General features: G+C 47.4%; 5 protein-coding genes across 19 annotated transcripts in view; 2 read left to right on the top strand and 3 right to left on the bottom strand.

The window, feature by feature from the left end:
• The first annotated feature begins 2,857 nt into the window (after positions 1 to 2,857).
• On the top strand, positions 2,858 to 23,007 carry MAP1A (microtubule associated protein 1A). Of its 2 annotated transcripts, XM_003418689.4 has the most exons (7): positions 2,858 to 3,111; positions 4,097 to 4,198; positions 11,963 to 12,045; positions 12,326 to 12,466; positions 12,689 to 20,882; positions 21,006 to 21,226; positions 21,424 to 23,007. In XM_003418689.4, the coding sequence occupies exons 1-7, from the start codon at positions 2,874 to 2,876 to the stop codon at positions 21,577 to 21,579; spliced, it is 9,135 nt and encodes a 3,044-aa protein (XP_003418737.4). In that variant the 5' UTR covers positions 2,858 to 2,873; the 3' UTR covers positions 21,580 to 23,007. The 2 variants fall into 2 exon arrangements, with proteins under 2 accessions (XP_003418737.4, XP_010596700.1); XM_010598398.3 differs by lacking the exons at positions 2,858 to 3,111; positions 4,097 to 4,198 and adding an exon at positions 9,018 to 9,037.
• A 909-nt stretch (positions 23,008 to 23,916) lies between these two features.
• PPIP5K1 (diphosphoinositol pentakisphosphate kinase 1) lies at positions 23,917 to 62,622 on the bottom strand. Of its 14 annotated transcripts, none has more exons than XM_064292045.1 (33): positions 62,591 to 62,622; positions 58,315 to 58,410; positions 57,868 to 58,042; positions 57,209 to 57,404; positions 57,084 to 57,122; positions 56,210 to 56,300; positions 55,881 to 55,966; positions 55,249 to 55,403; positions 55,007 to 55,108; positions 54,401 to 54,562; positions 54,174 to 54,295; positions 53,442 to 53,543; positions 53,116 to 53,202; positions 52,926 to 53,001; positions 52,678 to 52,787; positions 52,513 to 52,595; positions 52,211 to 52,339; positions 51,734 to 51,855; positions 51,262 to 51,444; positions 47,934 to 48,075; positions 47,536 to 47,759; positions 47,082 to 47,209; positions 46,755 to 46,869; positions 46,471 to 46,578; positions 45,730 to 45,846; positions 45,414 to 45,578; positions 43,446 to 43,595; positions 42,708 to 42,798; positions 39,788 to 39,913; positions 38,998 to 39,060; positions 33,637 to 33,774; positions 29,322 to 29,435; positions 23,922 to 26,224 (listed from the first exon to the last, which is right to left on the bottom strand). In XM_064292045.1, the coding sequence occupies exons 3-33, from the start codon at positions 58,012 to 58,014 to the stop codon at positions 25,329 to 25,331; spliced, it is 4,569 nt and encodes a 1,522-aa protein (XP_064148115.1). In that variant the 5' UTR covers positions 58,015 to 58,042; positions 58,315 to 58,410; positions 62,591 to 62,622; the 3' UTR covers positions 23,922 to 25,328. The 14 variants fall into 14 exon arrangements, with proteins under 14 accessions (XP_064148127.1, XP_064148120.1, XP_064148115.1 ...); XM_064292046.1 differs by lacking the exon at positions 62,591 to 62,622 and adding an exon at positions 60,070 to 62,489; XM_064292050.1 differs by lacking the exon at positions 29,322 to 29,435 and having other exon boundaries at positions 23,921 to 26,224.
• A 3,249-nt stretch (positions 62,623 to 65,871) lies between these two features.
• Positions 65,872 to 72,168, top strand: CKMT1B (creatine kinase, mitochondrial 1B). Its single transcript, XM_064292044.1, has 9 exons — positions 65,872 to 66,169; positions 66,802 to 67,000; positions 67,207 to 67,302; positions 67,699 to 67,920; positions 68,061 to 68,146; positions 68,264 to 68,387; positions 71,317 to 71,451; positions 71,654 to 71,779; positions 71,963 to 72,168. Exons 1-9 carry the CDS (start codon positions 66,021 to 66,023, stop codon positions 72,077 to 72,079), a joined length of 1,254 nt encoding a protein of 417 aa, XP_064148114.1. The 5' UTR covers positions 65,872 to 66,020; the 3' UTR covers positions 72,080 to 72,168.
• Positions 72,169 to 72,219: 51 nt separating this feature from the next.
• On the bottom strand, positions 72,220 to 88,546 carry STRC (stereocilin). Its single transcript, XM_010598399.3, has 29 exons — positions 88,379 to 88,546; positions 87,285 to 88,070; positions 87,171 to 87,195; positions 85,142 to 86,393; positions 84,133 to 84,195; positions 83,924 to 84,034; positions 83,587 to 83,753; positions 83,204 to 83,390; positions 82,938 to 83,053; positions 82,541 to 82,673; positions 82,003 to 82,185; positions 81,552 to 81,590; positions 81,188 to 81,355; positions 80,984 to 81,049; positions 80,401 to 80,526; positions 80,058 to 80,116; positions 79,170 to 79,293; positions 78,942 to 79,054; positions 77,227 to 77,362; positions 76,613 to 76,809; positions 76,316 to 76,406; positions 75,949 to 76,105; positions 74,936 to 75,105; positions 74,173 to 74,328; positions 73,640 to 73,782; positions 73,322 to 73,470; positions 72,987 to 73,084; positions 72,752 to 72,899; positions 72,220 to 72,551 (listed from the first exon to the last, which is right to left on the bottom strand). Exons 1-29 carry the CDS (start codon positions 88,425 to 88,427, stop codon positions 72,463 to 72,465), a joined length of 5,301 nt encoding a protein of 1,766 aa, XP_010596701.2. The 5' UTR covers positions 88,428 to 88,546; the 3' UTR covers positions 72,220 to 72,462.
• A 5,154-nt stretch (positions 88,547 to 93,700) lies between these two features.
• Positions 93,701 to 121,896, bottom strand: part of CATSPER2 (cation channel sperm associated 2) — a 41,131-nt gene continuing 12,935 nt past the window's right edge. Inside the window, exons 4-12 of the mRNA XM_064292043.1 lie at positions 121,265 to 121,437; positions 120,424 to 120,579; positions 120,029 to 120,153; positions 118,241 to 118,419; positions 117,929 to 118,028; positions 117,539 to 117,595; positions 101,919 to 102,115; positions 101,397 to 101,564; positions 93,701 to 99,103 (exon numbers count right to left, since the gene is read on the bottom strand). Of these exons, the coding sequence (XP_064148113.1) occupies positions 99,072 to 99,103; positions 101,397 to 101,564; positions 101,919 to 102,115; positions 117,539 to 117,595; positions 117,929 to 118,028; positions 118,241 to 118,419; positions 120,029 to 120,153; positions 120,424 to 120,579; positions 121,265 to 121,437 (1,187 nt within the window). The 3' untranslated portion in view covers positions 93,701 to 99,071. The remainder of the gene's footprint in view (positions 99,104 to 101,396; positions 101,565 to 101,918; positions 102,116 to 117,538; positions 117,596 to 117,928; positions 118,029 to 118,240; positions 118,420 to 120,028; positions 120,154 to 120,423; positions 120,580 to 121,264; positions 121,438 to 121,896) is intronic.

Here is a 121,896-nt window from a genome sequence, read left to right as displayed (position 1 = left end):
CAATTTGACACTTAAAATACTTTCTAATAATATGATGATGATGACACTGAGATTATCACTCAATTGTTGGTATACTGCTATCCACGGAACCAAGACCAAACCAAACCTATTGCCATCGTCTTGATTCCAACTCGTTGCAACCATGTAAGACAGAGTAGAACTGCCCCATAGGGTATTCAAGGTAACAGTCTTTACAGAAACATACTGCCACATCAGGACCACAGCAGCTGGTTGGTGGTGGGTTCAAACCACGGACCTTTTGGTTAGCAACCGAGCCTTTTAACTACTACACAACCAGGGCTTATTGCTATCCAAGGGAACCCAAAACCAAACCAAACCCTTTGCCGACAACTCATAGCAACTGTATAAGACAGAGCAGAACTGCCCCACAGGATTTCCGAGGAGCAGGCACTCCTTGGAAACTCTACGGGGCAGTTCTACTCTGTCCTATAGGGTCACTATGAGTCAGGATCAGCTCGATGGTACTGCGTTTGGTTTTTTGGTTTATCTTTTGGTTAGCAGCCCAGCTCTTAGCCACTGTGCCACCAGGGCTCCTATCCAAGGAAAGAGGGGGATAATTAAAAGCAAGGCTTCGAACCATCCCATATATACTGAATCAGAATCTACAGTTCAACAAGATACCCAGGTGATTCTTATGTATAATAAATTTTGAGAACCACTGCTCTGCTAGTGGTTCTCAGAATTGGTCCCTAATCAGCATCATTAGCATCACCTGGCAACATTTTAGAAATGCAAATTCTCAGCAAATGGACAAACCAGAACAAACTGGAAGCCCTCTTTAAGAGCTCTAAGGTAGCCAATCTATCTGTGACAGTGCCTGCCTTTGATAAAGAGCCTGCCGAATACTCACTCATACAGCACGTGTGCAATTTTAGTACTACCATAGCCTGCATTTGCGGCTGTAACTAATAAGACTCATCTCTAGCAGGGGCTGAGGTCATAGTCTTCAATTTCTGCCTCTACCATTTGATCAAGAGCCCTGGTAAGTGGTTAAAGTGTTTGGCTGTAACCAGGTCAGCAGTTCTAGCCCACCAGCCTGATCCATGAGAGAAAGATGTGGCAGTCTACTTCTGTAAAGATTTACACCTTGGAAGCCCTGTGGGGCAGTTCTACTCTGCATTGTAGAGCTGCTATGAGTCAGAACCAACTCAATGGCAATGAGTTACCATTTGATCAGTATGTGATCCTTCCCTATACCATCCATATCTATTATCTAACCTCTTTGTCAGAATTGATGAAAGCATAGAGCCTGTGGTTAACTGGTGCTGACCCTTATACTGGCTCTGTGCCAGTTCAGAGCCCCATCCCTGGAGTTGCTATGGAAACTACCCTCTTCCTCTCTCTACAACCTATTGTAGCTCTCTGCTCCCACGTGGTACTCTTTTCTGATTGTAGAAAAGGAAGCCTGCACATCTCTTCATGCACCTTTCTAGATTCAGACCCACAATGGCGGCAGGTGGAGGGGTAGTGGACTACTGCATCACGTGTCATACAGGGTGATGCACCCCTACCATTTGAGGTTCTACCAGGGCTCTTGTTTTCCTCGTTGTGCTACAAGAGATTTTCAGGGCTAAGTCCAAATCGGTTGCAGAATGGGCTGGCTATTTTGCTATGACACACGCTGTGAAGTTATTAGCATGCAGACACAGCCCAACCCACCTCAGAGTCTCCAGGAAGGAGATGGGTCACGATGTGGCTCAAAGGCAGCTTTGCTGACTCAGGTACTGTTCTCCTTCCTTCTCAGTACTGTCCCCAAAGTGTAAGGCAAAGGCGACAAAAAACAATTGCTGCTGGAGCCCTAGGGTTAAAGACCAGCCCTCCATCTGACACATACACGTACAGAATGATTCAGTGTCCTGGGTAAAAGAAGCTGCTGCAGTGCAGAGAAGGGGTTGGGGACCACTGAGGAACGGGGGAAAGCAATTTATAGCACCATTTTGACAAGGCTCTTCCAGTCAGTCAGGTAACAGTGCCAGAGCTTCTCAGTCCTCTTTCCTATCCCCTGGTCCTTTGGTTTTGGAAACGTCATCCTCTTCTCTGGTTCAACACTGCCCCTCCTGTTTTGAGAATTCCCCAGCGGAAGTAAAACCAGTCTCCCAAGGTTACCCATTTCACCGTCACATCACTCGGAGCTGGGATGGCGTTTCCTGGGGTTTACCCAAATGCCCCTGGCTGCAGTCTGAGCTCATTGCACTCGAGTCCTGCACTCGGCAGAGATGGAGGCTAGCCAGCCACTGTCTCGGGAATAACAAGTCACTGAAGGCTCAGTCAGGGCCGGAAGGTCACTCTGTCCCCTCAATACCGCGCAGTCGCCCTGAGCTCGCCTAAGGCCTGGGCGAGGGGGGCGGGGAGGCCGAGGCTGGCGGCCAGGACCTGCGCAAGCAGTGAAAAGTTTGTTTTTTTCAATTAATAAAGATAAAAAAGCCAGACACAGGGATGCAGACAACGATACAAATTTGGGAGACAGAGATGGACAAGATGGTTCCCCTCAGCTCGGGCGAGGCTGTGGAACTGCAAGAGAGTGTTTCTCGGAGAAACGTCCTAGCTAGAAGCTTCTTCTGGCGCCGAGGCCCCTCCGCGCCGCCCCTCGGAGCCCCCGCCCCTGCCCAAGCCGGAGCGCGAGCTCCCCGGGGAAAAGTGGAGCAGCGGCCGAGCAGGCCGGTCACCGCCCCCGCGCGAGCCGGGAGACACCGCAGAGCCGCGCGTCCCGGCCCCAGGCCCGCCCCTGCGGCGCCGGTGCTCCGCCCCCTGACAGGCAGCAGCCAATGAGCGGCTTCGGCCGCCCGCCTTTAAGAGCCGCGCGCACTCTCCCCGCCGCGGACGCTGCCGGCCTAGCCTCCGCCGGAGTTTCCATGGAGACCGAGGCTAGGCCTGGGCGGCCTCCCGGCGTTGCCATGGAGACAGCTCCCGGACTGGGGCTGCGAAGCCCCGACGCTCCGCTGCCGGAGAACCCCGCGGAGCAGCTGTGCGAGGCCGGAGCCGCGGTGGCGGCGGCACGCTGGGACCCCCGGAAACACTCTTTGCTCATCGTGATCGGAGACATCGGTACTGAGAGTCAGCTGAGGGCCGCGCGGGCCCACCTGGAACAAGGTGAGCAGCTGTCCCGGCTCTGCTGCGGGCGCCCTCCATCCCGTGCTTCTCCGCCGTCTGCATTCACCTCCCCGGGCGTAGGTCTGCATCCTCCCTCCCTCGTGGGCGCTTCCTGAGAGCTGAGCGCCCGGCTGATCTCGGCCATCAGCCCCTGTCACCTGCATCTTCCATGCCGTGCGTCCGTATCCTCCCAAACAACCCACACACCCTTCCCGCACACCCCGTGGCCTTCCGCAGTCTCCCAGAGGTGGGGGAGCCCTGTGCAGCCCCTGGGGCCCCTCCCGCCACGCCCCTCTCTTTCGCTGTGTCTCGGGCCAGATGTTGGGAAGTCCTCACCATTCCTTAGAGGGTCCGTGGTCCCTACCTTACAGTGTCTTCTTTGGGTCCCTGAGCAGCACAAGGTGCTTTCTGAACACCCGCCGGGGACGAATCTCCGAGTGCTGGCCAACCTGAGACAGTGACCTTCGTGGCCACTGGCTCCTCACTCCTCACCTCCCTCCCCAGATGCCGCGCCTGTGTCTGTGGCGCAGTGCTGCGGAGCCACCTGCGGGTGGAAGCAAGCCGCGGAGGGCTGCAGGCAAGGAGGGGGGCATGGAAGGAGAGCCTAGAATTCCATGTAGCTGGAAGAACCCGGAGGCAGCCCCGAGTAGCTGGGACTAGGCCCTTGGGTGTCACTTCTACCACAGTCAACTCTGTAAGAAAATTCCTATATATGAACTCATTCATGACCAAGTTTAGTCTAAATTCTACCCCTCTCCCTGTGGCTCAGGCAAAGCCCAGGAAAGGTACAGGCCGAGGGATTGACACAGGCACTAGCCACCTTCGTTGGTGCCCTTGGTTTTGAAGAGACATCTGTGAGGCTGACCATGGCTGCTGTCCTTATCCCTTCCCTCCTCTTCCCTGTTCTGTGAGCTTGAAAGTATTCCCTGCAGTCCAATCTTCCTGACTTTATCTAGAGCCCTCTTTGTTTCTCTTTCTCTCACAGGGATTCTCTCCTGGAACATTGACTTATCATCCTTTGACCTGAACCAACAGTTGAGACTCTTCATTACCCGGCACCTAGCTCACTTCTCTTCAGAGGTCAAAGGTTAGGACTAGTACCATTTGTTTCAGTCCTTTGGGTAGGGCTGGTAACAGAAGTGCAGAGGTCCTCTCCCTGGTAGAACTGGCCTTGTGGGGGGGGGGTTGGGTGGGAGAGACTTCTTAGGGGACAGTTGCAGAGCTCCACAGCCATCCCAGAATACTCAGTACACTTTGCAGACAGATGGCATGTTGGTGGAGGTAGCTTGAAGGGCATAATTTCAACCCAGGAAGAGGGTGGTTTGTGGACAGCTACTGATGTGATGTGCACTAAGGGAATGAGGTACTTCTCTGAGTATTCTGTCATCACCCATGCAAAATCCACTCTATTGTGTTCCCCTTTCTGCATCCCCCAGCCTTCCCCTCCCTGTTTCAGAGACCCCAGAACCTCCCACTCACCTTTCTAGACCATTGCTTAGTGCTTTCCCTCAAGCCGCACAGCCTACCTACCATGTTTTAGGGTTTCCAGGTTTCTTCTTTGGTCCAGCTAACAGATCTCCAGAGCAGACCAGTATCCAGGTACCAAAAGCTGATAAGCACCATCAAATCCGGGGTAGAAAGCCAGATCTCCTGAATTTACCACTACAACAGCTAATTGCACTCCGAGGTCTGGCTCTGAGGTCAGAGTTCACAGGATACGGTTTCTCATTCTGCCGGGTGGAAGAAATGGGTTAGAAGTTTGGGAAAATAAGAGTTTAGGAACTATCATCCTATGACAGTATGCGGTAGGATGTTTGTGAGGAGACTGCAGAAAGTCTTTCGTTCCATTATAAAAGCATCAGGCATCTGGTCATGTTATTGGTAAATGTTGACACATCAATCCATGTACCAGTGCCTTTTATGGAATATAAAATCCATCCAGCTCAATAGTCACTGCCACTGAATGACTGGATTCATAGCTTATACAGATAATTCTCTATTACCCAGTACGGAGCTAGTCCTCTCTTCTCCTTTTTCTGCTCTTCCTCATAACTGCCAGATCTTTGGTCATCTCCCTGATCACCAGCTTCTCTAGAGATGCTGCCTTAGAGAGGAGATGAAGTTAATATGGTGAATATTCCATTATCCTAGGAATATGTGCAGCAATTTAACAAATGTGAGGCTGGCCTCTTCCTGATGTGAAGCTAGTCACTCACTGTTTTGAGACTGCCTTTAGTTCAAAATTACTCCTGCCATATCTTCCTGCATTAGCAGTGATGATTCAAAATCAACGATGTTACCACTTAGCACTCCTAAGAGCTTTGGTGCAGGAGTGGGTATGGGGATGACAGGAAGGAAAATTAATGACCGAGTTGAAGTTTGGGGGTTATCTGCTGATATTAATAATTCACACTGGATTCCCCAACTTTGTCCTTTTGACTACAGAGACTTGAGAGTAGGCTGCTTTTTGGAAAGACATGGGACATGAACAGAAATTAAACCAAGTGCCTAGCCAAATTCCAGATGAAGGTGCAGGAATGCTTAGAAAGACGCTTACAGGGAGATGCATAGTTACTCTCAGGCACTTCTCAGAAGCAAGCATGGACATACAGACATCCACTGAGCCTTCTCATCCAAAGAGTTTTGCCATGGTATCCTTAGAGGCTTGGGACCATACACTGAAGACCAGGGCTTACTTTAGTGTACTAAGCTTTTTTAGGTTTTGGACATTTCCATGGTGGCCTGTTTATGTCCCTGGAGAATAGTGGAGAATTTCCTGGAAAAACCCTCATGGCTCAAGACAGTCACAGCCCCACCCCTGCTGACTCCTCTTTCAGCTGTCCCCACAAACAATAGTCAGTGCAGAGCAGCTGCAGACACTGCTCCTCCCTTCATCCTCCTGTTAGTGGGGAGGCAGAGGGAGCCAGGGTACTGGGACAGGCCAGAGGGAATATGCTAGTACCTTATGATTTGATCCTTTCTGCCCACCCACAGGCTGCGCCACCATCCCTATCACCTGTTCTTAATCCCTGGGCTAGAGTGCTGAGAAAGGTGACAAAAATGTATCCTGTAATGATGGGGAGAATGTAAAACTTCCTACCTTCCCCCCTCCCCCCCATCCACAGATAGAAAAGAAGGAACTGATAGAGAGCCAGTGGCTCAGCTTCTTCTAATGGTTAAGGCTGGCAAAGGTTTTCAAAGATGGCTTTTGTACCAGGGAGTCACCAGTGCTGACTTGGGACCTTCCTTTCTAACTCCTGCAAAGTATCTGGAGTTTCCAAGGATTATAACACAAACCCAGAATCAATTGGGGTGGTGAAAAACTGAGTTTCAACAACACTCTGATGCTTCTGTTGAGAGCCTACAGGCAAGGGAAGGGCTTTATTAATTCATAACTGGTATTCCAGGACACTAAAGAACACAGGCTGAGGGACCCGTTTGGAAGCCTTCTGTCTGACACTCCATTATCACTGGTGTACTCAGAAAGCGGTAATTACTTCTGCAAACATGAAAGCCATCCTGAATCGCTAGAGTACCCCATTGGTCCCTGGAACTGGGGTTTACTGTCTGAAATGGGAAAACAGGGACATGTCTAGTTCTTTAACCCCCATCCTGCAGGCCTCTCCAGTTCTGGGTTCACTTGGGAGCTAAGGGTACTTTAAAAAAATTAGAGCGGCTCTTATCAGAGATTCTGATTTAGGACTGTCCTGGTCACCTAGATCTGCCTGATCTCTCAGAAATCTTCCACCAAAGAGAAACAGACTTCCAGTGGCATTTGTGCATTACAGATTTAGGATTCTAGGAATGAAGCACTTTTCGCCTTTTATGCCAATCAGTCCTCGCTGTATTATTGGAGGATGGTACTAATAGTAATTACACTCATTCTATAGAGCAGGAAGCAAGATCTCAGGGAGGGTAAGTGGCTTGTTTAGCAGCATGATTAGTAAAATGGTGGAGCCAGGTCTCTGATGTCACTTGGTGTCTGAGCTCAGGCCTCTCTCCCTTGGCATCTCCCCATTTCATTGCAGCAGACCCTAGGAACACAGCAGGTGGAGGCTGGGTTGTGGTAGGTGGCTGTTCAGAGGGTGAGGGATGAAGGAAAACACCACTGTGAATTGGAGCCATGCCCAGGGTGTGGCTCTTGGGGTAGCAGCTGAAAGTAAGGGTGGACTCTGCACTGGGCTGAGAAATGGTATTTTGTCCTCAAACCAAATACCTACTTAAGTTTCCCTCCTAACACATTCCAGAGAGCCCTAGGAACCAGAGAGGAGATAGAAGGCTTGAAGTGGGAAGGAATAAGAACTATGAATTTGCAAAAGGGAGGTGTTTCTCTTCTTCAGTGCTCAGAACTCAGCCTGATTTGTGCTGTGTGTCTCTGCAGACGGCCCCTCCTATCCAAATGGGGATGTTGCCATCTTGCTGCTTTGTATCCCCGGATCTGAACGAGGTTTCCTCCCATCCCCCCCACCACCCCACACACACAAGGGTACTGGTGACTCAGCTCCTCCTCTTCTCTGGCTGCAGCTAAGGGGGGGGGGGGTGGAGGATGCTGAGAACAGAGACTATTTTGGCTTCTCTGACCTTCAATGCAGCTCTTGGCAGCCCAGGGTAAGGGTGGAGCTGGTGCTGGGGTATGAGTGGGATGGATGTCAATGTCAGGAAGGCATTAGGAGCTAGCCAGGACTGGGGAGGGCTGACGGAACGGAAGAGGGCAGGGAAGGACCAATGTGAAAGCTTGAGCATCACCCGCTTGGAACTTAATCCTGCGGTTCTCCAGATCCACCCTTTGAGTCCTAAAGCACTTCACTAAGTCTGAGGCAGAGGTAGGGACTAAGGAAAATAGGGCCAACATTAGAAGGGTCAAGATAGTATAAGACAGAGACAGCAAAGAGACATAGACAGCTGCAGAGACAGGGAAATTATAGGGACCCAACCATCCAATAAAGTCACTACGAGATTTTTAAGCCCAAAGAGTACTCTATGTTACATTTAATAACTGGCCCATAGTCAGAAAACCTTGCTTGTTGGGGGCCCCAGAGATCTGCTTTGGCCCTGTTAACCCCTTCACTGAAAGGCAGACAGCACCCTGTGGAGTCACCACCGTCTGAGACTGTCACTTCATACCCGATGCCCCAAAATCCTGAATATCAGTGCCTGTGTGGTTACTGTGCTGTGCTGCATTGTCATCGAGCGTGTACAGTTCCCAGACCCCTGTGCTCTGCCTGACCCCACCACCATGAGTTAGGGACCCTGTGTCTACTCCAGAATTTCAAACTACCCTCCAACCCTAAATAGGATTTATTTCTGCCCTGGTTTCTGCAACTGTGTTTCAGAAGACCAGAGAGCTCAGCATATCTCCCCAGCCCCAGCCTTCTTTTCAAGCAGTGACCCCCACCCCACCCCATGCTTCCCCCCGCCCCCCCAGCCTCTTTGTCTCTTCCTCCTCCAGGGATGGAAGGTCACTCTCTGGGTCTATCTGAGGTGAGAGGCAGCAGATGGTTCCTGAGAAAAGGCGGAGGGCCCAGGCAGCCCATGACTCCTATGTTCCCCTCCAGGACCTAGCTAGGGGCTTTGGTCTTTTGGCTGATATTAAATAAATAAATCAGGGTTGGGGGAAAAGGGTCTCTGCCCTGTAGGCCACAAGACATCTCCCCTCGCCCCTTGCCCCTCACCACTAAACAACTCCTCAGCCCCACAGAACCAGGCAGAAGCAGCACCAGAGCACTGACGTTGTGAAGGCACAGAAACAGTTAAGTCTCCAGTGCCTCGTCAGGGCCCAGCCCCTCTTCCCCGCCTTGGCACCGCCCTCCCCATCATGTGCACCCCCCCACACACTCCCACTCCAAGTGCCGCAGACTCTTCCCTGGAGCTGCCAGCTGAGGCCAGAGTCACCGCCTCCATGAGGGGCTCCCTCCCATACCCCAGGGTAAGAGCCTAACCGGTGGGCTTCTGATGGGGGCTGGGGGATGTTGTGATGGGGAGGTGGGATGGGGATGACAGGAAGGGACCCAATCTGGTGCTTCTGGAACTAGCCCAGCAGGGTGGGCAGGCTGAGGGAATAGAGAGAAAGGATGAGGGTCACCGCCTGTGGAGCCAGCCTGCACCCAGAACCAGGCGAGGCTGAGGGCCATGACAGTCAGTCCACCTCTTGGTGGGCCAAGGGTGGGAGACATTGGCCAAGGGCCAGCAGCAGAGGGTGGTGACACTGGCTCCGCCTGGCAGCCTGGGGTACTGGAGAAATTTGGGGCTCAGTCTTGGCAGGGTAGAAGAATGGGGGGGCAGTAATAGGAAGGCACCTAATGGGAGCGTCCTTGGGTGTCAGCTGCTGGATTGGTCGGCTGCTCCCATGCTGAGGGTGAGCAGGGCAGCGAGTTTTTGCCAAGTAAGGGAAGGTGGGGGACACCATGGAAAAGAAGGGAGGGAAGGGTCACTGAGACGTGGCATGCGCCTCCCCACAGACCAACCAGTTTGCAGTGGGCTCCCGCCCCCCCCATTCCCTGAAGCCAGCGTGAGACTGGGACTCTAAGCCCCCCTTTCTGGCCCCCTGAGGCCGCTCCAGAGATGGAGAGCACTCCCTCCCCAGCAGCTGCCCTGCATTCTCGTCCCGTCAGCCCCACAGGTTCCCAGTCTCGGCCCACCCCCACCTCCTCTCTGCTTCTCTTCCCAAGATGGGGGCTCTTAAACCGAGAAGCCAGTTTCTTCTCCTTCTCCACGTCCCCCCATCCCCAACCCCCATGCAGAGGCCGCCAAGAAAACGACTTGTCATGCTGGGGTGCGGGGTGGGGGGTGGGGGCGGGGGCGGAGCCGAGCCGGCCCAGCGCGCGGGCACACGCACTCGCGGGCACACGCACTCACACTGCGGCAGACTGCAGCTGCCGGAGCCCGAACCGCCCCCTCCCGGCTGCCTCACTGCAGAGACACCTGCCCTACCGCTCAGCCCCGGCACCCACAGCCCACCCCGCCCTACCCCTGCCTCACAGGATAGTCCTTGCCAAAGAAAAAGGAAAAACAAGTCGGTTCCCTTCAGTGGGGGAGCTGGGGGAGGAGAAGAGAAGCAGGGCTTTCTCCCAGGCCTGGAAAGGCCGGCGCTGGATTTAAACCGTGTAGTTGCTAACCAGGACTGGAGAACACGTGAGTCAGAAGTGGGGGGTCTTGTGCCAGGACAGGAACTGGGATCTGAAGAGTCTTGTGGTTATAAACGGGGGCTATGAGGGATGATGGAGTGGGAGAGGGGTAGAGAGAAAGCAAGTAGGTGTGTACCACATGTATTTCTGGCCCTCTGGCTCAAAGGTGTAACCTGTGAGGGGAGCTCTTCTGAATTCACCTCTGAGCTGGCCTCGCTGACCCTTCATATCCCCACATACCCTGCTCCTCCTGCCTCTGAGGTGGCTCTCATCCTCTGAGCTGACACAAAGCCTCCCTCAGCTCCCAAGTTAATAGAAGAGACCCCTTCAGCTCCTCTTGTGCCCTAGCCACCCCGCATGGGGTCTGGCCTTCTGACACCATCCATAGTTCATTCCCCTGCAGCTGCATCTGCCTGACCCTGGCACCATGGCTCCTCCTCATAGCAAAGCCTGGACCAGGCTCCTCTTGTCGGGAGCTTGGAAAGAGCAGGAGAAACTTGGGTCACAGAAGAGAGTCTAAGGGACAGATTACAAACTCTCCCACCAATATCCTGCAGACAGCCTACACCCCAAGCCGTCTGTTTTATCCTCCATTTGTAAGGTTACTCCACTGTGTGCTGCGGTTGGGAAGGGGGAGAGAAAGGGCAGAAGCAGGGGATGACAGCATCCTTCAGCGTCCTCTATCTCACAGGCCACCTTCTTTCTTTGCTATATTGATGGTGTTTCACCTGAGTCTGGAAAAGGCAAGTACGTAGGGGATTTGAAGATGTCTTATCTTTCTCCATGGCCTGGGAAACTCTCTGAATCTCTTCTTCCTTATTTATGGGCTTTTTGTACGTGAACCTCAAGCTCCCCATCTCCACGGTAGAAGGCTACGACAGGGGAGGAGCAAGAATGAGAGGAGACACAGTTCACAAGGATGGGTTGTGGGGTAGTGAACCGGCTTCTCTGGAGCCTGGGGAACATGAAAATGAGGTGGGAGAGGGAGCTGTGACATCTTTGGGGTGGGAACAGTATGACTGGGAACATATATATGAGTGCAGACTTGGCCTCTGAGGGGCCAGAGAACAGAACAGGGAGTTATAGGCCTATTTTCGCTCTTTGAATTGTAAAACCCCAAGGGTTTAGATAGTACAGGTCTCTCTGAGACTTTTGGAATGGGAATTCTGGCCTTGGATGGGGGGAGAGGAAAAATGTAAAGAAGGGTGTCTGTAGACACTGCACAGAAGCTTCCATCTCTTCATTTCCAGACATTCTGCTGGCATGGAAGGCCAGGGCAGAGGCAAGCTACTGAGGAGGGAGCTGAGTGAGGATCATGGTCCCAGGAGCCCTCCCTCCAGCTGAGCCCTCATCCCCAGGCAGCACCAGGAGCTTAGTGCTCCAGAGGGACAAAGGCTTCTTGTCAAGTGGGCAGTCTGAAGTGGGAGTTCCAGGCAGGGGGTAGGGATGGACACTGGGCAGGCAGAGGGTGTGGCAGATGAAGGGAGCGGAAAGACAGTCAGTGTGGGAGAGGGGAGGTGGAAACCCTGAAAGGGATGGGCTGGAGGAGCCATTTCCTAGACCTTACTCAGCAGTATCCAAGGTGGCAGGGTCTAAGGACAGACCGCCTTCCTTTTCCCAGGCCCCATTTTCTGCTAGTGCATCTTTCCTCTCCTGTCCCACACAATGCCTCTCCGTTTAGTCTATACCCACTCTCTTCAATACAAATTCCTGTGTGTCTCTCTCAGGCCAAAGGACCCTTTGCCACCAGAGTGAGATCCTTGAAACCGTCATCCTGGTAAACCCCAGTGCAGACAGCATCAGCTCTGAGGTAAGGCTGGGGCCTATGCTTTGCCAGCAGGGCCTGCTGAAAGGGCTGTAACTCATCCTCGCCTGTGCTACTGCTTTAAGGGAAGAATTTCTGGACGTGGCTTTGAACTGTTTTCTCTCTGCTATCTAAGCTACCCTACAATCCCCAACCCCACTCTGGAGGTGTTATAGGGGATACCAGAGGGGAATGTGTTTTTGCAGTACGCAGAGGGTCCAGGACTGTTCACTGCCCTTTCCTGGGTTTCCTCACATCTATGACCACTCCCCTCCTTCTGCTCTAGGTTCACCATCTCCTTAGCAGCCCATCCGCTCACAAACTACTGATCTTGAGTGGGCAAAGTTTAGAGCCCGGGGGGGACCTCATCCTACAGAGTGGCACCTACTCCTACCAAAACTTTGCCCAGGTCCTTCACAAACCAGAGGTAAGTTCCATGCCTGCGTGTCTGGAGGAAGGGGGTGTGGGTAGGTCTAGAGCTGTGGGAAAGGATCCAAGGAAGGGAAAATCTCATATTGCCTGGCTACTGGGGGCCCTAGCAGAAATGTAGGCATTCACCTCAGAAAGAGGTAGACATTGGTAGATTGAATCTGAGTCGGGTTAAGACAACCCAGTGACCTGATCAGGCTTCTATCTCCCATTCCTCTAGATTGCCCAATTGCTCAGCAATAGAGACCCTGGGATCCAGGCCTTCCTCACTGTGTCCTGCTTAGGGGAAGGTGATTGGAGCCACCTGGGATTATCCACCTCCCAAGAGACCCTGCACATCCGGCTAAACCCTGAGCCCACACTGCCCACCATGGATGGCGTGGCCGAGTTCTCTGAGTACGTCTCTGAGACGGTGGACGTGCCATCCCCCTTTGACCTGCTGGAGCCTCCCACCTCAGGGGGCTTCCTCAAGCTCTCCAAACCTTGCTGCTACATCTTCCCTGGCGGCCGTGGGGACTCTGCCCTGTTTGCTGTCAATGGTTTCAACATCCTGGTGGATGGTGGCTCCGATCGCAAGTCCTGTTTCTGGAAGCTGGTACGGCATCTGGACCGTATTGACTCGGTGCTGCTCACGCACATTGGGGCAGACAACCTGCCAGGCATCAATGGACTCCTGCAGCGCAAAGTGGCAGAGATCGAGGAGGAGCAGTCCCAGGGCTCTAGCAGCTACAGTGACTGGGTGAAGAACCTCATCTCCCCCGAGCTCGGAGTTGTCTTCTTCAACGTGCCCGATAAACTTCGGCTACCTGATGCCTCCCGGAAGGCCAAGCGCAGCATTGAAGAAGCCTGCCTCACTCTGCAGCACCTAAATCGCCTGGGCATTCAGGCTGAGCCTCTGTACCGTGTGGTCAGCAACACCATTGAGCCACTGACCCTCTTCCACAAAATGGGTGTGGGCCGGCTGGACATGTACGTCCTCAACCCTGTCAAGGACAGCAAGGAGATGCAGTTCCTCATGCAGAAGTGGGCAGGCAACAGTAAAGCCAAGACAGGCATTGTGCTGGCCAATGGGAAGGAGGCTGAAATCTCAGTGCCCTACTTGACCTCTATCACTGCTCTGGTGGTCTGGCTGCCAGCCAACCCCACTGAAAAGATTGTACGTGTGCTTTTTCCAGGGAATGCTCCTCAAAACAAAATCTTAGAGGGCTTAGAAAAGCTTCGGCACCTGGACTTCCTGCGCTACCCTGTAGCCACACAGAAGGACATGGCTGCTGGGGCTGTGCCTACCAGCCTCAAACCCAGCAAAATTAAACAGCGGGCTGACAGCAAGGAGAGCCTCAAAGCCGTTACCAAGACAGCTGTGAGCAAGCTGGCAAAACGGGAGGAGGTGGCCGAAGAGGGAGCCAAGGAGGCCCGCTCAGAGCTGACCAAGGAATTAGCCAAGACAGAGAAGAAGGCAAAAGAGCCATCTGAGAAGCCCCCAGAGAAGCCTGCCAAGCCTGAGAGGGTAAAGACAGAATCGAATGAGGCACTGAAGGCAGAGAAGCGAAAGTTGATAAAGGACAAGGTGGGGAAGAAGCACCCGAAAGAAAAGATATCAAAGCTAGAAGAGAAAAAAGACAAGGAGAAAAAAGAGATAAAGAAGGAGAGAAAGGAGCTCAAGAAGGATGAAGGAAGGAAGGACGAGAAGAAGGATGCTAAGAAGGAGGAGAAGAGGAAGGATACCAAACCTGAGGTCAAGAAGATTTCCAAGCCAGACCTGAAGCCCTTTACCCCTGAGGTACGTAAGACCTTGTACAAAGCCAAGGCACCTGGAAGAGTCAAGATGGACAAGAGCCGAGCTGCCCGTGGGGAGAAGGAACTGTCCTCTGAGCCACGGACACCCCCAGCCCAGAAGGGGTCTGTCCCACTCCCAGCAGTCACTGGGCACAGGGAGCTGGCCCTGTCCTCACCAGAGGACCTTACACAGGACTTTGAGGAGATGAAGCGTGAGGAGAGGGCATTGCTGACTGAACAAAGGGATGTAGGACTAGGAGAGAAAGCACTCCCTCCAGACACTGTATATGAGGGACCCCCAAGCACAGCTACCCAAGGAACACCACCCTCTGCCCCAGGTCTGGAACAAGAAGAGCCTGTGATGAAGGAGAAAGAGGTTGTCCCAAACATCCCTGGGGAACAAGGCAGCAAGGACAGAGGTCCAGACTCTGGGGCTGAACCAGAGGAAGAAAAAGATACGTGGGAGGAAAAGAAGCAGAGGGAAGCAGAGAGGCTCCCAGATAGAACAGAAGACAGAGAAGAAAGTGAGCCTGAGGTAAAGGAAGACGTGATAGAGAAGGCTGAATTAGAAGAAATGGAGGAGGTGCACCCTTCAGATGAGGAGGAAGAGGAAGAGACAAAGGCTGAGAGTTTTTACCAAAAGCATATGCAAGAAGCCTTGAAGGTAACCCCAAGAGACAGGGAGGCTCTTGGTGGCCGGGAACTGGGACTCCAGGGTAAGGTCCCAGAGAAGGAGACCTCGTCGTTCCTAAGTAGCCTGGCTACACCTGCAGGAGCCACTGAGCATGTCTCCTATATCCAGGATGAGACAATCCCTGGCTACTCAGAGACTGAGCAGACCATCTCAGACGAGGAGATCCACGATGAGCCAGAGGAGCGCCCAGCTCCACCCAGATTTCCTACAAGTACATATGACCTCCCGGGGCCTGAAGGTCCTGGTCCCTTTGAGGCCAGCCAGCCTGCAGACAGTACCGTTCCTGCCACCTCCAGCAAAGGCTATGGAGCACCAGAGACTGAACTCACCTACCCCCCCAACATGGTGGCTGCCCCTTTGGCTGAAGAGGAGCACGTGTCCTCAGCCACCTCAATCACTGAGTGTGACAAGCTTTCTTCCTTTGCCACATCAGTGGCTGAAGATCAGTCTGTGGCCTCACTCACAGCGCCCCAGACAGAGGAGACAGGCAAGAGCTCCCTACTGCTTGACACAGTCACTAGCATCCCTTCTTCCCGTACTGAAGCCACCCAGGGCTTAGACTATGTGCCATCCGCTGGTACTATCTCACCCACCTCCTCACTGGAAGAAGACAAAGGCTTCAAATCACCACCCTGTGAGGACTTCCCTGTGACTGGGGAGTCTGAGAGGAAAGGAGAAATTGTAGGGAGAAGCTTGCCTGGAGATAAAGTCGTGAAAGAGGAAGAGACTGCAAATGTAGAGTTGTCTGAGAAAGTCTCCAGTCACTATGGAACCCCAATGTTTGGTGTCCCTGGGCATGCCCTCCATCCGGGAGAAGCAGTCCTTGGAGATGTGGAGGAGCGCTGCCTCAGCCCAGACGACAGCACAGTTAAAATGGCCTCTCCTCCACCCTCTGGCCCACCCAGTGCCACGCACACCCCCTTTCATCAGTCCCCAGTGGAAGAAAAGTCTGAGGCCCAAGAGTTTCAGGAAGAAGGCTCCTGGGGAGACACTAGGCGCACCCCAGGTGTGGGCAAGGAAGATGTTACAGAGGAAGCAGTCGGGCCTGGGCCTGAAGAAGGCACACTCGAGAAGGAGGGGGAGCTGTCGCCTCCTAGGAGCCCTCAAGCCCAGGAAGCATCCATAGGCATTGTTGGGGGACATGCAGGCCCCACCATCCAGCTATTGCCAGAACAGGACAAAGTAATAGTCTTTGAGACTGTGGAGGCAGGAGAGCCCACAGGACCAATCCTGGGAGTAGAAGCCCTTCCCAGAGATGTGAGAACATCACTCCAAGAACCTGGAGAACCTCAGAAAGATGAGGTGCTGCAATTTCCTGATCAAGGCCTCTCACCTGAAGATGCAGAATCCCCCTCTGTCGTCAGCGTGGTCTCCCCAGACGTTGTCAGCCAAGAGCCCACACCAAGGTCTCCCAGTAGCCTGACAGAGCAGCACCTACACAAAGACCTCTGGCCAGAGATGTCTCCAGAAGACACCCGGTCACTTTCTCTCTCCCAAGAGAGTCCCAGCAAGGAGACCTCTCTGGATATCTCTTCTAAGCAGCTCTCTCCAGAAACCCTTGGCACCCTCCAGTTTGGGGAATTAAGCCTTGGAAAGGAAGAAAAGGGGTCTCTAATGCTGGCTGAGGATACCTCTCACCACCTAGGCCCTGTGCTTGTCCTAGAGCCCCATCCAGCCTTGGTGTCACTTCCCACAGATAAGACCACTGGATCCTCTGCCCAGGCAGACATCATAGATGAGAGCCCTGACAGAAAACTACCTGCCAGCCCCTTCTCTTACTCCACACTGTCTAGAGATGGGAGGCACTCACTGGGAGTGACTACAAGCCCTGGTGAACACATTCTGACACCTGATAGCTCTCTCTCCAAGAGTCCTGAGTCTTTGCCAAGCCCTGCCATGGAGGACATTGCTATGGAATGGGAAGGTACAGCTCCAGGGTCGAAAGACAAAAAAACCCCAGAGCAGAAGGACGAGGTGCCTGAGCCAAAGGATGAAGTCTTACAGCAGCAGGATAAAACTCTGGAGCAGAAAGATATTCTTGTAGAACAGGAGGATACAGCCACCAGCCAGAAAGATGAAGCTCTGGAAGAAAAGAACAAGGCTGTGGAACAGCAAGATAAGACATTAGACCAAAAAGACAGGGACTTAGAACAAACAAACCAGGCTCTGGATCAGAAGGGTAAGGCCCTGGAAGCCAAAGACACAGACTTAAGACAAAAAGACAGAGACTTAGAACAAAAAGACACAACCCTAGAACAGAAGGACAAAGCTCTGGAGCCAAAAGATATAGGAATAAAACAAAAAGACAGTGTCCTAGAACAGAAGGACAAGATCTTGGAACAAAAAGACATAGACTTGGAACAAAAAGACATAGAACAAAAAAGCAAAGCCTCAGAACAGGACAAGGTCTTAGAAGAGAAAGTCAAAGACTTTGAACATAAAGATAAGGCTCCAGAAGACAAGGTCCCTGAACTAAAGGGCATAGCCTTTGAACAGACAGACAAGGCCCAGGAACAGAAGGATCATGCCTTAGAACAAAAATATTGGGCCTTAAAACAGAAGGATGAAGCCCTGGAACAAAGCAGTAAGGCTGTCGAACAGAAAGATGAGGCTGTGGAAGAAAAGGACAAAACTTGGGGACAGGTGAGCCCAGTGCAGGAGGATAAAACTATTGAACCGAAGGAGACAACCCTAGAGGAAAAAAAGCCAGAAAAGGTCAAGGCTGTGGAACTGAAGGAAGAAGCTCTACAGGAGGGGCTGGAAGAGATCCCAGTGCAGAAGGACAGGGCCCGAGAGGAGGAAGAGAAGTACTGGAGGAAGGAGCAGGACGTGGTCCAGGAGTGGCGAGAAACAGCTCCAACCAGGGTAGAGCCAGTTGGAGAACAGAAGGAGACGGCTCAGGTGTGGGAGGACACATCTCCTGAGCAGGAGGACAGGTACTGGAGGAGCAGAGAGGATGTGTCCCTAGAACAGGACACATACTGGAGGGAGCTGAGCTGTGAAAGGAAGGTCTGGTTCCCTCATAAGCTGGACGGCCCGGGGGCCCGCCCACGGTACAGTGAGGAGCGGGAGAGCACTTTTCTTGACGAAGGGCCAGATGATGAGCAAGAAGTACCCCCCCTGGAGCATACACCCCGGAGCCCCTGGGCCTCAGACTTCAAGGGTTTCCAGGAGCCCTCATCACAGAAGGGGCTGGAGGTGGAGCGCTGGCTGGCTGAGTCACCAGTAGGGCTGCCCCCAGAGGAAGAAGACAAGGTGACCCGCTCCCCCTTTGAGATCATCTCCCCTCTGGCTTCCCCACCTGAGATGGCTGGTCATAGGGTTCCTCCAGCCCCAGGACAAGAGAGCCCTATCCCAGAGTCTAAGCCCATGCCACCTGTGAGGAAAGAACCCACGACTCCCTCATGGCTGGCTGACATCCCACCGTGGGTGCCCAAAGACAGACCCCTGCCCCCTGCACCTCTTTCCCCAGCTCCAGCTCCCCCAAGCCCTATCCCAGAGCCACTCACTCCTGCGCCCTTCTCCTGGGGCACAGCCGAGTATGACAGCGTGGTGGCTGCAGTGCAAGAGGGGGCAGCTGAATTAGAGGGTGGACCATACTCCCCCTTGGGCAAGGACTACCGAAAGGCTGAAGGGGAAAGGGAAGAAGAAGGTGGGACTGGGGCTCCTGACAGCACCTCCTGCAGCTCAAAGAGCCCAGAGGCTGGCGAGAGCCTTGCCACCAAGGAGCCTGAGCCAACTGAGCCAGAGCAGAGAGAGCCTACGCCCTACCCTGATGAGAGAAGCTTTCAGTATGCAGACATCTATGAGCAGATGATGCTGACTGGACTTGGCCCTGCCTGCCCCACTAGGGAACCTCCGCTTGGAGCAGCTGGGGATTGGCCCCCATGCATCTCAGCCAAGGAGGAGGCTGCTGGCCAAGACACATCTGCAGAGAAGGAGCTTTCGTCTCCTGTCTCGCCCAAGAGCCTCCAACCTGACACTCCAACCTTCAGCTATGCAGCCTTGGCAGGGCCCCCTGTGCCTCCCAGACAGGTATCTGAACCAGGGCCGAGTGTGGAGCCCAGTCCCACACCACCTGCAGTGCCCCCCCGAGCTCCTGTCTCCCTGAGCAAAGGCCCAAGCTCCCCTCTTAACGATGACAGCCTGAGCTGCATCCCAGATAGGAGGACCCTGTACCCCAAGGAGGCAGGTCAGGGCCACTGGGATGACAACACTAGTGACTCAGAGCTGGAGAAGGGGGCTTGTGAACAGCCAGAGAAAGAGGCCCAGTCCCCAAGTCCTCCTCACCCCGTCTCTGCAGGGTCCCCCACACTGTGGTCTGCAACCGAAGCACATACCAGTCCTTCCTTGGGCTCACCCCCGAGTCCTGCCCGGCCCAGTCTGGACTTCCCTGCCTCGGCCTTTGGCTTCTCCTCAATGCAGCCAGCTCCCCCACAGCTGCCCTCTCCAGCTGAACCCCGCTCAGCACCCTGCGGCTCCCTCGCCTTCTCTGGGGATCGAGCTCTGGCACTGGCTCCAGGGCCCCCCACCAGAGCCCGGCATGACGAGTACCTAGAAGTGGCCAAAGCCCCCAGCCTAGACTCTTCACTGCCCCAGCTCCCATCGCCCAGCTCTCCTGGGGCCCCTGTCCTCTCCAGTCTGCCACGGCCTGCCTCGCCAGCCCTGTCTGAAGGCTCCTCCTCTGAGGCCACCACACCTGTGATTTCAAGTGTGGCTGAGCGCTTCCCTCCAGGTCTGCAGGCTGCAGAACAGGGGTCTGAAGAGCTAGTTCCAGGAAGAGAATCAGCTGCCCACAGTCTCTGGGACCTCACTCCTCTGAGCCCAGCACCCCCAGCTTCCCTGGACTTGGCCCCAGCTCCAGCTCCAGCTCCAAGCCTGCCTGGAGACATGGATGACGGCACCCTGCCCTGCCGCCTGGAGTGCTCAGGGGCAGCCACCAAGAAGCCAAGCCCCACCCAGGGTCCCTCTGGGGATTGTGCAGCCAATGGCCCAACTGAAACCAGTTCCAGTGCCCCAGGGCCTAGCCTGACCAAGGTTGACAAGGAAGAGGCTGAGGCCTGCCCTGCCTGGGAACGTGGGGCCTGGCCTGAGGGAGCTGAGAGGGGCACCCGGCCTGAAATGCTGCTTTCCCCTGAGCAGCCACTGTGTCCTGGAGGGGTCCCTGAATGCCAGCCGAGCAGCATCTCCCCTGAGGCTGAGGCTGGGCCCCAGGGATGTGCTGCTGAGCCCCGGCCTCACCGTGGGGAGCTCTCCCCATCCTTCCTGAACCCACCCGTTCTTCGAACCACGGATGACAGTGACCTCTCAGCTGAGGAAGCTCGGCTGGTAGGGAGAGGGGGGAGACGCCGGGCAGGGGGCCCGGGAGCAACAGGGGGCTCATGCCCTGTGGCTGATGAGACACCCCCAACGTCAGCCAGCGACTCAGGCTCCTCACAGTCAGATTCTGACGTTCCACCAGAAACCGAGGAGTGCCCATCCATCACAGCTGAGGCAGCCCTTGACTCAGATGAAGATGGGGACTTCCTGCCTGTGGACAAAGCTGGGGGAGTCAGCGGAACTCACCATCCCCGGCCTGGCCACGACCCACCCCCTCTACCCCAGCCAGACCCCCACCCAGCTCCTCCCCGCCCTGACGTGTGCATGGCTGACCCTGAGGGGCTCAGTTCAGAGACTGGGAGGGTGGAGAGGCTACGAGAAAAGGAGAAGGCTCAAGGGCGAGTGGGGCGCAGAGCCCCAGGCAGGCCCAAACCAGCATCCCCTGCACGGCGTCTAGATCTTCGGGGGAAACGCTCACCCACCCCTGGTAAAGGGCCTGCAGATCGAGCATCCCGGACCCCACTCCGACCACGGAGCACTCCGAGCCAGGTTGCCCCAGGGGAGGAAAAGGATGGACACAGTCCCATGTCCAAAGGCCTAGTCAATGGACTCAAGGCAGGACCAAGTAAGTATATCATGAAAAGCAGAGGAGAGGGTGGGTTGGGCTTGGTGTGGCAGGTCAAGGGCTCTAGGAGTGGGAGGGAGGTGACGGTTGCCCTCTACAACGAGTGCTGGCTTGTCTCTACAGCGGCCTTGGGTTCCAAGGGTGGCTCTGGCGCCCCTGTATATGTGGACCTCGCCTATATCCCAAATCACTGCAGTGGCAAAACGGCTGACCATGACTTCTTCCGTCGAGTTCGTGCATCCTACTATGTGGTCAGTGGGAATGACCCTGCCAATGGCGAGCCAAGCCGGGCCGTACTGGATGCCCTGCTGGAGGGCAAGGCCCAGTGGGGGGAGAATCTTCAGGTGAGTAGCAAGGCACCCCAAGGAGGCATTCAGGTCAAAGCATGCTCAGAGGCAACAGCAGAACGCAGACCCTATTCATAAAAGGACTGGACCCTTTCTGTGGGCAGCAGTGTGTGGGGAGACCTCTGGGTGCCCCAGCCCCCTCACTTACCTTCCCTTCCTGTTCTCACATCAGACACGTCTTATCTCCCTCCTAGGTGACTCTGATCCCTACTCACGACACGGAGGTGACTCGCGAGTGGTACCAGCAGACTCATGAGCAGCAGCAACAACTGAACGTCCTGGTCCTGGCTAGTAGCAGCACCGTGGTCATGCAGGATGAGTCCTTCCCAGCCTGCAAGATCGAGTTCTGAAGGAACCACACTCCCTTCCCTCAGGATCCGCCCTCCCCCAGCCCCCTTAGAGAATGGCTACTGCTCAGTCCTTTGGGGTTGAGGAGATGGAAGCTGGGGTGGAGAGTGATCAGATGCCTTGTTGTGGGGACTTGGGCTGGGCTATGGGAGGAGGTGTCTCTCCTCCTGACCCATACCTGAGAGGGGTCTCAAAACCAAAGGTAACAGGAACAGGATAGGAGGAGGGGACAAAATGAGGACAGGAGGTCACCTGATGCCTGAGAACCCTGGAGTGACACCCGGTCCTAGCACTGCCAAATGCTGGAATTGGGTGGACTGAGGAGGAGTCTCAGAAAGCAGCCTCCTCCCTCATGGAGGGGGATCATATCCCCAACCCCAGGGACCTTTTTATCTAAAGCTATTTATTTAGCATCCTAGGAAGAATCTCTCATAGTAATTTATGTGGCTGGCCTGGGGGCAGGATACTGTCAGTGAGGTGCCCAGAGCTGCACCCTTTCTTCCATCTTGCATCCCCCCACCCACCAGGCTCTGGGTTCCAACAGGGCTGGGGGTACACTGCTGCTATACTGTCCTACTGCTTCCCACCATATCTGAATGTCTCAATTCAACACTTGAAGCTCTTTTGACCAACAAACTGGTGGAGGAGAATGGAGCGAGTTTACCCTCTCTCCCAGCCCGTTTCATACCATACACATCCCCAGGGATGTGCCCAGACTAGGCCTACTTGGCAGCACAAAGGGGCAAGGAGAGCCCAGCCCCAATCCCAGAATTATTCCAAACTCCCTGACCCTTTGAAGTTGTCACCCACCCCATTCCAGTTATCCTGATCCCTTCTCATTCCCTGCTTGGCTTCTCTGCATGTGGTCATCTGCTGTGGCCCGGTATGTAATGGGTTAAAAGTAAGCCACTGCCTGACATCCCAACATTTGACACCCCAGCAATGTGTGACTCCCCGACATTCCACTATGCCATCTATGCCATCCTGCAGCTGAAATGGGAATATTGGCTGCCTCTCCAGCCCCAAACTCTTAGAAAGAGGTTCTGGGAGGTGGAGGCCATGCCAGAGGACTTGGGAAAAATGAGAGGGAGGAAAGAAAAGAGGGAGATGACGCTGAGCTAAAGCTTAATGTCAATATAGTGAAATGAAAACAGGCTGAAAATACCACCCCATGGAGGACCTCATCCCAAGCAAGCCAACGAGCAGCCCTGCCGGACCACTGCTGGACTGCAAAGCCCAGACGCTGACAGTCGCATCTGGGCTGGGCTTCTCTGCCAAACTGTGGAAACCAAAAGGAGCCCCCTTGTTTTCTTCCCAGCTCCCGCCCTCCCCTGCTGCTGTGCTCTGGTCCTCCCCACACTTCCCGCTGTACTTCCCAGCTGCTGTAATGGAGCCACCTCCAACTCTAACAATAAATCAAGTTCATTGCAGAGGCTGAGTGCTGCTTAGGCTTTTTCTGACTCCATACAGTGCTTAGTTGCTGGGTCCAAGCTTCTACCTCTCTGCTTCTCCCAACATTGTCGTTTTACCTCGGGGGACTTCTATGCCTTTGATAACTGGAAGCAGTTCCAGGACCCGGTGGTGCCAGAGAACATAGTCAGGGTATGTGAAGGGAGAAAAAGTTATGGGGAGTCAGCATGAGTTCTGAAAATGAGTGGGAATGCTTGAGTATGGGGAACAGGAGCCTAGGGTGGTGACATAAATTTGGTTTGGGGAAGAAAGGGGCAAGAGGTCTCCAGGGAAGAGAATCTGCTTTCCATGGGGTTAAGAGCTGAAGAATAACCAGGATCAAATACCCTGAATAGGGGAACACCAAAGACGCAAGGAGTGGAGGGGCCCTAACAGATCCAGAAGGAGCCCTGGTGGCACAGTGGTTAAGCACTTGGCTGCTAACTGGAAGGTCAGCAGTTCAAACCCACCAGCTGCTCAGTGGGAGAAATATGTGGCAGTCCACTTCCCCTATGTGGCAGTCCTACCCTGTCCTATAGCATCACTGTGAATCGGAATCCACTTAATGGCAACGGGTTTGGTTTTTGGTTTTTTAAGAGATCCAGAGCCTATTAAGATTGGAAATACCTCTTTCCACAGAGTGAAATGTTGGATTTTCCCCCTCCAATGAAACCCTCCTGGGTATGTCAGGGGTACCAGGTTGTGAATGTGTATGTATGGAAAACCCACTGCTGTCCAGTTGATTCTGACTCACAGCGAACCTATAAGACAAAGTAGAACTGCCCCATAGGGTTTCCAAGGAGCGGTTGGTGGATTCAAACTGCTGATCTTTTGGTTAGCAGCTGAGCTCTTAACCATTGCACCAGTATATATGAGGAGGGGGGTACTCTAGCCCTCCCAGTGTTCTGGGCTCTCCCAATGTAAAGATGTCCAGAGGGTGGAGGAAGGGCACGATCCCTTTATATTAACTCTTTCTAGCACTCCAGAGCATCAGAGTGAAAAATTAAGAGGGTGATTCCAAGGATCTGGTGAGAAGTCATGTACTCTCTGGTACCTCAGGGATAGAATTCCACACCCCTCCCCCCAACACTCTATTCATTAAAGACATTTGGAATGGCGGGCTGACTGCCATAGGGACCTCCTGGGATGCCTGATCTCTATATTTTTACAGTCCACTTCTTGTCAACTACATTGGCTTTTGGCTGGTTCAGATGAATTCAGTTGCAAACAGACATGATGGACTCAGAATCACACCCATTCTTAAATTCACAAGGATATCATCACCACTACTATCATTCTCATTATTTCACATTTATTGAGCACTCATAATGTTCCGGCCCCCAACTCCAATGACCAAATTACCTCTCCTACCCACCCCTGTTCCCATCCCCATATCTTTGGGTAAAGCTTCATAATCACATCTGACCCTAGAAACACAAATGATGTAAGGACAAATCTCTCGGGGACCCTGGAGTGTTTGGTCTTTGGACAATCTGTCCTTGGCACTACTACAGAAATATATATATATATTAAATCTTTTTCATATCTGTACAATATTGATCTCTGCTGATTGCTTAAAATAGAACTTGATTCCCTACTATAGCATTGCCGAAGCCAAATATCCCCACAACAATGGGAGACTCATCTTTACAGATTGGCCAAGAACCCCCTGGTGCATTTTGAGTAGTTACTCTGAAGTTTGTACACCAACCTAAAACCTATTTTTCCCTAGAGCTATTGCCCAGAGGAACAGGACTAGGTAGAGGGGGCAGTTGGGGATGGTATGGAAACACCCATAAGCCCAGTCTAAAGATGAGTGGCCCTGATGCATGTTTGTTTGGGAAGGGGACTCTCTTTTTTCCCAGACATTTCAGATGACCATCCAGGGCCCACCTGAGGAGCAAAGACAAGAGTCCCCCTGAATGCACATATGGTCTAAGGGTACCTTAAGAAACTGTGAATATTGCCCCAGAAAAAGACTGTGTCTTCAGCAGTTAAGTGGCATTTCCTTTAACAGTCTGGGATTTCCTGGGATGCCCAGGGCAGGTTGGATAATGAATGATAAATCAGCCCACCCCAAGGAAATTCTATTCAAGTCCAATTGCTAGGCAGGGAGCCAATGGCTGCTTTGAACATAAAACTGGCTCCTCCCCAAACTCAGCTCTGGCACAGATAAGCTTCTTGCTGAGAAGAGGGGCTGCTTCCTCAGACACCTCTGCTGAGAGCCAAGGCCTTAGGCTGGCAAGTAAGTTAGCCAACAGAGAAAGTTGCTGGCTCCAATGGCTGGTATAGTGTGACACCACTAATGAGCAAGTGAATAATCACATGTTGCTGGTGAAAGGGGTGGGTGCTGGTCATGGGTTAGAGACTGGCTCTGAGGATTTGGCTCACTGGATGGATACTGGGCTTGGGGAACATCCTCTCCAGGCAGCTGGTCAATCACCTCAGGGACCACCCAGCACTGCTGATTAACCTCCTTAAGAGCCTCCTGGGCCCACAGATCTTCATCCCCAGGGAATGCTTGGGATGGCTTATCAACCTCAGGGATGTCCTCAGACAACAGAGTGATTGCAGGAGACTCATGGGCCAACCTGCCAACCTCCACAGAGAACTCCTGGCATGGCTGGTTGACCTCCTCAGAGTTCTCTTGGCAAAGCTGACAGACTTCCTCAGAGACGTGGCTGGCCTTCTGGCATGGCAGACTGATCTCAGGAACTTCCTGGCATATCTGGTTAACATTGTTATGGTCCTCCTGGCATAGCTGGCTAGCCTTCTGAAGGGTTTCCCAGCACAGCTGGCTAATATCAGGGACCTCCTGGCATGGCCAGCTGATCTCAGGCATCTCCCGGCACGGCTGGCTGACTTCCTCAGGGACGTCCCGGAATGGCTGGCTGACTTCCTTAATGAACTCCTGGCATGGCTGGCTGACCTCCTCAGGGACATCCTGGCATGGCTGGCTGGTCTGCACAGGTGGCTCCTGGGGGGACTGATTTGGTTCAAAAGTTTCTTTCTCCCCTTCTGTAGGCTCTTGTGCTCCATTCCCAGGAGTCTCCTGGGGCTGCCCAAAGCCTTGACGTTCTTCAGTCACGTGTGAACTTAGGGAAGATTGATCACTGAAGCCAAAATGGGTGTTACCATCCACTGCAGTGGGGGAAGAAGGACCAGCACTGGACACAGTGCTGGAAGGGCCACTGCTGTCTGTAAAGCAAAGCCAGGAGACTAAATCAGACCAGCTGGAAATGTAGGTGCTATCCTTCACATGTAGTTCAAATGCTAGAATGGGTGGCCTTTGCTACTCATGTCTTGGGAAGAGAGGGTCTGAATTTCTCCTAAGTTAGTCTTTGCCCAGCTCAGGATTGTCAGCCTGGTCTCATGTACACTAGAGGAGTGGCACTAAGGTACTTCAGGAAAAGATGCTGAAGCCCACCTCATCCTGTTCTTTCCCAAATGTATCCCCATCTCAACTCCAAATTCCCCTGGCCCTTCATTCTTACTTTGGAAGCATATGAACCCTTTAGCCCGATAGCTCATAATTAGGGTTGCACATAAAATTTACCTGGTAAATTTTTTCCCAAATATATTTTCCAAATATAAATTTCCAGATTCTATCTCTAGAGATTCTAATTCTATAGGTTTAGAGTAAAGATTGGGGAGGGGGGAAGGGAAAAAAATCCCCTTTTTTTTGTTTCAAATATTCCCAATTGATTTTGGTATACATTTTTTGTCAAGAATCACTTCTTGATACTCCCAATGCTTTGTGAGCTGGTCTCTTCCCTTACTGCAATAAGCAATAAACTCAGCTGTTCTTTCTATCAAAAAAAAAAAAAAAAGGATCATTTCTTTATATAATCAAAGGAGTGCTCTGCACTATTCCCATGGGGGTCATGTATTTCTGGACAGGGGTAATCACCACTTATAGCCCAAGAGATAAGCAGGAGAATGTAGAAAAACCTTGTGGGTCAGAGAAATAGATAAGAAATCGATTTACCCAAAGCTGGAAGACTTCCATGGAATCTCCAAATGGTAGCAGTTTTTAATTAGCCTTTCACAGACCCTCTGAAGCTCTGATGGAAGTCATGGACTATCTTTCCAGGAAAATGTATGTATAGATATTCACATTAATTTTTACATACAATTCCTGGGGCTCATAGACTACCCTGAACCCCATCCATGGATCCAAGGTTAAGATCCTCTAAGTCTTGGGACATATGATGTTATAGGCTTGTGTGTATTATATACTTATAAAAGATTAATTTCCCAGATCCTGACAGTAGTATAATGAACGCCTTAGAGTCTTCGATTATACTGAGGGGTGATTCCTACCCGAACCTCCACTTCTTCATCGGCCTTTAAAAGGAAGCTAATCTACTTTTCCCTTTGTAAATATCATATTTATTGATGTTACTGTAACGCTATGTTTAATGCACCCTGGTATCAATAACGATAGATTCTGGAAGCAGGGGACTCATGAATAGCAATATCTTGTCATCAAAGAGTACCTGGGAAAGCTGGCAAACGTGAGCCTGGAAAGGCCCGGCCATTGAGTTTAAGATACGCCAGCTATCCTTCCTCTGCAAAGGATCAGAGGAGGCATGCTTCAGGCAGAAGAGGAACACGGTTTTCGGCTAACAAGACTTTAAGAAATATGCAGCCGATTTCTGGTGCAGGTGGACCCTAAAGAAGATGTTTACCAATGCGGCTACATGCCTGATACTAGATTTAAAAAAAAAAAAAAAGGCTGTAAACTGAGTTTCACCCAAGGATAGAAGTAGCTTGAAAATCCAGCTAGTGGTTTCTGGTTCTTTTTTTTTTTTTTAAGACAGCCCAGGAGCGGGCAACATTTTATTGTTATACATAAAGTTGCCATGAGTCAGCCGACTTGATGGCATCTAACAACTACACAGAGAATATTTTACTTGAGATCAAGCGATCTGAATTCAAATCTCACCTCATGACTTCCCAGCTGTGTGACCCAGTCAAGTCACCTCACTCTGTGAGCTTTAGTTTCCTCGAGGGTAATTTGAGGATAAGGACAAGGGCCTGGCTTCCCTCAGAGATTTGGTGAAAGCACCTTAGGGAGGTTAAAAGTAACCTGTTAAATGAGAACCACAGCCCAGCATGGTCTGGTTGTTGATAAAATGAGTCCTGGATTGAGGGCCAATGTGTTAAATGTCCTCGGGACTGTAATAGTTTTTCATAAGCAGATCGAATGTGCTGTTGCTCTGTGGGATTCTTAGAAAGGGTCTGAAGTTCTTTCTTCAGGGATTACCAAGGTGTTTACTTGAGGGCAGTGATGGCTCAGTAGCTGAAATCTCCCCTTCCACTTGGGAGACCTGGTTGAGTTCTGGCCAACACACCCCATGTGCGGCCACCACCTGTCTGTCAGTGGTAGATCACATGTTGCTATGATGCCGAACAGGTTTCAGCAGAGCGTCCAGACTAAGATGAAGTAGGAAGAAAGGCCTGGTGATCTAGTTCCAAAAATCGGCCAATGAAATCCCTGTGTATCGCAATGGTACAATCCACAACAGATATGGAGATGGTGTGGGACCAGGCAGCACTTCATTCTGTTGTGCGTGGGGTCACCGCAAGTAGAAAAGTTTGTCCCTCTTACTGAATGCCAGAAGAAGGGCAAGATTCTACAACTGTTTACCCCAATGCCAAAATATGAATCTTTGCTTTAGTCCTATATAAATAAAATAATGGCAGCCACGTTTGATTTCAGGTATTCCTTGAGGCAGGGTGAACAAGGAAAGGATTTTCCATCACCCTCTCTCTGGTCTCATTACCACTGGTATCTCTGCCTCTCTACAGTCACACCAAGAACCCCTTGTGGCTCCACTGTTCACAACTGTTGCCAGGAATAATTTAGTGATAGGCTAGAGATAATAGAGGAGAGATGGGGAAGAGGACTCATCAGCTTTTTTTCCTGAGGACAGACTACTACGGAGAAGGGACATGTGCCCACCAGAAGCAGATCTAGTTTCCTGTTCCCGGCTTTTCTATTTATCTAGGTTGCCTACTGAGTCATCTTTCCTCAAGAAAGCTGTACAGACCAAATGGGGATCTGAGAAAAATGAAGCTTCCATTCTTCTGTCCCTAGAGGGCCCTCTGGGCCACTACCTTTTATGAGCCAATCAGAGAGAGAGGACAGCAAATGAGATGGCTTCTCCGACTAGATATTCCTGGTCTCTAAACTCTCATCTTCTTGCCCCTCATGCCACAGGTCCCACATTCACCAGTCCCTCCACCCCCCCTTGCCCTTTGTCTAGACAGTTCCAAAAGGATCACTTACACCAAGGGGGCTTCTCAGAGCGCTGCTGTAGTTGCAGGGGAGGTGAATGGAGAGTACGGGGTGGGGAAAATGGGCTATTGGATGCCTGGTTGCTGTGCATAGAGTCAAAGAGGGCTGGACAGATAGGAGAGAGAGGGAAGAAAAAAAAGCATGTGAGGGAGTGTCCAAGAGCCACAGATTCTCAACATAAGTTAAAGCCAACCTGCACCTCCTCAGGATGAGAAGTAGCATTTTCCAGGGATCCTTCATCCTAGCCATTTTCAATTTTTTAAACTTCATATCATGAACATTTTCAAACATACTTTAAAAAGTAATTGAAAGACCCATGCAATGAATACCTATATGCTCATCTCCTAGATTTAACATGCTAACATTTTGCTATATTTGTTTAATCCATTTCTTCACCCTGAAGTTCTTTAAAACAAATGACAGATATTATGAAACATTTCACCTATAAATACTTCAATATGCATCTCTAAAATATAAGAGAATTTACCTACATAGCCACACACTATTAACATACCTGAGAAAATTAATGCTAATTCCCTAATTGCATCTAATACCTAGTCCATATTCATATTTCCCCAGTTATTCCCAAAATATCTTTTACAGCAAGATTCAAACATGGATCATGCATTGCACTTTGTCAGAGTAAAGAGTTGGTGAAAAGTCTTCTCCAATCATAGCAGATGAGTTTGACTGCATTTTATTCTTGCTTCCTTTTTTGTAAGATTTATTATGGGCTCGTGGATTTTTATATATTCATTGTACCATATTTTTATGCAAATAACATGGACCTTCTATGTTTGTTTGCTGATCATGCCTCCCGAAGGTATTTGTGTAAAGGCACTATGCTAATTTTTTACAGCAATATGTAAAAAAATTAGCACAGTGGCTCTTAGGAAAATACCTCACAATGGGAGAGCGAGGTTGGCAGACAAACATAGAAGGTGCATGCTGTTTGCATAAAAATAAGGTACTTCAAACGATTACAGCAATTATTCTTTTTAATGCTTAAATTGTCCCAATTCTGGCCAGTGGGAGCCCTTTCAGGCTTGATTGCTTCCTTCCTTTCTCCTACAAGATGTTCCAGGATCATCCTGTGTTTTCTTGCACCAGTCCATGCATTCTCAACGTAATTGGTCCTTGGTGTAAAGTGCAAAAATCTTAGCTATTATAATAGTTTGTGGCTATTTAAAGGGTCACAGTATACACAAATATATGGTATATCTGTGGTATTAAAATTTCTATGGAGTTGGGGTGACTAGGAAAAAAATGTCTAAAAAGGTTACTTGGGGAGTGTCGCCTTTAATTAAAAAAAAAAAGTTAAAAAACACTGACCTCGGGCAACGGTCAGTCGTTTTCTCAAGGACTCTGCGTTCTTTTTAGTAGGGAATGGTATGTAGAGACCAAAATCTAGGTAGTAAAGGTGCTTATTGCTACAGCTTCTAGTGCAGTGTTAGAAAAAGCATTAACAAACTGAATTCATATTGATATTGCCACATCTCCACCAGCTTATTATTTTGTTTTGTTTTTAATTATTACAGTCATCCCAGTGGGTGTGAAATGGTATCTTATTGTGGATTTGCATTTTCCTTATGACTAATGATGTTGAGCATCTTTTCATGTGTTTGTTGGCCAACCTGTATATCTTCTTCGGAAAAATGTCTATTCAAGTCCTTCGTCTATTTTTTAATTGGGTTGTGTGTCTTTTTGTTGTTGAGTTGTAAGAATTATTTCTATATTCTGGATGTTGTTGTTGCTCTTAGTTGCCACCAAGTCAATTCATATTCTGGATACCAGACCCTTATCAACTACGTGCTTTATAAATATTTTCTATCATTCTGTGGGTTGTCTTTTCACTTTCTTGATAATGTTCTTAGATGCATAAAAGTTTTTAATTTTTTGAAGTCTGTTTGTTTTTTCTTTTGTTGCTCATGGCTTTTGGTATCAAATCTAAGAATCCATTGCCAAATTTACCCCTGTTTTCTTCTAAGAGTTTTATAGTTTTAGCTCTCACATTTATGTTCTTTGAGCATATTTAAGACAGTTTGCTTTAAGATCTTGGTCTAGTAAGTCCAGTATCTATGCTTTCTCAAGGACCATTTCTGTTAATTTCTTCTGTGAATGAACCAGGCTTTTTTCTTTGTATACTTCTTAATTTTTTTGTGAAAACTGGACATGTTTAATATTATAATGTGGCAAATCTGAAAAGCAGGTTCTTCCCCCTTCCTCAGGATTTGTTTTTGTTGCTTTCTGTGGAGTGTAGCTGTTTGTTTGTTTGTTTAATGACTTTTTTAAAACTATTTTTCTAAAGTCTGTGTTCTGTGTCACATGTGATCTCAAGTGTCTATTCCTTCAGCTTGTGTTTAGCTAGTTTTTTTTTTTTAATATTTTATTGTGTTTTAGGTGAAACTCTATTATAAACTTTATATAGCAAATTAGGTTCCCATTTAACAATTTTTATACAGTTGTTCCATGACATTTGGTTACATTTTTCACAATGTGTCAACATTCTCATTATTTCCATTCTGTTTCCATTTATCTAGCTTCCCTGCCCCTCCTTAGGTTCTTGCCTTTGTTTTAGGGTAAATAATCAAATACATGAGACCATTTGGGCTCATGTATTTGATTATTTACGGGAGAACAGTAGTCACAGGTGTTTAGCTACTGTTTTGACAGAGATTTATTTCCTTGAATGTCAGGAGTTGAGAAAGGGCAAGAAAAAAGAAAACTCTCCCAGTCTTTGCAGATCGGTTCTGTGCCAGGCTGTTTATAACTCTGCCTTAGGCTTTACTTTCTGCTTGTACTAAGCCTAGAATTCAGTCAGAGGTAAAAGCTTAGAGTCTTCTGAAGTCTTTTCTGGGCATATATCCTGCCCTGGGCATGTACATGGCTTCCTAAATTCCCTAGTATACACAGGAACTTTTGAATGAATGCCCTAATTTAAAAAAAAAAAAAAACCTCTCTCCTCACCTTTTCCTCCCAGCTGCTGGCACATCTATTGTTTGTCTTAACTGTAATCTTTTGCCTCCAGAAGGTAGTGGGTTATTCATTTGTCTTAGTGTTTTCAAGGAATGCCCCTGGCACAGCCACTTTTTTGCCCTAAGTGTTTCAGTGTTAGGTGAAACAAAAGCAAGTGCTTTGTCAGTCCTTTAGGTAGCCCACAACACAGTTCTTGGAGAATAAGTCCTGCTCTGGTTCCTCTGCAATCAGGAACCAGGGTCCAACACTGAGAAGGCAGGCTGCCCCTGCAAGACCCCTGCCACGCTGGGGAGGAGTGTGAGACCAGGGTGAGTAAAAGTGCTGCAAAATTTTCCTCCCATTTTTAAGTTGCCTTTTTCTTGATTCAGTATTTGCTTGGTTGCTGTAGATCTTTGATTATTTTCCAGAGTTCTGACAAAGTTGATTCTCACAGTTTTTCCTTGATTTTTTCAGTGTTTCTGTGAAAGGACAGGACCATGGAGGTACCTACTCCCCATTTTCATTAACGTCCCTGTATGGCTTAATTTTTACACTTAGATTTGTGATGGATATGGAGTTTATCCTGGTAATAGAGTGACATATGGATACAATTTTAATTTCTACCAAAAAGCTATTAGTTTCCCAACTCTACTTATCAAAAAGTCTATCTTTTCCCTAGTATTTTGAAATGCTAACTTCATCTAGGAGTACTGGATGGTGCAAAGAGTTAAGCGCTCACCTATTATCTGAAAGACTGGTAGCTCAAACCCACCCAGAGAAGCCCCGAAAGAAAGACCCAGCAATCTGCTTCCAAAAGGTCATAGCCTTGAAAACCCTGTGGAATATAGTTCTGCTCTGCAACCCCTGGGGTTGCCACAAGTCGGGTCTTCTGTTTCATTTTGTTTTATATTCATCTATTTCTAGATTTTCTATTTTGTTTCACTGGCCTCTCTGTCTACTCATGTACCAATGCTACGCTGTTTTAATTATAGAAGTTTTATAATACGTTTTAATACATGTTAGAGTTAGTACCCCCTCATTGCTCTTCTCTTCAGGGTTTTCGTGGCTATTTTTGCTTGTTTATTTTTAATGAGATCTTCAGAATTGATTTGTCTGACTTTAGGAAAAAAACAGTATTTTTATATGGATCACATTAAATTTATAAATTAACTCGGAAAGGAGGGATATTTCTATGATGTTGAGTTGGCCTATGAAATTACAGATTTTTTTCAAGTCTACTTTTGTGTCTTTTAGGAGTACCTAACTCTTTTTAATTTACAACTGCCTCATGTTCTAGGAAGCATGAGAGTAGTGCAGAGGTGGGAGTACAAGATGAGAGCATTCTTCATACCTGCAGATGCTTGGGCCTGGGCATCAGTGTGGCGTTGGCAGACTCTGCTCAAGAACTCACTTACTTGACGCAGGGAAAGGGCATTATGCAGTGTTTCCAGGGGGTAGATGGTAGGCACCATGGAGCATCCTTCAAATCCTGTTAGGGTTGAGATAGACAAAGTCAATGTTAAACCTGCCAGATACCACAACTGGCCAAGGAAGAATGGAGAGTCCCTGAGAGCCATCAGGAGAGTCTGTGGTTTTTGGAGTATGGAGTATCCGAGTTTCTCAGGAAAGGGAACTCTTTAGAGCCCCTAGGGGAGTCTTTTTCTCTCACCTCCAGATTCCCTAAAAACTATATCTGCTCAGGCCTCCAGGTGAATCAAATCACCTCTCATCCTACCTATGGAGAGCCTGCAATGTCCCATGTAAAGATCAACAGAATCCCAGGAGGGTAAGCACCTACATTGCTCCTAGTGCTTTCTGGGGGAACAAAACAAGGGTCCAGAGGTAAGGGGTGAAATTGTAGGGTCTAACATGAGGTAGGGCGGTCACAGAGCTGGGAAGAAACAGCGGATTTCCAGGATCATAAACAAAAAAAACCATATTAAGGAGGAGGGGCATGGAATCTGAGAAGGGGTTCATGCAGATTTAGGATGTGGGTAGAAAGGCTAAAATATTTGGAAGCAAGCTAGAAGGCATGCAATACACATGAAGCTCAGTCCAGGAAAACCACATGCATGATCAGGCTGGGGGATGGAAGTTCTTTCTTGGTCATTTCCATTACATCAAAGCTTCTCCCTTTTGATCTCACTGGAAGATCCCAGAATTGCTAGGATCTCTCTATTCCATCAGGAAATGAGGCAAAACCCCTAGAAAGTAAAGAATAAACACTGATTCTGTGCTCTAAACCCAACAACTCCAATGTAAGTTCGCTGTCTGGATAGAATCAAGGATTAAACTAAATTTGTAACCCAAATACCAGGGACTGTTGATAGAAAAAATTTCCCCATTGGAAGATCAAGAAACACGCATCGCCAACTACTTTTTCAGTCCCTGATCTTTCCTATGTCTCCTCTACAACTCCTTAAAGGGACTAAGGGTAGGCAGGACAGCAATATCTATGCAAGACTCAGTCTCCCGTTCACCAGTAACTCAAAGGAATTATATCTGACCATCTTCTAACGTCTGGCCCCTTGTTTGCCTTAAGGATTCAGATCAGGCCTCTGAAATCTCTGTGCCTCGGTTCCTCCCTGTAATCTGGTGGCAGGAGAGCAGGAGAGGTACAGACTCTTGCTCCTCAGAGTGAGTAGAAAGTTTAGGTTGGAAGACGGTGGTAGTAGAGGGTTATAGAGATAAGAACAGATTCTAGGGCAAGAGATTACTCCTAAACTAAATAGAACTAGGGGATGGGGAATGTTAGTGGGTGGTGAGGAAGGAGGCCAGGAAGGGGATGAGCAGCCAATGCTACAGCTACCAAACAGTCTGGCCCCAATCCCATCCAAGCTACTAAATGCAAGTCACATAACCTTAGGGGAAACAGGAGAAAGACACAGGCGGGCTCTCCTGCCAGAAGAGCAATAAGCAAAGCAGTCAGTCCCAGCCAGGGTGGTGGCAGCAGCCAGCTTGGTGGCAGGGGGTACCGTAGAGGCACTCGGGGTCATCCTGGCCTGAGCGCAGCCAGTTCCGGAAGAGGCGCAGGTGGTAGGAGCACTGGTGCAGGTGATGCGCCAGCGTGGCATCCAAGGAGACTGGCCGGCCCCCCGGGCAGTCAGAGGAAAAACTGCGCAGCAGCCGGACCACAGGGTGCTGGTCATCCAGCAGCTCTGGAGGGGGTGGGGGGACCACGGCAGGAAGCACAGAGATAAAGAAAGAGAAGAGGGAGAGACAATGAGGGGGCACTGACTGGCACAAGCATACTGGGAAGTTGGGGCTGCTCAGCTCCAAGATGAGCTAAGAGAGAAGCAGAGCCACTGGGCATCCTTCGTAGGGAAGATGAGTGCTGGCATCACACAGTGAGTCTTAAAGAAGGGGCTACTGAGGCCTCATGATATAGCAAGGCCCTCCCCTTCTTCCTCGAGCAAATCCAGTCAGTGCTTACAGGAGAGCAGCCACATCATTCTGGATGGGAGTGAGCTGTCAGTTCTACGGCTGGGAGCCTTGACTAGAGCTCCTGTGTCCCTCATCTTTCTTGGGCAAACCCTAGTCAGAGGCTGCTTCTCAGAAGAATGGATTTATGAGGTTGGGATAGAGATGAGAAGATTCAAAGTCACCCAGACAAGAGGGTCAAGAATGGCATAGGGTAGCAAGAAAAAATCTGAAGCTTAAAAATGTTCCTGAAGGTTCAGGCTAGGCCCTCTGGACCAGACTCTAAGTCGGCCACAGAGAGGGCTCGTGCCAGGCAGCTGGCCTAGGAGGTTGGCTGGAGACCAGGTATAGGACTCCTTTAAAACACAGCATGTGAAAATGGAATCAATATGTGAAAATGCCAACCTTGGTTAACCATCTCGTTAAGCAGGTTTTTAAAAAATGTTTGTATAAGTCTCAGGTTTGGGGGGCACTGAATCTAAAAAGGCCAAAAGTTTGATAATTTTTACTTTCTTCCAACTGCTGATGAGTGTAACTGTGCTTTGTTCAGCTGGTGAGTGGAGAAACTTTGATCCTGTACCACTCATCGTTTTAGCTGCTTGGCAAACTTTGTGGATGCTTGCAATTCAGCTGCAGAAGGCATGATGGACCAGGGTGGGAGAGGGGAGGATGTAGAAAAAATGGTTAGGGAAAGATCTTCAGGAAAAGATATAGGGTCTTGAGACCTGATGTAAGGATGGGTAAGAATGTGAGTATAGGATTTTGGTAGAGTACCAACACTAGTGGTTCAGCAAGGTAGAATCTAAGTAGCTAAGGAGAACTGCTCAGAACTCCCAGACCAGAAGTGATTCCACAGGGTGATCCCACATGAGACTATGGCTTCCAGAGACCCTAGTTTGGATTTCAGGACAAGTGTCAGCTCTACCCAGGCTAGTCTGGAGAGTACTAACTGTACCAATGGTCACACCATTGTGTGGGCTCCTCGGAGATGGTGGGATTGGCAGATCCAATGGGCATACTCTGGCACTCTGACCAGGGTGAGCCAGTCTCTTTCCCACTATATTAGTTCACTTTGGTGAGCTCAGCGTGCAGTTTAGTAATGGGCCATACTTGAGTAATCGATGTGGTCACAGGATGTGACAGAAGCTTATCAGAAACAGAGGCAAGGATGGGCTGAGGGCTGCCCTCCCATCAAACCGAGGAGACAGCATTGCTTTGCCTCCTTTCCAAGGCCAGGTCTAGTTTTTCCAGTTTCCATTTCAAAGCAAGGCATCATGGCAAGGAGACAGTGATGACGGGACAGTAGGTTGGCACATTACTGTGACTAATCTTCCATAAAGATTTGTAGGCAGAACATCCACTTTGTAATGGCTGGGTCAGTTGACCAAGATCTTGACCATGGAGTAGAGCCCTCATATTGTCCTGAGGGCCAAATTAAATCTAGATAATCTTCAGTAAGAGACATAATAGCTCCAACAGGCAGATCCCAGATCCTGGTTTCTCAAGCACTTTAGCCTTCAAGCTCAAGTATAAGCAGAACAAAGGAGGCCGGAAGACCCCTGAAGAAGAATTCAGGGTACTGGAGATGTTGAATAGTCTTCTCCTATACTATACCTGAATTATCCAGGTTGCTCTTCCTCTCCTCCTTTTGTTAGAATTGATTCTTCTTTTCTTCAACTGGTAAGGCTGCTAACCAAGGCTTTCGGGAACTGGAGATACATAGTTTGAGGATCTGTTTTATGAACTTGGGTCTTTTCTCATTAAGCCTGAGAACTAGGAGATCTTCGATTTAGCTCTGGTTTTAGGGCTCCAAGTTCCTATTACCATATTCTGGGCCCTAAGTAGCGTGTCTCTTAGTACCAGGCTCTGGGATTGGTGCATCGGGCTCTACTTCAGAGAGATTGTAGCACATGAAGGCCAGAAGAACATGAAGCTAAATGAGTAGGCAGAGCATGCCACACTGACCTGGGAGCCCCCGTCACAGGCACGGATGGGAGCCTGGAGGAGAGGGGAATAAACTGGGAATTGCAGGCTAGTCAACCAGGGAGAGATGTTAGCAGTGCCCAGTGCAGATGTATGGCATGACTGGACCACAATCTAGCAGCTGCCACTGGTTCAGGTGCAGGAGATCGGCACCTGGAGGCTTTTCTAGCAGGAAGCCGGACTAATATTACCTCCCTCGGAGGGTCTTAGCTCTAAGACAGAAGAAAACTCAATCTGATGACACTGGATTTATTTTGAAGACAAGATACAATACAGAGAGAAAGCTAAGGATACAAAGGATAAAACCTCAACAGGGCGTGAGCCCTCGGTTCCCATCATACCCTACAAAGACACCACAGCCCTTCAGTTTTTGTTTTACACAGATCTCCAAGCCCTCCTACCACAGGGCAGGCAGATACAGCTCTTCAATGGTCTTTAAATATTCCTTCCCAAGCTCCCCCAGAATCCCCAGAAGACATCTCAACCTCCACTTCCAGCTTTTTGAGAAAGCAGTGCCATAGGCAGGCTGGGCCTATGTGGAAACCGCACTGAAAAACTCAAGGTGCAATCTTTTTTCCTTTACCTACCACCTCCTACTCCTTTCCTTTTCTCTTTCACCCCCAATTGATCTGGGTTCCTGCTTTCTAGGCCCAGACACTAGGTTAGTAGTAACATAAAGCAGATGTCAGGTGCATGAGGGCCACACAAAGTACACACAACTGTAGGATATAGGAATATGAAGATGGGAAACTATACTCAATATCAATACCCTTATGGGTAGGTTTGGGAGCTGAGAACTGCAGCACTACCCCAAAAGATGAACAAACTTGTCATTCCACCCCCAACAAACAGTTGGAGAAAAAAACAGAAAGATCAAAATTACATGAGCTCAGAGGTAGGGGGAAAAAAGAGAAGAAATGGGGATGATCTCAGAAATACTATTCTCTTCTTAAGAAGGGGAACCATTACCATGTTTGTATAAAGTCCGGCAGTCATGTGATGGAAACGGGAAAGGCTTAATCAATATTTTGGTGTGAGGCTGACAGAAGTGACACAATGGTGATGACGGTGGTTATGGAAGTAAGACCTTGAGTTGCCACAGATATAAGGCAGCCAAGCTGCAGTGAAGGCTAAGGTTGGCACAGCAAGGGAAACGTCCCAGGAGAGAAACTTAGTGAGTGACTCATTCGGAGACAGCAGGGTTTCAACACAGTGGAAGGAGAGACAAAATCAGTGTCAGAACTCAGAGGTTAAGTGTCTAGAGATGACATGATGAGGAGGAACGATGTTGAGTCAGAAGCAAACGTACCGTTAGTCGGATGCTTTGCAAACGACACAGAAAATCGTTTTACGGCCGGGACAAACAAGAGCTCTGGGGAGAAAAGACATCATGGGGATTATACCCACCCCTGCCCCACCCTCTGCTCTGGAATCTGCCCAAAATATACTCTGTTCTTTACACTCCGTTCTTTATACTCTGTTCTTTACAGTTAGTTATATGAACTGCTCCCGCCCCCATCCCTCAGCTTCCTGGCTACATTTCAACCTTTTCCCTTGGTCTAATCTCCTCTTAAGGATCTGTGTGTCTTCTCTACCACAAGACGGCCCCACAAACAATCGTAATTTCTCCACCACATCCTGGTCATTTGGAAACAAAATCTTTATAGAAACTTTGATCCCATCCCCCCATCTCTTTCCGTATCATTTTTCCTGCCTTGGCTGAGCAACTTCCCCATTCCTAAACTTGATTTCCTGGATTTAAGCAAGCCTCCACTGCATTCTTTCTGACCATGGCTCATCCTCCTGGGTCCTTCCCCTACAGGCTAGAGTCCAGGAAAGAGTACAAGGTGGCATACATCGATGAGGCAGGGCTGTATGAAGGGACAAGCATAAATAAGTAGTATTTATATGGCAAGAGGAAATGCAAATGGAGGGGTAGATGAGGTCCTGGTTCCTTCTGCCATCTACAACTGATGAAGAAAGCTTCTGTCATAAGGTCAGTGCCAGCGCCATCATAAGCATGAATCGTTCTGGAGCTGTGTCCTTGCCGGGGGACAAGTGAAGAAAGGAGTTGCCCCCCCCAAAACCCACCCACATACCATCTCGGTGCTTCAGACTGGCAGGTGGTAGCTTTTTGCCATGGCTGCGGGCGTAGTCCTGTAGATTCGGGGCGCTGGAGGAGCCACCCAGCACTGTGGTGCTGAACAGCCCTGTGCACTGTGAGCCTGCAAGGCCGGGAGTGCATTAGTAGCCACTCAAGCTGCAACTACTACACAAATACACACAACTTCACATGACAACATCAAGACATACACATAGCCACTTACAGCCACCACCACGTGGCCACTACACACAACCACAAATAGCTTTCACTACTGTCCATAGCTATACTGGGCAAGCAAGGTAGGGGTTCTCCTGAAGAGGCTACAAGGCAGAGGCAAGAGGCCACTACAAATGCAGGGTTAGTCATATTAGGGAACTCAAAGCTATTTAAGGTGGTAGACTAAGCTCTCCAGGCAGCTCTCAGAAATGCCAAAAGAACAGGTAGAGCCCTGTAGAACCCCTAGATTTAGTTCAATGCCCCTTACCCTGGATATAAGGTTTGAGGAACCCAGAAATCTAGTCCCCTGTAGGTTTAAAAGGAAAGAACTTTGATCGAAACTAGAGACTATGTTTTGAGTACTCAGTTGGAACCCTTCTAATTCTTCCTAAATTCTTCATCCAGTGTCCCCTCCCTTCTACTTCCTTTCAGGCATTTTTACCTCTTCCAAGAAAAAAAAAAATATAAAACTCCTTGAATTTTCAAAGCTATAAAAGACTCAGAGATTATCTAGTTCAAACTTTTCATTTTAGAGACCCAAAAGGGATTCCATTTGCTCAAGGGACACAGTTCATTAGGAGCTCAGCTGGACTAGAATCTGGTCTTTTGACTCTTGAGGACACTCAGAAGATTTTTTATCAAGAGGTAACAGAACATTGCTTCTGAAGATAAGATGGACACAAACTGAATAATCAGCTGATTACATGTAAAGCATGTCTACTGTGTGCTGAGCACCCTACTAAGGAGGAGGGCCCAGTGAGCAAGAAACAACAAAAAAGACATGTTTTCTGATCTCAAAAGTTTACTGTCTTGTAAGCCCCATTCTAAAGTCAGATGCCCACACACAGAAGTTCAAAGAGAGAAAAGAGAACTACATTGCCAATCAGAGGAATAAATAAAACTAAAAAAATCTCTGAAAAAAATTAATAAGGCTAGTACTGTCCCCAGTATGTGGTCTATAGTAGCGTTAGGCTCCATGGGCTCCTCTCCAACTATAGCTTACAAGGTCGGAGTGGGCAGGGAGAGACAAGGCTGACACCCAGGTTCTTAGGATTTGCCCTTCTACTTCCAAACCCATCTTAACCGAGACCCTGGGTTTGCCTTGGGAACTTAACACTCATGAGGAAGATGAGGCCAATTTCCTTTGAGCCCACCAAGATGGGGCCATGGTTTTAGGAGTCCCAAGATTTCAGGGTCACCGCAGAAATCAGGAAGTTCCAGTAGCTGATAATCCTCACCCTGGAATTCCTCGATGCAGCAACTTTCCCTACCTTTCATGCTCAGACAGGCTCTGGAATGGAGTTTCAGAGAGCAATAAGCATTGCTAACTATGTCTGCTTTTCTTCAGAGAAGCTAAAAAGAGCTGGCTCTGTTCCAGACCACCCCATGCTCTGTTCTACATTTAATTCTGCCTCTGAATAATTTCCTGGCTTAGCCTTGCCAACCCCAACCTGCCCAGTCCCCAGATCTTGTCAGAGGGTAGTCTTACCACTGCCATCTGTCAGCCAGGCCTAGGTCCACACCTCTGCCTTGTTCTTGACAGTACACCCACTTAACCAGGACAGATAAACGTACCATTTTTCCAGACTACCTTGGTAACCTATTCTTTTCTGGGACTTCTAGGAAGAGAAGTCCATATTATAGATCTATGCATTTGTCATTTATTTCTCATGCCCCAAACCATCTACCTCATTTCAGGGATCTGGAATGCAACCTGTCCCCATAAAATTAGCCTGGAAAATTATCAAAACCTTTCTTCCTCTTGCTGGATGAAATGCTGACCATTTGGAGGCAAAAAAAAAAAGGGTACCAAGGACAAAGATAACAAAAAAAATAAGAGGAGCTAAATGGAGAGAATAATAGGATAATATGATAGAAAGAACCTGGGGGCCAACTCCAGACCCCACACAATTGCCTCTAACCTCCAGTTTTAGGTACCAACTCACAAGGTACTGTGTTCAGAAACAGCCTCTCTCAAGGACCACTTCCTCCACCCAAAGAATACAATATCCTCTGAGACTTGGTCCTTCTTACAGTCTGTGTTTTTAGGAAAGGGTGGGTGATGCTCTCCACCCCTCTCCAGGGATCAAAAAAATCAAGAGACATTCCCTCAAAGTCCTAAGGAAAGATTCTGGCACTATATCAGTCTCAGATTCACCCTTTAATTTTCTGGAAGGAAGGAAAAAAAGTTATAGGATTAGGAAGGGATGGAGGAGAGGGCATAGAGTTAGGAGGGGCCAGAGCAGAGGTTGAAAAACATAGGTTTCAGAGGAAGACATGGAACGAGTTCTCCAAATGAGGAATATGACACTTACAGGGGTCACAAGTACCTCTATTTATAGCTCTGTCTCTGATAACTCTGAAGGATCAGAGTTTCCATGGCCCCTTACGGTCTGGACTACACTGGAGGGACAGATAAGGAATGAGAGGGGAAGCCAGAAAAATGGCCTTCAGGCCTAGAAATGAGGGTTGGTGTAGAAAACCAAAAGGCCAACACCTTCCTAGAATGGAAACAATCATCTGGGATCAAAGTTCACACCTAAATACGGCTTCTCCCAATTCACCTCCCCCATCCCACCTGACGACACTGCTGACTGGATGATACCAACTCCCATGACTAGGATTTCCCACAATAAAACTATAAAAAACAGACAGACACCCCTTCCTAACATCAGGTGAAAGATGGCAGAAAATCATACCTAGGCCACTCTGCTTCATCTCCGTTGGTGGCCGTGAAGACGAAAAGAGCCGATAGCCACCAGGCCTTGAGGATGAAGTCTCAGAAAGCACCTGCAGAAAAGGGACTCTATGTCACCATTTTACCACCTCAAGCAGAAGTCTAAAACCCAGGTCCTGAACTCCTGCCCCTACAAAGCCAAGCAGAGTCAGAAAGTTTAGAAGAATCAAAGGATTCTGATAGCGGAAGAAGAAAGAAAAAGGAATGGAGAGTGTACTTTGTGGAGGAAAATGCCCAAGGGATCCTTCTACACTAGACAGCACTTCTATTTCCAGGATGCCTCTGGTGTCTCCCAGCCCTTGCCATCCCAAATCTGAAAAGTCATTATTCAACCCTTCCCAGTTCTCAGCAGAGCAGGAACCCTAATTTCTTATCTCTCTCTCCCCAGGACTCAAAAAGCTTATCACAACTCAGCTACAAATAAGAAATCAAGACTGGCCACTCTCCGGCTACTCTTTCTTCTCTCTATGGACAGTTGTGGCTATGGCAACCACACTCAATTTCGTATCTAAACCAAGAAGCCCAGCCCTCCAAATATCTTGCTGTTGGAGACATGAAAAAGATTTCCAAAAAGCCCATGAGGGCTCAACTACAAACCCCCAACATACACACTCCCCACTTAGATAGTATTCTGAGTCCCTAGATCCCAAAAGACAAGGAGGAGAAGGCAGAAAAGGCAGGAAAAGCAGGGAGGGGACACCTGTGTGCAGGAAGCCAGGTGAGTGGTAGACACAGCCCGGGGCTGTAGGCCGATGGCTGGGGAAGGCCGGGGGAGGTCTCCTGACCTCCGGCGGCGCCGTCCCCTCAAGGGGATCAGGTCCAGGCTCCCCGTACACTGCATGTTCATGACCTGCAATCAGACCCGGTGGAAAGCCGGTCATGGTTCCTTTAACCCCCAGGCTCCCAAAAGCCCCAGTGCCCATCAGGCGGAGCTGGTTACAGAGCTGGAGAGGATGCCCACTAGGGCATAGCTGCCATGAAGGTCACAGGTTTTGTAATCTAAAACAGTCCAATAATACGAGATGACAAGAGGAAAAGAAGAGGTGGGGGAAGGGTTGTAGGCGACAAGGATGAGATTGCCCAGTGCCTATACATAAAGAACAAGGAGAGGCTATATTAATATTATAAGGCTGTGTGACTAAGAAGCAGAGAAAAGATTTTCTCGCAAAGCTTAGGAGCACATCCCAGGCAACCAGCATTCTAGGTGAGCCGGGGTACAAGCAGCACTAGTAACTGACAGGAAGGAATGAAATTACAACAGAAAGCTTTCTGTAGGCCTGAAAGGGAGAAGTCGATCCCATCAAGTCTGAGAGATGATACACAGAGGACTCTCTTTTGCCCTATGTCTCTCGACTGCTTAAACCAGAAGATAAAAGGGGATCAAGCACAATAGTGCTGGGGAGACCAGCAAGCCAGAGGGATGGGGTACATTCAGATGTGGAGGAGCGGCTTATTGATGGAAGGTCATGTGCCATTCTGTCCACCTGATCTATTTCACATGAGCCTGCAGGCTTCTAGAGTACTATGGATACCAAATTACACCTACACCTCAGAGAAAAGAATACGTAAAGGAACTCTGCGTATTCATAATTTCAAATCCAACTTAAAATTATCAGGAAGCAAAGGATGAGTCCAGAAAAGAGACTGCAGTTTTTCTTCCCAGCTTTCTCCAAAATCTGAACTTTAAACTGCTGGCTGAATAAAGCTAGTTACCACATTCTTCTGAGATATCCCTAAAATGGAAAAAAAATTCCTCCAAGACAGCTGGCACAGAGCCAGGTGAACCGATTCATTGGGTCAGAGCAGGACCCAAATCAGACAGAGACAGGGAGAAGTCAAGGGGTCAAAAGGAGTGTAGTTGGCCCAAAAAGGGAAACAGTCTTTCTAGGAAACAAGACCAGAACAACTGGAGAACTAGAATCAAGGCTAGAGACAAAGCCCCAGAAGAGCAAGACGCAGGACCAGGCAGATAAACCTCTTTGTCAGAACAAAATGAAGAACGACAGGTCTTCAAACTTGATTCCCCTTTCTGGGATGACATAACCCTAAGGGGTTAAATTAAAGTGCCAGTCTTTAATTTAACCTGACCGAGCTATAATTTTTACTCAAGGCAATAGAGAAATGGAGAGAGCCTGGCCTTTAATATTAATTATATTGTTATCATAGTTACTGTTTATTGAGTGCCTTTTTTTGTTTGTTTTTTTAAGGTGGCTATTACTTCTATTTTACAGACGAAAAAAAACCTCGAGACTTGGAGAAGTTACCTGTCCAAGGTCACACAGCTTCTAAGATCAAACTGGGATTTTAGTCCAGGACTGCCAGACTTCAGAGTTCATGCTGTGGCTACAGTATTTCCTTTTAAAGAATGGCCCTTCAACATTCATTTATAGGGATCCTCCTCAATCTCACCTCTTAAAACCCTTATCTCTCAGGCACCCCTCACTGATATCTCTGCAACCCCAGAAGTAGCAACCTGTCTAGAGGAGCTCTATTGGTGGGCCAGCTGTGAAAGAGAGTTGAAGTAAAACATATTCATTAGGGGCAGGAAGACTCAGGTTCCCAAGAGTGGTCCCCTGGTAGCAGCCTAAGGAGATTCAGAGGATACATGGGTATTGTCCTATGAGCACATTCACCCCTTCCCGTCTTTGTCCCAAGCCCCTCCCATTACCTCCATGGAGCCAGCTTTTCGGTTACGAATGAGAGGTGATCTCCTTGGGAGGCCAGGGCCCTCAGAGGGCTGGGGTGAAGTCTGCAATGCCCGGTCTGGCTCATCTGATGTCTTCCTGGGGCACAGGTTTTCTATGCTGCCTTGGTCTGTTTTCATCTCTTCATTCTGTTCAACAGGCACAGATAAGAGAGGAGTCAATGTCCTCCAGCCTCCTAATCCCAGACTCCCCAAGTCTTTTACCTCACTGTTACTGTTTCCCAGTTCCCCATTTTTAGGTTCCTAAGTCCTCTGGTTCCAAATCCAGAGCAGGACCCACCTCAGAAGAGGCCGGACGGAATCCACAGCCAGTTGGGGCACTGCCTTCTTCCTCGACACCTTTCACGCCAGGGCTGAAGTGCAGCTCCACATGGAACCGCTCCTCTGATAGGGGATCCTACAGGGCATCGTGAGATGAAGGGGCGGTTGGGAGAAGCTGGATATGGTGGTGGAAGGGCAGGATGGGGCAACAGAGAGGATACACCCTCCCAGGGCTGAGATTTCAGGGTCTTGCCTCACTTTAGGGCTCATCTGCCTGAGTTTTAACTACAGCCCAATGTCACGGAATCCTCATTCTCTCACCTCCACCGTTTCTAGCTCACCACTCCACATGACTTTCCAACTTCCAATTCTATAACCCTTCCCACCTATTTCTCGCAGTAACTCAGCTTTGCGCACAAAGCAGCACAATTAAAGATATCTTTGTGGAGCCAGGTGAAGGAGTTCATGTATAATGGTGTTTGAAGGGGAAAAAAAAGGCTCATTATGGCAAGAGTTCTAAGGAATACTGTCCTTAATTCCGTATCCTCCCCAATGCCAGAGCTATGTTCTAGGATGTCTCTCTGGCCCAACACCACCCAAGAACACAATAGGAACCTCCCGGGTGCTCTGTCATGCTGCCCTCCAGGTGCCACACCTAGCCAGAGCCTACAAATTCTGAGGGCAAGAAATGTTTTGTCTAAAAGGGCATGGAGGTAGAGAGAAGGGGCCCTCTCCTCATCCCACCCTGTCAGCTCCTCACCCGTGTGTTGTCCTCATAAAGCATGATGACAATCTGGGTCATGTAATTGAGCTCAGAGATGGCACTAAGATAAGCCAAAGCGCGCTGCCATTGTACATCCTGGGTCTCCTAGCAAACACAGGAAGGGGTAAGCCAAGATCCAAGGACGAGTGAGTCAGGAATGGGCAGGAACAGAGAGAAGGGAACACAAAGGGAGCTTGGAGTAAAACAAGCAGCATGAGGAGGAACATAACAGAATGCTGAGAAAAGATGTTCACGGGCTGAGTGCAGAAGAGGGTCCTTACGTCCAGAAGTCCTCCGTAACGGAAAACACTCAGTAGGGAATGGACATGGCTCTCACTGGTGAAATAGAGACGTGTTCGAACATGACGGCCTGGGGAGAGCACTCCTCGGGAGTACCTGAGATTATAGCTAAATCACTCACACAGTCAGATAATCCTCTACCCACCCCTCCTCCACAAACTTCTTCCTCCCATCTCAAAGACTCCTCTCCTTTCCATCCCAGGATCTCATTTATCCTTGGTTCCCCAGCCTGTCCCCAGCCTTAGTTCCCCCAGGGCTCCCTGACATGCCCCTCCCTCCATCCAGCACCCCTCCCAGCCCTCCCTCACAGGGGATGCAGCTTGTTGACAGACTCATCCTCGTGAGTTCTCTGCAGGTCAAGCAGTATCTTCCGCAACAGTGGAAGACAGAAGCCAACAGCAATTTCTAGTTTCTCCTCTCGACTGATTCCATACTCCTAAGTGTCACAGACCAGAAATAAGTTCCTCACTGAATCTTGTTTTCCTCTTACCTCATCTTCCCAGGGCCAAGATCATGCCTGTCTTCACTTCAGGTCTGGGGCTCCTCTCACATCTACCACATTCCCCCTCTCCAGTTTTCTCCACAGTTAGCCTTTTGTACTTACCCAGAGCCAGAGTAGACCTTGAGATCTGTAGCAATTCAACTAATTCCTTCTCCAAGTTTCCTTCCCCTGGTTCCCACACCACCCCTCCTTTCTGCGTTTTCTCTGTTTTCATCCCCAACATTCCTATCCCCAGGCTAGATCCCCTACCTGAGACATACCTGGGGAATGACCACATCGGCCAGTGCCTTAGAGAGACGTAGCAACTCTGCTGTGCCTTGTAGTCCCAGACTCGCATTGTGCTGCACATCATACTTGACACAGTCATAGATATCAGGAATCTTACTGATGTCATAGCGCCCGCTTTTCTGTCTAAAGTCACGCTCCAGCTTGCTCCAGCGCTGTAGCATTAGCTCTAGTGTCTCACTGTGGTAGAGCTGCAAGTCTGGAAGGAAGGCAGGCAGAGCCAAAGATTTTACCTCTAACTAAAGATCCTAGCAACTCTGAAGAAGAATCAGAGATATGAAGCGTCCTTGTCACAGATATTTAGGAGAGGAGACAGGAGTACCTGAGAAACCCACCCACACCTTGAAGAGAAGACAGCAGTATTCATACCCACCTACAGACTTGGGGTCCTGCATCCGTTCCTGGATCTGGTGGGTGAGGTTTTCAATCAGGGCAAATACCTGATCACAGACCTTCACAGGATTCTGGATGACAGCCATGGAGTTGAGCAGGGAGGTGCTTCCAGTGGGAGCCAGCTACGGGGAATAGAGAGAAGAAAAGCAAGATACGCTCAGCACCAATTGTCCAGAGTCCTGTGAGGTTGTTACAAAGAGACTGCCTGCAATACAGATTTGTTTGTTGGCTCACTCCCATGAGCATTCTTAAGCCACTGGGCATTCTAATAGTTCAGGACCTTCAGATGAAGGGACGGCTCCAGCACACAGTCACCTAAGAGAGGTTGATCTTAAAAGTCTTAGAGTCTAGAGGTATCTTCTCAGGGGTTCTAAAATACACATGGAAAATGCTGGGGAATAAAGATTAAACCAAAATCCCCCAAAATCTCCATAGAATGTTTTCATGGATGGACATTAAAGATAAGATTATCATATTCCTCTAGCCAAGAACCTAAAGTAGAGGTGCTGCCTCAGAACTGGGTTCCAACTCAAGCTTTTGGGACAGCCACGGTCCATGAAGGATGCCACCATATGGGGAGGGGGAAAGAGGCTATGGGTGGAATACTCACTTCTACCTAGGTCCTCACTAGTCCCATTCTTTTTTTGTGCGTGTGTGTTTTAAGTGAAAGTTTACATATCAAGTCAGTCTCTCATATAAAAATTTATATACACCTTGCTATATACTCCTAGTTGCTCTCCCTAATGAGACAGCACACTCCTTCCCTCCACTCTCTATTTTTGTGTCCATTCAGCCAGCTTCTGACTCCCTTTGCCCTCCCATCTCCCCTCCAGACAGGAGCTGCCCACATAGTCTCATGTGTCTACTTGAGCCAAGAGGCTCACTCCTCACCAGTACCATTTTCTATCTCATAGTCCAGTCCAATCCCTGTCTGAAGAGTTGGCTTTGGGAATGGTTCCTGTCTTGGGCTAATAGAAGGTCTGTGGACCCTGGCCTCTGGGGTCCTTCTAGTCTCAGTCGGACCATTAAGTCTGGTCTTTTTACGAGAATTTGAGGTCTGCATCCTATGGCTTTCCTGCTCCCTCAGGGGTTCTCTGTTGTGCTCCCTGTCAGGGCAGTCATCCGTTGTAGCCAGGCACCATCTACTTCTTCTGGTCTCAGGCTGATGTAGTCTCTGGTTTATGTGGCCCTGTCTCTTGGGCTCATAATTACCTCGTGTCTTTGGTGACTAGTCCCATTTTTGCTATTAAGAAAAGCAGGGAGAAAGGGAAAGATGCCTTCGTTTTTCTGGATTTGTCCTGCGCAACGGATTGGAAAATAAGGTCCTGCTGCTTATTGAGCTCTGCTCAGAGCCCTAGGCAACATGCTCATCTACTTAGCTGGTTTAAGAACCTATCAAAAATGAGGAGTCATCAGAGGTAACCTGGTGGGAAGCCATTGTCTAGAAAATGATCCCCTGTCAATCATGGCCTGGATCCATTCTAAGCTAACCCTAAAGTCAGATCCACTCAGGCACAAGGTAATGTTAGGCCAGGTCTGAACTCCAGGATGGAATCTGAAATATGGAATTTCCTCAGTAGCCTGGACTTGGAGCAGCTCCCTACAGAAAAAGAAGGTTCTTGGAATTGTGTAGACTCTATTTCCCTGATAAAGTCCTAAAAGCCTCTGGGCCTATTCTCTGGTGCTAGAGGGGTAGGCTAGGGCACCCTGGCACTCAGCAGCTGCTAAGTGATACACAGGAAAAAGGATGACCACACTGGGCAGTGGCAGCCACTGCGATTGTTACTGTGAGCCAGTGTACTGGAGTGGTTACAGCTTGGACTCCAGAGTTAGGCTCCTTGGGTTCATACTAGCTGGGTGACCTTGGAAAAAGTTGCTTAAATTCTTCTGAGTCTAGGTTTCTTCATCTGTAAAATAAAGGAAAAGTACAGGTCCACAGTCCTCGTTGTGGATTAAAGATGGTCATTAATTCTTTGTCACCTTCCATTTCCCTTGGATCTGGGCTGGTCCTATGACTGCTTAAACAATAAAAAATAACAAAGTTATACCATGCTAATTCTGGGCCTACACTTTAAGAAAGCCTGGAAGTTTCTGCTTTTGTGCTTTGGGGGATCCCTAAGCTACCATCAGAGCCTTGGTGGTATAGTGGTTAAGCATTTGGCTGCTAATCAAAAGGTTGGCAATTCAAATCCACCAGCTGTTCCTTGAAAACTCTATGGGGCAGTTCTGCTCTGTCCTATAGGGTCACTATGAGTCAGGATCAACTTGATGGCAACGGGTTTGTTTTTGGAAGCTACCATCAGGAGCTCTGGTGGCACAGTGGTTAAGCACTTGGCTGCTAACCAAAAGGTCAGTGTTTCAAACCCACCAGTTGCTCTGTGGGAGAAAGATGTAGCAGTGTGCTTCCATAAAGATTACTGCCTTGGAAACCCTGTGGGGCAGTTCCACTCTGTCCTATAGGGTCACTATGAGTAGGAATTGACTCGACGGCAATGGGTGTGGTTTTGGAAGCTATCACCTAAGAAGTCTAGCTACCACGCTAGAAAAACTGTGGAAAAAAGAAAACACGTAGAGAGAAAAGGCTCTGAAACTACACAGAGAGCACAAGGAGAAAGAGCACTCAGCTGTCCCAGCATCCCAATCGAGCCCCCAGTTGTTGACCTGACTAAAATTTCATGAGAGACCCCAAGTAACTGAAAACAACAATCATTTTATTATCTCTCACCATCCTCGGCTTAGTTGAGGCTGGAACTGTGAGCACTGATAAAATGATTGCTGTTTTCAGTTACTAAACTTTGGAGTCATTTTTTTTACACTGCAATAGATAACAAGCATTCTTTTATTCAAAATCCTTGGAACAAACTGTGTTTTGGAATTGCAACTTTTTCAGACTTTAGGAAGTTAGTACAGTACATATGACATACATAACACCTCCAGCAGGGCCTGGGGCACAACCAAACACATAAACATTTCTACAGCAAAACGTATGACTACACTAAGTGGGGTGTTATAGGATTATAAACAGCCTTAGGGCAGCTCATGTCATGTCAGCTTTTGCCACAAAATGGGCCTTGATGTCAAACTTATCAAAATCTTTTCAATTTTTGAAATGGTGCATAAGAGGCTATGAACCTGTACCTATCTCAAAGGGTTACTGTAAGGGCTACATGAGATAACATATGCAAAGCACACAGAACAGTGCCTGGCACACAGTTAAAAAATAGGAAACCCTGGTAAGCACTATTATTTAGAACTCTAGGAATTTGGGATCTGGGGTGTTCTGGGCATAGAGATAGGAAGAGCCCGACCTGATCATAGTCTTCAGGGCCAAAGGGCGCGTCCTGCTGCAAAATGTGGTGTAGTCGAGCCTTCACCCGGTGCTGGCAGCTGCTCAAGGAGTCTCCATCGCTGTCCAGGAGCCCGTTCATGTTGGCACTCTTCACCATTTGTACCAAAATGGGTGTCAGCTCCCCTTCTAGAGCCAGAAGGCCCTGGGGGAGAAATACAGGTCTGCTAGTTTCCTTTCCCGGACAGTCCCCTTAGGCCTTTCTGGTCCCAGAGATGAAATGGGGGCTCACTTGGAGTGCTGGGACAGAGGTCTAGTGGCTTGCCCCCTAATTATTACCAGCTCGTTCTCAGTAATATAGAATGGGGTCAGACATAAGCAGAAACTTCTCTGAGGCGGCATACGCACACCCTGAAATTTCCCAACTCATTCTCTAAACTTTCTGCTTCTCTACCTGATGGAAGATGGGGCTGTGGGACAGCGGTAGTAGGCACCTTAGCAAAGGCAGCAGCAGTCATCTGCACACGGCCCTCATCAGAGGCATAGATCTTGAGGTCGTGGCGGAAAGTACTATGGAGACGAAGCAGCCCACAACCAGGGAAGCCAGCATAGTCACCTGGGGGCAATAGAACAACAACAAAAACAAACCCAAACCCGCTGCCATCAAGTGGATTCCAACTCACAGTGATCCTGTGGGACAGAGTAGAACTGCCCCGTATGGTTTCCAAGGAGCACCTGGTGGATTGGAACTGCCGACCTTTTGGTTAGCAGCAGTAGCTCTTAACCACTATACCACCAGGGTTTCTGTGGGCAAAAGGGAGGACCAGGAATGGATGGTTATAAATGCCCAGGCTATAAATATTCATTTCCCCTTGAACTTCCCCACTGACCCTGTCCCTTCATTTGCCCCAACTTATTCTCTAACCATCTTACTCCAGCCCTGCTGGGTATTTACCCCCCAAAACACTCACCCTGTCCTCCAGGGTACATGCAGCGGAAAGCTCGCCCCAGCTCCTCGGCCTGAACACGGCCAGCGGGAGTCAGTTCTCCACCCCACTTCAGCACCAATAGTAGAGATGGGGTCAGGCTTTCCCCCTGATCTGAGGGAATAACAGGTAATGAATAGTTCTAGATCCAAGGAAAATAGCGGGGACATCGAATGTCAGGTCTTTGAGGAGCCAGAAAGGCAGTCTGGGGCAGAAGTCATCTAAGAGCTCAAGAATAAGAGAGCTGAGTGGTAACAGGAATGGGTTTTTTTTTTTTAATATCTTACCTTGCCCCTCGTTAGGACCTTTTACTCCATGAGGGCAGTAAGTCAGCTGCACCTTCCGGTTGATGCCTGAGAAGTGGCCATACCTGTAGGATTAAGTTCCGGTTTACTTTCTAGCCCAGCACCCAGTTCTCTGTTACTGCTCCCGTTTCCTAGCTCCCTTCTCACATCTCTAGCACAGACTTCAGCTGCTCTAGTTTCCCAGTCTTCTCCTCGATCTCACCGGCTGGCTCTTTCTCCAGCTCAGCCAGCAGCAGCCTTGTGATGTCCAGCACCTCCTGGAGGAAATAAAGGGCATCCGTGTAGGAGGCCAAGCCCTGGCCAGCGGCTCTTTCATCCTAGTCTCTAAGCAAGGCCCCCAATCTCATACCCCTTACGTTTCCCATTGCACTGCTCTTCTCAATTCACCACCTCACCTGTAGCTGCTCAGGTCGCTTTAATTTTAATTTCCCTGTCTTGTAGCCACCATGTTTTTCAAATATAGTAAAAAACCTGAAGAAGTAAGGAGAGGTTTCAGTGTGGGGCCAGTCAAAGCCTCTAGGAGCTGCCCTCCTCACCCATCTCCCTCACCAAAACCTATGTGTCTAATTAGGACACCCTTCCTACCTTGGGTGTGTCACTTCCATCTTCATCTTCTGTTTGGGGGTACGATCCCCATGACGGATAATTGCAATGACACAACGAAGTTCCATCCTGGGATGAGGAATGTTGTCAGAACCTCCCACACCCCACAAATCACCATACCCTACTTAACATGTCAAAGAACAGAGGAAAAACTGAGAGTCAGACTATTGGTAGGGTTAAGAAGACTGCCTAGAAGGAACCAAGGCTCCACCACTCAGATTGTGCATGGTCAGGAAATACCCACTGGTCTGTCTTGGGAAATGCCGAGTGCCTTAAGCAGGTGACTCTGGATTTTTACTTTTGCTCACATGGTGCCGGATGTAGTAGGAACAATGGGGATGTCCTCAGCCTCTGTCGGGATGGACCATGGAATCTGGAACTGTGGGGCAAGTTCCCGCATTATCGTGTTCCTAGAAGGAGAAACATGAAAAGGTCTCGTGATAATAAGTGAACCACAGCTACATGTATGAATGAAGTTCACAGATATGACAGAAGAATACATTAATATAAAGTCTAAAAATGTTCCAAACAAACTTCATATATCTAGTACAAATATAAATAAATGCTGGGAATGATAAACATCAAATTTAGGATTGTGGTTACCTCTGGGTAAGCAGAAAGGGGTTGCAATCAAGGAGGGGTACTTAGGGGCTTCAATTATACGCTTAATATTTTGTTTCTTAAGCTAGGTGGTGAATACATGGATGCTCACTAGATTCATCACACCTTATATTATTCTGAATGTTTTAAATATTACATGACAATTTTTTTAAAAAGTCAAGTTGCACAACAATATGTATAGGATGATCACATTTAGTAAAATAAGTTTAAATAAATATAGTTTATATATACATGGAAAATACTCTTACATCCTAAACTATGAATAGTCATTACCTCTGGCGAGTAACTTTGGGAAGGCCAGGTGGCTGGGGAGCCCTTTCCCCTCTTCAATCATTTTTACAATATTTAAAATAAAGTCAAAACTCTTTAACCCTCTTCTCTAAGCCCATTCTCCCCAGCCCAGACCACTGTGTCCTTACCCCAGAATCTTGGCACAGTCATCATAGTACTTCATTGAGTTCTTGACAAAACTAAAGCCATTGACATCACACACAAAGGAGTGACCATTGGCACGAAGAAGGTCAAATCCACAGACTGTTTGCTGCAGGGAAAAGAGGCAAGATGAGAACAAGAGGGGCCTCTTTTTCCAGACCCCTGCTCCTGTCTCTCTCCCTCATTCCACAAACCCCTATGGGCCTTTCTCCACCTTAAAAGCTACGCAGACTTTCCTGGCCACAAGCTTTTCCATGGCGGTCAGCATGACTGGATACCGAATCTCTTTGCCCTCACTGTCTCGTTCGACCTTCCCATCCAAAGCTGGAGATTTTCTGGCTTCAGCATGGGCATAATCTGGCCCCACCGTATACACCTGCAGGTACATAGCATCACTGAGTATGCCCAGAGCTCACCCTGTATATGAAAAGACAACATGAGCGCAAGGTCTGTAGACTAGTTTCAGAATTTAAAAAAAACACTGAGCATTAAGAATAAGAAGACTGACATTTTTCCTGCTGAGCCCTGCTGAAGCATCATTACGAAGGTTTCTCCTCAGGACTCCAGCACTATCATCTAGTCTCTATTAAGAAATACCTTACCAACATCATACCATTTGCTATGTCACCCTTGCCCTGCTGATAGTGCTAATGTGAACGTCTACATCCCCTGCTCTCTGTCTTCATCCCCATCAGAATGTGAAAGCCAATCTCATTCATGCTTTATTTCCATGACTTCCTCGATATACTTCCACCAGCTTCCCAAGTACCCCACCCCACCAGACAGTTGTAACCTCTTAAATCCCTGTATCCACCATAACCTTGACATCTGTGCCATCCGTCGGCATGAACTCTTCATAGATGTACGACCCTGTCTTTCGGACACTGCTCTCAGGAGAGTAAACGCTGCTTCGGCTGCCAATCTTCAAGGGGAAGGGAGAGAAAGAAAGCATGTTGCTTCAACCCTCCCCCTTGTCTCCACATCCTCCAGCTTCCCTCCCTACAACCCCATCCTTGACCTTCTACCTTTTTGACTCCCCAAATGCTCACATGTCCCCCACACCTTACGGAAGAGGCGCTGGCTTCCTCCACCAGCTGAACTGGGGTAGTAGATGTAAACATTGTGGTCCTCCGCACTCACTGGCTTCTCCACAAAGGGCTTGGGAAAGACAGCTCCATTTACCTCTACCTGGTCTTCACCCTCTATCAGGTTGCATTCTGAAAGGTAGGTGTGTGGTCATTCCTGGGGCTTAGGGTTAAAGAATATTTCCAGTTCCCACTTCCCCAGGGTTCTAACCTCTGTAACCCTTAAATTTCTATTATCTTATCTTGGTAATAGGTATACCAAACCTGTTGCTGTTGAGTTGATTCTGACTCATAGCAACCCTGTAGGACAGAGTAAAACTGCTCCAAAGAGTTTCCAAGGAGCGGCTGGTGGATTCAAACTGCCAACCTTTTGGTTAGCAGCCACAGCTCTCAACCACTGTGCCACCAGGGCTCCTGGTAATAGATACAGCAATATCTATATTACAGGTCCAAGGCTCTGTCCAAAGGCCCACGGCTCTAACCCTACCCATAATCTAATATCCAAAGTCCCACTTAGATAGGTGGTAACAGGAGATTTCTAGAGGATGAAGAACTGTGCTAAGTCATAGACAGCAAGGCACGGCAGGCGTGGCAAGGCCAGGTACTCACCCTCAGGCCGGGCAGGGTCACGGTTGAGCACAGCATATCGAGGCAGATCGATACCCTCCTCCTGCAGGATCCGGTACACCTCCCTCCTGTCAAGCCCAAATAAATTAGCTGGGAGAGGTGGCGGGGGAGGGCTAAGGGGAGAGGCTGGAGATTCCATTTGCAGAGGGCTTGGAAGACACCAGGGTCCAAAACCCAAGAGGGTACGGTATAAAAATTAAGCAAGTTTGTTTGACTCTGCCCCTCTCAGAGTGAGTTCCCTAAAGACATCTGGGAAAGAATGGGGCATGATCCCAGGGCCACCCATCCCACTGGTCAACAGAAAGCTGTACCTATCTTGGATATAATACTGCATGGCCAAGTCATTGATAAGAAAGGGATTTCGAAGCTTGGAGTAAGCAACAGCCTTGTCCAGGGGAAAGCCTGCAATGGAAAAAGGAAATAGATCAAAAAGAGTGAAAGAGATAGAGTGAGAACATGTTAAACATATTACAGCTATTAGTGGCCACTGTGCTCCTCCTCCCATCCAACTCCATCACTACCCTCCTCCCAACCAGCTCCATCACTGTCCTCCTCCCATTCAACTCTATCACCATCCTCTTCCCATCCAACTCCACCACCGTCCTCCACCCATCCAACTCCATCACTGTCCTCCTCCCATCCAACTCCATCACTGTCCTCCTCCCATCCAACTCCATCACCGTCCTCCTCCCATCCAACTCCATCACCATCCTCCTCCCATCCAACTCCATCACCATCCTCCTCCCAACCAACTCCATCACTGTCCTCTACCCATCTGACTCCATTACCATCCTCCACCCATCCAACTCCATCACTGTCCTCCTCCCATCGAACTCCATCACCGTCCTCCTCCCATCCAACTCCATCACTATCGTCTTCCCATCCAACTCCATCACTGTCCTCCACCCATCCAACTCCATCACTGTCCTCCTCCCAACCAACTCCATCACTGTCCTCCTCCCATCCAACTCCATCACTGTCCTCCTCCCATCCAACTTCATCACTATCCTTCTGCCCAGCTTCCCAAAAGCCTAGGATATCCATCAGGAAAAAGTAAAAAAGAAATTATTTTTAAGGTCCTTCCAGAGAACCTAAGAAACTAGAGCTGTCCTAAGGTTAAAACATGGGCTATAAACTACCTCCAGCAACTCCTCCAAGATGTAGGGAAAGCAAACCCCTACTCACTGTTTTCTAGTGTGTCAGGAAGAGTTGGTGGCCTCTTTACTAAGGAAATACAATAGTAAGAACCTCATTTTCCACTCCCGTGTTTCCAACACCATTCCTTCCCATTTTCCCTCCCAGACCCCAACCTTTGGAGTGGAAAGAGATGAGGCAGTGGCAGGATGGCCAGTTTTCCACAGGTTCATTGAGAATCACATCTTCTCCCAGAATGATAACAGTCAGGTAGTCAAATCGGCAAAGTCGCTCTAGGATTTGGGTCATTGGCTTGGACTTAGATTTCTTGGTCATGGCACAGATGCCAACAATGATCTGTGGTTCAGGAGGCTGCAGGAAGGAAGTGTTATCAGGAGCTCAGGAACTTGCCACCTACACCACCCCCATCAGGAAACATGGTCTCATCTTCTTAGGGCACAGAGGTTTTTTTGCCAGGACTTCAGACCTGTGGGGTTAAGGCTGCCTTCTAACTTTGGTCTAGGTTGGGGCACATATAGGGATTTCTACTGCCTGCATAATGGGAGCTTTTCCACAGCAGAAAATATGTGTGTTCAGGCAGAAGAGCCAGAGAACCAATATCGTGAGATGATATGAGGAGGGCACAAGGGCACGGGGCTTCACAGAGAGATAATCTAACCAATTTCCACTATCCCTACCCTAAATCAAAAAAGTGCCTATTTATGACAGAGTCCAGTTATTTGGAAAGGACAGAGAGGTGTCTTTATCCAGCAGAATTTCAATTCTCTGTCACAAGGGCCCCACCACCAAGTTGCATCATTTTCCCTAGTCTTACCACTTCATCCTCCTCATCTTCAAGGAGCTCGCTGTCACTCTCTTCTGTCCTCATATCTATTCCACGGGTGCCCAGCCCCTCATCTCCAGCTCCAAGGAAGAAGTGGGCCGTGGCGCTCTCGCCCTCACTGGCCGGCAACGACCACATCCCCGCCGGAGCACCCACTCATCCCGCTCTGTGGAAGGGAGCACCCCGTCAGCCCAGAATCTAAGCCTCTTGGCAGTAAGTGGAGGATGGGATGGGAGAATGAGACTATAAGTGGGAACTGCAAGGGGACTGGGGAAATAGGGAACAAAGCTGCAGGAGAAGAGTCAACAGGAAAGGAGTCATGTGGGCTATGACCTAAATGACTAAGGATCCATAAGAGAAAAGCAGGGTCTGCCCCTTCCCCACTCACCCCACCTCCAACCTTGAGCCTGGTAAGAGGATAAGGAGGTTAACCCTTACAATGCTGGCATGTCCCTGATTCTGCCAGCAAGAAACAACTTCAGCTCCAGCAGCAAATGGAAGAGGCAGTTCCTCATGGAAGACTACTGTTGATTCCTATTAAAAGAGAAGGTTAGAGTGACATCTCAAACTTTGGATTCATCCCAAAATTTTCCTAGCCCCTCTCCCCGCCCCGCCCCCCCCCCCCCCACGGTAAACTTGGACATTTAATTAAAGAGCAGGGGAATGAGAGAGCTCAGCTGCCTTTGCCTTTGGATGAATCTCCATCTTCATCGCTACAAGGATTAACACAAAAAACACTTCTTGAGGGCACGGCACTTTATGTTCTCACACATTGTATCAGAACATTAAAATCTCCTGTGCACCCTCTCTCACCTCAAAATCCCCTATGACCTCCTTCACCTTAAGAGACAGATGCCCAAGTCCAGAAAATCTGTTCAATGAAAGAGATCTAGTGCTGACTGGGAGGCTAAGGAAATGGACACCTGTACTGCAGTCTCCAACACATTCCCGGACTGAAATATCGATGTTCTCTGTACTCCGCCCTGGTACTACAGACCCAGCACTAATCTAGGCCAAGATTCCTCAGTTAAAAAGAATCCTGCCTAAGGACAGAATCAGTAAGACTATCTTAAGACTTTAACTTGAGTCAGAACAACCTGGCAGTTCTACTTCTGATACATACACCTAGAGTCGTGATCCTCAACTGGGTGTGATTTTGTCCCCCAGGGACAGTTGGCAGGAGATAGTTTTGGTTTTCACAACTGGAGAGGTACTATTGACATCTAGTAGGTAGAGATCAGGAATGCTGCTAAACATTTATTGTCCCCCCACAATAAAGATTACCAGCCCAAGGTGTCAATAGTGCCAAGGTTGAGAAACCCTGACGTAGAGAAACTCTCCCACATAAGAAGACATGTCCAAGGATGTTCACAACCTCACTGTTGGCAGTGGGAAAAAAGTGGAAACAACCCAGCTGTCACAAGTAAAATAACAGATAAATAAAATCTAGTACACAAATGATAGACAAATAGGAATTTTAAAAAATGAATCAGAACTATATTTAACAATGCAGACAGCATCCAAATGCAAACTGCAAAGACACACATGCAGTATAATTCCATTTGTATAAATAAAAAACATTACATATTATTTATGACTGCATATGTAAGTAGTAGAAGTATAAAAACATGGGCTGGAAAGACAGACATCAGATTTGTAATACTAGTTATCACTGAGGAGAGGGAACAATGGGACTGAGGAATATTCAAATGGTACTTCACAACCTTATCTATGCTTATTTCTATTTTTAAAAAGACCTGAAGCAAATATCCAAAAGGTCAACATTTGTTAATCCTGAATTGTGGGATACAGGTGTCTGTTATTATTTTCCAAAGATAAAATTGAGTCACATATCAGCCATTTTCCATGGTCTCCAAAAGTCCTCAGAAATACTGACCAATGACTCTGTAACGACAGCTACAAACTCCTTAAATATATGGAGTGATTAGTTTGAAGTCTTAGAGACGTTTAAAAATAAAAAAAAATTAGCCTTCAATAATTACTTTCTCTATTTCGATTTTAAGCCCTTCCATTACAAAGATATTTGCAGCTTTGATTAGAAAGTTAAAGCTGAGCCCTCGACCTAACCTGCTGCCATCAAGTGCATTCTGACTCAGGGTCGGACCCTATAGGACAGGGTAGAACTGCCTGCACAGAGTTCCCAAGGAGCACCTGGTGGATTTAACTGCTGACCTTTTGGTTAGCAGCCGTAGCCACTTAACCACTATGCCAACAGGGTTTCCTTTGACCTTTCCAGTCTTCACCATCTGTTCTCTTGCTTGCTCAGCCCCCATGAAGCGGCAACATTCTTCTTAGATGGAACCCTTCCAGTTGTGCAGTGCAGGTACTGTTCATAGACTCCCCCTCCTGATAAACAGTGTAGTTCTTTGAATTCCTCTTTAGTGACCTGATCTGATTTCCCTGACTTGTGGCGTTTTCAAGATCCCTGTAAAGTTTAAGCAATTCAAATTTTGTCCCACTCTATCCTTTCCCTGAAGCAGGAGCATTCTAAGATTCCTAACCCTTTGCCCTTTCTTCCATTAAGTCCTTTCTGGTTTTCTACTGAGTGTACAACAGTCATGTTCTTGAAATTCTATTACAACCCTATAATAACAGGGGATGGTAAGAAACAGGATGGGGTAGGAGAGTCTGTTCACAAATAGGGGCTAAAGAGAGATGAAAGGTCTAAATCCGTAGTTAACAAAACAAAAACAGAAGTCTGACAGAAATAGCTATGAAATAAGCCAGGATTTATTTAGACGTACCTCTGGGAGAAGTTGGGGTTTGATGTGATGTTCCCAGAGGCGCTCCCCTGTTTTCTCTTCTCCCCTTTCCCCCTCCCCCAATTCTTCATTTTGAAAGAAAAGCCTCAGACTCTACACTAGGCTAAAGGGCAGTCTTACTCAGGCCTGAATCTATGTGAAAGAAAGGAACAAATGGAGGGAGGAAGAAAAGGAGGGGAGGAGGGAAGGGAAGGAAGCAAACTAGGCAGGCAGGCAGGCAGGGAAGGGAGGAAGGAGCAGGCAGTCTTCTCAGGAACATCTATGTTGAATCAGATCTAAAGGAGTAATAAACCAAAACCAAACCTGTTGATTCAGACTCATAGCAACCCTATAGGACACAGGAGAGCTGCCCCATAGAGTTTCCAAGGAGCATCTGGTAGATTCAAACTACTGACCTTTTGGTTAGCAGCCTTAGCTCTTAACCACTATGCCACCAGGGTTTCCAAAGAAGGAGTAATAGGGAGGGTAAATAAAAGTGACTTCCTCTGTGTAACTTCTTTATTCTTTAGACTTTCGGACTTCTTGCCGTAGTCCTCCAATTTCCTAAACCACCACGCACTTGATGGAGGGCTCCATCAGTGGCGAGGGAAAAAAATCTATAAAGATTCCAGGCAGGAATACTTCCAACACAGAAAAACTCTTCAACAGTGGACCCCTCACTTCCTTCTTGAAGCAATTTCCAATCCCCTCTGCCAAACCCCTCGCTGTGGAGTTGATTCTGAGACATAGCGACCCTGTAGGACAGAGTAGAACTGCCCCATAGGGTTTCCAAGGCTGTAAATCTTTAAGAAGCAGGGTGCCACGTCTTTCTCCCGCAGAGCAGCTGGTGGGTTTGACCCGCTGATTCTCCGGTTACCAGCCGAGCGCTTAACAACTGCGCCACCAGGACTCCCCAGCAATCGTATACATATCCCCTATTCTGACACTGATCAACTGGACTGCTGCCCCTGTTCTCAGTATCAACTCACTCATGCTGCCTTCTTTCCCCAACTTGCTGTAATGACTCTTCATTGACTCCCCTGAGACTATCCAACACTGCGATGCTGCCCCTCTCCCATCACAGGTCAATTTATGCACTTAATCCAACTAATCCCCCCCACTCACTGGTTGTCCAGTCTTAACCAGTCCTTCACTTGGTAACCTCATTTCTTTGAAGCCTCAATGAGTCCCTGCAAAGACTGCCTGAGATTTATTCTTTCCTCCCTCTACCCCCCTCTCCAGGCTCACCTCGCCACAATAACCGCTGCTCCTCCTCAGGCTGGCCCTGGCCACTGTAGGCTCCATTCCCGCCCTCCTCCCGCAGACTCCCCCCCCGGGCCCCCCCCCACTGCCTCTGCTCCCACGCTCCTCAAGCAGAACCCCCACCTTGGCCCTCCCCTTGTGGACTTCACCCCCATTCCTCGCACGGACCCTCTCACACCCATCTCTTCTCTCGCTGACCCCCTCCTCCCTCTCCTCCTCACACAGCTCCGGGTCACGTATACTGCCTTTCTTTCCCGACTTTAGGCGCCCTGGTGGCGCAGTGGTCAAAGCGCTCGGCCGCTAACCAAAAGGTCAGTGGTTCGAACCCACCAACCGCTTGGCGGGAGAAAGATGTGGCAGTCTGCTACAGTAAAGATGACAGCCTTGGAAACCCTCTGGGGCACCTCTACTCTGTCCTAGAGGGTCGCTGTGAGTCGGAATAGATTCCATAGCAATGGGTTTTTTGTTTTTTTTTTTTTTTTTAGTCCTACTTTGCCCGCCCCCCGCCTTCTCCGCCTCACTCTCCCTACGTTGACATTGAGGCCTCTCCTCTGCGCCTCTTTCCGAAGCTGCCCCCACCCCAAACTAACTGCGGCCCTCAGCACCAACCGAGCCCCCTCCTCCGAGCCCACCCCCTCACACCGCCCCCGGCCCCAGCCACTCCTCCACCGCCCCCGGCCCTCACTCACCCGCCTCCCTCGGCTCGCGCAGCCGAACCTGCCGGCAGCGACACCTGACAGCGGCCCAATCAAAGCGCGACTTCCCTGCGGTGCCACCAATCAGCGGAGGGCGCGCACCGGCAACAACGCAGTCAGGCTGCGTTGGCCGGCGCTTCTGCGAGGAGGAGGGTAGCCCCTAGTGGCTCTGTGGGGAAAGTGCAACCTGATGCTCACTTGCCTCTGGTTTCTAACTGCGTCCGTCGCCACGGCATTGATGCTTTGGTCTAGCAAGACGCTGACGATCCCGTGAGGTGAGGGGGGAAAAATGCGAAATGCGGAGGAAGGGGCAGAATCTGTGCAATTGCACAGAACTTCTGCTTGTTTTATAAGACAAAACGGGGCCTGATACATGTAAAGAAGCAATAGATGTAGGTTGAAAATATTAACAACCCTAAAGAGGAGCGATAGGGAGACTGGATTCAAAAACAGAAACAAAGAGGGAAACAGATCAGAAAGTCAAAGGAAGGAAGGGAGACTTATTTACGGTGGAGATAAGAAGATGAAAGGATATGGGAGTCTGGGCAAGTTGATTCCCATCTCCACACTCACATCGTGCTGGCGCTCTACCCTCCAGATTTGGAGCCAGACAAACCTGGCTTTGAATCCTGAATAGCCGTGTAGCCTTGGACAAGTCACTTAACTTCTCTGAGTCTCTGTTTTCTTATCAGTAAGAGTGGAATTAAAAACCTAACTCACAGGGTACTGATTATCTGAAAGCATTTTGTGTGTTTATATTGTTCTTGTTATTATCCATGCATCCTCGCTTGCTCAGGACAAGTGTCACTGATCAGGGCAGTTCTAAGTTCCCAGTTTTCTTCTCTGCAATCTTAGGTATCTTGCCACTCTTCGGTCAGGTGCCTCATTGTTCTGAACCCCAAGGCCTCCTGAATAAAGCTGATCCTAAGAACTAGCCCTAAGGGGACCAGATGCCTCCATAGTTCATACGGAAGTTCACACCTCCCTCCACCACTCCAACCATCCAAACAGATTATTACAGTATCTTCCTGGTAATTAGCTCCTCTTTCCATTCCCCCCAAAAAATAGACTCAGTCCCTAGTCAAGCACCGGAACAATTCAATTCAAGGTAGTTATATATATACATAAATACATACATATGTTCCCTATAATTGTAAATCGCCTTCCAAAATTTTAAATATTATTGGTAATAATAATTATTATTAAATAAATCAAATACCATGTGTATTACTTCCTGTATGTTGTAGGATAATTTTTTTAAATGAGTATTGTTACAGTCTGTGCCTTTCAGAGGCTCACAGCCTAAAAGGGAGTAAGAAAGGTATACAAATACCTGTATTTGTGATGCTATTATTCAAATCTTGGCAGCTACTCTCCAAATCTAGATAATGTCTCTATTTTCCCAGCAAGTCTCGTTTCTCTTTTGGTAATTCTCCCTTTCCATCCCCCCACTACTTTCATCTTAGTAACCGCCCTCTCACCAAATAACTGCCCTACTTCCTTAGAAGATTATCTCCCTCCTTTACCTGGGTAAATATACACCAATTCAAGTAGTTACATTCACTTACTCATAGCCACTCCTTCACTTAGATAATGAGCTCCCACAGCATAGGTAACACTTTCCATCCCTCCAAGAGTGATGAAACTCCAACTACAGAACTCTGATAAATTACTCTCTTAAAATTACTCTCTTACCAGAGGAAGGCGTTAAGTGCTGGACCCAGAAGAGAGGTGGGTGGCTTCGAAGGAGACACACAAATGAAGAAGACAGGAAAAAGGAAGCCAAGGGAGGTCTGAGGAGAACAAAGGATATGAGAGGGTGGGGGTGGGGTCTCATCAGTGGGGTCAAATGACTATGTAAAGGGAATTCCTCTTTCCCAAAGACTCTCTTAAGATTTCCAAGTGCCTTATTGTCTTGTAGGTACACCGGGATAGCTGAGAGAAGGGACCAAGCCCTACACCACCTTAACTGAGCCTCCACACATTTCTAGTTCAGCTCCGGCATTCGCTCTCCTTCCTGCCAGGATAAAGTCACACCCAGGTCACACCTGGAGCTGTATGAACAAAGCCATCTCAAATCTGAAATACACCTAATGAGGGGAGAGAGGAGGAGAGGGACCAGGAGCAAGGTGGAGATTCCCTGGTGACCCTATGCCCTTGGACACTGTTTGCCTTAAACTCTGGATTAAACAACATTAGGGAGCCAAGAAAGGAAAGACCTGCATGTGGCGCCTGGAGGCCTGTGCTGACCTGTCCCATTCCCACACCCAGGCATTTCACCATAACCTTCATTTCACTTTACACTTTCCTCATCCCAGGAGCTGGGAGCCACAGGCAGGGGGAAAAAAGGGAGAAGAGGAAGAAGAAGCGAACTATTCTCTGCCCAGGCCCAGTCCCACGCCCAAGGCAACCAACAGGTAAGCAAGCTTCAGAGAATACTCAGAGGAGTCCTGTGACTGAGCGCAAGCAGGTCTGAGACTGGGGAAGACCCGAGAAGTAAGAGCAAAGGTAGCAGGACTGAAGCAGAACAAAACAAAAGTGGGGGGATCATAGGGGTGGAGGCAGGAAATAACAGGCTTCAAACTTGGGGGCTGAGTAGGTGGGGGTGGGGACAAAGCAGAGATAGGGTAAGGGTTAATGATTCTCTGATTCCTCTCAGGGAACACTTCCCCAACCTTGTAAAAGGAGAGTACAGGTGTGGCGAGGAGACGCCTTCTTTCTCTTCCTGGTTCTAAGGAAAGGAAGGGTGACCTTGAGCCAGCGGGTGTCGTTCCCAGCGTCTGCCTCTAATCCTGTGCTTTCTCCATGTCTCCCTCTGGTCTCTGTGTTTATTTGGCGGTTTCCCTGCGGCCGCCTCCCTTGGGAAGATGGAGGGGTTGCCGGGTCAGGCGGAAAGCAGAGAAGTGGTTGGGCAATGTCACCCTTTTACACCCACAGAGTAGACGGCTCTGGTTTCCCACTAAACCGAGAGAGCTTGGGGGAAGGGTGATGGGGTTCGCCAGTCTCCTTCGGTGCTGTCCTGCACTTGGTGCTGAAATCCGGGCGGCCTCATCCCAGGTGGACCCTGGGCACCCTCGGCCTAGGGGTGCGCTCGGAGGCCCCTCAGTCACCTGGCGGGTGCTGCCCACCCCGCCCCCGCGCACCTACCGCGGCGGCGGGCGGGCGGAGCCTGCGCGAGCCCCACCCCTGGGGACTGCGGCGCTGGCCCTCGGCTCCTCCCGCCTGCCAGCCGCTAGCTGACTGCGCCTCTCCCGCAGTCTGGTTGGTGTCGGCTCCTGTCCTGCTACAGCTCCCACTCCAGCCCCCATCTCGGCTTCAGCCTCGGACCCCCTCCGGGCCTCAGCCCTCCAGGTTGCATCCTCCCTCCGCGTTCCTGCCCTGCACCAGCTCCTGCTCCGGGACCCCGCAGCCGGCCCCTCAAGCCATGACTGGTCCCTTCTCCCGCCTGCTGTCTGCCCGCCCCGGGCTTAGACTCATGGCTTTGGCTGGAGCTGGATCTCTAGTCGCTGGGTTTCTCCTTCGCCCGGAACCTGTGAGAGCTGCCAGTGAACGACGGAGACTGTATCCCCCAAGGTATCAGTGTCATGGGCGCGGGGTAGGGGGGAAGCCGCGGTGATGGGAACGAAGGTGGGGGTGGAGACGAGGAGCCGGGGAACAGAGAAGGGCTATGGTCACGAAGGTCCTGTAGCTTGGGGGCTGTATAGCCTGGAGAGCTCAGTGAGGTGAGGGTGAGGGCCAAAGCCAAAGCATTGCTGAGAACCTGTAACCAGCAAATGCCCCCAAGACCAGCTATGGCCTTGCCTTGCCAGTTCTGGCTGCACTCACTCTGGCCAAATCCCTGGTTGGGAGACCAGAAACTATCTTTTTTGCTTCCTTCATCTCCTTCTCCTGCTTGTTCTCCACGGTTTCCTGAATTCTTTTCCTAAGGCTTTCCCCTCCCCCAACCCTAATGTTGTATTCCTGGAGGAAACAACTGAGCAGATCTGGGGGAATTGAGCCAGCCAGCCAGAGGCAGCCAGAACTGCTGGGAAAGAAGGATAGACCCTGAAGTCTCTAAAGAGATTACCACTCCTCAGCCTCTTTCTAATCCTCCCTCCCCGCAAGGAGCAGAGCCAGGCAGGCTAACAGGACGGCTTCCAGCAGACGGTGCTGGGTATAGGCCCCCTGTGTCCTCCCTCCATGGTTACGGGGTACCCCCTCCCCAGCGCTGAGTACCCAGACCTCCGAAAGCACAACAACTGTATGGCCAGTCACCTGACCCCAGCAGTCTATGCCCGGCTCTGCGACAAGACCACACCCACTGGTTGGACTCTAGATCAGTGTATCCAGACTGGCGTGGACAACCCTGGCCACCCCTTCATCAAGACTGTGGGCATGGTGGCTGGAGATGAGGAGACCTATGAGGTAGGGGGCCCCCAGAGCCTCCCTGGTGACCCAACTCATCTTCCCAGTGATCCCAGCTCCTTCCCCCACAAAGACCCCTCACTTTCCTCCAAGACTCTGGCCCATCCATACTCAAGTTTTCTGACCCAGTGAAGTCAATCCAAAACTGAAGCCTAGGGAGGGATTACCTCTCCTTAAGCATCTGTTCCCCTTTAACTTCCCCTCAGATATTTGCCGAGCTGTTTGATCCTGTGATCCAAGAGCGACACAATGGATATGACCCCCGGACAATGAAGCACACCACTGACCTGGATGCCAGCAAGGTGGGTCAATATCCCACTTTTGATTTACACTGTCTTTGTGTGCAATGCTCTTTGCTTCGCCAAACACTTCACCTTGGTTATTTCCTGACTCATGGTCATTGTACTGCTGAGCTTTCAGTCTTGGTGTGGGGAAAGAATAGTATCTTAAGGAGCAGCAGATACAGGGAGGAGAGGATGGATGAGAGTGGCCACGCCTCAAGATGGGCAATTTGGAGGAGGGTCCATGACCTCCTTCAGTGGGAAGGCTTGCCCAGCGGGACCCTCTTCCCCTTTTAATGCATGCTCAGCATAAACAGTGAGGAGTCCTATAATCCCTAGGGGTCTCTCCTTCCCCAAGGGCCCCAGGTTCTAGCCACTGTGTTTCTGTGACTTGTACTAATGTCCTTTACCCTCCAGATTCGTTCTGGCTACTTTGATGAGAGGTATGTATTGTCCTCGAGAGTGAGAACTGGCCGAAGTATCCGAGGACTCAGTCTGCCTCCAGCCTGCACTCGGGCAGAGCGGCGAGAGGTGGAACGTGTTGTGGTGGATGCACTGAGTGGCCTGAAGGGTGACCTGACTGGACGATACTATCGGCTCAGTGAGATGACAGAGGCTGAGCAGCAGCAGCTCATTGATGTGAGAGTCCTTAAGAGGGGACTGTGTGGGGGGAACAGATGTAAAGAGCCAGGGAGGCGGCACCAGATCAGCTGGGTGGGCTCTGAGAGGCCCAGGGGTACCGTGAAGACTCTTAACCTAGGCCCCTGTGCCCTTCCCAGGACCACTTCCTATTTGACAAGCCTGTGTCCCCATTGTTGACTGCAGCGGGAATGGCTCGAGACTGGCCAGATGCTCGCGGAATCTGGTATGAGGCTGCTTCTTACTTCTTTTGTCCCCCCGCCCATAAATGCCTTTTTTCTTTATCTCCCCCAATTCTTGCCCTACCTCTTGACCCCTGTCCCACCCTCCCTCCTACCCTCAGGCACAACAATGAGAAGAGCTTCTTGATCTGGGTGAACGAGGAGGATCATACACGGGTCATCTCCATGGAGAAGGGGGGCAACATGAAGAGAGTGTTTGAAAGATTCTGCCGAGGACTCAAAGAGGTTGGAGAAGATTGTACAAGGGAGCTGGGTGGGAGGACATAAGGAAAACCAAAGACTAGCATAGGTAGAATGAAAATATAATTTATCAACCAACCCTGGGCACTTTTGAGAGTGGAAGGGGGCACTATTAATTACTCCAGGACAATAGATATAAACCAGGACTGTCTTGGCCAAACCAGGACATATGGTCACCCTAAGAATAGTATCTTAGTCATCTAGTGCTGCTATAACAGAAATACCACAAGTGGAAGGCTTTAACAAAGAGAAATTTATTTTGTTACTGTCTAGTAGGCTTTTTTTTAGTAGGCTAGAAGTCCAAATTCGGGGCATCAGCTCCAGAGGAAGGCTTTCTCTCTCTGTTGGCCCTGGAGGAAGGTCTTTGTCCTCGGTCTTCCCCTGGTCGAGGAGCTTCTCAGATGCAGAGACCCTGGGTCCAAAAGGGCGAACTCTGCTCCTGGTGCTGCTTTCTTGGTGATATGAGGTGCTCAACTCTCTGCTTACTTCCCTTTCCTTTTTATTTCTGGGGAGATAAAAGGTAGTGCAGGCCACACCCCAGGGAAACTCCCTTTACCTTGGATCAGGGATGTGACCTGGTAAGAGTGTTACATCCCACCCTAATCCTTTTTAACCACGGGCAGAGATTATGATTTATAATACATAGGAAAATCACAAAATGGAGGGCAACCACACATGGTCTAACCAAGTTGACACATATTTTTTGTGGGACACAATTCAATCCATTACAAATGGGAAGAGGATAGGAATATTAGGAACCAAAGGGAGTAAATAGGGCAAACAGCTGCCAAATAATACAAAGTAGGAATAACTGATTTGAGATGGTCGGTCAGTGTCTGTGGTGTGTGATATGGGCTGGTGAGGTGTGCAGATGAGGGAAACATTTGAGCCTGGATTGATAAAGGGTTTGAGAGATTGGTGTATTCATTATTCAAATGTAACCACCTCAGTTATGAGCCAAGGTAGGCCTTGACTGTGGAATCCATTATTCTTGCTACAGCGTCATGTCAAAGCTTTAAGCTGAGAGTGGGAGGGAGACTGGGGAAGGTGGAGTATGGAATGGCATAATTTTCAGAATATGTGGCTCTAGATAAGGGTCTTCAATCATATATGGATTCTAGATTCAATTCTAGAATCCCCCACAAACCTAACTCTTATTGTATGTTCTCACATATACAGTTCTATTTTGGACTTACAAAGAGAGAGAGCTCTTCCTTTTAGATTCTAGCTGGGAAGTTTCTGCTGGTTTTTTTTTTTTTTTTTTTTTTGGCAAGAAATATATAATATATCCTGAATATAATGGGGAGAGAAGTACTTTTGAAATTATAGGCATCCATTTCCTCATCTGTAAATTGAGGTAATAAGACTTCCTACTTTTCAGGTTGTTATGGGGATGAAATGAGGTAATGCGTGTAAAGTACTTAGCAGAGTTCTTAGCCCATAGTAAGTACTTGATAAATGTTGGCTGCTGTTATTATTATTCTAGATGGAAGGGTTTCCCCGTGTTCAGCAAAGAGATTCTCTTATGCCGTGGCTGTTTCTCAGCTATGAACAGGGACTCCTTTACTTATGTTGGATAGCGGTCTTTGTGGTCAATCACTCTAGAGAATTGTCTGTCTCTGCAGTTCTCACAGTCATTTTCATAATTAAGATGCTTAAGCAAAACAAAAACATACTTCACACACACACACACACACACACACGCCTGTGGGTCTTTGGCTTTTGTGCTCTGTTTTCACCTTTCTCTCTGCTTTCTCATGTGCACTCTTTCCACAGCTAGCAGACGGCTCTCTTTCCTCTTCCTGTTGCAAGGCCCACACTCTCATTTCCTATCTGAAAGGATCCTTCCAAGCTTGAGGTTTATTAGCATTCAGAACTCTTCGAATAATCAGTCCTTTCTCAGTTCAGTTTACTACCTCCACTGTTTCCCTAGGTCGTCCTTAATGCATCACTCCCTCAAGTTTCTCCTTTTCCCTCCATACAAGAAAATTTTCCACAATTGTTTTGTGACATCAAAATTATCTTGCTTGTTCCCACTTTGGTGAGTGGTGTCTAGGATCTTAAAAGCTACCGAGTGGCCATCTAAGATGCATCAATTGGTCCCAACTTACCTGGAATGCAGGAGAATGAAGAACACCAAAGACGCAAGGAAAATGTTAGCCCAAGAGGCAAAAAGGGCCACATAAACCAGAGACCTCATCAGCCTGAGACCAGAAGAACTAGATGGTGCCCAGCTACCACCAATGACTGCCCTGACAGGGAACAGAGTCCCTGACAGAGCAGGGGAATAGTGGGGTACAGAACTCAAATTCTAGTAAAAAGACGAGACTTAATGGTCTGAGACTGGAGGAACCCCAAAAGACATGGCCCCTGGACTCCGTTAACCCAGAGCTAAAACCATTCCCCAAGCCAACTCTTCAGACAGAGATTAGACTGGGCTATAAGACATAAAATGATACTCATGAGGAGTGTGCTTCTTAGTTCAAGTAGATACATGAGACTAAATGGGCAGCTCCCATCTGGAGGCGAGATGAGAAGGCAGAAAGGGACAGGAGCTGGTTGAATAGACATGGGAAATCCGGGGTAGAAAGGAGGAGTGTGTTGTTACACTATAGGGATAGCAACTAGTGTCACATAACAAAGTGTGTATAAGTTTTTGTGTGAGAAACTAACTTGAGCTGTGAACTTTCACCTAAGGGACAATAAAATAAATAAATAAAAAGGGAAAAAAATTACCTCGCGTGCATAATAACAATAACAAGCCATCTTCACCACCAAAAAAGAAAAAAAAAACAGCATCATTCTCTCACACCTCAAGTTTCTGGTTCTAGATGTGGAAAGAGTTCCTGTGGTCTAGCTAAGGAAGGGTCCACGTATCCCCGGTTTTTCACTAACAGAGCCTTTGTGGACTCAGGTGGAGCGGCTGATCCAGGAGCGTGGCTGGGAGTTCATGTGGAATGAGCGTTTGGGATACATCCTGACCTGTCCGTCTAACCTGGGCACTGGACTTCGGGCGGGAGTGCACATCAAACTGCCCTTGCTAAGCAAAGTAAAGGAGTTGTGGGGTTGCGGGGGTGTGAGTGAGAAAGGTGGGTGGGTATGGATGGTGAGAGGATGAGCACTTTGGAAAGCAGCTAGACGCATTGTGGCTAAAGGGTCAGGGGAAAGTTCTGTGCAGGTCTAGGACTCTTTCAGTTAGGGCCAGTCTCTGCCTCTGTTAACCTTAACCCCCATCTCTATCTCGCCTCTAGGATAGCCGCTTTCCAAAGATCCTGGAGAACCTAAGACTCCAAAAGCGTGGCACTGGAGGAGTGGACACAGCTGCCACAGGCAGCATCTTTGACATCTCTAACTTGGACCGACTGGGCAAGTCAGAGGTGAGATCCTTAGACATTAGAGGGAGGGGAAGCAGGAGGTCTGTGGGGGTTGAGAAATCAAAGAGTGAGCTTCAGGAATGTAGTGGAATCTGAAGTGAAATTCAGGTTGAACAGGGAGGCAATTGGAAGCTGGAAAGAAACTCAGGTTGTGGGAACCAGAGGTCAAGGGTTAGTGTCCTTCAGGTGGAGCTGGTGCAACTGGTCATTGACGGAGTAAACTATCTGATCGACTGTGAGCGGCGTCTGGAAAGAGGCCAGGATATCCGCATCCCTCCACCTCTCATCCATAGCAAGCATTAACTCTCCACCCCTAACAGATGAGTCAAGATCCCCAGGTCTTCCGCCCATTGTAATGGAGGCCAATTCTATTTGTCCTGGACTTGCCCCTATCCGAGTAAAGAATCCTTGCTATGCTCCAGCTGTCTGTGTTATTTCTGATGATGAGGTGTGGAGGGAGCAGGCTCCAGGAAAGGAAAAGAGACAGTGGGATTATTTGTGATGGAAAGAGACTCCAAATATGGAATGCCAGGAACATTGAGTCTCAGGTAGGTGGAAACCATTAGCATATTATCCACTAATCACTCAATCTGAGAATAATTAGGAGGCACTTCCATTTGCACTTTATTCATTATGACTTAAGGTTTCTCTCCCAACAGTCTCTCTCCTTAACTGTACAGACAGCCTCAGAGCAGTTGGCCAAGGAAGCATACAGTCAGTGCCAGGGCCTGGGAGAGTTGTGACCAGTCCTGGAGGCCCCAGGCTGTGCTTCGACCTATAATGAGAAAAGGAAAGGGAGGAATATCACAACTCTGAACCCCTGGAGCCATTGCCACCTAAAAACTAGCTCTCTGCCTGTACAGCCTTTCACTCCAGGGATCTCCCTGGGTAAGTTCTAAGAGGCAGACAGCACCAAGCTCGGGGTCATATTCTGGTTCAAAGATGGAGGATCAGACTTTGCAGTCAAGAACTCACCCTGCTGTTCTGGGCTTTCCTTCCCCTCGTGCTGGGCCCATGCAACTGCTTGTCGCTGCTCGGGACTCAGAAAGGCCATTTGCTCAGGAGTGACAGCCACAGCCTGAACACTGGTGAGACTAGATAGCTGGGCAGGGCTGAACACCACCTGGGGGTGGGACAGGAATTAGTACATCGACTGTAGTCTCCACCAGGCCCTGGCTTTCCTATGGACACCCCAGTTCATCGTACTTACAGCAAATTTAGGAGCAGGGATGACAGAAATGGCAAGTGGGGTAAGGCCCTGGATCTGTGCCCGCAGCAGTGCTGAAAGAGCGAGGTCTGGGATCCCAGCTGTTGAAACAAGTGGAATGGATATCCATATCTTGTCTTAAATGGTCTTCCTTCTCTTCAAACCTATAGACCTCCTCTCCCACAGCACCATAGACCTTCCTAACATGTCTCCAACTTCCTACTTAAACACCTTCTCAGGCCCCCACCTTAATTGCAGAGCAGTCTCCACCCAATCCACCACCTAGTATAGAGACCAGTCCCTGACAGTTAGCATCAGCAGTGTCCCAGCCTTTACACCTGCTATTGTGCCAACTTCAGTGAAGATCTCAGGCCCCCAGTTACTGACTGGACCAAAGCCACCAGGCAGCACAAGGAGCTGGGCCAGAACCTCTAGCTGCTCCTCAGAGCACTGAAGAGGCATGTTGCCCAGGAAGAGGGCTGCTTGGCTGTGGAAGAGTAAGAAGGAAGAGAAGAATTCAGCTTCAGTGATAGGACAATAGACGATAGATAGAAACCAGGCTTGAAATGGGTCCCCTTACCCCATGACCCTTCCCTCTCTGGGCGAGCCCATCGTCACCTTCAGTACCACCACTCACACCCCCCTGCACAGGTGACCTAAACTCCCAACTGCTGATATGCTGTAGCTCCTCTGGCCGCAGTCCACAGAGCGTATAACCCAGTGCTGTCAAGTAAATGAAGTCCAGGTGGCTCACGTGCCTGCCACTCTGTCGCAGGAAGCTGGAGACCACAATCCGGAGCTGGGTGTGGTGGGGGGATACACAGGACAAGAGGAGAAATCATAGGGAATTAATGGAAGGGGAAGAGATCAGAGAAATGTTAGATGTTACTGGAGTATATTCTCTTATTATTAAGACCTGAAGATCCAATAGCTATGGGGAAGGTTGACGGAAAAAAAAAAAAAAAAAAAAAGGACAGAAAAAGAGGGGCCATCAAGGAAGAGGCAGGAGGGAGACTCATGTGTCCAGAGCTTCAGGGTGAATAAGCCCCTAAGGTTACTAGTGGAGGATATTAAGATAGAATGCCCAGGCAGAGTCACAGGAAAAAATCCCTTGGGCTTCAGATGATCTCAAGGCCTGGGTCTATGGGATGGATGTTATAGGGGAAGGGTAGGGAGGAGGCAAGGTCACCTGGACAGAGTTCCAGCCATCTATCTGGCCCAGGGTGCTCAGCACTCCCCAGTCCACCAGGAGCAGCTCCTGTAGTTCCCGCTCTCCTAGTCCTATTAAGAGCCGACCCAGCTGCAGGATCTGCTCAGGACGGAATCCCCGGGCGGGACCCCATAACTAGGGGAAAGAGAGCAACAATGTGAATGGAAAAAGCAATGAACTAGGAGTCAGAATGCTGGGTCTTAGTCTTGCCTCTGACCTTTGCTGTGTACATCTAAGCAAATCACTTGCCTTCTCTGGGTCTTTAGTTTCCTCCACTGTGAAACGAGTGGGTTATTAAAAGTATTATTGAAAGACCTTAAGAGTCTCAGTAGGAAAGAACGGCAAACTCTAGTTCATGAGTCCATGAGTTCTAAATTTTTTGTGCATCAGACTCACCAAGGGTGCCAGCTCCAATGCAGGTGCCCAGGGCTCATCCCCAAAGATTTTTATTCAGTCAGTCTAGCATGGGACCTAGCATCAGCATTTTTAAAATCTACTCCCCAGATGACTGATACACACTAAAATTTGCTAACCACTGCTCTAGTCCCTCTTCTTATTGTACTGGCTCCTTTCCTCAATATTCATCCCCTCTGACTTCCCACTTGTTATACAGTCTAACTCTTTCTATCTCCTATTACCAACACCCCCCCACCACTCTCCATTCCCTTGTGTCCCACACCACACCCAGCTATCTTCCCCAATGTTTTTCCACCTCCACCCCAGTTGGGTTCTCCACCCTAACCTGCTTTGCCTTGCCCATGGCTGCCCGTAGTTCCTCAGGCCCAAGTCCTGGGTCTCCTGCAAAGAGTGCCAGGCAGTCCTCAAAGTCTGAGAGCTCCATTTGTGAAATCTGGGTTGCAGACCAGGCTGCTGGGAACGTTCCCCGTATATCTGCACAATTTGGCACAGGTTCTGAAGGGGAAGGGAGAGTCAGAGGGTCAGCGTAGTGCTAAAATATGCCCAGATATAGAATGACTCCTGTAAATAGAATGTATATAGCATGCCCCTCACATCTTTGGAGGATGGGGCAGTGTGGGCAACGGGATAGAAGGATTACTATAGTGTGAGATTTATGGGGCTCAAAGGGTAATAAAACAAGAAGGAACTAAAGAGGACAAGCTCCTCCTTTTATAGATGGGAAGGCTTAAAAATTAAACACATATGCTCATCCAAAGACTTCACTGAAAGAGTAAAAAGACTGCCTACAGACTGGGAAAAAGGTTTTAGCTATGACATTTCTGATCAACGCCTGATCTCTAAAACCTACATGATTCTGCAAAAACTCAACTACAAAAAGACAAATAACCCAATTAGAAATGGGCAAAGGATATAGATGGGAAGACTGAGGACTAGAGGAGGGTTCCCAGGGACTTAATGGCTGAACTGGGATTAGAACTCAGGTCCTGGGCTCCTTCTTACATCTTAGGATCTCTCCAGCAGGGAGCTCCACCTTTAGCCAAGCCTAGAGCTGAGTTACCTGTTGACAGGGATAAGAGAGCAGGAAAAGAGGAATCCTGGACCAAAAACATTACGGGCTATAAATTCCCAGAACTACAGAACCCTAGAACTGGAAGAAATTTTGGAGAACATCCCCCTAACTCCCTTGCTTTATAGATAGGAAAACCAAAGCCCAGAGAATAAAGGTTTGAAAATCTGCTCAAAAGGCACAGCACACCTAGAGCTCAGATTTCTGGAAGAGTTTGATACTCTTTCCCGTACACCTTGCTAGAGGTATGAGTTGTTGGGTAGTTTTACCTGGAAGATCCTCGGCAGCAGGACGTACAACCCCAGATACCAGAGCTGCTTTCTTGGGAGCCAGCTGTGGCCACCCACACAGCTGTCCAACTCTGCTCTGCTCCCAGCTCTGCTGCCTCTCCAGAAGCCGCTCCAGGGTCTCTGGGCTCAAGATCTCCTGTATGAGATGGTAGAGGGAGGATGGGAGACCTGGACAGGACCTGGGTCAGCTGCTGCAGCTGTAATTCCAAAATCCTGTGTCTGTTTAGCAGTCTTCCCCAGGTCCAGTCTTTACATTCTTTGCCTCCAATCTCCTTGGCCTTAGGTCCCCAGACCAGCTCACCACCCCTTCGATGCTCTTATTCCCTCTCTTGTTCCTTCACTTTACCTTGGGGATCAAGGAAATAGCCTCAGTAGACAGAGTGAATATTAGGCGTCCAGCTTGTTCTACTTCATCCTGGCTCCAAAACTCTGGCCTCCTGGGGGATGGGAAGAAGATCAGAGGCTGGGGAACTAAAGGCACTGTGAAAAAAAAGGAAGAAGAAAAGAGGACATAGTAGGATTGGAGACTCAGGGCTCCAAGAGACATCAAGCATATGGAAGGGGCTACCACTGGTGAAGACGGTTGAGGGCCTGGGCTCAGGGGCAGGATGGGTTAGAATTTGAAGCTCCTAAAGGTCCATACCCAAGAAGAGGCTCCTGCAACAGCAGCCACCCCAGCTCTGTAGCAAATGGCTCTCCTAGGCAGTAGTCCTGCAGCTGACTGAGATAGGAGAGCAGGATCTGTCGGGGAATCCGTCGTGTGCTCTCTAATCCCAGGAATCCAACCAAGGGGCCCAATGCATCCAGCACTTCCCTTGAGACTGGGGCCTGTTTTGGAGCCTAGGAAAGGGCATAAGCACAATGCCACCTCTGACTCAGAGTACTAGAGTCTTTGGTCAAGGCACTAAGTCCCTTGACCTTCTCTTTCCTCCAGTTCTCAAAAGAGGGCCCTATGATGCTCAGTGCCATTGTTTACTTTCTTAAACAATGAGTCCAGGCAGGAGCAGCTAGAAAGACTAGAAGGAGAAATCCAAGGGCTTTTGTGGAATCCAAGGAGTGAGGGCAAGGAGCATGAAACAGGCTCTTGAGGAATAGAACCCAGAGGCAGGTCTGAGGGCTAAAGCCTTGGACATGGGAACCTGTGTGGCAGTGGAGGGTGAGGGGTGGTATGCACCTAGAAGACAGTCACAGGGCATCATCTGATGGGCAACGATTGCCAAGGGCAGCAGATCTGAGTCTGGTAGGGTGGACTCTTACCAGGTTTTGTAGTGCCCTCTCTGCCAGGGTTACTCGGTGAGGTGGGGTCAGTGCCAGCAGCTGCTCTGGAGCTCCTTGTACCAGCTCCACCACCAACATAATGGATTCACTGGATAATCTGTCCATCAGGTAAATCCTATAGCAATCAGGCAACAGGGGCACTCGAGGAACTGAGCCAAGTCAAAAAGGGACCACAGAGCCTTATACTCCCCAGACAGGTTATGACACCAGTCCAGACCCTGTAGCCTGGGACAGACACTGATATTTAACAGTCCCAGATCCAATTCCAACCTCTGTGTTTGAAGGGAGAGAACAAAGGGACTGAGATATTTCTAGTCTTCCAGAAAAGGTATAACAAACAATCCTATGTGATCTAGCTGACTCAAAGGCCCAAACATTAAGTATTATTATTTTTTTCCTCATTTTGTAGATTAAAATACTGAGGTTCACAGAGATCGAATGGTGGGGCCTTACTCCCAATCCAGTCCTTTCCATGAGACCACCTTTCCTGTATTGTGAGGAGGTCCTTCTCCTTTGCATAGTGCTATACCATTTACAAAGTTTTCAGATAGTGTTGTCTCACTTGATCCGTTTGAAAAAAGCTGTGGGTAAAATAGGGTATTTTTATTATCCCTTTTTCACAAATGAAAAATTCAGGTCTTCTACCTTGTGTTCTAGGATCTTCCATCTCATATGGCTCTTGAGATTCTAAATTATCTCAGAGAACCAATATACTTAAATAGAGTTAAACGGCATTTGGAAAAAAAAAAAGCCCTTTTGTCTGGAAACAGAAAGTGACATCTTGTACCCTGTACTGTATCTAGGGCTGTCAGTTCTGGAACTGGGCCAATTAGCACAAGAACCAAAGCCTGTGGAGAGGTCTAGGAAAACGTTAAGGCTGGAGCAAATGGCTTTTACCATCACCACATTCCCAGGAAGACTGAGACACCAGCCTTTTCCTACTCTGACTGACAGTGCAGATGGCAATAGGATTGGGGTGGGCCTAAAATGGGAAAAGAAGCATATGAGTGAGATACTCATAAACTCCTAGAATCTCTGGGTTGGGAGGAGTCTTCGATTCATCTAGATCTCTCTCCCCTCCACACCATACTTGAATCTGCTCTACAACATCCTTGCCATGGGGCCATGGAACCCAAGATGAATAATAGCTCTGAATTGGGGAACTCAACTGCCTCAATTCTCCTTATATTGTACAAAAATCTGACTTTCATCCATTGGTCCTCATCATGTGCAGTGGGGCCATTCAGAAACATTCCAATCTTTTTCTTCCTTGATAGCCCCTCGGGTATCTGAAGGCACTTACCACATTTTCTGTGCACTTTATCTTCATCTATCCTCTAAACAGACAGAGAGCAAGCGCCCTAAGCAGAACACAGTCATCTAGGGCACAGTCAGACCATTGCCTCCCTCATTTCCCATGCTCTATCTCTATTCATGTGGCCTAGGTGACCTTAAGATTATTTGGCAGCATCATCACAGTGTTGTTGCTCTCAGCTGTCCCATGATGGGTACAGTGTTCTGGGAGCCAATCAATACATACAGCAGCTTTGAACAACTCCTTTGCTTTTGGTTATAAATGTTGTCAGGGAACCACCAGACAGAAAACCACCACCTTTATGGCATTTCTGAAGGGAAGACCTTCTACCTGAAGTTGGGCTTTCCAAGGATCCAGGGTCTCCAACCCTAGCACTTACGGTAAGTCCAGGAGTAGCTTGGGGTCCAGCTCACTCAGCTCTGGCCCCAGGGTTGCCAGCTCTGGCTCTGGCATTGTCATCCTTCGCTGTACCTCCTCCCAGATACAGAGTCTCTATGGAGCAGGGTAGAGAAGCAGAGTCAGGGCAGAGCTGAGCACAGGGGATGAGCAGAGGGACCCATAGTCCCTGACCCCCTGCTCCCATTGATGCCCAAGTATGCCCTCTCACCAAGCTCCCTCGAACACCAGTGGGCAGCTGATAGAGCATGTGCATCACTTGAACGAAGTCTGCCATTGCGCCGACCTGCTGCAGAAACTCACAGGACATGCCCCCTGCCAGGGTGCCTAGAGCCCTGTGGGTGTATGGGTAAGTGGAGGTGCGCTCAGCACATGCCACAGCCTGTCTGTTCCTTGATATCAACACTCTCAAAACAAGTATAGAGGTTTACTGATGGTAATTTACAGTTTAGACAAAGGCTTTTGCATAGATATTCTTATTTGGCTCTCCACAACATCAGAGCTGTTTTTCAGATAAGAAAATATTTACAGGGGTCTAGTGATGTTCCCGAGAGAAGTAGCGGTCAACTAACACCAGAGCCACATCTTCAGATTCTTACACCAATGGTTCTGTTACCGTGGGTGTGGTAAGGTAATGCCTGCTTATTCCTGCTTGGCCAGAGGTCTGGAGTCGCCTTGAATTAGACAAATAACAGCAAACAAACATCTATCGGGAGTCTATACGAGGCCAGGCACTGTGTCAAGTACCTTACATGCCTTATCTCATTCAATCTTGACAACGCCTACCTATGAGGTAGGTACTGTTCTACAGAAGAGAAAGCTGATGCTTAGAGAGCTTAAATGGCTTGCACAAGATTATGACAGGGCTGGGACCTTAACCTGAGTCTTCTGAGTCCTTAGGTCTATTCAGTGTGGGTGTGGCACAGTGGGAGAGCAGGAGGCAAGGGGAAGATGAGCCAGGAGAACGTCCCCAAGGTGAGAACTCAATGTTTTATTCATCCTTGTGTCCACCATTGCAAATCACATGGCGCCTGACACATGGTAAGTGCTCAGAAAGTGTTAGTGGAATTAAACTCACTGCTCAACACAAGTTACTCACCGCAGATTCCTAAGGGTCAGGTTGGCCGGCACCTGCATTTTCTTCCAGAGAAACTGTGCCTACGAGAGAAAGAAAGAGGAGCCGCTTCCCAGCAGAGATATTGTCCAAAAACCTAGGATGCCTTGGGCCCAGTCCTGCCTCTCCATGCTGTGGGCCCCCGCCTCTCACTCTCCCAGAGGCCCACCCCTCTCTCAGACAGCAAGAGAGAAATGGAGGAATAGGGAAGAGGGAGGAAGAAAGAGCAAGGCAAGTCATAGCCTTAGGGATCCTAGAAATAGCCCCGGGTAGGGCCAAGGGAAAAAGGTGGAAGAGATGGAGAGAGAAGAGTTCTGAGGAGAATTACCTGCTGCTCAGACCAGAGCAGCTCCCGGTAGCGCCTTCGGTCAGCCAGAAGAGCCACAGAGTCCAGCTGTAGCAGCTTTAACGGGAGCAGGGGAAGCAGGCAATCTGGCCAGGTGGTGGGGCTAGGCTGTTGGTGGTGGCGGGGCGTAGCGGTGTAGTGATAGGTGAGAGGGTCTGGACTCAACCCTCAGAGAAAAAGGGGAGCCACGGAGCCAGCCAGGAAGGGACCAAAGCAAGGACAGGAGTGGAGTGGCCACTGTAGAAACGCATGCCTGAGAGCCTCACATTAAAGACTGTTTGGTCAAATGTTGCTGCTATTTAGGCACCTGGTGAACTAAAGTCCCTCAGCCTCTCTGAGCCTTAGCCTTTTCATCTGAAAGCAGGGTGGTTGACCTGGGAGTTTTCTCGGCCTTTCTGGAGTCGGCATTCTAGGACATGCGGCTCTGCATATGGAAGTAGAGGGAGCTGCTAGCATCTGGGTGGGTGCGGCGCTAACTGACACTCTCGGGGCCACTCCAGGGAGCGTGTGCAAGCCACGTGAAACTGTCCTGGCACATGCAGAGGTCCAGAGACCTCACACATACCTGACCAGGGAGGCACACAGCTGCACCGGAACCTGCTGGACCCGTATTTTTAACGCCGCCTTTCACCTGTGTAAGAATTGTCGGTGTGTGTGTAAGGGAGTAGGGAGACATGGGGAGGCCTTCCCTAGCCACAGAGAGAAGCTCTCCTCCCGAGCTCACCAGCCTCCCCCCAACCTGCTGTCTCATCCTCCCTGCCACTCGTACCCGAAAGCTCTGCAGCAGCGCTGCGGTCTGGCAGGCTGAGAGGCGGGGCAGTTCAGGGGCCAGGCAGGGACAAGCCCCAACCAAAACTCGCCTCGGGATGGCCTGGAGCGTCTGGGGGCTGAGGCCTGGCAGCAGAGGGTGCAGGGAGCAGAGGTCCTCCAGGGACAGCTGGGGAGGAAGACAAGAGGCGTGAAGAAGAGGGGCAGCATGAAGTAGGAGGGCAGCGTGAAGAAGAGGGGAGGAGCAGCATGGTGGAGAAGTCGACAGCAGGTGTGAGGGCAGCTGAGAGGGAGGCGGGGCAAATGTGGAGTCGGGAAACCGGGAAGAGACCCCCAAGGTTTGTTGAGAAGCTGCTGCTACTCACATCATGCCTTGGGAGAAGCCGTCCAAGCAGCAGGACCGCCTGAAGAGGGGCAGGACAAAAACAACCGCTCTCAGGCCCCAGTGCCCGGTAGTCCCAAGCAGATCCCTAGTGTTGGCCCTCCAAAAGTGCCAGCCCTCACCAGGTGAGAAAATCATCCTCTTTACTTGACTGGCCCAGGTTCTAGGTGGGACGGGGATCAGCAGCGTGTCTCCTAGTGGGCCCCTCTCCACAAGTGTCCCCCAGTGGCAGTTCTCCCCCAGTGACCGGGTTGGCTCAGGGCCCTTTTGATCTGAGGAAGGGGGATGAGGAGATCCACTTGGACAGGGTTCACCTCAGTACTCACCCGGGGAAAGGAGGCCTCAGGGGGGGCTAGTGGTATCCCTGAATGTGACTCTCTTGATTGGGGTTCCAGGGGTTGGAGGGTGGATGCCAGGGAGTGGGACAGGCTCACCTGGGCAGGTGTGATACTGGTTCCCTGCAGGGCAGGAAGCATGGCTCTGAGCTGGGGTTCTGACAGCTCCTGCAGGAATCGGAGGCCCAGCTGAGGAAAGAGAGGGGCCCAGACCCGCAGCTCCAGGGGGCTCAGCACAGTTCCTCCAGCTGAGCGCAACACCCCCAGGAGTTCATACGCCACCTGCAACCAGGGAAGGTTTGGGACTGGAGAGAAAAGGTGGATGAACCATGAACCTCCTCTCTAATCCCACATCTACAGTTTCCAGGGCCTGGGCTAGGACTTGAAATCAGGGATGGGACCAGAGTAGACGAGGTTTTAGATGGCAGAGGGTATGTCTAGAGTACCACATGTCATGGGGTAGGTCCAAAGAGAGACAGCAACAGGTAAGAATGGTCATGAAGTAAGGATGGAGGTGGCAGAGGTAGGATAGAGGACTGGCACCACTGTGCTCAAGCTTGGTTGAGAAGACTGGGAAAGTCACCCACACAGACCCAGGGGAAGCCTGGAGTCTTGTAGGCCTATGCCAAGGGCTCACCCGTCCTTGTGGGCTGAGGGTCCCGTTGGCTGCGCATTCCAGCAGCCCCCGTTCTACGGGCCCCATCGGGTCACTCAAGGGTACCAGGCTCTGCAGCTCCTCTGGGCTCAGGAAACAGGCGAGGGACCCCAGCCTGAGGAGGGCATGAAGCTGGCCTTTGTGTGGTCACTGAAGCTGGTACTAAGGCAAGGATCATGTGGGGACATGGAGCAGGCACTCTGACCACTGAACTAGAAAACATGGGCATTATATAGGTCTCTCTTCTGGAACCCTATACTTCCTGGAGCCATTGCCTACTCTCTTGCTCCTTCCTAGAACTCCAACCCACCATGACAGCTATACCTGCCTCTCTACCTCTCCCGCTCTGGCCTTGATCACCGATACCATAACCACTCACCTGCGCACCTGCTCCTCTCCATCCTGGATGCTCTGGTTCACCAGGCTGCGTAGCACGTGTCGGGCTTGCCCTGGCCCAAGCCCTGCCCCTGGCCACCTGTCCTCCAGAGCCTGGATCTGAGATGGGGAAGGTCAGCTTATTCTAGGATCGCCGTGGGACACCTGGAGAGGGGCTCGCTAGGAGACGGGCCACTGACTCCTGTGCTACTGGCTGCCGTCCCACCTAGTGGAGGATGGGCCAGTCAGTGAAGAGGACGACTCGCATACCTGGTGAGGGCTGAGCTGCAGAAAGCTCTCCAAAGGAAGATGCGGGAGCAGGGGCAGCACTGCCGACAGCAGCTCCTGGGACCAGGCGGGCACTTCCCCGAACAGCTCAGGGGCCAGCAGTCGCTTTGCCAGAGCCTCCTTCTGTTCAGGCCTCATTCCTGGGCTATAGTCCCTGATAGCAGCCAGGCTAAGGAGGGTAATGGGTTTTAAGTTTTGGCCCTGTTCCAAACTGCCATCCCCTGGCCCTTTGCTTTCCTTCTGCCACGGAAAGGAAGGAGATTCTCTCTGGTTTTAGTAGGGAAGAGTTCTGCAAGGGGCTGCTCCAGGTGGGTAGGGTGGTCCTGACCCTGATAGGAGCAGGCAGGGTGCTGTGGGGACCTTACACGGTGTCGTTGGCCAACACAGATGGTGGGAAGCGCATCAAGTCAGAGACAGCCAAGAAGGGGATGAGCGGTGACAAGTCAATGAAGAGCTGGGAAGTGAGGCGTGGGTACCGCTGAAGCAGCAGGGCTGTCAGGCGACCCAGAGCCTGCTCCTCAGATGGTGGTACCTGTGTAGGCACAGGAATGGATGCTGACTCTGGAAACATGCAGTATCCTTGCCATCGCCTCTCTCGGGTTCCTCCTTCCACTGAGACAACCGCTTGGCACACCAGGTTTCAGGTGCTCTTGATGCCTGGATCCCCCCTCCACCCTCTTTCCCATCTCCATCTATGCCCACCTGTAGCTGGGCCCAGGAACGGTGCACTAGCGTCAGAAAGCTCTGAGCGGCCTCCCTCTCTGCTGAAAGCACCAGCTGCTGGAGATTTTCTGGGGGCATGTGCAGGTACTTCTGGGAGTTGGGAGGGCACGGCGGGCTTGGCCACACTGGGCAGGGACCTCAGGCCATAGCTATCACCCAGCCCACCCATGTGCCCCACCACCTGTTACCTGCACTAAAATCTGCAGGGCCCAAACACTCTTCTCCCTCTGGAGCAGATCCCACAACACAGGCTGGTGGGGAGACAGACAAGATGCCAAGAGAATTGTCTTCTCTGTCCCTTCTGCAGCTTCCCTAAACACTAAAACTCCACTTGCTGGGATGCTTGACCTTCATCTGAAGCTAGTATGCATGTCTCCTCAGATATTAAGCTCCTTTACCTCAGGGACCACATCTCTAACTTCTGTACCCTCTCCCATGCACGCTCCATAAGTGGCTCAATAAATGCTTACAGATATGAAGCAAATTACTATGAGCCCATCTAATCCCATTTCACCTGTCCCAGGGCCCTAACACGGAGTAAGGAATCTTTATATATCCTACAGAACCTAGCAAGGGGCTTTGCACACAATAAGGATTTAGTGAAGGAATTGTGGTATTTATATATTCTACAGAGAAGAAACTGAGGCCCAGAAAACTAAATTAAATTACTTGCCTAAGCCCACCTAATTTGTGGCAGAGTTGAACCTAGAACCCAAGTCTTCTGATTTGTAGTACCCCTGAATTTTTCTCATTCCTGCCTTATCCTCCTATACTCTGCCAGCTTCCAGTTCTCACTCTTCAGGGATAGAATTAGAGCCCTCTAACTCGGTCCCTTTCTTTCCTGGAGCAGAAAAGGGGAGAGTCAAAGAAACAGAAGAATAATAAGGACAGAATTTTTATTGCATGTTTATGTACATACACTGTGCTGAGCCCATAGCATGCATTGTCTCATGTAATTCTACAGCCACCCTAGGAGGGTGGTGCCGTTATTGTTCCCAGTTTATAGATAATAAACTCAGACTGGTTAAATAACTTGCCCAAAGCTGGTCACGGACCTCAGATGTGAACCCAAGCCTGTCTGACTCCAGGGCTGTGCCCTTAAACCACTATGCTACACTACTACCTCTCAGCATTGGAGGAATTCCCCTGGAAGCCCTCTCTCCGTTCCAGGAGCTTCCACCCAGGCAGATCACTCACACTGAAGCAGGCCAGCAGCTCCATCTTGCTCAGTCCAGAGCCGGGGCTGACAGGAGAGTCGAAGCCTGGTGGCGTCTGCTCCTCCTGCTCCAGGTACTCCCCAACTGTCCGTAGCACACTATGCCGGCCCTCTGGGCGGAAGGCGTCCCAGAAGGAGCAGTTGTCCGGAAGACTGGAGAGCAGCAAGGCCTGGCCCAGAATCCCCTGGGCCTCAGCCCCTCCAGCCCCTGGACCCAGGAGGAAGGTCAGCAGGCGCAGAAGATAGTGTAGGCGTGTGGGATGGGCAAGGGCAGGCACAGAGGACTGACAGCGTGGCAATTGGGATAGCATGCCAAGCAGGAAGGGGCCAGGAGCTAGGCAGAGTGGGGATGGTCCCAGTGGTGGCAGAGAGGGCAAAAGGGGGCCCAGAAGCCCGTCTAGGAAGCAAGTGTTGTTGCCTCCACGACTTATTCTGCACTGGCTTGCTAGCCAAGGCCAGAAGGGCACCAGAGCCTCATACAAAGTGTCATTGGCACAGACCATCACCAGGAAGCTGCCCCCATCTGGGCAGCGCTCTCCACAGGGTCCAATGTGACAGGGTGGGAAGTCAGTGATATCCAGAGTGGGGCCCTGGCACACATGCTGAACCCAAACCTGGTTGCTGGGGGGCACAGCTTGCAGACTTGGCTCCCCACACAGCCGCTGGGCCCACAGAGTCTCATTCTCCAAGAAGCAGCCCCAGAAGATGTCTGGGGTGAGGGGAACAGGGGGCAGGTCTTCAGGGCAGCTTGTAGGGGGTGGGAGTAGGTCGGCACAAAGCCACTTTACCAGGCGGCGGTTGGGGCTGGACAGGGCTGAAAAGGAGAGGTTGCTACAGATTGCCTCAAGGAACTGATCAGGAAACTGGTCGTGGCAGGCCTGGAGCCAGCCTTGGGCACCTGGCACCCATGAGACAGCATACCACACAGCTGTCAGGCAGATGGCAGCGGTGCTGGGAGGGGGCTGCGGGGTGGCAGGCTTGGCATGCTGGCAGAGCAAGTGGATGGAGAAGTTGGAAATGCCGTGGGGCTGTGCCGTGTCTGAGCGGTTCTCGCAGAGGGCCTCCACAGAGATGGCTCGCCGCTGGCGAGGGCTGACATGGGTTGCAGGCTGGGCAACCCTGGGCAGAGGCACACCGGTGCTCATGCAGTGAAGGAGGGCGGGGGGTGGGGGCGGTGATGCAGACAGAAAGCCCAGCGCCTGGACATCCCAGGAGAGGTTGTGCCGGATGCCCCTGGGTGCAGATGGAGGAGCAGGCACAATCTGGTCAGTTCACATTTGGTCAGCTGAAGGTTCTAACCCTGGCCCAGAGCCCTGCAGGGGATGTGGAAAGCTTTTCCAAAAGTGAGATCCTTGGGAGTATAGGTGTTACTAGTTTAAATGCCGGGATGGCAAAAAGGGGAGAGAACTGTGTCCAACCAAGGTGCAAAATCTCCTGAGAGCAGCCCAGTTGAAGTCCCTTCTGGCCGCCCGGCCCCTTTTTTCGCCTTTCTTCATATGCTTTTAGACAGCTTAAACACAACCCTTGGTTGGCCTCATATCAGGAAATCTGGCCAGCAACTGAGTACACCCACCTGTACTCTGACAGCGTTGTACTGAAATAGTAAGGAGCTAAAGAATTCAGTCCTGTCCTTCTTTTCCACACTCTGTATTTATTAAAACAGTTGCCATCAAGTGGATTCCAGCTCATGGCTGCCATCTTTATTAGCTAACATTTAGTAAGCACAATGTGCCAGGCACCGTTCTAAGTGGGTTACACACACAGTCTCAACTCATTTAATCCTTGCAACAATGGGGAAACTGAGGCATAGAAAGAGCATGTGACCTGTTCAAGGTCATATAGCTAGGAAGAGGTGGAGCTGGGATACCAGCCCAGACAGCCACACTCCACAACCACTAAACCCCACTTCTTTCAACAGTTTTCTCTTCAGCTTGGAAGGCTGACACCTTCAGCTGTCCATTTCCCGATTTCCCAGCCCCAATCCATCAACGCTCATTCCCTGTTACTTACCATAGGAGCAGCTGCTGAAGGTTACCTAGGAAGGAAGAGGTAAGGAAGGTGGCTACCCTGATCCCACCCCTTCTTGCCCTGCCCCAGCCCAGTCCCAGCCCTGGCAGCACTCACCTCCCTGGCACTGCCCATTGGCATCGGGTTCTGGTTGTCCCAGAATGGAAAAGACCTCGTCCTGCAGAGAGCGAGTAATACGGAGCAACCCTTCCTGGAAGGCAGCATAGAGGGGGGCCCCCACTGTGCGTAGCAGACCTTCCCAAAGAGCTTCCTCAGAGCCTAGATCCTCTGTTGGAGTGAGTAAACCCAACAGACCCTGCAAAAAGTGGGGAGCTGGCTCCCTCGCACTGAGGTCTGTGGCATTGCTCAGGTCCACAGTAGGCCGCACCTGCACCAGTGCCTGCCAGCGTGTGCCCTCTAACAACAGCAACAGAGAAGGCAGCCAATCAGCCGCCAGGACGCAGTCAGAGGGCCCATCACGGGAGCATGGGGGCCGGGTAGGGGCAGGGGGCCCTCCAGGCACTAAGGTTCCCAGGAGCACTTCTGCGAGTCCACCCAGCACACCTGCCTGGTGCGCCAGGAAGTCGCGGGGAGTCTGTTCCTGCCCCAGCAGTGCCAGTATATCCCCCAGGAGCCCCAGCATTGGCTCCCAGTCCCGGCTGCCTCTCAGTGTCACTAGGAAATCATGGAGCCGGAGGGCAGGGGGCTGAAGAGGTGGGGGCTCTCCCACTGGCCCCTCCCCCATTCTCCCAAGCTCAAAGGAAGTGGAAATGTTGGCTAGGAATGTAGAGAACTGTGAGTGGCTGAGGAAGCCCTGGGGAGCCTGACCCAGAGCAGAGACCAATGACTTCAGGAGGGAGAGACCAGTGTCCAGGGACCGAGACCCCATAGGGGCCAGCATTACTGTAAGGAGAAAAACCAGAGGTCACTAAAAGGGAAGTGCCTAGAGCCCTGGCCCTGAGAGCCCAGTTCCCTGCCTGGATCTAAAGATGAGGTGAAGGGCATGGTGAGCTGGGTTCCTTTCATGCATGAGCTTACAGTAAGTCTTGGCATGCTTTCTTAGCCTCCTTTTCTCCCTTAGTACCAGTCTCTGCCCCTTTTCTTTGCCCTCTCCCACCCTTTTTTGATCTAACCCGTTAACCTCCTCAGTCTTAAGTCTTTCCAGCAACCATCCTCTTCATCCCCAGCCCTACTCACTGCTCCTCTCTCACCTGCACAGGACAGCAGCAACAGCAGTAGAGGCCAGAGGCTCAGAGCCATGTTTCCAGGTGCACACTGGCGCGAGAGGTGAGTTCTGGTTATTCTCACCTCATGTGGGACAGCCAGGTGAGGGCAGGGCACTGCAGGTAGCCTGAGGCTCCACAGACACTGCAGTGTGGTCTTTCAGGAAACAATATCTGTAACCTGACAGCAGGTTTGTCACCTGAGCTACTGAATACCTGATCCTTTGGTTCTAGAGAAAGATGTGCTTCTGAGAGAGGGAGCAATGATAGGGGATCCCAGGGGGCCCTTGGAGGAATCTAAGAAGAGAGCTTGAATTAGGAGCCACAGGTGCACATAGGAGTAGGTGAACATGGAGATGGAGAACTGGAGACCAGGGGTGCAAATTGGCGGTCCAGAGAAAAATGTAAGAAAGAAAACAAAGAGAGTACAAAGGAGTTAAGAAGCTACAGAAGCTGGATGGTAGGATTTGAGAGAACTGAGGAAGAAAGGGGGTCCAGGAAAAAGGCAGTGGGCGCCAGGTATAAACAGAGAAGAGGAATGAAGACAGAGGTCTTGTCCAAGGATGGAGCATTCGGAAAGAGGAGGTCTGCTTGCAGCCCAGCACCCAGAACCACAAAATGTTAAGAGCTGGGCAGGACCCTGGAGATCATATAGACCAAACCTCTCATGTTATGGATAAGGAAATAGACCCAGAGAGGCGTGACTTGCTCATCAGGCCATTCAAATGCTTGGGTTTGCCATCTGGCCCTGTCCTGTAGCCTGGATGAAAGCTATAGAAAATTCTGAACGGAGAAAAAACCTAAACCAGATGAAATCACTGGGCAAGGAGGCTACTCCTCTCCCGAGCCACCTTTCTGCCCATCAGAGCTGCTCACAGACCAGAGAGGTTACATTCAAAACCATTTGGTCTGGTCAGAGTTAGAAGGCTTTTCTGTCCCCCATTTATGTTTTCCAAAAGGCCTTTACCTGATGCCAGCTCTAAATAGTAATTTAACACTGAGGCTGCATCCAAACAATTTTCTGTCCCTCTCACCTTGGAGCCCTCCCCCACTAAACGCACATATTCACCTCCATTATCAACGCACTTCTGCCCTAGAAGATTCACGTAGAATCACAGAATTTTAGAGGTGGAAGGGACCTGAATAATTCTCTGGTAAAAACTTCTCATTTTATAGATGAACATGAGGAAACTGAGGCCCAAAGAAATGGAATGAGTTGCTCAGGCCACATAGGGCACTGGGAGTAGTGCTGGGATTTGCCAAGGACCAGTTATATGACCTACTGCATCATTTTGCCAACATTTTCCCTATGCCCATCAAAAGGCACCACATCTAGTCTGAAAAGCAGAAAATCAGAGAAAGAATATGGCCTCAGTTCTCAACAGCTTTCTAGTTCCTATCTCCAGCCCAACCTACAATCCACCTGTATATCTACCCTTGGTTCTATGACAACTCTCTTATAATACATTCTCCTTTCTTGCTTATAGGGTAGCAAAAATGAGATAGCCTGTGTTCAAATCCTTGCCCCAACAATTACCAGCTGTGTGTCCTAGGGCAATTTCTAACCGTTTCTGTGTCACAGTGTTCTTTTCTGTAGAAAAGAAGAAAATACTAGTGTCTTAGGCTGGTTTTCTAGAGAAGCAAAACCAGAGAAGCATATATATAAATATATACATGTAGGGAGAGAGAGAGAGATTTATCTCAAGGAAATGGCTCACGCTGTTGTAGCGCCTGGAAAGTCCCAAGTCCGTGAGTCATGTATCAGGCTAGAGGCTTCTCCTGACTCACATAGCTGCAGGGGCTGATGAACCCAAAATCCATAGGTCAGATGGGGGGCTGCTGGCTCACAGACTTTGAAGGCTGATAAATCCAAGATCAGCAGGTAAGACAGCAGGCTGTTGGTTCAGGTCCCAGAACCAAAGATCAGATGTTGACAAGCTGAATGCAGTATCCAGAGCAGGGCAAAAGCCAGCGAGTTTTGTCAGAAAGTCCACATATATTGCATACAGGCCACACCCCCAAGGTAACTCCCTTCCAATTGATTGATTACTCAGAGCAGATCTCATCATAGAGGTGACGACATTGTATCAGAGCTCATCGTGGAGATGATTACATCATTACACAACTGCCAAACTACATCACTGAGAATCATGAACCAGCCAAGTTGACACATAACCTTAACCATCACAACTAGTGTAGAGTTGTGAGAATTAAGTTAGGGAATTCATTTAAAGTACTTAGCACAAATGACAGGGCTCCAAAATACGTGAAACAAACTCTAACAGCATTGAAAAGAGAAATAGACAGCTCCACAATAATAGTAGGAGACTTCAATACACCACTTTCAGTGAAGGACAGAACATCCAGAAAGAAGCTCAGTAAAGACAAAGAAGATCTAAATACCACAGTCAACTAACTTGATTTCATAGACATATATAGAACACTCCACTCAACAGCAGCCAAGTATACTTTCTTTTCCAACACACATGGGACATTCTCCAGAATAGACCATGTGGTAGGCCACAAAGCAAGCCTTAATAGAATCCAAAGCATCAAAATATTACAAAGCATCTTTTCTGACTATAAAGGCATAAAAGTAGATATTGATAACAGAAAAAGCAAGGAAAAAAAGTCAAACACATGGAAACTGAACAACACTTGCTCCAAAACTACTGAGTTATAGAAGAAATTAAGGATGGAATAAAGAAATTCACAGAATCAAGTGAGAATGAAAATACATCCTACCAGAACCTTTGGAACACAGTAAAAGCAGTGCTCAGAGGCCAATTTATGTCAATAAATGCATACATCCAAAAAGAAGAAAGGGCCAAAATCAAAACATTAACCCTACAACTCGAACAAATAGTGAGCAGCTAAAGAAGCCCTCAGGCACCAGAAGAAAGAAAATACTAAAAATTAGAGCAGAATAAAGTACTTAGCACAGTGCCTGGCATTCACGCAACAAATATTAAACATCTACCATATGCCAGGAAACTTTGGTGGCATAGTGGTTAAGAGCTACGGCTGCTAACCAAAAGGTTGGCAATTCAAATCCACCAGGCACTCCTTGGAACCCTATGGGGCAGTTCTACTCTGTCCTATATGGTCGCAATGAGTCAGAACTGACTTGATGGCACATAACAACAACAGTAACAGCCATGTGCCAGGCATTGGTACAGAGTAAACATTCACTAAATGTTAGCTGGGCCCTGGTGGTACCGTGGCCAGGAACTCAGCTGCTAAACAAAAGGTCAGCAGTTTGAATCCACCAGCTGCTCCTTGGAAACTCTATCAGGCAGTTCTACCCTGTCCTATAGGACTGCTATGAGTCGGAATCGACTCAACAGCTACAGGTTTGGTTTTGTAAATGTTAGTTATTATTAAACTAGCTCAAGATTCTTTTATCTGAAACTAAAAAAAAGTCCTAATTAATACAAAAATTGTTACCAAGAAGTAGCATCTTGAGTGAATGGCCTTCAGAACAAATGTGGAACTAGTTGTGTCAAGCAAAGAGGGGAACAATGAGAACTCTTTAAACTCAAGATGGGAAATTTCTTGGCAGGCTACATCATGCTAGGTCTCAAGAAAGGAGGTGGAATGAAACTTGTCCAAGACAAGGTCTTGAAAGCTCCACAGACACATCCAAACTCCCTGAGAGACCAAATTACTGGGCTGAGGGCTCTGGGGACCATGGTTTCAGGGAACATCTGGTTCAACTGGCATAACAGAGTTTATAAAGAAAATGTTCTACATTCTACTTTGGTAAGTAAGGTCTGGGGTCTTAAAAGCTTGTGAGTGGCCATCAAAGATACTCCACTGGTCTCACCCCATCTGGAGCAAGGGAGAATGAAGAAAACAAAAGGCACAAGGGAAAGATTAGTCCAAAGGACAAATGGACCACAACTACCACAGCCTCCACCAGACTAAGTTCAGCACAACTAGATGGTGCTCGGCTATCACCACCAAAAGTTCTGACAGGGATCACAACAAAGGGTCCTGGACAGAGCTGGAGAAAAATGTAGAACAAAATTCAAACTCACACATACAAAAAAAAAACCAGACTGGAGAAATCCCGAGAGTGTGGCCTCCAGACACCCTTTTAACTCAGTAATGAAGTCACTCCTGAGGTTCACCCTTCAGCCAAAGATTAGACAGGCCCATAAAGCAAAACAAGACTAAGTGGGCACACCAGCCCAGGGGCAAGGACGAGAAGGCAGAGTGGGACAGGAAAGCTGGTAATGGGGAACCCAAGGTTGAGAAGGGGAGAGTGTTGACATGCCGTGGGGCTGGCAACCAACGTCACAAAACAATATGTATACTAATTGTTTAATGAGAAGCTAGTTTGTTCTGTAAACTTTCATCTAAAGTACAATAAAATATATATATATATAAAGAAAAAAGAAAGGTGAAATGAGATCAAAATCAAGGGAAGTATAATTAATTACTTCAATGTTAATTATAATATTAATATTAATTAAAACATTTTATATTAAATTTAAGAATGCAGTGACAGAGATCTTAAATGCTAGCAAGTGGCCATCTAAGATGCATCAATTGGTCTCAACCCACCGGGACCAAAGGAGAATGATGAACTCCAAAGACACAAGGTAATTATGAGCCCAGGAGGCAGAAAGGGCCACATAAAGCATTAGCCTGAGACCAGAAGAACTAGATGGTGCCCGGCTACAACCGATGACTGTCCTGACAGGGAACACAACAAAGAACCCCTGAGGGAGCAGGAGAGCAGTGGGATGCAGACCCCAGATTCTCGTAAAAAGACCAGACTTAATGGTCTGACTAAGACTAGAATGACCCCGGAGGTCATGGTCCCCAGACCTTCTGTTAGCCCAAAACAGGAACCATTCCCAAAGCTAACTCTTCAGACAGGGATTGGACTGGACTATGGGACAGAAAAAGATGCTGGTGAAGAATGAACTTCTTGGATCAAGTAGACACATGAGACTATGTTGGCATCTCCTCTATGAAGGGGAGATGAGAGGGTAGAGGGGGTCAGAAGCTGGCCAAATGGACACGAAAAGAGACAGTGGAGGGACGGAATGTGCTGTCTCATTAGGGGGAGAGCAATTAGGAGTGTATAGCAAGGTGTTTATAAATTTTTGTATGAGAGTCTGACTTGATTTGTAAACTTTCACTTAAAGCACGATAAAAATAAAAAAAAGAATGCAGTGACAATATATGGACAAATTATGATAAAGCAAAATTGGTATTGATTTATAGCCAACAATACCATATTGAACATACAGAAAGTTATTAGGGTAACACAGTAGATAGAAGCTATACTGTTTATTATAAAATTTCTCTTTCCTTCTTACATTATTATTTGCATACTTCATGCTATAATAAAACAAATGTTTAATGTTTCTGCTTCCAAGTGAGAACACATTAGGTTCTAGTATGGAATATCTGGGTGGTGCAGTTAACATACTCAGCTGCTAACCAAAAGGTTGGAGGTTCAAGTTCACCCAGAGGTACCTCAGAAGAAAGGCCTGGAGATCTATTACCAAAAACTCAGTCATTGAAAACCCTATGGAACACAGTTCTACTCTGACACACATAAGGTCATAATGAATCAAGGTCAACTCAATGGCAACTGGTTGTATAGTATTTAAAGATGTAAGTAAGAATTAGAGACCAAAAGGGAAAATATATTCAGAAATAAAATCTTAATACAAACTATACATGAAAAAAAATTTAGTTATATCACAAATATCTAAATTCTAACTTCACTTCCAAAACACTCCTCAGGAAACTCTCAAGGGTTACCTGGCATAAAACTTGAATACCTTCCTTGACTTAAGAATCTAGGTGAAAGATATAAATCCAAAAAAGCCTGTCGCCATCAAGTCAACTCTAATAATGACCCTATAGGACAGAGTAGAACTGCTCCATAGGGTTTCCAAGGAGCGGCTGGTAGATTCAAACTGCTGACCTTTTGGTGAGCAGCCTTAGCTCATCATAGCTCTTAACTTCTGTGCCACCAGAGCTCCGGTGAAATACAAGGTTGTTGTTAGGCTTGGACTCATAGCGACCCTATGTACAACAAAACAAAACACTGCCTGGTCCTGCGGCATGCCCACGATTGTTATGCTTGAGCCCATTATTGCATCCACTGTGTCAGTCCATTTCATTGAGGGTCTTCTTCTTTTTTAATGACCCTGTACTTTACCAAGCACGATGTCCTTCTCCAGGGACTGATCTCTCCTGACAACATGTCCAAATACAAGATGTAGTCTCGCCATCTTTGCTTCTAAGAAGCATTGTGGTTGTACTTCTTCCAAGATAGATTTGTTCGTTCTTTTGACAGTCCGTGGTATAGTCAATATTCTTTGCCAACACCACAATTCACAGGCATCAATTCTTCTCTCTTCCTTATTCATGTCCAGCTTTCACATGCATATGATGTGATTGAAAATACCATGGCTTAGGTCAGGCGCACCTTAGCCTTCAAGACATCTTTGCTTTTCAACTCTTTGAAGAGGTCCTTTGCAGCAGATTTGCCCAGTGCAATGCTTCTTATGATTTCTTGACCGCTGCTTCTATGGGTGTTGATTGTGGATCCAAGTAAAATGAAATTTTAGACAACTTCAATCTTTTCTCCATTTATCATGATGTTGCTTATTGGTTCAGTTGTGAGGATTTTTGTTTTCTTTATGTTGATGTGCAATCTATACTGAAGGCTATGGTCTTTGATCTTCATCAGTAAGTGCTTCAAGTCCTCTTCACTTTCAGCAAGCAAGGTTGCGTAATCTGCATAACGGAGGTTGTTAATGAGTCTTCCTCCAATCCTGATGCCCCGTTCTTCTTCATCTAGTCCAGCTTCTCGTATTATTTGCTCAGCATAGAGATTGAATAGGTATGGTGAAAGGATACAACCTTGATGCACAACCTTTCCTGACTTTAAGCCATGCAGTACCCCCTTGTTCTGTCCAAACAACTGCCTCTTGATCTATGTAGGGGCTCCTTATGAGCACAATTAAGTGTTCTGGAATTCCCATTCTTTGCAATGTTACCCATAAGTTGTTAAGATCCACACAGTCGAATGCCTTTGCATAGTCAATAAAACACAGGTAAACATCTTTCCGGTATTCTCTGCTTTCAGCCGAGATCCATCTGACATCAGCAATGATATCCCTGGGTCCATGTCCTCTTCTGAATCCGGCCTGAATTTCTGGCAATTCTATTGCTGCAGCCGCTTTTGAATGATCATCAGCAAAATTTTACTTGTATATGATATTAATGATAGTTTGATAATTTCTGCATTCGGTTGGATCACCTTTCTTGGGAATAGGCATAAATATGGATCTCTTCTAGTTGGTTGGCCAGGTAGTTGTCCTCCAAATTTCTTGGCATAGGTGAGTGAGCGCTTCCAGTGCTGCATCTGTTTGTTGAAACATCTCAGTTGGTATTGCATCAGTTCCTGGCGCCTTGTTTTTCGCCAATGCCTTCAGTGCAGCTTGGACTTCTTCCTTCAGTACCGTTGTTTCTTGATCATATACTACTTCCTGAAATGTTGAACATCAACCAGTTCTTTTTGATATAGTGACTCTGTGTGTTCCTTCCATCTTCTTTTGATGCTTCCTGCATCGTTTAGTATTTTCGCCCATAGAATCCTTCACTATTGCAGCTTGAGGCTTGAATTTTTTTTTCAGTTCTTTCAGCTTGAGAAAGGCAAGCGTGTCCTTCCCTTTTGGCGCTCCCCGCACATGTCATTGTAATACTTTGTCTTCTTGAGTCGCAGGGATATATTCAGAGTAGGGGCAAGGATAAAAAGGAAGATAAAAGAGGTAATGGATGAATTGTCAGTAGGGATTTGATCCACAGACTTTAAGAATATTTGTATTTAGTCAGAAAACTGTTTAGCAGCTACGATCACATTTTTTTTTTTTTTTTTTTATCACATGGTTTGGAGCCCTGGCAACACGCAGGGAGCATTCATTTGATTTTTTTTCTTTATAGAAATCTAGGAAAGGATCAATCATCAAATATCTGTAAAGCAATGCTTTTCAAACTTCGATGTGCATATGAATCACCTGATTCAGTAGGCTTGATACGTATTACCTGAGGTTCTGCATTTCTAACAAGTTCCCAGATGAAGCCAATGCCTCAGACCACACTTTGCACAAACCTACTCAAAGATGCTATTCAAAGAGCATCTACTTTGTGGATAGCATATGTCGGATTTTTTAAATAATGCTTCCTTACTCTGTTTTATTATGCTTATTGTATTCTGATTGCTAAATTCAGCAGATGCTCCAGTCCTAATTTTACTGGACCATTTCTTTCTTTAAATTCTCTCTTGACTCTAGGGACATTACTCTAGAATGCTTATCCTCCTGTCTATCCCCCTCTCAGGCTCCTTCGCTGGCTCCTCTTCCTCCTCCTATCTCTTAAATGTTCCTGTTTCCCAGGTTTCTGTCCCAAGCTGTTTTACCACTCTTTGTACTAAGTGGAAATCTTTTGTTATTTCTAATTCTAGTTGATTCTTTTGGAATTTCTAGGTATAAAATCATGTCTCAAAATAGGATTTTTAGTTTTTCTTGCCAAATATTTATGCTGTATTTCTCATGATAGGGAGAATTTCTAATACAGCATTGTATGCACTAAAAAAAAAAAAAATTGTTGTATTAGAAATTTTAAGAATATTTTTGTTTGTTTCCTCATTTTATGGGGAATGACTAAAATACTTTTCCTTGAAACGTGATGTTGATTCTTAGTTTTAAATAATCTTTACTTGTGTCAATTCATTTTTAATTGAGATATTAACTCACCATTTTAAAGTGTACAATTCAGTGGTTTTTAATATATTCACTATGTTGTGCAACCAACACCACTATGTAATTCCAGAACATTCCCATCACCCCCAAAAGAAACACCGTACCTTTTAAGAGTCATTCCTAATTTCTCCCTCCCCACTAATCTACTCTCTATCTCTATGGAGATATTTTGAACATTCACTTTTCTTTTTCCTATGTTGGCTTTTTCTAGACATAATCTTTAGTGATGAATACTACAGAGGACTTTACAGTTCCTTCGGCATCATCCATTCTATCCCTCCCCTATTGTGTAGCAGTCTTGGAAGTTGGATATGACTGACCCCGCCTCCCGGTCCAGAACATCCATCTTACCTCCCTGATTGGTTCGGGAGTGGGCATATGACCTAACTGGGTCCAATCCGAGTGATGCTTGGGACTTTGTATATGTGTGTATGTGTTTGAGGTTTAATTTACATACAGTTAATGCTCAGATTTTAAGTGCACAGCTTGTTGAATTTTTACATCTGTATATATCTGTGTAACCGCCATGCAGATTAAGATATAGAAAATTACCAGCTCCCCAGAAGGCTCCCTTGTGTTCGTTCCTGGTCAGTATCCACATTCCAAGAATAACTGCTATTCTGACTCAAAGTTCAGGAGTTTTGTTCAATGACTGAGAAAGAAGTCATGGTCTCCCTTCCCCTGGATGTGACTAAAGAAGTCTGTAGGCTGGGAGCTGCAGGAAACTATCTGGCTACTTGAGCAATGACAGCCTAAGGGTAAAGCAGACACGTGGAAGAGAACAGAGACAAAAGGACTGCAGAGAAACAAAAGCTTGATGATGGTGCATTTTTATATCAAATCAACCCTGAAGCCACACTACCTCTGAACTGCCCAGTCACAAGAGCTAGAAAGTACTTTTATCGTTTAAGTGGTTTAAATTATATTTTTCTCAACCGACTCAGAATTTTTAACCTGGGTTAGAATCTTAGCTCTGCCTCTTACTTAGTATGTGCCTGTGGGCAAGTTACGGAACTTATCCAAGTCTCAATTTTCTGATCTCTAAAATGGAATATACATACATACCATATATACATACATGAGATAAATACATACATATTATATATATATCCTCATATATGCTAAGCACCCAATAAAATAATTTTAAACAATAAATATTTCTAAAGACTCGAATCCTCGACAATGCAATGGGATCCCTTCTAGAGAATAAATTTCCAGTAACCAGAAACAGTAAGCTTCAGACGGATAATCGCCTTCAGTGATGTTCTAAAAGGGGCTCCTGCTTTGACAGGAGACAGACTAACCCTGAGATCCCACTAACAGGAAACATCTACAGAACACTTACTGATTTGAACACCAGGAGAGTAGAATCACAGCCTGGAACAATAGCAAGGATATGGAACAAAGGGGCTCCCCTTTGGCCCAGGAACAGGTAAAGCTGATTAAAGTTAACAGTGCGCAGGAGAGAAAATGTTAGTAGAGTAGGGGATACAACAACAGTTTTCAATGATATGTTTGTAAGCGCTGCTTACCCCCACACAAAGGCCTTTCCCATCCGAGGACTATCAAGGCTCCGTGTGTGGGGACTCTCTGAGGAAGCAGAGGTTGCAGGAAGGGTGAGGGCTAGGGTGATGAAGTTGAGAAAAGCCAGGCTCAGGAGCTATGGAAAGGAGAGAAAGCCAGGGACCACAGGCTCTCCTGGCATCTGAACTCATTTTTTCATGTGACCTTATGCCTTTCAGTATCCATTATGTCTCAGAGACAGACCACTGAGCAACTATCAGCAGTATTTATTAGACACTTTTACTTTGAGTTCTCCCTTTGGAACCATTCTCTTCATCATTTTTTGCTGGGCCCAAAGATATCGAAGCCATCCACCGTTAGCTTTACTTGTCTTCGAAGTTCATCAGCGCCTGCACTGTAAAGAAACAGACTGTGAGACTGGAGAGCTAAGAATATTCAGAACATACAAATGTTTGGTGAAGACTATGTTTTTCCTGGTTCCGGGTTCCCACACAAAAATTTTTACTTTAAGCCATATGAGTCTGTGTATGCTTTGCTATAGATAATCAAGTTAATCAGGATTAAAGAATCCAGCTTGCTAACTTTTCCTTCCTTTCACCCTGCACTCTAGGCTCCCCAGAGAACAACGGGGAAGGCTGGGCTGGATGAACCACAGGCAACATTTTGAAGTAGGCAAAGCCTATCTTTAAGGAGCTCTGGTGGCGTAATGGTTAAGTGCTCGGCTGCTAATGGAAAAGTCAGGGGTTTGACTCCACTATCTGCTCCAAGGTCTGCTCCTATAAAGATTTACAGCCTAGGAAACCCCATGAGGCAGGTCTACTCAACTATGAATTATAACTGATTTGATGGCACCCAACAACAAAGTGTCTCTAACATTCTGCCTCAAATTCAGTGTTCCAGTATTATTAATTCCTCGTATTACCCTCCAGTGCCCACCACACACACACCACACATACACATGCCACACACACACACACATATACACCACACACGCATACACACCACACACACATACACACCACATACACACCACACACACACCACACATACCATACACACATCACACACACATCACACCACACACACTCCATACTCACACCACACACACATCACACACATATACACCACACCACACCCACATACACCACACACACGCCACACACACATCACACACACATCACACACATACCACACACACCCACACCACACACCCACATATACACACATACCACACATGCACCACACACACCACACATGCACCACACACACATACACACACACAGGCCGCACACACGCACCACACACACACACCACACAAGCACCACACACGCACCACACACACCACACACATACCACACACACACCACACATACACCACATACCATACATGCAACACACACACCACACACATATGCACCACAGACACACCACGCACACCATGTACACCACACACACACCACACACACCACACATGCACCACACACACCACACACATACCACACACAAACACCACACACACCACACATGCAACATGCACACACCACACGTATACAAACCACACACACACAGACACACCACACACACCACACACATACACCACACACACCACACACACCACACAGACACATACACACCACACACACACCACACATGCACCACACACACCACACACACATACCACACACATACACCACACACACACCACACATGTACACACCACACACACAGACACACCACACACACCACACACACACCACACACATACACCACACACACACCACACATGCAACATACACGCACCAGACATGTACACACCACACACACACAGACACACCACACACACACCACACACACACCACACACATACCATACACACACCACACACACGCACCACAGACACACACATGCCACAGACATTCCCCCTCTCTAATTTAATTCTTATTTTCACACTGGGTTGATTTCAACTACTTATGAGGAAGAAAGCTCAGATAACATAATCCATATTGAACGGCAAAAACCTGCCCCTAACCCTTCTAGTTTTTGTGTTTTTAGAGGGAACATTTATTAATTTAAATTAATCTCCAAGTGGTGAAGTAAAAATTTTAGGAAATGAGAGGCAAAAATTCAGCTTATGTTACACTCCGCTATTTAAATCCCACCACTTCTCTCTAGGCTGAGACTAGTCAATCAAGCCACGCCGAGTGCCGACACTAGCAGGGACTAAAAGGGAAGTCAAGTCTGTAACTCATAAAGCTCTTCTGGGGGCTTCAGGCAGTAAGCACCGGTGGGCTTTCTGCTTGCTGCCTCATCCCCACGGCTGTCTAACCTGAGCCTGAGGCCCTATATTGAGGTCTGAAATGTGACATTCAAAGACAGGAAATACCTACAGAAGGGGTGGGCTGCCCAACCCTGCAAAAGCCCACCTTGTCCTAATTCCCAAAAAGTGGAATTGGACACTTGTCTCTCGGGAAACAAGATCTTATAGGATTTGGGCGTCCCCTGCTGGAGAAGCAGAGTTGCTACGTTTTTTCTGTGCCCAGAATGTGACATGCCGAGTCAAGGGTGTGCCTTTTTTAGGTCTGAAGTGGAAATCGAGAGGCTGAGATGCCAAAACAGTAGACACCCTTCTTCCTTCTGCCCAGCTATGTACTTCACTCCTCGTCCCCATCACTGTCCTAAATCCATACCTGCAAACTCTTGCAACCGTTTACGCTCCTCTAGGTTATACTGAAGCTTTTCCAGCAACTCAAAATATCGGAAGAGTGAATCTCTGGGCCAAACAACGCGTTCCTCCTGGTCCAAGTCCATTAGGCCAGGCAGATTCTGGTGCACATGAGTCTCCCAGTCCAACTGACCTGTAGGGAAGAATGCTTCTTAGAAGCATGTCTCGACTTGTAGAAGTTGGTTAAAGGCTGGTAAATCCTACTGCGGGGGAGAGGCAGGGATGAAAGAGGAAATAGGAAGCAGCGAAGGAGAAGGGTACATTACCAAGAGGCCACTTTTTACAATGTGCAGAGGGAACCTCGGCTGCACTTACCCAGAGTAAAGCAGAAGTACAGGGGAAAGGAAGAAACTCCAAGAAAAGGAAATCAGACAGGCAAAAGACACAATAGGGAAGCAGACAGAGTGCGATAGCTCCTATTAAGATTAGGATGCCTCATAGAGGAAAAGGGGAGCCTGCATTCAGATGCAAGAAAGCTGCTTCTCACCAATAGCTTCAGGACCTCTGGACTCAGAAGCCGAAGAAGAGTAGGATGATGCGGAGGAGGAAGATGAGGACTTTTTTGCTTTTGACAAGGAATCTTCTGCTTTTGCTGATGTTACTGAATTCTTTTTAACAGCATTTTGTTTCGTCTCATCTTCTGAATTTTCTGAGTCCAAAGTGCCCCTTTTTTGATCAGCTCCTCTGTAAGGTAAAAGGCAAAATTTTATTGCTTCAAATATATTTACAGGGTATGGCTAGTTCATTCCTTATTCTGGTCCTGGTCCTGCCCATACCCTGAAGCTGAGACTTCAGGCAACAAGGGTCAAACTGCTCCCCAAATCTAAGCGTAGGCATTTTCAGCCTCAATTATCCCCATCTGATACACCTTTTCAGTGCTCCACACCATAGAGCTCTGTGCTCAATTCTACTCAGACCTCAGAACCTGTAATGATTAAGGTTGTGTGTCAACTTGGCTGGGCCACGATCCTCAGTGATTTGATAGTTGTAAAATGGTGTGATCACTTCCATGATGAGATTTGATATTATCTGATCACTTCCATGATGGGATCTGCTGTGATAGCCAATCAGTTGAAAGGGAGTTTCCTTGGGGGTATGGCCTGCATCGAATATAATTGAATATTCTGGCAAGGCCTGTGGGCTCTTGCTTGTTCTGGATCCTGCAGCTGGCTCCTGTTCATCAGATCTCCGGTCCTTGTGACTTGAGCTAGCAGCTTCCCTGTGGTCTTGCCTGCCAATCTTTGGGATTCGTCGATCTTCACAGCCTATGAACAACAGCCCTGCCCTCTGACTTGCCCATCTTGGGTCTTGGGTGCTCTGGTGACTGTAGAAGTGGTATTCACAATAATACCTGCTTACCTGGGACATTCCAGCCTCTACAACCATGTGAGCCATATCCTTGATATAAATCTCTCTATACCTATATTTACACGTTTTACTGGTTTTGCTTCTCTGGAGAACCCAACCTAAGACATGTGAGCCATATCCTTGATATAAATCTCTCTATACCTATATTTACACGTTTTACTGGTTTTGCTTCTCTGGAGAACCCAACCTAAGACAGTATCCCACCTTATTTTGCCAAGCTTTAGCTCCCTACTCTGTGGCTGTATGCCTATAACACCACACCTGTAGCCTCTGACCCCCTCAACTTCATCTCTTAATAGTGTAGCGTGCTTGGGCTCAGCTCTTATCTTCTCCATGTACACTCCTTTCCTCAGTGAACTCATCTCCTAACTTAAATGCCTACTAAATGGCAAATTTAAACCTCCAATCTAGGCTTCGCTCCCAAATTCAGACTTGTACACACAACTTTTACTCACATATCACCACTTGTCTAATAACCCAAAAACTCATTGCTGTCGAGTTGATTAAGACTCATAGAGACTCTGTAGGACAGAGCAGAACTGCGGTATAGGGTTTCCAAGGCTGTCATCCTTACGGAAGAAGGCTGCCACATCTTTCTCCTACACAGCAGCTCGGGGATTTTAACTGCTAACCTTTCAGTTAGCCAGCTCTTTGCCCACCAAACCTCTTCCAACTGTACCCCTTCCCCATCTCAACTAATTCGTCCTTCTAGTTGCTCAGACCAAAACTTTGGAGTCATCCTTAACTATTCTCTTCTCTCATACTCCACATCCAATCCATTAAGAAATTCTGTTTACCTTCAAAATACATCTTTTTTTTTAAAGTTTATTGTGCTTTAGGTGAACGTTTACAAATCAAGTCAGTCTCTCATACAAAAACCTATACACACCTTGTTATGTACCCCTAGCTGCTCTCCCTCTAATGTGACAGGACACTCCTTCTCTCCACACTGTATTTCCCGTGTCCATTCAGCCAGCTCCAGGCCCCCTCTGCCTTCTCATCTCTCCTCCAGACAGAAGCTGCCCACATAGTCTTACGTGTCTACCTCAACCAAGAAGAAACTCACTCCTCACCAGTATCATTTCCCGTCTTATAGTCCAGTCCAATCCCTGTCTGAAGAGTTGGCTTCAGGAATGGTTCCAGTCTTGGGCTAACAGAGGGCCATGACCTCCAGAGTCCCTCCAGTCTCTGTCAGACCATTAAGCCTGGTTTTTTTACGAGAATTTGAGGTCTGCATTCCACTGTTCTCCTGCTCCAACAAAGATTCACTGTCGTGTGCCCTGTCAGAGCCATCATCTGTGGTAGCTGGGCACCATCTAGTTCTTCCAGTCTCAGGCCAATGGAGTCTCTGGTTTAGGTGGCCCTTTCTATCTCTTGGGCTCATATTTACCTTGTGTCTATGATGTTCTTCACTCCCCTTTTCTCCAGGTGGATTGAGACCAATTGATACATCTTAGATGGCCGATTGCTAGCATTTAAGACCCAGACACTACTCACCAAAGTGGAATGAAGAATGCTTTCTTAATACATTTTGTTGTCAGTTGACCTAGATGTCCCCTGAAACCATGCCCCCCAGACCCCCATCCCTGCTACTCTGGCCTTCGAAGCATTTGGTTGTATTCGGGAAACTTCCTTGCTTTTGGTTTAGTCCAGTTGTGCTGATCTCCCCTGTATTGTGTGTTGTCTTTCCCTTCACTTAAAATAGTTCTTATCTACTATCTAATTAGTGAATACCCCTCTCGTCCCCTCTTCACCTTCATAACCATCAAAGACTGTTTTCTTCTGAATACATCTCTTCTTACTACCTCACTAATATCACACTCATTTCCGAGCCACCATCGTTTCTTGCCTGGATAGCAGCATAGCCTCCTAACTGGTCTGTCTACTCCTTTCTTTGTTCTTCATCAAGACAGTAACCAGAGTAATCCTTCTTTTTTTTTTTTTAATCATGTTTGTTCTTTTTATTGTGCTTTAACTGAAAGTTTACAAATCAAGTCAGTCTCTCATACAAAAATTTATATACACCTTGCTATATACTCCTAATTGCTCTCCCCCTAATGAGACAGCACACTTCTTCCCTCCACTCTCTCTTTTCATGTCCATTTGGCCAGCTTCTGACCCCCTCTGCCCTCTTATCTCTCCCCTCCAGACAAGAGATGCCAACATATTCTCAAGTGTCTACTTTATCTCAGAAGCTCGTTCTTCACCATTATCATTTTCTATCCCATTGTCCAGCCCAATCCCTCGCTGAAGAGTTGGCTTTGAGAATGGTTCCTGTCTTGGGCTAACAGGAGGTCTGGGGACCATGACCACCAAAGTCCTTCTAGTCTCAGTCAGACCATTAAGTCTGGTCTTTTTATAAGAATTTGGGGTCTGCATCACCACTGTTCTCCTGCTCCCTCAGGGGTTTTCTTTTGTGTTCCCTGTCAGGGCAGTCATCGGTTGTAGCCGGGCACCGTCTAGTTCTTCTGGTCTCAGGCTGATGTAGTCTCTGGTTTATGTGGCCCTTTCTGTCTCTTAGGCTCATAATTACCTTCTGTCTTTGGTGTTCTTCATTCTTCTTTGCTCCAGGGGGGTTGAGATCAATTGATGCATCTTAGATGGCTACTTGCTAGCGTTTAAGACCCCAGACGCCACTCTCCAAAGTGGGATGCAGACTGTTTTCTTAATAGATTTTATTACGCCAGTTGACTTAGATGCCCCCTGAAACCATGGTCCCCAAACCTCCGACCCTGCTATGCTGGCCTTCGAAGTGTTCAGTTTATTCAGGAAACTTCTTTGCTTTTGGTTTAGTAAACTTGTGCTGACTTTTCCTGTGCTGTGTGTTGTCTTTCCCCTCACCTAAAATAATTCTTCTCTTTTTTATCTAATTAGTGAATACCTTTCTCCCATGCTCGCTCATTCCCTCCTCTCATAACCATCAAAGAACATTTTCTTCTCTGTTTAAACTATTTCTCGAGTTCTTGTAATAGTGGTCTTATACAATATTTGTCCTTTTGCAACTGACTAATATCACTCAGCATAATGCCTTCCAGATTCCTCCATGTTACGAAATGTTTCACAGATTCATCATTGGTTCTTTATTGATGCTTAATATTCCATTGTGTGAATATACCATAATTTATCCATTCATCCATTGATGGACACCTTGGTTGCTTCCACATTTTTGCTATTGTAAACAGTGCTCCAACAAACATGGGTGTACATATATCTTTTGTGTAAACGCTCTTATTTCTCTAGGATATATTCCAAGGAGTGGGATTGCTGGATCACATGGTAGTTTTATTTCTAGCTTTTTAAGGGAGCGCCAAATCGATTTCCAAAGTGGTTGTACCATTTTACATTCCCACCAGCAGTGTAGAAGTGTTCCAGTCTCTCCACAACATTTATTATTTTGTGTTTTTTTTGGCTAATGCCAGCCTAGTTGGAATGAGATGGAATGTCATTGTAGTTTTGATCTGCATTTCTCTAATACTTATGATCCTGAGCATTTCCTCATGTATCTGTTAGCTACCTGAATGTCTTCTTTAGTGGACTGTCTGTTCCTTTCTTTTGCCCATTTTTAATTGGGTTATTTGTCTTTTTCTAGATGAGTTTTTGCAGTATCATGTAGATTTTAGAGATCAGGTGCTGATCGGAAATGTCATAGCTAAAAACATTTCCCCAGTTTGTAGGTAATCTTTTTACTCTTTTGCTGAAGTCTTTGGATGAGCATACGTGTTTCATTTTTAGGAGCTTCCAGTTATCTAGTTTTCTTCCGCATTGTTAGTAATGTTTTGTATACTGTTTATGCCATGTATTAGGGCTCCTAGCGTTGTCCCTATTTTTTCTTCCATGATCTTTTCATTTTAGATTTTATATTTAGGTCTTCGATCCATTTTGAGTTCATTTTTGTGCATGGTGTGAGGTATGGGTCTTGTTTCATTTTTTTGTAGATGGATATGCAGTTATGCCAGCACCATTTCTTAAAAGGACTGTCTTTTCCCCATTTAACTGTTTTGGGGCCTTTGTCAAATATCAGCTCCTCATATTTGGATAGATTTATGTCTGGATTCTCAATTCTGTTCCATTGGTCTATGTATCTGTTGTTGTACCAGTACCAGGCTGTTTTGACTACTGTGGCAGTATAATAGGTTCTAAAATCAGGTAGGTTCTTCTTTTTCAGTAATACTTTACTTATCCTGGGCCTCTTTCCCTTCCATATGAAGTTGGTGATTTGTTTCTCCATCTCATTAAAAAATGCCACTGGAATTTGGATTGGAATTGCATTTTATCTATAGATCGCTTTTGTTAGAATAGACATTTTTACAACGTTCAGTCTTCCTATCCATGAGGAACAAGGTATGTTTTTCCACTTATGTAGGTCTCTTTTGGTTTCTTGCAGTAGTGTCATGTAGTTTTCTTTGTGTGAGTCTTTTACATCTCCGGTAAGATTTATTCCTAAGTATTTTATCATCTTGGGAGCTACTGTAAATGGCATTGATTTGGTGATTTCCTCTTCAAGGTTCTTTTTGTTGGTCTAGAGGAATCTAACTGATTTTTGTATGTTTACCTTGTATCCTGATACTCTGCTGAACTCTTCTATTAGTTTTAGTAGTTTTTTTAAGGATTCTTTAGGGTTTTCTGTGTATAAGCTCATGCCATCTGCAAATATACTTTTACTTCTTCCTTGCCAATCTGGATGCCCTTTATTTCTTTATCTAGCCTAATTGCTCTGGTTACGACTTTCAGCAAAATGCTGAATAAGAGTGGTGACAAAGGGCATCCTTGTCTGGGTCCTAATTTCAAGGGAATACTTTCAGACTCTCTCCATTTAGGATGATGTTGGCTATTGGCTTTGTGTAAATGCCCTTTATTATGTTGAGGAATTTTCCTTCTAGTCCTATGTTGCTGAGAGTTTTTATCATGAATGGTGTTGAACTTTGTCAAATGCCTTTTCTGCATCAATTGATAAAATCATGTGGTTCTTGTCTTTTGTTTTCTTTGTATGATGGATTACATTAATTGTTTTTCTAATGTTGAACCATCCCTGCATACCTGGTATGAATCCCACTTGGTCATGGTGAATTATTTTTTCAATATGTTGTTGAATTCTATTGGCTAGAGTTTTGTTGAGGATTTTTGCATCTAAGTTCATGAGGGATATAGGTTTGTAATTTGCTTTTTTTTTGTGGTGTCTTTACCTGGTTTTGGTATCAGGGATATGCTGTCTTCATAGAATGAGTTTGGTAGTATTCCATCATTTTCTATGCTCTGAAATACCTTTAGTTGTAGTGGTGCTAACTCTTCCTGAAAATTTGGTAGAACTCTGCAGTGAAGGCGTCTGGGCCAGGGCTTTTTTTTGTCGGGAGTTTTTTGATTACCTTTTCAATCTCTTCTTTTTTTATGGGTCTATTCAGTTGTTCTATCTCTGTTTATGTTAGTTTAGGTAGGTAGTGTGTTTCTAGGAATTCATCCATTTCTTCTAGATTTTCAAATTTGTTAGAGTACAAATTTTCATAGTATCTGAGATGATTCTTTTAATTCAGTTGGGTCTGTTGCAATATCGCCCATCTCATTTCTTACTGGGGTTATTTTTTTCTTCTCCTGTTTTACTTTTGTCAGTTTGGCCAAGGGTTTATCAATTCTGTTAATTTTTTTCAAAGAACCAGCTTTGGCTTTGTTAATTCTTTCAATTGTTTTTCCTGTTTCATTTAATTCTGCTCTAATTTTTATCATTGGCGTTCTTCTGGTGTCTGAGGGTTTCTTTTGTTGCTCTCTATTTGTTCAAGTTGTAGGGATAATTCCTTGATTTTGGCCCTTTCTTCTTTTTCTATGCGTGTACTCATTGATACAAATTGACCTCTGAGCACTGCTTTCGCTGTGTCCCAAAGATTCCGATAGGACGTGTTTTCATTCTCATTGAATTCTGTGAATTTCTTTATTCCATCCTTAATGTCTTCTATGACCCAGTCATTTTTGAGCAGGGTATTGTTCAGTTTCCAAGTGTTTGATTTCTTTTCTCTGCTTTTTCTGTTATTGATTTCTACTTTTATGGCCTTATGGTCAGAGAAGATGCTTTGTAATATTTCAATGTTTTGGATTTTGCTAAGGCTTGCTTTATGACCTAATATGTGGTCAATTCTAGAGAATGTTCTATGTGCACTAGAAAAGAAAGTATATTTGACTGCTGTTGGGTGGAGCGTTCTGTATATGTCTATAAGGTCAAGTTGGTTGTTCGTGGCATTTAGATTGTCCGTGTCTTTATTAAGCTCCTCTCTGGATGTCCTGTCCTTCACCGAAAGTGGTGTGTTGAAGTCTCCTACTATAATTATAAAGCTGTCTATCTCACTTTTCAATGCTGTTAAAGTTTGTATTATGTATCCTGCAGCCCTGCCACTAGGTGCATAAATATTTAATATGGTTATATCATTCTGGTATATCGTCCCTTTAGTCATTATATAGTGTCTTTCCTTATCCTTTGTGGTGGATTTAACTTTAAAGTCTATTTTTTCAGAAATTAATATTGCCACTCCTGCTTTTTTTTGACGGTTGTTTGCTTGATATATTTTTTTTCCGTCTTTTGAGTTTTAGTTTGTTTGTGTCTCTAAGTCTAAGGTGTGTCTCTTGTAGGCAGCATATGGATGGATCAAGGTTTTTAATCCATTCTGCTACTCTCTGTGTCTTTATTGGTGCATTTAGTCCATTTACATTCAGTGAAATTATGGATAGGTATGAATTTAGTGCTGTCATTTTGGTGTCTTTTTTTGCGTGTTGTTGACCGTTTCTTTTTCCCACTTAATCTTTTGTGCTGAGTAGTTTATCTTTATATATTGTCTTATCCTCTTATTCATTGTTGTTGATTTTGTTTCTGCTCAGTCTCTATTTTTTTCTTGTATTTTATCTTGATGTGTACAATAGTGTATCTCCTTTGTGGTTACCTTAATATTTACCCCTATTTTTCTAAATTTAAACCTGACTTTTATTTCTTTATATCGCCTTGTCTTCCTCTCCATATGAAAGATGTATGACTACATTTCTTAGTCCCTCTTTATTGTTTTAATGTTGTCTTCTTTTACATAATAACATCACTGTTTCCCTGTTTTGAGGGTTTTTTAATCTTGATTTATTTTTGTGATTTCCTTGTCTGGGTTGACATCTGATTGCTCTGTCCAGTGTTCTAGTCTTGGGTTGATATCTGATATTATTGATTTTCTAGCCAAAGAACTCCCATTAGTATTTCTTGTACTTTTGGTTTGGTTTTTAAGAATTCCCTAAACTTCTGTTTATCTGGAAATGTCCTAATTTCACCTTCATATTTGAGAGACAGTTTTGCTGGATATATGATTCTTGGCTGGCATTTTTTTTTCCTTCAATGCTTTACGTAAGTCATCCCATTGCCTTCTTGCCTGCACGGTTTCTGCTGAGCAGTCTGAGCTTATTCTTATTGACACTAATTTGTACGTGACTTTTTGTTTATCCCTAGCTGCTCTTAAAATTCTCTTTTTATCTTTGGTTTTGGCAAATTTGATTATAACATGTCTTGGTGAGTTTCTTTTAAAATCTACCTCATGTGGAGATCGATGAACATCTTGGATAGATACCTTCTCATCTTTCATGGTATCAGGGAAGTTTTCTGCCAACAAATCTTCAAAAATTCTCTCAGTATTTTCTGTTATCACTCCCTGTTCTGGTACTCCAGTTGTGTAGGTTATTTCTCTTGATAGCGCCCCACAGCATTCTTAAGGTTTCTTCATTTTTTAAAATTCCTTTATCTGATTTTTTCCCAAATATATTGGTACCAAGCGCTTTATCTTCAAGTTCGCCAATTCTGCCTTCCACTTGCTCAATTCTGCTCCTCTGACTTTCTATTGAGTTGTTTACTTCTGTGATCTTATTGTTAATCTTCTGAATTTCTAATTGCTGTCTATGGATTCTTCCAGCTTATTAAGTTTTTCATTATGTTCCTGAATAATGTTTTTAATTTCTTCAAATGCTTTATCTGTGTGTTCCTTAGCTTGTTCTGCATACTGCCTGATCTCCTTCCTGATGTCTTGAAGAGTTCTGTATATTAATCTTTTGTATTCTTCATCTGGTAACTCCAGGAAGGTACTTTCATCTGGAAGATCCCTCAATTTTTTGTTTTGAGAGCTTGTTGAAGTGATCATGGTCTATTTCTTTATGTGATTTGATATTGACTGTTGTCTTCGAGCCATCTATAAGTTATTGTATTAATTTATTTTGTTCGCTTACTATATCCTAGCTTTTTGGTTTGTTTTGTTTTGGTATGCCCAAATGGGTTGCTTGAATGAGCCAGCCTGATTATTTTCACCTTTGAAGGTCTGACATCTTGTCACCAGAAGGCTAGAGCTGTTATCAGGTATATCAGTCTAGGAGTCCATTCACTTTTCTTGTATGGATTCAGCTCAGGTGTCCAGGTACTTCGTCATCAAGTGTGTGGTACAGGCTCTGTCTTACAGTCTTAGAGGGGCAGGGGTGATTGGTGTAGGTACCAGTATCTGGTTGCAGCAGGGGGTCACACTCTGAACAAGGCAGGGAGCTGAGAATCATCTCCCAAGTGTCTCTGAGGGAAGCACATCCCTGTTCCCTAGAGCGCACAGGTGGGTGGGTTCTGCAGACGGACCATGGGCACCAAAAGTTTTTGGTTGTAAGGACTGGGTGGTACCAGTTTTCCTTGGACCCTTGTTGCGGGTGGCTGGGTGACCTGAGCAGACTCACCAGTCCTTAGGCCCCTGATGTGGGTAGGTGAGGACCCTGTTTAATAGGTGAAGTGGTGTTAAACATCACTCACTCACCTCTCCACCACACAGCTGAAACAGTTGCAGTCTGCCAACAAAGGCCTATTCTCCTTAAATAAGCCCAAACAGGTCCATGCAGGAGGGAAAGGTACTCAAATTCCATGGGCCATTCATGCCTGGGCAGGAGCTGTCTCTGTCTTGAGCTCCCCAGCTTAGTGGAGCTGGCAAATTATCTTTTCCCCCAGTTGTGAATTTATTCCTTCTCCAAGGCCAGGAGGATGGCTCTAGGTGCTCAACAAGGCCTATCACAGGCCCAGAGAAATCAACAGCCACTGAAGCCAACTTGGAGGTGGGGCGGGGAGGGGGGGGGCGTGGTAAAATACACGCAAGTACTTAGCTTTTGCCGAGAGTGCCGTTCTTCTCTAGTTCCGGAGGTGTGAGTAGGCACCACCAGCCTGCTGCAGCCGCTCCCGGGAATGGTACCTGAAGGCTCCCGGGTATTCAGGTCAGGTAACACCTCTCTGCTTCTGAACCGTCTCTTCCTCCCCCTGCTGCTCAGTCCATTTTCTGACTTTGCCTTTGATGTTCAGGGCTCCTAGCCTGTCATAAATATAATCGTTTCACTTGTTTTGGGGGGCCTTTGTTGTAAGAAGGCTCGTTGGAAGTGTCTGTCTATTCTGCCATCTTGGCCCTGCCCCCCAGAGTAATCCTTCTTAAATATAAGTCACTTCAAGACACTCCTCTGCTCACCATTTCACTCAGAATGAAAAGCCCAAGTCCCTACAATGGCCCCCATGGCCATAAAGGATGGGGACTCCATCATCTCTTGGATCTCATCTCTTACCAGCCCTTCTCCTTCCCACTGCTCATTTTGCTCCTGTCACAATGGCCTCCTTGTTTCTCAAACACATTAGGCATGCTTCTGCCTTAGGACCTTTGCACTGGGTGTTCCCTCTCCTGAAACACTCTTCCCGTAGATATTTACATAGTATTCCCCTCACCTCGTTCGAGGCTTTGCTTAAATGTTACCTTTTCAATGAGGCAATTCTGACCACTTTGTTGAAAAGTACAACCCATCCTCAACCCCCGCCCTATGCATCCAATTCCCCTTACCCTGTTCTACTTTTTAGTTTTTCATAATGCTAATCATATTTTAACATATTAAATAATTTACTTATTCAATATGTTCATTTTTTTAAATAATTTTTATTGAGCTTTAAGTGAACGTTTACAAATCAAATCAGTCTGTTACATATAAGCTTATATACACCTTATTCCATACTCCCACTTAATCCCCCCTAATGAGTCAGCCCTTCCAGTCTCTCCTTTCATGACAATTTTGCCAGTTTCTAACCATCTCTACCCTCCTATCTCCCCTCCAGACAGGAGATGCCAACACAGTCTCAAGTGTCCACCTGATACAAGTAGCTCACTCTTCGTCAGCATCTCTCTCCAACCCATTGTCCAGTCCCTTCCACGTCTGATGAGTTGTCTTCCGGAATGGTTCCTGTCCTGGGCCAACAGAAGGTTTGGGGACCATGACCGCCAGGATTCCTCTAGTCTCAGTCAGACCATTAAGTCTGGTCTTTTTATGAGAATTTGGGGTCTGCATCCCACTATCCTCCTGCTCCCTCAGAGGTTCTCTGTTGTGCTCCCTGTCAGGGCAGTCATCGGTTGTGGCCGGGCACCATCTAGTTCTTCTGGTCTCAAGACGATGTACGTCTCTCGTTCATGTGGCCCTTTCTGTCTCTTGGGCTCATAGTTATTGTGTGACGTTGGTGTTCTTCATTCTCCTTTGATCCAGGTGGGTTGAGACCAATTGATGCATCTTAGATGGCCGCTTGTTAGCATTTAAGACCCCAGACGCCTCATTTCACAGTGGGATGCAGAATGTTTTCATAATAGAATTATTTTGCCAATTGACTTAGAAGTCCCTTTAAGCCATAGTCCCCAAACCCCCGCCCTTGCTCCGTTGACCTTTAAAGCATTCAGTTTATCCAGGAAACTTCTTTGCTTTTGGTCCAGTCCAGTTGAGCTGACCTTCCATGTATTGAGTATTGTCCTTCCCTTCACCTAAAGTAGTTCTTATCTACTAACTAATCAGTAAATAACCCTCTGCCACCCTCCCTCCCTCCCCCCTCGTAACCACAAAAGTATGTGTTCTTCTCAGTTTATACTATTTCTCAAGATATTATAATAGTGGTCTTATACAACATTTGTCCTTTTGCCTCTGACTAATTTCACTCAGCATGATGCCTTCCAGGTTCCTCCATGTTATGAACTGTTTCACAGATTCCTCACTGTTCTTTATCGATACGTAATATTCCATTGTGTGAATATACCACAATTTATTTAACCATTCATCCGTTGATGGACACCTTGGTTGCTTCCAGCTTTTTGCTATTGTAAACAGAGCTGCAATAAACATGGGTGTGCATATATCCGTTCATGTGAAGGCTCTTATTTCTCTAGAGTATATTCCGAGGAGTGGGATTTCTGGGTTGTATGGTAGTTCTATTTCTAACTTTTTAAGAAAACGCCAGATAGATTTCCAAAGTGGTTGTACCATTTTACATTCCCACCAGCAGTGTATAAGAGTTCCAATCTCTCCGCAGCCTCTCCAACATTTATTATTTTGTGTTTTTAGATTAATGCCAGCCTTGTTGGAGTGAGATGGAATCTCATCGTAGTTTTAATTTGCATTTCGCTAATGGCTAATGATCGAGAGCATTTTCTCATGTATCTGTTAGCTGCCTGAATATCTTCTTTAGTGAAGTGCGTGTTCATATCCTTTGCCCACTTCTTGATTGGGTTGTTTGTCTTTTTGTGGTTGAGTTTTGACAGAATCATATAGATTTTAGAGATCAGGCGCTGGTCGGAGATGTCATAGCTGACAATTCTTTCCCAGTCTGTAGGTGGTCTTTTTACTCTTTTGGTGAAGTCTTTAGATGAGCATAGGTGTTTGATTTTTAGGAGCTCCCAGTTATCTGGTTTCTCTTCGTCATTTTTGGTAATGTTGTGTATTCTGTTTATGCCTTGTATTAGGGCTCCTAACGTTGTCCCTATTTTATCTTCCATGATCTTTATCGTTTTAGTCTTTATGTTTAGGTATTTGATCCACTTGTAATTAGTTTTTGTGCATGGTGTGAGGTATGGGTCCTGTTTCATTTTTTTGCAAATGGATATCCAGTTATGCCAGCACCATTTGTTAAAAAGACTATCTTTTCCCCAATCAACTGACACTGGGCCTTTGTCAAATATCAGCTGCTCATATGTGGATGGATTTATATCTGGGTTCTCAATTCTGTTCCATTGGTCTATGTGCCTGTTGTTGTACCAGTACCAGGCTGTTTTAACTACTGTGGCTGTATAATAGGTTCTAAAATCAGGTAGAGTGAGGCCCCCCACTTTCTTCATCTTTTTCAGTAATGCTTTACTTATCCGAGGCTTCAATATGTTCATTTTTCATTGTCTCTTTCTTCCCTACCAATATGTAAGCTCCCTGAGGGCAGGCATTATAGTCTATTTTGTTCACTTGATATATCCCAAGTACCCAATAAGTATTCAATAATTATTCATTGAGTAGATAAATGATTTTATTTCTCCTTCTGCTATTTTGTCCACTACTGAACTCAGGTTTGAAAGCAGTATCTGTTTCGTTGAAGATGCTTGCATGAGTTTTCTGTGGCTACTATAACAAATTACCACAAACTTGGTGGCTTAAAACAACAGAAATTCATTCTCTCACAGTTCTGGAGTCCAAACGTCCAAAATCAAAGTGTTGGCAGGGCCATATTCCCTCTGGAGGCCCTAGGGGAGAAGGTTCCTTATCTCTTCTAGCTTCTGGTAGCTGCCCAGCATTCCTTGGATTCCCTTAGGCTGTGGCTACATTAAGGAGCCCTGGTGGCACAGTGGTTAAAGCACTTGGCTGCTAACCAAAAGGTCAATGGTTCAAACCCACTAGCCCCTCTGCAGAAGAAAGATGTGGCAGTCTGCTTCTAGTAAGATTTACAGCTTTGGAAACTCTATGGGGCAGTTCTACTCTGGACTCAGTGGCAGTATGGGTGGGTGGCTACACTACTCCGATCTCTGCCTCCATCTTCACATTGCCTTCTCGTCTCCCCTGTGTCTTCTGTTCTTCTGTCTCCTTTTTTATTTTTATTGTACTTTAGATGAAAGTTTACAGAGCAAACTAGTTTCTCACTAAACAATACACATATTGTTTTGTGCCACTGGTTGCCAACCCCACAACATGGCAATACTCTCCCTTTCTTGACCTTAGGTTCCCCATTACCAGCTTTCCTGTCCCCTCTTGCCTTCTCAACATTGCCCCTGGGCTAGTGTGCCCATTTAGTCTCCTTTTGTTTTATGGGCCTGTCTAATCTTTGGGTGAAGGGCAAACCTCAGGAATGACTTCATTACTGACCTAAAAGGGTATCAGGGGCCATGTCTTGGGGTTTCTGCAGTCTCTGTCAGACCAATAAGTCTGTTTTTTTTTGTTTTTGTTAGAACTTTGTTCTACATTTTTCTCCTGCTCTGTCTGGGACCCTCTATTGTAATCTCTGCCAGAGCAGTCGGTCGTGATAGCCCGGCTCCATCTAGTTGTGCTGGACTCAGTCTGGTGGAGGCTGTGGTAGTTGTGGTCCACTAGTCCTTTGGACTAATCTTTCCCTTCAGTCTTTGGTTTTCTTCATTCTCCCTTGCTCCATACAGGGTGAGACCAGTGGAGTATCTTAGATGGCCGCTCAGAAGCTTTTAAGATCCCAGACTTTACTCACCAAAGTAGAAGGCAGAACATTATCTTTATAAACTCTATTATGCCAATTGAGCTAGATGGTCCCATGGTCCCAGGGACCATGGTCCCCAGAGCCCTCAGCCCAGCAATTTGGTCCCTCAGGGGGTCTGGACATGTCTTGCAGCATCCACGACCTTGCCTTCGTCAAGTTGTGTAGACTTTCTATTGTGTAGTGTCTTACCCTTCATCAAAGTTATCACTTATCTACTATCTAGTGTTTTTCCCTCTCTACCTGTCCCCTCCCTCGTAACCATCAAAGGTTGTTTCTTTCTATGTGTAAATCTTCTCATGAGTTTTTATAATAGTGGTCTCAAACAGTATTTGTCGTTTTGTGATTGACTTATTTCACTCAGCATAATGCCCTCCAGATTCATCCATGTTATGAGATGCTTCACAGATTCATCATTGTTCTTTATTGTTGCATAATGCTCCATTGTGTGTATGTACCATAGTTTACCCGTTCATCTGTTGATGGGCATCTAGGTTGTTTCCACCTTTTTGCTGTTGTGAACAATGCTGCAATGAACATGGGTGTGCATACGTCTATTCATGTGATGGCTCTTATTTCTCTAGGACATATTCCTAGGAGTGGAATTGCTTGATCATACGGTATTCCCATTTCTAGCTTTTTAAGGAAGCACCATATCATTTTCCAAAATGGTTGTACCATTTTGTATTCCCACCAGCAGTGCATAAGAGTTCCAACCCCCCTGCAACCTCTAAAACATCTGTTATTTTCTTTTTTTTTTATTATTATTTGTGCCAGTAATGCCGGGGTAAGATGGTATCTCATTGTAGTTTCGATCTGCATTTCTCTAATGGCTAATGATCGCCAGCATTTCCTCATATGTCTGTTAGCCGCTTGAATGTCTTCTTTGGTGAAGTGTCTGTCCATTTCCTTTGCTCCTCTTCTGTCTCTTATATGGACACTTGTTGGATTTAGGGCCCATCCAGATTATCCAGGATGAGCTCCTCTTGAGATCCTTAACTTAATTACATTTGCAAAGACCTTTTTTCGAAATAAGGTCACATTACAGGTTCTGGGGGTTAGTATGTGAACATATATTTTTTGGGGGGTAACAATTCAACCCGTTATAATGAACAGTTATTAAATGAATGAATTCTTTCTCAAAGTCAATCTTTATCTCTGTTTTTCTACCCTCTCTTCCATGTTTTTCCATCCCAGGTCACATATACACTCCTAACCTGGTATCGATTTTGCTATGACTTGACTTCATTGCCTCAGGGGACAGGTTTTGTCTCCTGCAAAACAAAATACAAAAGAATGAAGACAGCTGTATCAAGCAGGAATATAGTAAGGGAAAAAGAGAGAGAGAGAGAGAGAAAGAATTCAGATGAAAAAATGGAAAACACTGAGTGGGAGGAAAGAATTGTAGGAAAGGGGTGAAAAAGATTGGAGAAGCCCCAACACTGGATAGAGAATCAGGTGACATTCTACATTGGGGGAATTTGTAACTCTGGGGGAAATCTTCTGTCACAAGGGAAAAGAGGGATCATGGCCAAGTAGTAGGAACGGGGAATGAGGTCAGGAAACCCTTGAGAACTAAGGCTGCGTTTGAAAATGGGGAAGCAGACCTCTGGATAATCTGCTGCTTGAATATGCCGGCTTTATGCTGAACCTCCAGATGTGTCATCTCCTCATTCAGCTCGTTCCTGATATTCTGGAAGTTAGTAACTGCCCCAAAGAGCCACCAGGAGTTGGCAGATGCTGGTGACCAACTCTGGGGATAGGGCTTGGGTGAGGGGAAACCAAGTGAAATGTCCATTTCAGGCCCCATGCCTTCCTGCTACACCAGGTTCTCTCTATCCACATCTACGAATCCCAGCTTTCCCAGTCACTTCTTCCCAGCTATGCCCCCCATCAAGTTTCAATTCCTACTTGCTTACCCATCATGGCTACTATGATATTTCGAAAAATAATGGAGCCAAGCAACAACCAAAGGATGACATAGATGCTACTGAAGGTGCGGCTGACTTCAGGTACCTTCCAGACATCTTGAAGCAATGCATACCAGTGGTCCAAGGTGAAGAGAATGAACACAGTCACTAGGGAATTTAGCACGTCCCTAAAGAAAATGGAGGAGTGCATATCTATATATAGAAGCAGAGATCTAAACCTCTTAGAATCAGTATCATTCTTACTTTTAAAGCAACATAAGAACGTTTCTCTGTAATGTATTCTGGCCTTTGGGTCCTTTTCTAGCATACTCAATACTCCAGCTTATCATTCTTCAGTTCGAGGATATTTTATAAGGTTTTCCTTTATCATGAACAATATATGAATACCTCTCACTATTTCCTTTAGTACCTGGGGTATACTCAATAAACAGGTGTTGGCTGTTTTTTTTTTTTTTTTTTTTTTAATGAATGAATCAACAACTAGATATCATTTTTTTAAGTTCATTCAACATTCTCTGTGGACATCACCTAACAGGTCACTTACAAATTTAGCAAACATCATCCCTATTTAGCTGATATGGATGATACGAACTGACAGGCAAGTAAACGGATGAATATGTTACATAAACATATGTGATCCCAAATAACCGTCAAGAATATATCACAAAAGTTCTCAGGAAGCTGTCCAAATAGTTCTTCTTTCCTTCCTAGTTCCCCATATACGATTTATTGAAAACATCAGGGCTTGAACTGGATGAATCCTAGGATTTCCTTCACTCAATACTTTTATAAAACTACCTGTTGGAATCTAAGACAGACCTGAGAGGTACTGAAAAGATTAGATTTCAGTTTCTAAATAAGATTGCTGTTGTTGCTCTTGTGTGCCGTCCTGTCGATTCTGACTCATAGCGACTCTATATGACAGAGTAGAACAGCACTGTAGGGTTTCCGAGGCTGTTATCTTTACAGGAGCAGGTCACCTTCGGAGCGACTGGTGGGTTTGAACCAGCAACCTTGTGGTTAGCAGTCCAGTACTTAACCATTGGGCCACCAGGGAAGATTATCTCCTCCAAATTCAAGTTGACTTCTACTAACAATCAGTGCTTTCTTTGTGACCTTATCCAGGTCTTACTTTTGAATGAGTATAAGTGCTTCTGTAATTCCCACACCTAAAGGGCCTATCGTGATTAGGGTGAGTAAACCCAGTGACCCTGCTTAAGAGTAGGAGTAACACTTATTGATCACTTACAGTACGTCAAGTACTATGCTAAGTGCGTAAGTGCATTACCTCATTTCATCCTCACACTTCTATGAGGTAACACTACTATCCTCGTTTTTCACATAAGGTAACCGAGGCATAGAAGCCAGGGCTTAACCACTGAAGGAGTATGCTGCTATTGAAGTATGGCTGATAAGGGTGTGTTTGAATTTGTAAAACCTAGAGTAAACATAGAGCCCTGGTGGCTCAGTAGTTAAGAGCTTGGCTGCTAACCAACAGATCATCAGTAAAATCCACCAGCTGCTCCTTGGGAACCCTATGGCTATGAGGGCGGTTCTACTCTGTCCTATAGAGTGGCCAGCTGTCCTATACTCAAAATCAGAGGTAACACCACTCACTATTCCTTTGCTTTCTCTTTCCCTTTCCTTACCGTGTTTATCTACTCCACTTTCTTACATTAGATTATACTTTTTCGTATTAACTACATTTAGGACTAATTTCCTGGTCCCTTTCCCAGACTCTCTCCCCTCACCCAGGTTTCCCCCAGCCCCGCCTACGAGAAGAACATGTGGTACTCCAGGTCCTGGCGAGTTGAACGGGTATAGCCTTCGAAGAAGTAGACACCAGCCACAGCAAAAATGTAGAAGAAGATCAGCAGCAACATCAAGAGGAAGGTCATGGTCTAGAGGCCATGGTCTCCAGTCAGAGCTGGGCCAGGCTAGGCTGCTCCCGCCTAGGCAAGCCCACTCTGGCAATCCCCAAGCCAAACCCTCATCTGCAGTCTTGAACCCAGTCATTTCTAGACCATTAAGCTTGTTCCCAGCCCCTTCTCATCCAATAACATTTCACTGAGCCTTTTCATTGCCTTCTTTGACCCACCCAGACTCTCGTTTCATGTTAAGCTCCCATGTTTATCCACCTTTCCCTGGTTTAGCTGCAACAGTCAAATCACCTTAAGGGCCCTGACCAGGGCCAAAATAATGACTCGAATTTGACGGAATCGTGCAAAGAGTTTGAGTGACCTCAGCACCCGGCAGATCCTCAGCAACTGGAGCCACACCGACTGGCTTGTTACCCCTACTAGCACCACAACCTCAGGAATCAGGGACTGTGGGAAACACACATATTATGAGCAATATACACAGAAGTACCAGGACAGTGGTTCCTTCTTCCTCTCATTCTCTTCATAGTTGCCTAAGCATTAAAAAAAAATACCCCTTGAATAACATTCTCTGGGAAATGTTTCCTATTCAACCTTTCTGTACTAAATTACTTAAACCCTGTACCTCAACTAACTCAGACATAAAAAGGAGATTAAAAAAAAGTGCTTATCTCATGGAGTTGTTGTGGGACTCAAATGAGATAATGCAGAACAGTGCCTGACATTTAGTAAACATTCAGTAGCTGGCAGTTGTTAGGGTTTGGGGTTGATATTATGGTTAGACTCTGCCTTGCCTCTCCCTATTGCCGTCAAGTTGATTCTGACTCATAGTGACTCTTTAGGAGAGTATAACTGCCCCATAGGATTTTCAAGGAGTGGCTGGTGGATTCAAACTGCTGGCCTTTTGGTTAGCAGCCTAATGCTTAACCACTGTACAACCAGGGCCCCTAATACCAACAATTCCTGCAATGATTGCTTCACAGTTTTAGAAAAAAAAAGCAAAACAAGGAAATTTAGTTAAATTTTTAATTTTCTTCCTGTAATCTAATCATTTTAATTTTTCTTATCATTTTGATTCACCTAGGCACGTTCTTCAGCCAGCTAAACTAATTATCAAGGTACCCATTCTTACCAATATGGTGACAACAAAGTCAAAGACATTCCAGGCATTCTTCCAGAAGAGGAAAAAGCTGGATGTCCACATAAGAAGGATCTCCAAGAGGAAAACAAGCAAGATGAACCAAGCTGCCACCTCTAGCGTCAGCTTCAGGGGCAACAGTTTGGTATTTGTGGATTCCAGCAATTCTGTGAGAGTAGAGCAAAGGACGAATAAGGGTTAACCTGGGGGCGGGGGGGAGTTGAATGATGAAGAGAATGATCAAAAACTATTATAAGCCATAGTTGTGCCCATGGCTATTACATTTTTCTTTGAGCGTCTCTTTTTAACATTGCTACTACGTCAACCTGTGAAATACAGGGGACAGAATTTACCATAAAAAATAGCTACAAGTCCAGGGTTGCACAGACGATTGCTTTGAGTACTATAAATAAGTTGTATACCTATAAAAAGTTGAATTGGCAAAAGCTGTGTGATAGATATATTTACAACAATGACAAAAAAAAAAAAAAAAGAGTAGTTGCTGAGGCTGCTTATGTACAACCAAACACCTCATGGGATTCGGTTCCTTGGTTCAGAGGTTTAGAGTCATGGTTTCATGGGATATCCCCGTTAAGTGGCCTAATAACATGTTTAGTGCTTCTGTT

Source organism: Loxodonta africana, chromosome 10 (genome assembly GCF_030014295.1).
Source record: "Loxodonta africana isolate mLoxAfr1 chromosome 10, mLoxAfr1.hap2, whole genome shotgun sequence".
Classification (NCBI taxonomy): Eukaryota; Metazoa; Chordata; class Mammalia; order Proboscidea; family Elephantidae; genus Loxodonta; species Loxodonta africana.
The sequence above is the reverse complement of the archived record's forward strand: the minus strand, read 5'-3'. Positions and strand labels throughout refer to the sequence as shown.

Excerpts from the sequence above, each read along its gene's own strand:
- STRC (XM_010598399.3), bottom strand. The coding sequence starts at position 88,427 with ATGGCTCTGAGCCTCTGGCCTCTACTGCTGTTGCTGCTGTCCTGTGCA. Across the intron at positions 83,054-83,203 it reads TGCAGCTCAGCCCTCACCAG|ATCCAGGCTCTGGAGGACAG; the intron begins GTATGCGAGTCG and ends TCCCCATCTCAG. Across the intron at positions 72,900-72,986 it reads TCCCTGCTCCTAAATTTGCT|GTGGTGTTCAGCCCTGCCCA; the intron begins GTAAGTACGATG and ends TCCCACCCCCAG.
- CKMT1B (XM_064292044.1), top strand. The coding sequence starts at position 66,021 with ATGACTGGTCCCTTCTCCCGCCTGCTGTCTGCCCGCCCCGGGCTTAGA. Across the intron at positions 68,388-71,316 it reads TCTGCCGAGGACTCAAAGAG|GTGGAGCGGCTGATCCAGGA; the intron begins GTTGGAGAAGAT and ends TTGTGGACTCAG. Across the intron at positions 71,452-71,653 it reads AACTGCCCTTGCTAAGCAAA|GATAGCCGCTTTCCAAAGAT; the intron begins GTAAAGGAGTTG and ends TCTCGCCTCTAG.
- MAP1A (XM_003418689.4), top strand. The coding sequence starts at position 2,874 with ATGGAGACCGAGGCTAGGCCTGGGCGGCCTCCCGGCGTTGCCATGGAG. Across the intron at positions 20,883-21,005 it reads TGGACTCAAGGCAGGACCAA|CGGCCTTGGGTTCCAAGGGT; the intron begins GTAAGTATATCA and ends TTGTCTCTACAG. Across the intron at positions 21,227-21,423 it reads AGTGGGGGGAGAATCTTCAG|GTGACTCTGATCCCTACTCA; the intron begins GTGAGTAGCAAG and ends TCTCCCTCCTAG.
- PPIP5K1 (XM_064292045.1), bottom strand. The coding sequence starts at position 58,014 with ATGTGGTCGTTGCCGGCCAGTGAGGGCGAGAGCGCCACGGCCCACTTC. Across the intron at positions 55,967-56,209 it reads CAGTATTATATCCAAGATAG|GAGGGAGGTGTACCGGATCC; the intron begins GTACAGCTTTCT and ends TGGGCTTGACAG. Across the intron at positions 47,760-47,933 it reads GCAGGACCCCAAGTCTGTAG|ACTTGCAGCTCTACCACAGT; the intron begins GTGGGTATGAAT and ends CCTTCCTTCCAG.